Genomic DNA, 144,179 nt, shown 5'->3' on the forward strand with positions numbered 1-144,179 from the left:
GTCTGCTTTCCACAGTAGGCTTGTGAGGTGGGCTGGAGAATTAGCATTTCTAACAAGTTTCCCAGGTCATACACTGCTAATTTGGGACTACATTTGAGGATTATTTATTAAAAATAAATATTTTTTTCTGTTTGATCACACTAATCCTCTACTTTGCCTTCTGTCTCACTCTGAAGCTTTTCTGATGTGGTTTCTACAGAAAATAAACCTTTAGTTTCCTGGCTTGGAGATGGGGACTTTGAGTAAGAGCAATGGTTGCCAGACAATTCAGCGTTGGGTGAAGGGAACTTGGGGTCCCAACTTCTCTCTATAAACTTTCAGTCAATCTCCATATTTTTACCCAGTTCCATGCAGGCTGCCTTTCACCATGCTTGATACCCCCAGGTGCTGGATACAGGGAGATCTTCTTCCTCTCTAATTATTTTTGCAGGAATTTGGGTTGAGGCATTTCCTCTACTTTATCAAGGCAGTTAACTCTTCTTCATTAGTGATTTTCCAGTTCCCAAAAAGTTATTGAAGTCTTTGTCCTCTCTGTGTCCTCTTCTATTTTTTATGGTGTTAAAAAAAATCCTTTACTATCATTTTAGCATGGTTTGGGAAAGAAATTGAGGGGAAAACATGGTCCATTTTTTTTTAGATCCAGCTTAATTCTCTCTAAGTTGTGGTGCAAGGAAAAGATTTTTTAAAGAATCTTTGGGTAATGATGTTGTGTACTGCATGATTTATGAAAGAAAGAATGTAATGGGCCTTGGTTCGGTTTTTGGTGTCTTTTGTGTTCAGAAATACACATATTGACATAGATAAGAGCTATAAAGAAGAGTTTTATAAAATCACAGGTTGTTTTAAGAAAAATTTTATCCATTGTTAAAGGACTATTAAGAGTGAAATGAGGGTAAAATTGAAGCAAGTTTGTTTTAATCAAACTTATGATAGAGTGACTAAGCAGCTGTTAGAATGAATTCAAAGTAATGTGCTTAGATGCTCTGCAATTCCTTCACAAGTTATATATATATTTTTAAAGATTTATTTATTCATGAGAGACAGACACAGAGAGAGAGAGAAGTAGAGACACAGGAAGAGAGGAGAAGCAGGCTCCATGAAAGGAGCCCGATGGGGGACTCGATCCCAGATCCAGGGATTACACCCTGAGCAGAAGGCAGACACTCAACCGCTGAGCCACCCAGGTGTCCCTCACAAGTTGTATTTTAAAACAGCAATAGCAATAATGATGTTGATGTATGTTTTGTATAGTGTATCCTACTTAGGATATTTTGAGGAAGTTGCTGTGTACTTTCTAAGCTCCTTTGTAATGATCAGCATTTAGCAGAAAAGTAGTCTCAGTTTTGCTTGGCAAATTTACAGAAATGAAGACAGCTGGGATCAATAAGAGGCGTGCCCGAGGGGAGCGCCGGCTTCATTTGGCTGCCAGAAGAGGAACTTTGTCTCTGGTGAAGGCTCCAATAGAATCTGAAGCAGATGTGAATCTAAAAGACAATGCAGGTTTGGATTCTTGAAATTTTCATTGTGTTTATAACTTGAACTCCCTGAAATCCACATTTCATCCACCCTACCCCAGTTTTGATCCTGGCTGCTAACTTTGAACTGTCTTAATAATATATCATTTAATTAATAGTTAAGTTCATCGTGGTTTTCACCAATTGCTAAAATAACCTCCTCTGAAATAGTTTTTAACTTACATGTGGGAGCATTCAGAGGGAGTATACATATTGGAGAGTAAGGAGAGCTTTATTTAGGTCTTTTCCTTGGAGATCTTAATACTATTCTCTTGCTTTGGAGAAAATGTCAGTTTTTTTTTTTCATTTCCCTGTTCCCTCTCTTTCTCCTCTCTTTACACTATTTGTTGTCTCTTTCCTTATTTTTATTTTCAGCCTCCATTTTTAAATTCATCTTCTAATATTTTGCTCAAGCACGAGAAAGTCATATGTGAGGTCTTAACAGAGGGAAAATCTCAAATATTGATTTCAGGCATTCTATGTCATTTTGAAGAGATATGTGACAATGCAGTGATACAGATAGGGAAGACAGACTAGATCTTACTCTATTTTAATATCTAAGATGAAACAAATTGACATGATTTTTATTTACTCTAGTCCCATTATATTTTATGTTCTGTGGGTCTTCTGTTTTGGCACTTGGATCAACCAATCTTTTTGATGAGATTGGTTTGTTTTAAAAATTGAAACATTTTAGGGCCATGGTTTTCAATATTATTTCTTGTAAATACTTAGTATGTATATTTGAATCAATATAGGTACTCATTGCAATAGTGCAAATTACCTTAATAATGAAGATATTAATGAATGTTGGTTTGTAAGCAGCAGCTTGTTTTGTTCTTTTTTCCTTTTTTAGGTTGGACACCACTTCATAAGACATCTACTAAGAGATCTCATGATAGAATTGTAGAGTTGTTAAAAGCTGGTGCTAATGTTAATTTTGAAAAACTAGATGGGATTCTTCCCTTACATGATGCTGCTGCCAACACTCATTTAAAGGTACAATGCACATCAGATTGGGTTCCTATTACTTTTTCTTAGAGAAACAAGTGAAGAAAATGAAGATATTTTAAACTGAGCATTAAAGTGATTCCTCAGGATGCCTGGGTGGCTCAGTAGTTAAACTTCTCTGCCTTCGGGCAGGTGGGCTCAAGTCATGATCCCAGAGTCCCAGGATCAAGTCCCACATCAGGCTCCCTGCATGGAGCCTACTTCTCCCTCTGCCGGTGTCTCTGCCTCTCTCTGTGTGTCTCTCATGAATGAATGAATGAATGAATGAATAAATGAATAAATAAATAAATAAATAAAATCTTAAAAAAAGAAGAAGAAGAATATCAGAAAGGGGCACCTGAGTGGCTCTACCAGTTAAATGTCTCACACTTGATCTCAGCTCAGGTCTTGATCTCAGGGTCATGAGTTCAAGCCCTAGACTGGGCTCCATCCTGGTTATGGAGCCTACTTAAAAAAATAATAATAATAGTAATGCCAGATGAGTGGGCTATCATCCAGAGTTTTTTCATTTGTTTTCTCATTGTGTTTTTGATTTATATTTTGCTGATGGCGAATGATGCAGAACATTTTCTTTTTTTTATTATAAATTTATTTTTTTATTGGTGTTTGGAACATTTTCTCATGTGCTGTTGGCCATGTGTATGTCTTTGGTGAAATTTCTGTTCATGTCTTTTGCCCATTTCATGATTGGGTTGTTTGTTTCTTTGCTGTGAGTTTAATAAGTTTTTCATAGGTTTTGAATACTAGCCCTTTATCTGATATGTCGTTTGCAAATATCTTCTCCCATTCTGTAGGTTGTCTTTTAGTTTTGTTGACTGTTTCTTTTGCTGTGCAGAAGCTTTTTATCTTGATTAAGCCCCAATAGTTCATTTTTGCTTTTGTTTCCCTTGCCTTCATGGATGTGTCTTGCAAGACGTTGCTGTGGCCAAGGTAAAAAAGGCTGTTTCCTGTGTTCTCCTCTAGGATTTTGATGGATTCTTATATCACATTTAGATCTTTCATCCATTTGAGTTTATCTTTGTGTCTGGTGTAAGAGAATGATCTAGTTTCATTGTTCCGCACATGGCGGTCCAATATTCCCAGCACCATTTATTGAAGAGACTGTCCTTTTTCCAGTGGATAGTTTTTCCTGCTTTGTCAAATATTAGTTGGCCATAGAGTTGAGGGCCCATTTCTGGGTTCTCTATTCTGTCCCATTGATCAATGTGTCTGTTTTTATGCCAGTACCATAAAATCTTATGGTACTGTCTTGATGATCACAGCTTTGTAGTACAACCTGAAATCCAGCATTGTGATGCCCCCGGCTCTGGTTTTCTTTTTCAGTATTCCCCTGGCTATGAATAGAAGGGAAGGGAGAAGAAATGGGTAGGAAATATCAGAAAGGGAGACAGAACATAAAGACTCCTAACTCTGGGAAACGAGCTAGGGGTGGTGGAAGGGGAGGAGGACAGGGAGTGGGGGTGAATGGGTGACGGGCACTGAGGGGGGCACTTGATGGGATGAGCACTGGATGTTATTCTGTATGTTGGCAAATTGAACACCAATAAGAAATAAATTTATTATTTTTTAAAAAAGTATTCCCCTGGCTATTCTGGGTCTTTTCTGATTCCATACAAATCTTAAGATTATTTGTTCCAAGTCTCTGAAGAAAGTCATGGTATTTTGATAGGGATTGCATTAAATGTGTTAATTGCCCTTGGTAACATTGATATTTTCACAATATTAATTCTTCCAATCCATGAGCATGGAATATTTTTTTAATATTTTATTTATTTATTCATGAGAGACACAGAGAGAGAGAGGCAGAGACACAGGCAGAAGGAGAAGCAGGCTCCATGCAGGGAACCCAATGCGGGACTCGATCCTGGGTCTCCAGGATCACACCCCGGGCTGCAAGCGGCGCTAAACCGCTGCGCCACTGGGGCTGCCCGAGCATGGAATATTTTTTCATCTCTTTGTGTCTTCCTCAATTTCTTTCAGAAGTGTTCTGTAGTTTTTAGGGTATAGATCCTTTACCTCTTTGGTTAGGTTTATTCCTAGGTATCTTATTCTTTTGGGTGAAATTGTCAGTGGCATTTGCTCCTTCATTTCTCTTTCTTCAGTCTCATTGTTAGTGTATAGAAGTGCCACTGATTTCTGGGCATTGATTTTGTATCCTGCCACACTGCTGTATGAGTTCTAGCAATCTTGGAGTGGCGTCTTTTGGGTTTTCTATGTACACTATCATGTCATCTGCGAAGAGGGAGAGTTTGACTTCTTTTTTGCCAATTTGAATGCCTTCTATTTCCTTTTGTTGTCTGACTGCTAGGGCTAGGACTTCCAGTACTATGTTGAATAGCAGTGGTGAGAGTGGACATCCCTGTCATGTTCCTGATCTTAGGGGAAAGGCTCCCAGTGCTTCCCCATTGAGAATGATATTTGCTGTGGGCTTTTCGTAGATGGCTTTTAAGATGTTGAGGAATGTTCCCTCTATCCCTACACTCTGAAGAGTTTTGATCAGGCATGGATGCTGTATTTTGTCAAATACTTTCTCTGCATCTAATGAGAGGATCATATGGTTCTTGTTTTTTCTCTTGTTGATGTGATCTCTCATGTTGATTGCTTCTCATTTTGAACCAGCCTTGCATCCCGGGATAAATCCCACTTGGTCATGGTGAATAATCTTCTTAATGTACTATTGGATCCTATTGGCTAGTTTCTTGTTGAGAATTTTTGCATCTGAGTTCATCAGGGATATTGATCTATAATTCTCCTTTTTGGTGGGGTCTTTGTCTGGTTTTGAAATGGAAATATATGGATTTTTTTATAATGATGGAATGTTTCTGAGTCATGGTTATAGTAGTGATTACTCCAGTAAAGCTGATTATAAAAAAAAAAAAAGGCAAGGGGCCTACTTCTTGGTCACCTAATTTTTGTCATATTCTTTGTTCCTTAGGTCTACCCCATCATGTTACCTGGAACTCTCTCCCAACTATAGCTTTCGCCTTGCCTGCTAAGTGCCTTTTTGTGCTGTTGCTATTCTCTTACACTTTTGCCTACGCATGACCCTTACGGAAACAGCTGTTCAGGGTCCTATTCCATCTGAGCTGAGTTCTCTGTGTCTTCCAAACTAATATATTAAATGAGTCCATGTTAACACATTAAAGGTCAAAGCCTTCCTGTAGGAAGGCCTCATCTTAACACACAAAATAGTCATTATTAATATAGTGTAATTTTTAAGTCCAGAAAAGCTTCCTTTGTTAAAGAACAACAACAAAAAAACTACCTTTCTTCCTCCCAAATATATAGTAAAGATTTTATTTATTTATTCATGAGAGACCAGAGAGAGAGAGAGAGAGGCAGAGACACAGGCAGAGGGAGAAGCAGGCTCCATGCAGGGAGCCTGATGTGGGACTTAATCCCGGGTCTCCAGGATCACACCCTGGGCTGAAGGCGGCACCAAACTGCTGAGCCACCCCCTGCTGCCCACTCACTCCCTCTTTTAAAAAACAAAACAAAATACCTTTACTCAGACTTCAGTAAGTTTTTATCAAAAATCTTTGTTGGAGACTTTCTTCATATGCTATTTATTATCCACTGTCCCTCATTACTTAAGTTGGTCTTTTTACTCCTCTAGAGAAAAAGGGGGCTTAGGGGACTTTCATTAAGAATCCATTAGGGGAAAAAAAAAGAATCCATTAGGGGTGGTGGAAGGGGAGGTGGGCGGGGGGTGGGGGTCACTGGGTGGCGGGCACTGAGATGGGCACTTGACAGGATGAGCACTGGGTGTTATTCTGTATGTTGACAAATTGAACACCAATAAAAAATAAATTTATTAAAAAATAATCCATTATGAATATGGTGTTTGACAGAGGCTCACATTTAGTTCTTTTAGGTGATAAAAATGAGGTTCAAATGGTAAATAACTTGCTCAAGGACATAGCTAGTAGGTAGCAGGAATGAGTTTTGTATGCTTGATTTTAAAACAAACATATTTTCTCTTAAGCTAATTTCTCTTGTGCGAACTCTGGGCTGATGGGATAAATGAGGGGCTATCCTTATCATCTTCATTGGCCCATTTACTCCTAAATTTCTCTGCTTCTCCATACCTGGACATAAGGAGAAAAGATAAGCCACTAACACAGAGCATATCTCTATTTTAAACAAAATCCTGACCATGTTTTTCTACTCCGGTTTTTCAGTGATTTGAGTCCCTTACTTGACTCACACAGATGGAATCATTGGCTGTTTTTCACTAGTTGACTTCTACCATAGCTAATTAGTAACATCTTTAACTTTGATCATTTACAAACTCCCAATATATAACAGCTTTGAGTTATTCAGAGAAACCTTATTTATGTTAGAAACCATCCCCCACCCAATGTTACAACCTCTTTGACCTCAGTTTCCTCTTCTGTAAGATGATCAGGTTGGAGTAGATTATTTCTAAATTTCTTTTTACCTTTAAGATTCTGTGCATATAATTCACTTATTTAGGACACATAACAAATATATTCAGATACTATTAGAAGGGTCATTGGATTTTCAAGCTAGCTCATTAAACTTCTTGAACAAGTAACATACCTAAAATATAGTGATGCAGGTTGGAGGAAAGGACAAGGGCTCTGTTAAAGAGATAGAGTCAGTCTTGTATATCATTCTACCTGTGTGTGCTTCTTAACTGCAATGAAGGCAGCATCTCCGGTATTTTCATGTCATTGTTTGGTTCTTCTTGAGGACAGGTCAGGCCAAATCATTAAATTATTTTATAGCTTTCATATAAAATTTAATAAAAAATTTTCTTGGCTAGCATTTGAAACTTCTTTTGATAACTTTTAATACTTTGATAACTTTTAATAGTGGTGTATTATAATGAAAGCAGAAATTATTGATCTTAGGTGTCTGTAGGGATAACTTTGGAAAAATACCTTGTAGGCAGCTGAGATTCTACTACCACATGGAGCAAACCCAAATCAAAAGAATCAAAAACAGAAAACTGCTTTGGATGAAGCAGATAATGAAAAAATGAAAGAGCTACTGATATCTTTTGGTGCAATTGAGACTGATAATAGAAATGAAAGTAATGCTACAGTCACTGGTATGTATGTCAGTATTGCTTGCTCTCTTATACAAGTGTATACATACCTCTGCTTAGAAAAATAAATCTTCAGATTTGTAGTGTAAATTGTTTCATAACTGGGGTAAATGTTTTGTGTGCTTACTAAACTCTTGAAAAGCATTTTTTATTTTTGGAACTTGGCATTTCCAAACATGGTTTAATTTATATACCATATGATCCTATTGGATTGGAATTACATGTTGAAATGGAGCCCATATTATTCATTAAACAATTATTAATCTTTACCATTGAGTCTGTGATAGAGATTTAACTGAAACCACACAGATTGGCTTACTGTTAGTAAGGCCAGAAAAGGTTGATATTATACGAAAGTCTTTGCAATTAAGATTCCGTTACTTCAAAATTTATAGTGGTGTATGTGAAAGTTGGACCGATGCCAACTTTTCAATAATCTAACGTTTGATGCTAGAATATGAATTTGTTAATAAGCAAATATACTTATATGTGTATGTGTAAATAGAGTATAAAAATATTTCAAGGTAATTTATAGCAGGGCAAAATTTTATGAACCATTTTAAAAAAATAGTTTGCATTTAAATAATATAGTGAACTATATATAAGAAATAAGCATGTTGTGAACACTAATATAGAAAACACATTTGTTAAGCACCTGCCAAGCAAACTAGGTACTTGCCCATGAGGAACTTCGAGTCTTGTGGGAAGGTCAACCAGAAAACAGTTAAACACAATTTATTAAGTGTTGAGGAGAGTGAGTTGTTCTTCCTTTTCTGTTCTTTTCTGCATGAGCCTTGACTCATTAGAGAAACCCAGGAACATACCTGCTCCTTCTCCCTATGAGGTGGAATAATTGGGGAAAGAATCCCCATTACACAGTTTTCCCCTAGCCTACCACTATCCTTACCAGTTGTTTTTCAAGAGAAGAATTATGTTACTGATATTATTGGTCAGAGCTAAAGATAATCACTGTCTCATATATTACTAGTGAGTAAGAGCACATGTAGGTCAAAGTCAAGACTGATACAAGGTTCCTCTTTTCATTGTGTGCTACTGTATAGTAAGTTTATAGGGTCAGGGCCTTTCTTAGAGCCCCAGGCATGTCTTTCTCCCTCTCCACAGCCATATTTGGAATTATTGGGCACTCTGTTGTGAAGTGCTATATATCTATTCCCACCTGTCTGTTGTTTCTTGTGTATACATTTCCTTGGTCAGGTACCCTAAAGGGATGAGGGATGTAGGGTACAATACTTATATGAAGAAAGGGAACCCAGAATGGGAAAAGGATGAGAGACAATGAATTGTAGGCATAATGATTAAGAGCATGGATTTTGGAATCAGATCTGGTTTCAGTACTGCTATGTGACTTGAAGGAAACTTCCCAAATCCCACTAAGCTTCATTCTCCTCTTCTGTAAAATGGATAGAATAAACTACCTATCTTACAGGGGTTATATGAAGATTAAATAAGATTAAATAAGGAAAAGAGTTTGACATTCAATGTGTGATAAGTTTTTGGTAGATGTTAGCTGTAATCAGTCAGTTGATAGTAATAATAATGAGATGCTGAACATTAAGATATTATAGTAATTGTAGACTTAATTTATTCCTTCTATTCTTGTCACCATTAAAATTGGTAAGATGAAGCTACATTATTGTATTTTCTAATTTTAATTCTTAAAGTCAAAATTCCAGCTGTTCAACCAAAAAGGCATAAGTGGTGTTTTTGTGATGACTGCAACACTGTTGATCCACCTTTTCTTTCACAAAGAGAAAAAAGAAGAGAAAGCTATCCTGTGGTGAGTGAAGTTGAAATCCTTTCATTTTTTGCTTTAGATAGTATCATTCTTTGGGCCAGCTAGCCATTGGTTATTGCTGATACTCTTTCCATTTTAAGGACACACAGGTTGAAAATATTTTTTGTAACAAGAAAATAATATAGTTAATGAGCCAAGAAAATACGTCATGTAATTGATTCACTTATCTGAATTGAATATAGAATTATGAATTAGCTGCTATTCTTTAAAACTACGTTATGTTCTTTTCTTTTTTCACCTTCTCTGAGTCAGCATTTATTTTTTTAATAAATTAATTTTTTATTGGTGCTCAATTTACCAACATACAGAATAACACCAAGTGCTAATCCCGTCAAGTGCCCCCCTCAGTGCCCGTCACCCATTCACCCCCACCCCCCCGCCCTCCTCCCCTTCCACCACCCCTAGTTCGTTTCCCAGAGTTAGGAGTTTTTATGTTCTATCTCCCTTTCTGATATTTCCCACACATTTCTTCACCCTTCCCTTATTTTCCCTTTCACTATTATTTATATTCCCCAAATGAATGAGAACATACACTGTCCTTCTCCGATTGACTCCTTCCACTCAGCATAATACCCTCCAGTTCCATCCACGTTGAAGCAAGTGGTGGGTATTTGTCATTTCTAATGGCTGAGTAATATTCCATTGTATACATAAACCACATCTTCTTTATCCATTCATCTTTCGATGGACACCGAGGCTCCTTCCACAGTTTGGCTATTGTGGACATTGCTGCTAGAAACATCGGGGTGCAGGTGTCCCGGCGTTTCATTGCATCTGTATCTTTGGGTAAATCCCCAGAAGTGCAATTGCTGGGTCGTAGGGCAGGTCTATTTTTAACTCTTTGAGGAACCTCCACACAGTTTTCCAGAGTGGCTGCACCAGTTCACATTCCCACCAACAGTGTAAGAGGGTTCCCTTTTCTCCGCATCCTCTCCAACATTTGTGGTTTCCTGCCTTGTTAATTTTCCCCATTCTCACTGGTGTGAGGTGGTATCTCATTGTGGTTTTGATTTGTATTTCCCTGATGGCCAGTGATGCAGAGCATTTTCTCATGTGCATGTTGGCCATGTCTATGTCTTCCTCTGTGAGATTTCTCTTCATGTCTTTTGCCCATTTCATGATTGGATTGTTTGTTTCTTTGGTGTTGAGTTTAATAAGTTCTTTATAGATCTTGGAAACTAGCCCTTTATCTGATACGGCATTTGCAAATATCTTCTCCCATTCTGTATGTTGTCTTTTAGTTTTGTTGACTGTATCCTTTGCTGTGCAAAGGCTTCTTATCTTGATGAAGTCCCAATAGTTCATTTTTGCTTTTGTTTCTTTTGCCTTTGTGGATGTATCTTGCAAGAAGTTACTGTGGCCGAGTTCAGAAAGGGTGTTGCCTGTGTTCTCCTCTAGGATTTTGATGGAATCTTGTCTCACATTTAGATCTTTCATCCATTTTGAGTTTATCTTTGTGTATGGTGCAAGAGAGTGGTCTAGTTTCATTCGTCTGTATGTGGATGTCAAATTTTCCCAGCACCGTTTATTGAAGAGACTGTCTTTCTTCCAGTGGATAGGCTTTCCTCCTTTATCGAATATTAGTTGATCATAAAGTTGAGGGTCCACTTCTGGGTTCTCTATTCTGTTCCATTGATCTATGTGTCTGTTTTTGTGCCAGTACCACACTGTCTTGATGACCACAGCTTTGTAGTACAACCTGAAATCTGGCATTGTGATGCCCCCAGCTATGGTTTTCTTTTTTAAAATTCCCCTGGCTATTCGGGGTCTTTTCTGATTCCACACAAATCTTACAATAATTTGTTCTAACTCTCTGAAGAAAGTCCATGGTATTTTGATAGGGATTGCATTAAACGTGTAAATTGCGCTGGGTAACATTGACATTTTCACAATATTAATTCTACCAATCCATGAGCATGGAATATTTTTCCATCTCTGTGTGTCTTCCTCAATTTCTTTCAGAAGTGTTCTATAGTTTTTAGGGTATAGATCCTTTACCTCTTTGGTTAGGTTTATTCCTAGGTATCTTACGCTTTTGGGTGCAATTGTCAATGGGATTGACTCCTTAATTTCTCTTTCTTCAGTCTCATTGTTAGTGTATAGGAATGCCATTGATTTCTGGGCATTGATTTTGTATCCTGCCACGCTACCAAATTGCTGTATGAGTTCTAGCAATCTTGGGGTGGAGGCTTTTGGGTTTTCTATGTAGAGTATCATGTCATCGGCGAAGAGGGAGAGTTTGACTTCTTCTTTGCCAATTTGAATGCCTTTAATGTCTTTTTGTTGTCTGATTGCTGAGGCTAGGACTTCCAATACTATGTTGAATAGTAGTGGTGAGAGTGGACATCCCTGTCTTGTTCCTGATCTTAGGGGAAAGGCTCCCAGTGCTTCCCCATTGAGAATGATATTTGCTGTGGGCTTTTCATAGATGGCTTTTAAGATGCTGAGGAAAGTTCCCTCTATCCCTACACTCTGAAGAGTTTTGATCAGGAATGGATGCTGTATTTTGTCAAATGCTTTCTCTGCATCTAATGAGAGGATCATATGGTTCTTGGTTTTTCTCCTGCTGATATGATGAATCACATTGATTGTTTTACGAGTGTTGAACCAGCCTTGTGTCCTGGGGATAAATCCTACTTGGTCATCATGAATAATTTTCTTAATGTATTGTTGGAACCTATTGGCTAGTATCTTGTTGAGAATTTTTGCATCCATTTCATCAGGGATATTGGTCTGTAATTCTCCTTTTTCGTGGGGTCTTTGTCTGGTTTTGCAATTAAGGTGATGCTGGCCTCATAGAATGCATTTGGAAGTACTCCATCTCTTTCTATCTTTCCAAACAGCTTTAGTAGAATAGGTATGATTTCTTCTTTAAACATTTGATAGAATTCCCCTGGGAAGCCATATGGCCCTGGACTCTTGTGTTTGGGAGGTTTTTGATGACTGCTTCAATTTCCTCCCTGGTTATTGGCCTGTTCAGGTTTTCTATTTCTTCCTGTTCCAGTTTTTGTAGTTAGTGGCTTTCTAGGAATGCATCCATTTCTTCTAGATTGCCTAATTTATTGGCTTATAGCTGTTCATAATATGTTTTTAAAATCGTTTGTATTTCCTTGGTGTTGGTAGTGATGTCTCCTTTCTCATTCATGATTTTATTAATTTGAGTCTTCTCTCTCTTCTTATTAATAATGCTGGCTAATGGTTTATCTATCTTATTAATTCTTTCAGAGAACCAACTCCTGGTTTTGTTGATCTTTTCCACAGTTCTTCTGGTCTCTATTTCTTTGAGTTCTGCTCGAATCTTAATTAACTCTCTTCTTCTGCTGGGTGTAGGATCTATCTGCTGTTTTTTCTCTAGCTCCTTTATGTGTACAGTTAGCTTTTGTATTTGAGTTCTTTCCAGTTTTTGAATGGATGCTTGTATTGCGATGTATTTCCCCCTTAGGACTGCTTTTGCTGCATCCCAATGATTTTGAATGGTTGTATCTTCATTCTCATTAGTTTCCATGAATCTTTTAATTCTTCCTTAATTTTCTGGTTGACCCTTACATCTTTTAGCAGGATGGTCCTTAACCTCTACGTGTTTGAGGTCCTTCCAAACTTCTTGTTGTGATTTAGTTCTAATTTCAAGGCATTATGGTCCGAGAATATGCAGGGGATGATCCCAATCTTTTGGTATCGTTCAGACCCGATTTGTGACCCAGTATGTGGTCTATTCTGGAGAAAGTTCCATGTGCACTTGAGAAGAATGTGTATTCAGTTGCATTTGGATGTAAAGTTCTGTAGATATCTGTGAAATCCATCTGGTCCAGTGTATCATTTAAAGCTCTCGTTTCTTTGGAGATGTTGTGCTTAGAAGACATATCGAGGGTAGAAAGAGCTAGATTGAAGTCACCAAGTATAAGTGTATTATTATCTAAGCATTTCTTCACTTTGGTTATTAATTGGTTTAAATATTTGGCAGCTCCCACATTCGGGCCATATATATTGAGGATTGTTAAGTCCTCTTGTTGGATAGATCCTTTAAGTATGATATAGTGTCCCTCTTCATCTCTCACTACAGTCTTCGGGGTAAATTTTAGTTTATCTGATATGAGGATGGCTACCCCTACTTTCTTTTGAGGACCATTTGAATGGTAAATGGTTCTCCAACCTTTTATTTTCAGGTTGTAGGTGTCCTTCTGTCTAAAATGAGTCTCTTATAGACAGCAAATAGATGGGTCCTGCTTTCTTATCCAGTCTGAAACCCTGCGCCTTTTGATGGGGTCATTAAGCCCGTTCACGTTCAGAGTTACTATTGAAAGATATGAGCTTAGTGTCATCATGATATCTATTCAGTCCTTGTTTTTGTGGATTGTTCCATTGAACTTCTTCTTAAAGGGGAATTTTAAGAGTCCCCCTTAAAATTTCTTGCAGAGCTGGTTTGGAGGTCACATATTCTTTCAGTTCCTGCCTGTCTAGGAAGCTCTTTATCTCTCCTTCCATTTTGAATGAGAGCCTTGCTGGATAAAGTATTCTTGGTTGCATGTTCTTCTCATTTAGGACCCTGAATATATCCTGCCAGCCCTTACTGGCCTGCCAGGTTTCTGTGGAGAGGTCTGCTGTTACCCTAATACTCCTCCCCATCAAAGTCTGGGATTTCTTGTCTCTTGCTGCTTTAAGGATCATCTCTTTATCTTTGGAATTTGCAAGCTTCACTATTAAATGCCGAGGTGTTGAACGCTTTTTATTGATTTTAGGGGGGGATCTCTCTATTGGTTATGTTCTTTAGTTACTTCTTGTCCCATGGTGCCTGCCACTATCATATTGTATCTTCACCCACCCACTCCTCCAAAGAAGTTTTAGGATGCATAGTAGGTAGAAAAAACCCTGGAACCCAGGCAGAAAAGAGGAAAGCAACTGGGGTTAGCCAACCTGGAATCTCACATGGTTTATAGTGATAGTGGTTGCTGCATGTGAAACTCCTCATATAATAGTGAATTTTTACACAAATAACATAGTAATTGCTCAGTAAAAATGTCAGTTAAGATGTGTATGTGTAACTTGTGAAAAACATAAAGCTTACTAGAAACTAACTTCTTAAGAAAGTAGCATCCCCAATTAAATATTATTTTGAATAAGACTGTTGAGGGGCATCTGGGTGGCTCTTTGTTTGAGCATCTGCCTTGGCTCAGGTTGTTATCCTGGGGTCCTGGGATTGAGTCCTGCATCAGGCTCCTGCACAGAGCCTGCTTCTCTCTCTGCATGTGTCTTTGCCTCTGTCTGGGTCTCTCATAAATAAATAAATAAAATCTTAAAAAAAAAACACCAAAAACACTATGTTGTTTAGACTTTTCTTTTCTTTTTTTTAATTTTTATTTATTTATGATAGTCCCCCACACACACACACACACACAGAGAGAGAGAGAGAGAGAGAGAGAGAGAGGCAGAGACACAGGCAGAGGGAGAAGCAGGCTCCATGCACCGGGAGCCCGACGTGGGATTCGATCCAGGCTCTCCAGGATCGCGCCCTGGGCCAAAGGCAGGCGCCAAACCGCTGCGCCACCCAGGGATCCCAGTTTAGACTTTTCTTATATGCTTTCTGTTAGTCACTGTCAAGAAGATATGTCATTCATTGATTCTAAACTATTAATCAACAAAATATTTCATTTTAAGTGGTATTCAAACTAAATTGCATTTGCCTCAGCACTTCAAAAATGTTTTACATTGTTTCCTGGTATCTGTTGTCAAGGACAGAAAGTCAGCCATCAATCTAATTGTCATTCCCTTGTAGATACTCTGTCTTTTAATCTTAGAGCTTTAATGTACTCCAGTTTCACTAAGTTGTATCTAAATGTGGAGCATTTTTATTAATTATACTCAGACCTAGGGATCCCCGGGTGGCGCAGCAGTTTGGTGCCTGCCTTTGGCCCAGGGCGTGATCCTGGAGACCCAGGATCAAATCCCACGTCGGGCTCCCGGTGCATGGAGTCTGCTTCTCCCTCTGCCTATGTCTCTGCCTCTCTCTCTCTCTCTCTCTCTCTCTCTGTGACTATCATAAATAATAAATAAAAAAAATTAAAAAAATACTCAGACCTAGAAATGCTCCTTTAATCTGAAGGCACGTTTCTCATTTGTATTTCAGGAACTCTCTCTGTTCTTATACCTTTGACAGTTGCCCCTCCTCCATTCAGTATTTTTCTGTTTTGGAACTTCTATTCAGATGTCTGTTAGACCGGTTTCCATGTCTTTTAGTATCTTCTTCATATTTTCCATCTCTACCTCTCCACACTATGTTCTTTTTTTTTTTAAAGATTTTATTCACTTTTTCATGAGAGACACAGAGGGAAAGGCAGAGCAAAGCAGAGACATAGGTAGAGGAAGAAGCAGGCTCCCTTTGGGGAGCCTGATGTGGGACTCGATCCCAGTACCCCAGGATCACAACCTGAGCCAAAGGTGGATGCTCAGCCACTGAGCCACCCAGGCATCCCATCCACACTACATTCTGTGGAATATCCTTTGCCCTCTCTCCCAATTCATTGTTTAACTCCTCAAATATTTCTAATCTATTTAACCCATACATTGAGCCTTTAATTTAAATGACTGTGTTTTTTATTTCTAAAAATTCTGTTTGCTTTTCAAATTTTTGTTTTAAAGAAAGAATGAAATAACAATAAGATTTTTCTGCTCTTATAATATTGATAGTATTTTTAAAAATCCAAACATTTTTAAAGGGAATTTTAAAGTCTCTTCCTGATTCTTTTTCATGATAACATGATTCTTTATGTGGTTTTTAATTTTTTATTGTAATCTCATTTAAGTGAAGACTGATAACTGTGGGAATTTTGGTGTGCTTAGGCTTTGTGCTGAACATTTCCTCTGCTGGGGCCCTATTTCACACAAGTTTTTATGCTAATTTCTCAGTTTGGATTCCTGAACCACACAAATTATATAAATGTAGTTCTTACATACATTTGTGATATAGGTTTGAGTCTCTTATTTTCTACCCAAAGCCTTGGATGGAGGCAAGTAGAGTTTTTCTAACCTTTATTTGACCTAAAGGTCACTACCTTTATGCACTACCTTTATTACTCTTGTTTCTTTGTGTGCATTAAAAACCTAGCCCCAATACCATATTTGTTCCAAATTCCCATTGGGCCACCAATAGCTCCAATAGCATTTATGACATCAGGGAGTTTTTCATTCATTTTCCATTTTTGTGTGTGTATATTTAAAGTTGGAGCACCTGGGTGGTTCAGTTGATTAAGCATCTGCCTTTGGCTCAGGTCATGATCCCAGGGTCCTGGGATTGAGTTCTACATCTGGCTCCCTGCTCAGCGGGAAGTCTGCTTTTCCTTCTTCCCCTCCCCCACTCGTTCTCTCTCTCTCTCTCTCTCTCTCTCTCATACAATCTTTTTTTTTAAATTTATTGTATTTTGTCTACTATTTTCATGTGTTTGAAGTGGGCAGAGGTTGTTCTATATTAGCTCAGCCCACCATATTGACCGTAAGTATCTTTAAGGTATATTTTCAGGTAAAGATGAGAACATCTTGGAAAAACTACTGTTGTTATTGACTATATGAGTGTTTGCTTCAGTAGTAATGTATATCATTTCACATGCCAAGCTTTGGAAAAAGTGTGGAGATACAGGAGTCTATAGAAAACGGATTTTGGGTAAAGGGATGAGTAAAATGGGTGAGGGGAGTGAGAGGTATGTTTCCAGTTATGAAATGATTAAGTCACAGGAATAAAAGATAAGTGTAAGTAATACAGTCAGTGATATTATAATAGTGGTGTTTGGTGGCAAGATAGTAGCTATACTTGTGGTGAACATAATATAACATATAAACTCATCAAATTACTGTTGTACATCTGAAGTTAATGTAATATTATGTGTCAACTACAATTAAAAAAAGAAAAAAATCAACTTTAGAAAAGGAGGAAAACTCAAGAAATACAAAGTCTTTAAAGTCATTAACAGTTACTCTTTTATAAATGTAAACTTTTGAGTGTTGGAAACTTCAAATCATACTGGAGAGAAGGGTAACTTTATGGCCAGATGCAAACTATGGTAGTTTGCTGCTGCTTTGTAACACCTTCAGATCACAGCATATTGGCAGCCTCCTTCTCTATACCTGTGTACATGGAGTAATAATGCTAATAGTTGGCATTCACTGAGTACTTATTATATGATAAACTGTCCTCTAAGTCCTTATGTTAACTCATTTAGTCCTCATAATAACCCTTCTGGGAGCATTCTGTGATTTTCATTATCTTCCTTATTACAGTTGAGAAAGCTAAAGTAAAAACAGTTAAGTAACCTAATCCAAAATTACGTTTCTGTTAAGTAGCAATACCAGAATTAAAGCAATGCCAGGCAGTCTGGCTACAGAGCTTGTGCTTCTAACCACTGCTATATTGTACAAAATTGTAAGAGAGATGTCAGGGGCAAAGGATCCTGCCATAGTAAAGATAAGAAATTTGGAATAAAATTATAGTGAGTCCTTCTGTAAGCATATATAAACTGTCTAAAGCTACTTGTTCCAAAGATATATTCTAGGTTAGGTTTTTTGGTGCTGTTTTTTTAAAAAAGATAAACAAGCAAAATAAGGACTAAGAAGGGGGATCTTGGAGGGAAGTTTGTGCTGCCCCTTCATGGTAGAAGGTAAAGCTTGTGTGGAATTTAAGGTTAATGCCCATGGTACCAAGACTGAATGCATCCACAATAAGAGCAAAGCAAAATGGACAATCAGCACCAAAAAATGTTTTCTTTATTCTGACCTTTGGGTAGTGGCTTGGCCAGGGCTCAGGTTCAGACCTTTAGTTTGCTTTTATAGCCATTCAGTGTAAAAAAGAGATAAACTTTATTTTGTCTGTTTGTTTTGCATAGTCATATTTTATAGTTCTGCTCTGATGCATTTCATAAATGACAGCATTGATATAGCTTTTCCACATAGTTGGATGGTTTTATTATGTGCATTTTTCATGTCCCTTGTAGGTGCCAAAGTAAAAATTCAGGGCAATGTACTTTAGAAGGCTTTGAGGACCAACACATTTTTAAATGAACGTGTATTGAGAATGTATTAAAGAATAGATGATATGAGTCAGTCTATCAGTTTTCATTTACTGAGCACCAGCTATATATCCCATGGTGTGGAAACCATTCACAAATACAAAATTTATGCTCCTGCCTATAAGATTTTTTTATTTTGATGGAGAAATACAATGTGTAAAACATTATATATATTATATATAATATTATATATATATATAAATGCTATATTATAAACTCCTGAAATTCTTAAGTAATGCTGAGAGAGGAGAAATGAATATGAATTAGATTAGTTAGAAGTTTCATAGGAAATGGGTTTTATATGATAATAAGCAGTACTTATTGAGCTCTTACTTTGTGCTGGCACTGTCCTAAGCACTTTAGATGTGTTACTCTATTCAGGTAAGAAGAGAACAAGTAATATGCTGTAGCCACCCAGCTAGGAAGAGGTAAAGCCAGAATTCACACCCAAGCAGTCTAGTTCCAGAATCCATTCCATGATTACATCTCTCAAAACAAAGAGATGGATGGATCTGGGCAAAGTAAATTGAAGACATCCCAGGCAGGACAGTCAGTACCAACAAGGGCATAGAGAGGGACTTAAATCCCATTTGTAAATTTTTAAGAGAGTAGTGTTTTGTATTTTTAAGATTATGTGTGAGATTTTAATAGTGTGCAGTGATGGTCATAAAACCTTAAAGTGAACTTATTGCATATATATGATCTTTAAATATTATGTACTGAGTTGTTCTTTTTTCACCTACAGGTATGATTATAACAGAAGTCAGTGAGAAATTCTGGTTTTTGAAAAAGATTTTATTTATTTATGTGTGAGAGAGAGAGCACAGAGGGAGAGTGAAAGGGAAAAGCAGACTCCCTGCTGAGCAGAGGGCCTGACTCACAGCTTGATCCCAGGACCCTGGGATCAGTACCTGAGCAGGAGGTAGAAGCTTAACCAACTGAGCCACCCAGGTGCCCCAAGAAATTATGATTCTTTATATGGTTGCTACTCTTGTATTCTATTTACCAGGAGTTGATCTGCAACATAAATCAAAATATTTAAGTTTACTTGTTCCCCCAAATGCATAACATATATACAGTTAAGTTTAAACAAAACATGAATACATTTTGAACATAAAGTGAAATGAGCATTTTAGCAGCACTTTCTTTGGCACTTTTACTGTACATTTGACAATTGCATATCAGAGAGAAATATCTACTTCTTATAATAAAGTTTTTAATATTTTTATCTGATAGCATCAGGCCATCAGTGCCATTCTACAAGATATAGAAGAAAAACAAGGAAATTTACTAGAATTTGAAATACGAACCCCTGAAGATGCAGGTAAATATGGACCCATACTCAAGTTTGATTATTTCATACATCCAAGGTCATTGCTCCCTTAGCTTCTTAAGGTATATCTTATATCAAAGCTTACTTAACAGTGGCTGAAAAGTAACCTTTTTTTTATGTGATAAGAAAGTACCAGGAATGAGCATCAGAAGTCATTTATGCAAACCAGTGGTTAGTGTAATTGTTAATCAAGATATTTCGAGACTTAAGGTATAACATGCATGAGTAATATGAGAGACACTCAGAACCATGGTCAGAGATAAGCTACTACTGGTGATAAGTTTAGATGAAGATGTGGAAAAAAAGCATAAGATAGTGACTAGAGATGAGATTATGTTACTACTTAGCTCCTCAGTTTCACCCAGCTATCGAAACCCTTAAAAACAGATCAGAAAAGGAATAGACCGTTGTGACTCAAGTAAGGCAAATCCTCATGCCTTTCAGATGAGCAGATAGACCCAGTAAATGTCTTAGTGGATAGCTGTCTTCCTTTTTAAAAAAACACTAGTGGTTCAAAATGGTAAACTTGACTTTGATCCCTGACCTAATAATCTGAATTTCTCAAAATGTCAGTGAATATTTGCAAATCTTTGGTAGGTCACAGTTGTGTTTTCTTGAGTTATGATTTACAGATAGAAATTAGCTCCTGAAAGATGCAGATCTGAATGTTAAAGTAGTTAGCTAAAAAATAACTTGAAGAATGTCATCAGTCTTTCATGTAACAGGATACAACTATTAATTCATCTCTTGTCCTAGCTCATACTGTATATAGTCTTTAAAAAATTATTTCCTTTTAAATTATACCCATTCTACCTTTCATCTTGGCCTAACACATGGTACATGTTATGTTTTGAGGAAAATAATACAAAATAATTTATACTATAAAGCAAATGTGAATAATTCATATATTTTATTTAGTATTTACAATATCTTATACACCTAAGGTGAATTTCCAATTTTATAATTTTTTTATTAAAAGGGTATATATAAATGCGCTTCAAAATATAATAAAGAAGAAAAATGTGCTAAAATTACATCCTGTCTCACCACAATATTTTGTTGTATATATTTCCTTTATTTTTTTCTAAGAATTTAATTACATAGTTATACCTCAATAAAATTATTAAAAACAGAGTTTGGATCATGCTAAACTTGCCAATTTTACATTTTTCCACCATACCCATTATTCTTAGTGGTTTGCATAGTATCCTGTTCTATAAATGTTCCAGGAATTCATTTTTCCCTTTTTGTTGAACATTTACATTTTTCCAATTTTTTGCTAATCTTTAGCATATACCTTTCTGAATTTAGGATTATCTTCTTTGGAAGGATTACCAGAATTGGAACTACTGGGTCAAAAATTTATAAACACTTTAAAACCTGATAATTTGTATTGGTAAATTGTTTTATAAGGTATTAGATAATAATTTACACTTTCAGCAACACACATTAGTGTTTGTTTCCTTTATACTGCTAATAGCATCAGTATTTTCATTTAATTTTAGTAGTGTAATAAGAAAAATGCCTCATATATTCACCTGTCTTTTTGATTATTAGTGGTATTTTTTCTCTAGTTTTATTTCCTGCTTTTGTGAAGTTGTTCCTGTTTGTCTATTAATAAATTGGAGCCATTTTATATGATCAAGCTATTGACCCCTTTCCTGCCATAATCGCTGCAAATATGTTTTTCAGCTTAACTGTCTTTTTATGTGTAATGTGTTAATTTATGCTTAAGTATATATATTTTCAAATTCTGTATAGTAAAATATCAGCCTTTTTCCTTTTAATGCTTTTAAGATGATAAATTTTTCTCCCCTCCCCATCCCTATGCTTTGTAATTTAATTTTATAACCAATACAATGACTAGCAGGATCCCTTTATTTTCGTCTCACTGCCTCTTTAAGGGAGGATAGAAAGGTAAGGCAATGGGACTCTTGAGTTCTTGTTTAGTAACTAAATACTGACTGTTTTTTTTAAGATTTTATTTATTTATTCATGAGAGACACAAAAAGGGAGAAGCAGAGACACAGGCAGAGGGAGAAGCAGGCTCCCCACATGGAGCCTGATGTGGGACTCCATCCTGAACTGGGATCATGCCCTGAGCCAAAGGCAGACGCCCAACCACTGAACCACCCAGGTGTCCCAATACTGACTGTTACTGACTTCATCAGTCTTTGGCAAATGTCTAAAACTTAGTCTCGGGGGGTCCCTGGGTGGCGCAGCGGTTTGGCGCCTGCCTTTGGCCCAGGGCGCGATCCTGGAGACCCGGGATCGAATCCCACGTCGGGCTCCTGGTGCATGGGGCCTGCTTCTCTCTCTGCCTGTGTCTCTGCCTCTCTCTCTCTCTCTCACTGTGTGCCTATCATAAATTAAGAAATAAAAAAATGAAATGTCATTTAAAAAAATAAATAAATAAAACTTAGTCTCTTCAGAGCAGTTTTCTGAGGCTGTTCTGAGACTTCTACCTGGCTCCTATAGTATAGCAGGGCAGCGTACATTTTCCTTTCCCTGGCTCCTCTCAGTCTCTCTCGCTCTTTTTTTTTATTTTTTAATTTTATTTTTTAATTTTTTTTTAGGTAATCCACCCTACACAGGCTCTTTCTTTCAGGGAAAAGCCATCATAGTCAGGATCACAGAGCGGCCTCCACACCAAGTCCTCAGAATCCTGGCACTTTGGACCTGTGATTAGAAGGGAGGATAGTTAATTTTGAGTACAGGAGCAACTTTCCCTTTCCCCAACTGTCCGAATGTCTTGCTGGCTCTGCAGGGTCTCAATCTCTACATGTTCAAGAAGGAAGTGGATGTGAGTCCATTGTCACCAAAAAAAGTTATTACTCTCTTCAGAGGCTGCTCCCATTGGGCTTGAGATAAAGGAAAGAAATCTCCTCGCCTTTCACCTTGGCTCCTCAGAATGAGATTCCCATCCACTTGAGCAATAGCTCTCCGAAGTATTTTTACAAATTCACCACCCTGTATTCTGATCTGGCTGAGGGATCTAAGAATAATGAATCCCACTGTGTACATTTCTCTTTGAGTTTTTGTTATAGATGTCTTGCATTCACTTTGATATCAGATATCTTTAGTGCCTCAAATAAACTGACCATAAGAATGTTTAGTCTGAACATTTCATACATTATTTTTTCCTAAGCATTTTAACTCTGTTATTCATTTGAAATCTCTTTTCCACATGTGGTACAAAACAAGGATAGAATAGAGTCTCCCACCCCCCATATTACTACTCTGCCTCTTATTTGTTGAATAATTTCTGTCATCCTCGTTGCTTTTCTAATGCCTTATAATCATATATTAAAATCTTACACATATTAGGGCAATTTCTAGGTTCCAAGATACCACTGATTAATGTATCTGATATGTATATAGTATCAATTTACATGTAAAATTCTTTATGTTCTTTTTTATAGAAAAATATAGAATCTTCTTCATTACTATGCTAATGTTATTTCTACCTCTGATTTAAAATTCAGTTAGAAAAACCCAATGTGACAGGGTACATTGATACTATAAACATCTTTTATTAAATGTCAAATATGCCAAACAGATTTATATCTAAATTCTTAATGATCAAGTTTCCCCCCTTTGTTGTCACATGCATCATACAGAATTAATCCTTAGTCATAGTACTAATAAGACAGAAACTACTCTGGGAACACTGACTCTATACTGACCAAATCATTTATATCATTTGTCTAATTTGCAAAGCGGGGTTCTGGAACAAATTCCTACTCTGAACTTCAGTCATTTCCCACCACTGATTTTCTAGTTAAATTATCTAGAAATTATCTAGTAAATTATCTAGAAAAATATGCATTGGTCTAAAATCTAGTTAAATTATCTAGAAAAATATGCATTGGCCTAAAATTATTAGGAAAAAACTTAAGAAACAAAGCCAAAAGTGAAATAACAAATAGCTTAACAGAAATTAAATGTATTAAATGTATTCATTTAAGCATTTCCATTTACTACCTGAGAATTGGATTCTGATGTAATTGACATTTATGTGTAAATCTTGTGGATTTGTGATCGGTGAAGGAAGTCATTATGCCTTTACTTAGGAAGAAGAGGAAGAAAGTAGGAAAATTTTAAGTAATTATTGTAAAAGTAATTTTATATAGATCTTTAAGTAACCTGAGATATCATACAGCTCTATATAAGTGTTAAGTGTAAAGGACAAGAACTGATAACATGCTTTTTATTTCTAACTACATATATAGTTACATATGGTAAACACATCTAGAATAATACACTTAGGGAAGCCCGGGTGGCTCAGTGGTATAGCGCTGCCTTCTGTCTAGGGTGTCATCCTGGAGACCCGGGATCGAGTCCTGCATCTGGCTCCCTGCATGTAGCCTGCTTCTTCTCCCTCTGCCTGTGTCTCTGCCTCTTTCTCTCTGTGTCTCTCATGAATAAATAAATTTAAAAAAAGAATAATACACTTAACAAATACATCTAATATAGTTTAATGAATAATTAACTATTAATTTTATTTTAATTATTTTTTATTAAAATTAAATTATTAAATTTATGAATTAATAAAAATTTAATAATGAATATAGCATACATACACATATAGTTACATATACTATAAATATGCATTGAATAATCCATTAGATAAATATACTAAAAACTTTTACACACACCAACAAATACACTGCTACCAAAGTATAAACAGTAGTCTCTTGTGAAATGAAAAAGAGGAGTAACAGAAGGTGAGAGTAGGATACTTTCTTTTTACTTTTCTTCTATGTAAACATTCATATTGTTTGAAATGTTTATACAGTGTGTGCCCTTTATATTTTAAAAAGTAAATAATTTTAACAAAATATTTATTTTCCTATTTATCTTCCTTTCCTAACCTCATTTCACAGATGAGGAAGGTGACTATAAAGGTCATGTGACTTGTCCAGGTTCACAGAGCTAAGTGGAGTAGCAGGATTAGAACTCAGGCTAACCTGCTCTATTCAGAGTACTTCCATAGGGTGGCATAATTCAGTGAGTTTTGATTTATATATCTGGACCACTAATAGTAGGGAACAGGGTAAGGAAATAATGGCATTTTATTTTATTTTTAAATTATTTTTTTAGGGATCCCTGGGTGGCACAGCGGTTTAGCGCCTGCCTTTGGCCCAGGGCGCGATCCTGGAGACCCAGGATCGAATCCCACATTGGGCTCCCAGTGCATGGAGCCTGCTTCTCCCTCTGCCTGTGTCTCTGCCTCTCTCTCTCTCTCTCTCTCTCTGTGTGTGTGTGTGTGTGTGTGACTATCATAAATAAATAAAAATTTAAAAAAATAAATTATTTTTTTAATAATGGCTTTTTAAAATTAATAGGCTGAGTTTTGTGTGATCAAACTTAACATTTGATGTCTTTCTTCTATCATTAACTGACTTTTTATTACCATGTTTCCAGAACAATGCATTGAAAAGATGTTAGAGATAAAAGAGATTATGGATTATGTGCTTGCCAAACAGAAGGCAGAAAGGGATGATCTGGCTAAAAAATACAGGTGAGTGAAAAAATAGAAATGCTTTAGAGTTTTCATAATATTTCCCTTCTTAGTTATAATAGTGAGAATCTAGAATTTCTTAAGAGTGTGAATGTTGCATAGGACCAAAGAATGACTTTATGAGGTCATCTAATCTATTACCTCCATGGGGAATTGTACTTTTCAGAAAGATATTTTTATATTTTATTACTTGAAATATTCAGAAAAAGACGTATCTTAAAAAGTTGTCTACAGCAAAGAATTTTGTGAAAGTGTCTCTGGTCATGAATCTCCAAAATAAATTTCTTTCCATGGTGAACTTAAATGTTTTACAGTACAAAGTTTTCCTTTTGCTATCACAAATGTTGTCTTTCTAAGCATTATAACCATGTATATTATTTAGTTTTGTGTATTTCTAAACCCTCAATGTTTTTAAGAGATTTCATCCTGATTATATATTGGTTATATACCTCTTTTTGTCCTTTTCTTGAGAAAAATGTTATATTTTTTTTCTTATGTGGGCATTATTTTTATTAGTTTTTCATAGATTTAACTATATATGCCGTTTTTTCTCATAATGAGAACTTTAAGATTTACTCTCTTAGCAACTTTCAAATATACAATAAAGTATCATTAACTATAGTCACCATGCTGTACATTATATCCTCATGACTTCTCTATTTTATTACTGAATACTTGTACCTTTTGACTCCCTTTATCCATTTCATCCACCCTCCACCTTCCACCTCTGGCAACTACCAATCTGCTCTCTATATCTATGAGTTCAGTTTTTTGAAGTTTTTTAGATTTCACATATAAGTGAGACCATACAGTATTTGTTTTTCTCTGTCTGACTTATTTTCACCTAATATAATACTCTCAAGGTCTGTGCATGCTGTCAAAACTGGCAGGATTTCTTTCTTTTTCATGGCTGAATAATATTCTTCTGTGTGTGTGCACTTGTGCACATAAACCACATTTTCTTTTTTTAATTTATTTTTTATTGGTGTTCAATTTGTCAACATATAGAATAACACCCAGTGCTCATCCCGTCAAGTGCCCACATCAGTGCCCATCACCCAGTCACCCCCACCCCCTGCCCACCTCCCCTTCCACCACCCCTAGTTCATTTCCCAGAGTTAGGAGTCTTTCATGTTCTGTCTCCCTTTCTGATATTTCCCACTCATTTTTCCTCCTTTCCCCTTTATTCCCTTTCACTATTTTTTATATTCCCCAAATGAATGAGACCATATAATGTTTGTCCTTCTTCGATTGACTTATTTCACTCACCATAATACCCTCCAGTTCCATCCACATTGAAGCAAATGATGGGTTTTTGTCGTTTCTAATGGCTGAGTAATATTCCATTGTATACATAAACCACATCTTCTTTATCCATTCATCTTTCGATGGACTCCGAGGCTCCTTCCACAGTTAGGCTATTTAAACCACATTTTCTATATTCATCCTTTGATGGACATTTAGGTTGTTTTTATGTCTCAGCTATTGTTAATAATGCTGCAGTGAGTATGGGGTTGCAGATATCTTTTTGACCTTATTCTTTATTCACATGTGATCTTTCTAGTTTCTTTTATATTCTTATGAGCACTTGACATCTATTGTACATTCAGTTTTTTTCCTGAATTTATTTAAAAATCAGTTTTCTATTTTCATTTATAAGTCTTCTGTGTTCATTTTGCTTTTTCTCTCCATTGAATAAGTATTACAAATTCATTTCTATTTCCTGTTTTCCTGTCAGTATAATGCAAGTGAGCTTGTAGGACCTACAGGTGGGTAACTGACTGCAGGATATATTCTAGGAGACTTTGGAGAAGGCTAGCTTCAATTTTCCTTTATGTCCTATGATTAACAATATACCGTGGATTTTGGAAAGTTACTGATCAGTTGGGTTTGCAGGTGTGTAAATCTATTCATATTGCTATAAGATTTAAAATCATGTAATCTAAAATGAACTTTTATTTTTCTGTCTGAACTCTGTTTTAAATGCAATATTACTATTTTTTCTCCTTTTATGCTACTAGTTGTTTGTTAATCTAATTTCTTCTTGCTGTTTCTTCCATTTTCATCTGCTACTCACTTTAACATCTGTTTTGCTTGGAGTTCAGTACCAACAACTCTAAACTATGATAGAGAGACAGATATCTATACTATTGCTGTCCCATAAAGCAGCTGCTTGAGGATGACCCTTGAGGGTCCCTGAGATGATTTCAAGGGGTGTGTGAAGTCAAAACTATTTTTATAAGAAAACTAAGATATTATTTGCCTTTTTGCCTCACATTCTAATGAGTGTGTAATGGAATTTTCCAGAGGCCACATGAAGTGTGATATCATTATTCTAATAGGTAATGGAAAGCATGCTTGAATGTTCTTGTTTTAAAAATTTCTGTTTTATTTTCTAAAACAGTAAATATTGATAGATATATCCATATGAACAAAAGCCCTTTGGGTTCCTCAGTAATTTTTAAAGGTATTAAAAAAGTCCTAAAACCAAAAAGTTTGAGAACTACTAGAAACAAAGAGTTTAGTGTCCTGAAGGTCACTGTAGAATAACCGAAAGAAAAAGGTATGTAGATTAGCCATTTTCTCTCAAATGCAAGCCCCTTATAGTCACACAGGTTAATGCCTATCTGGGTAGTCCCTCTGGACCTGAAAGTGATTCAGTACAGATTCAAAGCATAATTACAGTAATTACTTGATGGACTGACATTGCTCAGGTCTAGCTCAGGTATAATTATTCACAAAATAGTCTCACTCCTTCAGCTCTATGGGAACTTAAATGGAACTTATTCCCAAATGTTACTTCCTGACACACCTTTCCACTATGAACAGGTAAGCAACCTCCAAATCTAAAGAATAGTATTCCTCCTTGATCATCAGTTGCTACTTATCCCAAATTTTGTTTCTTTTTCAGAGTTGACTCACAACTGGTAAATAATATAAATGTGGAAAACCACACCATCACCTCCATAAAAAGGCAGTCTTACTCGTAACCTTAAGAGTCATTTTCCTCTCAGAAGAAATTCATTGCAAAAATAGACCCTTGTGTACTTTGGGCTGATTAAATTAAGACAAGTATCTTTAAAATCTAAATGACTACTAAAAATTTTTTCTCCGGTTTTCATATTGTTTTCTCTGTTTCTTTCTGTAGGGTGTCCATAGAATCATTTAAGCAAGGAGTCCTGAGAGAACAGCTGGCTAACTTGGCCACAAGACAGAAGAGCCTTTTAGTTGTGGCAAAAAAACAGAAAAAAATTACCCAGAAAATCCAAAACTATAAAAACATTACATCTTTGTCTGGTCCTAGTTTGAGGAAGCCACCGTCCAGCTCAGCAATCTCTAGTGAAAAGGACAGCCAAGATCTTATCAGTCTGGAAAATTCATTGCAGCCCCAGTCAGGTTCACTTTCTCTTGTCAGCCTTACTTGTGGAAGCATGCAGGAAACACCATTGTCTCCAGAAACTTGGAATAGCAGCCCAAATACCAACACTTGTGTAAATTCAGAAACAGTGAGAAGGGAATTTTCTGGAAATGAGCTGAATTCTAAGCAAAATGTCAATGATGGTACCTTCGATGGGTCACCAAAATCCAGACGTGCAGATGGCACTAAGATTAAATTACCCTCCCAACCTGTTGCTCTTACTGCTCAGAGGGAGTATTCACAGAGAGGAAATGATCTCACAGAGCCTCCAGCCCCAGAGTGCGAGCCCTGTAATCATCCTTCTGCAGTAACTAACACATTAAACATTGCAGCGACTACAAGCATACTTGCCAGAAATGATGCCCATCCATCAGCTGTTGTTTGTGATCAGGCTCCTACCAGTTGTGATCCAAAAAGAGGAAAGAGGAAAATAGCTTCCCAGCAGCCAAGTAGGGGGACATTGGAATCTCTGACACATCAAGGGACTGATGTCTTAGGCAGTATTACTGGGCATCAGACAAAATCTTATCCTAAAAAACCAGCTTTTACTGTTCGACGTGCTAATGACAGCCACAGCTCCTCCCACTCTGAACGTGGCCGTCAACATATTATTAAAAAGCCTGTAAACTCCAGCACAGCTCCTAGAAAGAAATGTATGCAGATAAAGGATCTGATATTACTCGGAAGAATTAATCCAGGAAAAAACATTCTAGAATTCAAAACACAGGTATCCTATTTTTTTCTCTAAAATCATGTAATTGGGGATCCCTGGGTGGCTTAGTGGTTTGGTGCCTGCCTTTGGCCCAGGGTGCAGTCCTGGAGTCCTGGGATCGAGACCTGCATTGGGCTCCCGGCATGAAGCCTGCTTCTCCCTCTACCTGTCTCTCTCTCTCTCTTTCTATCATAAAATAAATAAATAAATCTTAAAAAAATCTTTACAAAAAAATAAATAAAATCATGTAATTTTATAATTAAGTTAATAAATGTTACTGTCACGAAGTGTAGGCATTTAGCTCAGATTCAGGAAATAAGGTTTGACTGGGCTTCTTGAATGAGGAGACATACCATAGTGTTCTCAGTGAGTGAAATGCTTTTAGGATGGTTCTATATGTTTTGGTCCCAAGCACCTGTGGGATCCAACTCTGGATCAGCTATAATAAAATTTTAACATAACTTTTCATATTTCTGCTATTTCTTAACAGCTTTATTGAGGTATTATTAACACACACTACACGTATTTATATTATGCAATTTGACAGATTTTGACCTATAAGTTTACATCTGTGAAACCATGACCACAGACAAGGTCATGAACATATCCATCACCTCCAAAAGTCTCTTTTTGCCCTTTTGTATACCTGCTTCCTATCCCCTTCTTCCCATGTTGAGCCTATAGACAATTACTGTTCTGCCCTCTGTCCCTATACTTTAGTTTGCACTTCAGAGAATTCTATAAAAGTAGAATTACACCATATGTGTTCATTTTTGTCTGGCTTCTTTCTCTGAACATAATTGAGAGTCATTGTCATTAGAGCATGTATCAGTAGTTAATTCCTTTTTTTATTGTTCTGTAGTATGTAGAACAAACTACAGTTTTTCATTTCATCTGTGACAGACATTTACGTTGATTCCAGTTGTTGACTATCACATATAAAGCTCCTGTGAATATTGGTATACAAATTTTGGCTCACACAGGCTTTTGCTTTTCTTGGGTGAATACCTAGGAGTGGAGTGGCTGGATTATATATGATAAGTATATATTTGACTTTTTAAGAAACTGCCAAGTTGTTTGTAACATTTTCCATTCCACCAGCTGTGTATGAGTATTCTAGTTCCTCCACATTCTTACTTAATGTAACACCTAGTATGATCAATCTGTTAATTTTAGCTATATACTAACATGTAATGTAGATGTATGGATGTCATACGTATATATGTATAGTAGTTTATCATTGTGGTTTTAATTTGCATTTCAAAATGATTAGCATCTTTTCATGTGCTATTTTCCAGCCATACTTATTCTTTGGTGAAACTTATTTTCAAATATTTGCCCAAGTTTTTAATTGGTTGCTTGTTTCCTTGTTCTGGTATTTGTTTTGATATATTTTGGATATAAGCCCTCTATCAAACATATACTTAGCAAATATTTTCTCTTAGTCTATGGCTTGTCTTTTCATTCTCTCAAAATTGTCTTATAAAAGAACAGAAGTTTGGAGCTCCTGGGTGGTTCAGTTGGTTAGTCATCTGCCTTCAGTTCAGGTCATGATCTCAGGGTCCTGGGATTGAGTACTGCATTGGGCTCTCTGCTCAGTGGGGAGTTTGCTTCTCCCTCTCACTCTCCCTCTGTGCTCACGAGCTCTCTCTCAAATAAATAAATAAAATCTTAAAAAATAAAAAAAACACAAGTTTAATATTTTGATATAGTCCAACTTAGCAACTTGCTCTTTCACTGATTATGTTCTTAGAACCATATCTAAGAATTCTTTGTCTAACCCAAGGACACAAAGATTTTCTCTTAGAATTTAGGCCTATGATCCATTAATTTTTGTATGTGGTACAAAGTAGCATATTTTTGAATTTGGATATTCAGTTCTTCCGACAACATATGTTGAAAAAATTACCCTTTATTGAATTGTCTTTGCATCTTTGTAGAAAATCCTTTGTTTTATATATGTGCCTATTTCTGGACTTCTATATAATATATCTATATACCTGTCTTACCATGAATACCATCTTGATTGTGGAGCTCTATAATAAGTGTTACAATCAGGTAGTGTTGGGGCATCAGGGTGGCTCAGTAGGTTAAGCAGCTGACGCTTGGTTTCAGATCAGGTCATGATCTCAGAGTTGTGAAATCAAGCCCCATGTCAGGCTCCATGCTCAGCACACAGTCAGCTTGTCCCCCTGCCTCCCCCTCTGGCCCTCTCCCCACTCATGCAGGTGCACTTTTCTCAAATATATAAAAATATTTATATAATTTTATATATTTTTTAAAAATCAGGTATTATTGGTCCTCCAATTTTGTTCTCCATTTTCTAGAGTGTTTCAGATATTCTAGGTCATTTGCAATTTCATATGAATTTTAGAGTGAGTTTTTTCACTTTCTTTTTTTTAAGGGGTACTATTATTTTTATTGGTATTGAGTTGAATTTATAGATTAATTTTGGGGCAAAGGACGTCTTAGCAATATTGAGTTGTCTAAACCTGAACATGATATAGCTCTCAGTTAATTGAGGTCTTCTTTTTTTTCCTAGAAGTTATAGGAGTCAGTATACAGGTCTTCGACATCTTTTATAAGATTTATTGCTAAGTATTTCATGTTTTTGATAGTATTATATATGATATTTTTTAAATGTCAGTTTTTGGTTGTTTTTTGCTAATAGGAATACACTTTTTTTTTGTATATTGAGATGTTATCATGCAACCTTGCTAAACTCACTTCCTACTTCCTATAAATTTTTGGAGATTTCATTGGACTTTCTATATAGATGATCATGTTGTCTATAAAAAAGACAGTTTTACTTCTTTCTTTCCATTGTGAATGTTTTTTATTTCTTTTTTTTTTTCTGGCCACACTGGCTAAAACCTCCAGCACAGTGTTGAAATAAAATGGTATTATCAAACTTCTGGTTTTTTTCCCCTCAGATAAGATTATGTTTTGAGGAGGAAAAAATTTAGTCTTTCACTTTTAAATCTAATGTTGGCTGTAGTTTTTTTCATAGATACCCTTTATCAGGCTGAGCAAGTTCTTTCTTTTCCTACTTTCTTAAATGTTTTTATCATGGAAGGGCATTACATTTTGTCGAATGTTCTTTCCACATCTATTGAGATGATATGTGGGTTTTGGTTTGCATTCTATTGTTATGATATATAACATTAATTGATCTTTGGATATTAAACCAACCTTGCACTCCTGAGAAAGCAGACAGATTACATTTGGTCATGGTATATAATTCTTTTTATAAGTTGCTGGATTTGGTTTTCTAGTATGTTGTTGAGGATTATTGCATCCATATTTACTGAAGATATTGGTCTGTAGATTTCTTGTATTTGTCTGGATTGGTATTAAGTTAATACTAGTCTCACAAAAGTGTTTCTCCTTTTCTATTTTTTGGAATATTGGTAATGCAAAATATTAGTATTCAGTCTTTAAATGTTTGATAGTAGTCACCAACGAACCATCTGTACCTGAGATTGTTTTTTTTTTTAGATAGTTTTTTGAGTATTAATTCAATCTCTTTACTTAAAGGTATTTTCAAACTGTTTCTTCTTGAATTTTTTTTTTTGGTAATTTTTATCTTTCTAGGAATTTATTTATTGGTATAGCATTCTTGACAGTTTTTCTTATAATCCTTTTTATTTCATTAGGTTCAGTAACAGGGTACCCATTTCATTGCTGATCTTAGTAATTTGAGTCTCCTTAGTTGTTTTTCTTAGTCAGTCTAGGTAAAGCTTCGTCACTTTTGTTGCTATTTTCAAAGAACCACTTTTGATTTTATTGATTTTATCTATTGTTTTTTCTATTGCCTGTTTTATTTATTTCCACTCTAATATTTATTTCCCTCCTTTTGCTTGCTTTGAGTTTAGTTTGCTGTTTTTTTCCAGTTTCATCAGTGTAAGTTTAGGTTAATTACTTGAGGTATTTCTTCCTTTTCAATACAGGCATTCATGGCTGTAAATTTCCATTTAACCCACTGCTTTCATTGCATCTCATAATTTTTGGTATGTTGTATCTTAATTTTCATTCATCTCAACGTATTTTTTAATTTGCGTTTTGTTTACATCTTTAACCCATTAGTTATTTGGAGTATTTGATTTGGAGTCATTTGATTTCTGTATAACTGTGAGTGTTCCAAATTTTTGTTACTAATTTCTAATTTCATTCTGTTGTATTTAGAGAACATAGTATTATTTCAATCATTCTAAATTTTCTGAGATTTATTTTGTGGCTTAACTAGTATATGGCCCATCCTAAAAATATATACCATGAACACTTGAGAAAAATTATTATGTTGTTTGGAGTTTTTTTTAACAGATTTTATGTATTTGTTAGAGAGAGAGAGAGAGAAAGCATAAGCCAGGAAAAAGGCAGAGGGAGAGGGAGAAGCAGACTCCTTGCTGAGCAGGGAGCCTGATGTAAGGCTTGATCCCAGATCCCTGGGATCATGACTTAACCCAAAGGCAGATGCTTAACTGACTCAGCCAATCAGACTCCCCTAGAAGAAGTTTTTTATAGATGCTTGTTGGGTTTAGTTGGTTTGTAGTGTTGCTCAATTTTTCCTTTCCTCATTGATCTTCTGCTGTTTGTTCTATACATAATTGTTTTTTTAATAAATTAATTTTTATTGGTGTTCAATTTACCAACATACAGAATAACACCCAGTGCTCATCCTCAGTGCCCGACACCCATTCACCCCCACCCCCCGCCCTCCTCCCTTCCACCACCCCTAGTTCGTTTCCTAGAGTTAGGAGTCTTTATGTTCTGTCTCCCTTTCTGATATTTCCCACACATGTCTTCTCCCTTCCCTTATATTCCCTTTCACTGTTATTCATATTCCCCAAATGAATGAGAACATACACTGTTTGTGTTTCTCCGATTGACTTACTTCACTCAGCATAATACCCTCCAGTTCCATCCACGTTGAAGCAAATGGTGGGTATTTGTCATTTCTAATGGCTGAGTAATATTCCATTGTATACATAGACCACATCTTCTTTATCCATTCAAGTTTCGATGGACACCGAGGCTCCTTCCACAGTTTGGCTATTGTGGACATGGCTGCTAGAAACATCGGGGTGCAGGTGTCCCAGCGTTTCATTGCATCTGAATCTTTGGGGTAAATCCCTAACAATGCAATTGCTGGGTGATAGGGTAGGTCTATTTTTAACTCTTTGAGGACCCTCCACACAGTTTTCCAGAGTGGCTGCACCAGTTCACATTCCCACCAACAGTGTAAGGGGGTTCCCTTTTCTCCGCATCCTCTCCAACATTTGTTGTTTCCTGCCTTGTTAATTTTCCCCATTCTCACTGGTGTGAGGTGGTATCTCATTGTGGTTTTGATTTGTATTTCCCTGATGGCCAGTGATGCAGAGCATTTTCTCATGTGCATGTTGGCCATGTCTGTGTCTTCCTCTGTGAGATTTCTCTTCATGTCTTTTGCCCATTTCATGATTGGATTGTTTTCTTTGGTGTTGAGTTTAATAAGTTCTTTATAGATCTTGGAAACTAGCCCTTTATCTGATAGGTCATTTGCAAATATCTTCTCCCATTCTGTAGGTTGTCTTTGAGTTTTGTTGACTGTATCCTTTGCTGTGCAAAAGCTTCTTATCTTGATGAAGTCCCAATAGTTCATTTTTGCTTTTGTTTCTTTTGCTTTCGTGGATGTATCTTGCAAGAAGTTACTGTGGCCGAGTTCAAAAAGGGTGTTGCCTGTGTTCTCCTCTAGGATTTTGATGGAATCTTGTCTCACATTTAGATCTTTCATCCATTTTGAGTTTATCTTTGTGTATGGTGCAAGAGAGTGGTCTAGTTTCATTCTTCTGTATGTGGATGTCCAATTTTCCCAACACCATTTATTGAAGAGACTGTCTTTCTTCCAGTGGATAGTCTTTCCTCCTTTATCGAATATTAGTTGACCATAAAGTTGAGGGTCCACTTCTGGGTTCTCTCTTCTGTTCCATTGATCTATGTGTCTGTTTTTGTGCCAGTACCACACTGTCTTGATGACCACAGCTTTGTAGTACAACCTGAAATCTGGCATTGTGATGCCCCCAGATATGGTTTTCTTCTTTAAAATTCCCCTGGCTATTCGGGGTCTTTTCTGATTCCACACAAATCTTAAAATAATTTGTTCTAATCTCTGAAGAAAGTCCATGGTATTTTGATAGGGATTGCATTAAACGTGTAAATTGCCCTGGGTAACATTGACATTTTCACAATATTAATTCTGCCAATCCATGAGCATGGGATATTTTTCCATCTCTTTGTGTCTTCCTCAATTTCTTTCAGAAGTGTTCTATAGTTTTTAGGGTATAGATCCTTTACCTCTTTGGTTAGGTTTATTCCTAGGTATTTTATGCTTTTGGGTGCAACTGTCAATGGGATTGACTCCTTAATTTCTCTTTCTTCAGTCTCATTGTTAGTGTATAGGAATGCCATTGATTTCTGGGCATTGATTTTGTATCCTGCCACGCTGCCAAACTGCTGTATGAGTTCTAGCAATCTTGGGGTGGAGGCTTTTGGGTTTTCTATGTAGAGTATCATGTCATCGGCGAAGAGGGAGAGTTTGACTTCTTCTTTGCCAAGTTGAATGCCTTAAATGTCTTTTTGTTGTCTGATTGCTGAGGCTAGGACTTCCAATACTATGTTGAATAGCAGTGGTGAGAGTGGACATCCCTGTCTTGTTCCTGATCTTAGGGGAAAGGCTCCCAGTGCTTCTCCATTGAGAATGATATTTGCTGTGGGCTTTTCGTAATGGCTTTTAAGATGTCGAGGAAAGTTCCCTCTATCTGAAGAGTTTTGATCAGGAATGGATGCTGTATTTTGTCAAATGCTTTCTCTGCATCTAATGAGAGGATCATATGGTTCTTGGGTTTTCTCTTGCTGATATGATGAATCACATTGATTGTTTTATGAGTGTTGAACCAGCCTTGTGTCCCGGGGATAAATCCTACTTGGTCATGGTGAAAAATTTTCTTAATGTGTTGTTGGATCCTATTGGCTAGTATCTTGTTGAGAATTTTTGCATCCATGTTCATCAGGGATATTGGTCTGTAATTCTCCTTTTTGGTGGGGTCTTTGTCTGGTTTTGGAATTAAGGTGATGCTGGCCTCATAGAATGCGTTTGGAAGTACTCCATCTCTTTCTATCTTTCCAAAAAGCTTTAGTAGAATAGGTATGATTTCTTCTTTAAACATTTGATAGAATTCCCCTGGGAAGCCATCTGGCCCTGGACTCTTGTGTCTTGGGAGGTTTTTGATGACTGCTTCAATTTCCTCCCTGGTTATTGGCCTGTTCAGGTTTTCTATTTCTTCCTGTTCCAGTTTTGGAAGTTTGTGGCTTTCCAGGAATGCGCCCATTTCTTCTAGATTGCCTAATTTATTGGTGTAGAGCTGTTCATCATATGTTTTTAAAATCGTTTGTATTTCCTTGGTGTTGGTAGTGATGTCTCCTTTCTCATTCATGATTTTATTAATTTGAGTCTTCTCTCTCTTCTTTTTAATAAGGTTGGCTAATGGTTTATCTATCTTATTAACTCTTTCAAAGAACCAACTCCTGGTTCTGTTGATCTGTTCCACAGTTCTTCTGGTCTCAATTTCGTTGAGTTCTGCTCGAATTTTAATGTTCTATACATTATTGAAAGTGGAGTTGTGTTGTTAATAGAAAACAGAAAGTGGAATTTCATTAGTGTTGAATAATCTATTTCAACCTTCATTTCTGTTAATTTTTGCTTCATGTGTGTCAGAAGTCTTTCATTATGTGCATGTGTCTATAATTGTTCTATATTCCGGATCCATTAACCCTCTTCTCATTACAAAATATTCCTCATTATCTCTAGTGGCATTTTTTGTTCTAAAGTCTATTTTGTACAATATTGTTATAGCTGCTCCAGTTTTCTTGAAGTTGCCGTTTGCATGATATATATTTCTCCATCCTTTCATGTTCAATTTATTTGTCTCTTTCAGTTTAGTCTGTTCTATGTATACAGAAATTGCCAAATTGGATCTTTTTTTTTAACTTAGTCTGACAACTTCTGCCTTTTGAATAAATTTTTAAATCCACTCTCATTCAGTTAATGTTATTAATATTATTGGATTTATGTCTGCTGTTTTACTTTTGTTTTCAGTATGTCTCATACCTTTTTTGTTCCTCTGTACTTCTTTTATTGCTTTCTTTTGCATTAAGTGGATATTTTTCATTGTAGCATTTTAGTTTCTTTAGTGATTTTTTTCACCATTTTTTTTGAGGTCCATAGTGCTTACCCTAGGATATCTTCACTTACCAGAATCAGCTTCAGATTTATGCTAACTTAATTCCAGTGAGCTATAGTCCTATATAGCTCTATGCTTCTTTCCCCCTTTTTGTGATGTTATCATTATACATATCATATATATAAATGTTATAAATGCAACAATTCAATTTGTTATAATTATGAGTTTATCAAATTTAGTACTTGTAAAGAAATAAAGCAAGCAAGCATATATTATAGCTTTTTTTGTAGCTTTTGTTAAATTAACCTTCCTATTTATCCTTTCTGGTTTTCTTCATCTGTTTCTGTGAATTTGAGTTACCAAATACACATTCCCTGATATCATTCCCTTAGTACAAGAAAACTTTCCTCCCACTCACCTCCTTTTTGCTATCTTGAAATATATACATTATCTATTATTTAATACTATAATTTTATAAATCAGTTAAGAGAAGAAATATTTGTTCATATTGTCTTTTATAATGCGTAATTACTTACATTTACCAGTGTTCTCTGTTTTCTCACGTGGATTCATATTACTGTTTGGAGTCACTTGCAGTCTGAAGAACTTCCTCTGATATTTCTTATCATGTTTGCTAGCAACAAATTCTCTCCGTTTTTGTTTATCCAGCAATGTTTTTGTTTAAATTCATTTCTTAAAGATAGCTTTGCTGGATATAGGATTCTTGGTTGATGATTTTTTCTTTGTACACTTTGACTATGTTATTCCACTGCTTCTGGCTTCCATTATTTTAATAAGAAGCCAACTGTTGGAGTGCTCTTGTAAGTGACGAGTCATTTTTCTCTTCTTTCAGTTTTTTATTATTGTCTTTGACTTTTAGCAATTCTGTTTACGAGTTTTTTCACGTTTATCCTACTTGGAAGTCACTGAGCCTCCTTCAGAAAGTATAGATTAATGTTTTTCAGTAAATTTGAGAAGTTTTCATCTATTATTTTTTCAAGTATGTTTTCTGGTCTTTTTTCTCTCTTGTCCTTCTGGTACTCTCATGCACTTTTGTGTGCTTAATGGTGTCTCACATTTCTGTAAGGCTTTTTCATTTTTCTTTATCATTTTTTCTTTGTTCTTCAGCTTTCATAACCTCTATTGATCTTTTTTTCAAGTTTATTCTTTTTCTGATATCATAAATCTTTTGAGCCCCTCTAGTAAATTTTTCATTTGTTATTGTACTTTTTCAACTCCATAACTTCTATTTGTTTTTTTAAATAAATTGTATCTTTATTGATATTCTCTATTTGATATGACATTGTCATCATACCTTCCTTTACTTCCTTAATTATGGTTTCCTTTAGTTCCTTTAACATTTTTATAATGACTGTTTTGAAGTCTTTGTTAAATCCAACATTTAGTCATTCTTACAGATGTGTTCTTGCTCTATTTGTTTAGGTGTGTCATACCATTCCTCTTTTTCCACATGTCAATTTTTTGTTGTAAATGGACATTTTAGATACTTTGAAATATGTAGCAATTCCATGTACTGGCCCCCACCTTCTCGCTTGTTATTGTTATGTGCCTGCTTATTTAGTTACTGGCTAGATTGTTTTAGTGGAGGTTATTTTTCCCAATATAGTGTTAAACTTTTCATATTGTGCTGCATGGACTGAGGCCTTGGCAGGTCTTTCTTAACTGTCTCTTTCTCAGTGCATACCTGGCCATCAAGCTCCACTTATTGCTGGTTAATTATTATATTGTTTTCAACAATGACCTGGAGCATAAATTGCTCAACGCAACTAATACAGTCAAGTGTGTGCTCCTTTGAAAGTATAGTTTATGAAGTCAGTGTTTGAGTTTTATTCTGATTCTATTAGGCTCTTCTCTACTATTTACTTCCCCATTTCTCTCATAAAAACTAGCCAGCCTGTATCCACAGTGAATCTATCAATTTACTTTAAAATATTTTTTACCACAACCTGTACTGCCTTTAAAGTGACCTTGAGCTTGAGCTTCTCCATGTTCTGTTGCAAATGAAGTCATTTCCTTTGGAGATGATTAGGGAGGAACCATCTGTTTTAAGGCTTGCTTCTTTTCCCAAATCTCTGTGCCATAGCTCTGGAGCTGGGATGGGAACATAGCAACTTTTCTCTGAATGACACCCTGACTTTAGGAGCTGAGTATTTAGCCAAGATGGGCACAGTAGGCTTGTGCCTTTACAGCTTGTCCCTCTTGACATGAAACCACCACCTTATAAGCCAGGCAAGGGTGATCAGGGTCCTAGTAGTCTCACTGGCACCATGCCAAAGATGGAGCCTCTGCCTCACCAGTGCAGACTAGGCAGGAGGGATCCCTCACCTTTGGCTGCACTTACTCACTCACAACTTAGCCTTATCAACAGATGCTGAGGGCAGGATGAGAAATGCTGATATCCTGCACCTGATAAGAAGGTAGCCCTCTGATTAGGTGCTACAGGGAGAGGGAGCCCTGTGTTCTTGGCTGTACAGTCTGGAGTGGAATCTGCACGTTATTGAGGCGGGAAGGGGGAGGAAGGAAGCAATCTTGGGTCACATACCACAGACTCACTTTTTTTCCCACCTAATTGTCATAGATTTTGCTGAATAGATGGCTCTTTATTTGCTACATGTGTTTAACCATTTCCAGAGATTTTTTCTAAGTCTCTGAAGAAAGTCCATGGTATTTTGATAGGGATTGCATTGAACGTGTAAATTGCCCTGGGTAACATTGACATTTTCACAATATTAATTCTGCCAATCCATGAGCATGGAATATTTTTCCATCTCTTTGTGTCTTCCTCAATTTCTTTCAGAAGTGTTCTGTAGTTTTTAGGGTATATTTTGAGAACCATTTGAATGGTAAATGGTTCTCCAACCTTTTATTTTCAGGTTGTAGGTGTCCTTCTGTCTAAAATGAGTCTCTTGTAGACAGCAAATAGATGGGTCCTGTTTTTTTATCCAGTCTGAAACTCTGCGCCTTTTGATGGGGTCATTAAGCCCATTCACGTTCAGAGTTACTTGAACTTCTTCTTAAAGGGGAGTTTTAAGAGTCCCCCTTAAAATTTCTTGCAGAGCTGGTTTGGAGGTCACATATTCTTTCAGTTCCTGCCTGTCTTGGAAGCTCTTTATCTCTCCTTCCATTTTGAATGAGAGCCTTGCTGGATAAAGTATTCTTGGTTGCATGTTCTTCTCATTTAGGACCCTGAATATATCCTGCCAGCCCTTACTGGCCTGCCAGGTCTCTGTGGAGAGGTCTGCTGTTACCCTAATATTCCTCCCCATGAAAGTCAGGGACTTCTTGTCTCTTGCTGCTTTAAGGATCTTCTCTTTATCTTTGGAATTTGCAAGCTTCACTATTAGATGTCGAGGTGTTGAACGGTTTTTATTGATTTTAGGGGGGGATCTCTCTATTTCCTGGATCTGAATGCCTGTTTCCCTTCCCAGATTGGGAAAGTTTTCAGCTAGGATTTGTTCAAATACATATTCTGGCCCTCTGTCCCTTTCGGCGCCCTCGGGAACCCCAATTAAACGTAGGTTTTTCTTCCTTAGAGTGTCATTTATTTGCCTTAATCTGTCTTCATGGTTCTTTAATTGTTTATCTCTTTTTTCCTCAGTTTCCCTCTTTGCCATTAACTTGTCTTCTATGTCACTCACTCGTTCTTCCACCTCGTTAACCCTCGTCGTTAGGACTTCTAGTTTGGATTGCATCTCATTCAATTGATTTTTAATTTCTGCCTGATTGGATCTAAATTCTGCAGTCATGAAGTCTCGTGAGGCCTTAATGCTTTTTTCTAGAGCCACCAGTAGCTGTATAATGGTGCTTCTGAATTGGCTTTCTGACATTGAAGTGTAATCCAGATTTTGTAACTCTGTGGGAGAGAGGGCTGTTTCTGATTCTTTCTTTTGAGTGAGGTTTTCCTTCTAGTCATTTTGCTCAGTGCAGAGTGGCCAAAACAAGTTGTATTGGAACACGGGGGAGTATCACTGGTCCGTCCAGCTGGTCTTCTGGGGAGGGGCCTGCTGTGCTGATTTTCAGGTGTTAGCACTTGGTGGGGAGCTGCTCTGCCCCTGCCTGCTGCAGGGCTCAGCGGGGGTTGTTTACCCCGTGGGGCCCCAGGAGGAACAGCCGCAGTTGCTATGGCAACTCTGGAAGCCTGGATTCAGCCTCCGCAGGAACTACGGGGCTCGGGGCTCTCGGCTCTCGCTCTCCGTCCGCAGGGCCTGGAGGCTCCGGGGCGGGGCCGCTGATCTGCTCAGCTCCGGGCAGGAGCGTCCTCGCTGTCCTGGGCCCTCCCGGCCTCTGCCTGTCCCGGGGGAGGCCGGATCCTGGGCTGTGTCCCGGCGCCCTGTGCTCCGGGGCCTGCGCTGTTGGATTCGCGCTCCCGCCCTGCAGCTCCCTCCCTGGAGCCGCTCCCGAGCCCCTCCGAGCTGCTCCGGTCCCCCGTGCGCGCTGCAGCCCTTAGGGAGCTCGGCGCACTCTCCTGCGCTCGCAGGTGTCTGTTAGTGTCCCCGGGAGCCCGAGGGCATCCCCGCCCTCCTGGGTCCTGCTCCAACTCCCTGCGAGCCCCTTTCCGCCCGCCCGGGAAGGTTGGTGCAGCTCCTGCTCCTCCGGGACGGGGCTCTCCTGTCCTGGGGACACTCGCCCCGGCCTCAGCCCGGCTCCTCGCGGGGCCCCTCCCCCTCGGAGGCCTTTTGTGTCTTTATTTCTTTTTCCCCGTCTTCCTACCTTGATAGAAGCGCGGACTCTTCTCACTGTAGCATTCCAGCTGGTCTCTCTTTACATCTCAGGCCGAATTCGTAAATTTTCAGGATGGTTTGAAGGTTATCTAGGTAATTTGGTGGGGACAGGTGATTTGGGGACCCTGCTCTTCCGCCATCTTGCCCCTCCCTCATTTCCAGAGATTTTTTAAAAGATTTTATTCATTCATGAGAGACACACAGAGAGAGAGAGAGAGAGAGAGAGAGACAGAGACACAGTCAGAGGGAGAAGCAGGCTCCATGCAGGAAGCCCAATGTGGGATTCAACCCCAGGACCCTGGGATCACACCCTGGGCCAAAGGCAGGCACTAACCCACTGAGCCACCCAGGTGCCCCCCTTTCCAGAGATTTAAACAATTTTTTAAAATACTTTTCATGTGAGACTGGATCCCCACATTGTTATGCCAGAAGTCGATTCTAGAATATTCACATTCAGGGATGCCTGGGTAGCTCATCTGGTTAAGCATCTGACTTCAGCTTAGGTTATGATCTCAAGATAATGGGAACAAGCCCCACACTGCATTAGGCTCTGCACTCAGCAGAGTCTGCCTGGCCATTTCCCTCTCCATCTGTCTTTCCACCTGTTTGTGTTTTTTTCTCCCTCTCTTAAATAAATAAATAAATAAATAAATAAATAAATAAATAAATAAATAAATAAATAAAATCTATTTTTTTAAAAAAAGAATATTTACATTCAGTGGGACTTTCAATAAATTTAGGTTTAAATATATCACATGGCATTTGTTTTCTATTTCTCTTGTCTCTTTGTTCCCTTTTTCATTTTTTTATGCTTCGTTTCCTTTGTTGGTTTGTTAGCTATAATTCGTTTTACTTCAGTTGTGGTATTAGAGTTTATGGAACATATTTTTAACTTCTCCCAGTACCTGTGATATTTTATCACTTCATGTATACTCTAAGAACCACAAGCTAGTATGCTTCCCTTTCTCTACTCCTGACCTTTGTGTTATCATATATTTTGCTTTGATCTAATGTTATAAATTCCATACATTATTATTTTTGTTTAAAAAATTATCTTTGAAGTAGACTTAAATGTTAAGAAAAATATTTTTTCTCATGTAGTTACTATTTCTGTTTTTGTTTCCTTTGTGTAGATCCTGATTGACATTTGCTGTCATCTTTCTTCTGCCTGGAGGACTATCTTTAACATTTTTTGCATTGAAGGTCTTCTGCCAATAGTGAATCCTTTTAACTTTTGCCATGTCTGAAAAAGTTTATTTCACCTACATTTTTGAAATAATTTTTGCTAGACATATAGACTCCTGTGTTGAAAGGGTTTTTTTTTTCTTTGAGTACTTTAAAGATTTACTCCATTGTTTAGACACACTGTTCTTAACCTTGTTCCTCCATAAATAATGGGTCTTTTTTTCTCCTTCTGGCTGCTTGTAAGAGTTTCTCTTTATCTGGTTCTAAGCAATTTTGATTATGAGGAGTATTAGCATAATATTTTTGTTTCTTATGCTTGGGGGTTATTGAATTTCTTGAATCTCTGTGTTCCAAATTTTAATCTCAGATGTGGAAACATTTCAGCCATTATTTCTCCAAACATTATTTCCTCCCTCCCCTCCATTTTTGAACCTCTTATTACATACATAATGGATTGCTTGAAATCCTTCTATAATTCACTGATAATCTTTTCATTTAAAAAAATTCTCTTTTCTCGGTGTTTCATTTTTATGCAATTCTTATTCCTTTGTCTTTGAATTTACTAATCTTTTTGTTTGAAATATCTAATAAAAAAAGAAATATCTAATCATCAATGTATTCTCCATCTCTAGAATTTTGATTTTGGTCTTTTAAAAAATATTTTCCATGTCTCTACATAACTTTTGAACATGTGGAATATGATTGTAATAACTACTTAATGTTTTTGTCTGCTAATGCAAACATTCTTATCAGTTCTCATTTTCAGTTGTTTGCTTTATCTCTTCTGTATGAGTTGTATTTTCCTACTTCTTTCTAGGCCTGTGAATTTTTCATTGAATCCTACACATTGTGAAATCTACCTTGCTGGATGCTGAATATTTTTTATTCTTATAAATATATTGTAGATTTATTCTAGGATGCAGTTAAGTTCCTTGGAAATAGTTTGACCCTTTGGTGTCTTGCTTTTAAGATTTGGTCAGCAGGACTGGAGCAATGTGTTCAATCTAGGGCTAGTTATTTCCTACTACTGAGTGGGAAATAACTGACTCTTCTGTGTACCCTACCAAAGCCCCACCAGTTATGAGGTTTTCTAGTTGTGCTGTTGGGAACAGGCACTATTTCTGACCTTTGAGAATGCCAGATGTCCTTACCTCTAATCCTTTCAGGTGGTTCTTTTCCCAGCCCTGGGTAACTTGCTCCCAAACACGGCCAATCACTACTCAGCTGAATGCTAAAGAGGACCCCCTGAAGATCTGCAGAGTCCTCCCTCTTTGTATTGCTCTCTTCTTCAGTATTCTGTCCTGCAAACTCTAGGTACCTTGCCTCCATGATCTCTGCTCTGTCTCCTCAACTCAGGGCGTCAACAGGCTTTGCCTAGAATCCCCTCTTCCTGCACCCTGACCTGGTAACATTCAAGGCAGGGAGCTAGGACACTTGGAAGGCTTACCTCATTCATTTCTCACTTCTCAGGGTACTGTACTTTGTTGCCTGCTGTTTAGTACCTTGCAAACCACTGCTTAATATATTTTGTCTGTTTTTTGTTTGTGTTAGGGTAAATCTGGTTCCTCTTACTCCATCATGGCCAAAAGTAGAAGTTTACATATTTCAGGTATTTTTCTTTCTTAATTTTTTTTTTCATTTTTCACTTTAGGAGACTACCCACAAAGCCAGTGTCTTACTGAGCGGTAAAATTAAGGTAGAAAATGGTCAGATTTATCAAAATCCAGTCACCTGGCTCAAGGATCTTCTAGGAGGCAACAGTTATGTGACTTGGAATTATGCTTGGAGTAAGGTGAGTCATTCTTAAGTATATCTGTAACTTCATATTCAAATGGAAAGGTACTTATTTTTTTATGATAAAACTATTTTTTTAAGAAATCAGAAATTCTCCAAACTATATATTCTTTGTACGATATGCTACATACTTTCTCCCACAACTCTTATTTGCCAGAAATCCCCAGGGGCAGAATTGGACAGCTGACAGCCTTTCCTTCCTTGTTCCTCATCTGGTCTCAGAAATTCAAATGCCCTCAACCTTCCCCTATTATCCCTCCAGGTGAATTCAGTACTTTGTGACTCCACATAGAGAATTTGAGACCTCTGGTATATTGATGATTTAGTTATATGTTAGTATTCTGATGTAATGAAGGAAAAACTTCCCGTAAAGACAAAGGAACAAGTAAGCAGCCTAAGACCCACAGAAGTTATGGTGTGCTTTTGTGTGAACACAGTTTTATCCATCAGTTGCCAACCTCCCAAAAAGAAATATATCTTTTCATTCCAACTTCTCAGACTTAGTAGTCTTCCCCATAGTTCTATATTATGAGTTATAAGCCCCGTTTAACCACCAATTTAAAGACTATTAATGACAGACACCTTTGAGGTTCACCTCCAGATATCCATGGCCACACTTAAGGGAACAATCTTTCAGTGATTGACCCAGGAAAGTGTGAATCTTCAGACATCCACCAATACTGTCAAACAGAACTGCAGATGCCTTCCCCTCCACTAGCCATTTTATAAGCCTCAGTACCTAAGAAATAAAAAGCAGTTTCTTTTCCCCTTTTTTGTCCCACTTAGCTCTGCTAACCCTTCCTCCTAGCTCCTCCCCTCCTTCCTAGTCCGTAACCTATTTTCTGATATCCTAGACTTTTGTGCTTCCAAAACTATGGTGTAGTTCCTTTACTTATATCAGCACATCTTAGATTTTTCTCTACTGTAGAATCTGTTTTTTTTTTCTTAAAGGATTTTTCTTGTTTATTTACCACTCCTGGAATCACAGGCCATCTAGTTTTCACATGTCCAGCCATTTCCATGAAAGCATGAATCATATTTTCATGTTAGTAATTAACATTTTACCCTTGGAAATCCCTTTTTATTAAAGTTTTCTAAACTTGTGATAGTTTATATCATTTTGCTGAAATACTCTGTGCTCACAACATGAATATGGTACTGATTTCTGTAGTTGAGTTTTTTTGAGCTTCAATATGCCTCTGCTACTGTGTGCCCAGTGATGACTCAGTTCTCCCACTCTTTTTCTTTATTGGAACTACTGCATTTTCTGCTTTTGAATAGCTGGCTGTGACATCATTTGGCTCTCACTCTGTACTTAGGCCTCATTTATTTACCACATTGCCTCTGGTCTTTCCTTACCAGCCATGTCAGTTCATCATATAGTTTAACACCTATGTTGGCAATGAAGCCAAAGGCAAGTAAGCACTACAATTAGAATTCTTGGTTGTAAGATATTCATAAGATTATCTAAATAGACCTGTAAATTTTTTAATTATCCTAAAAATTTTAAAAATACCATAGGTCACTCATGTACTTCTAATAAATACCCCAGGCTGAGAAACACTACCATGGTGGAGTTTTTTTTTACAATATTTAAAATCCTTTTTTAGGGGATCCCTGGGTGGCTCAGCGGTTTGGCACCTACCTTTGGCCCGGGGCGCGATCCAGGAGTCCCGGAATCGAGTCCCACGTCGGGCTCCTGGCATAGAGCCTGCTTCTCCTTCCTCCTGTGTCTCTGCCTCTCTCTATCTCTATCATAAACAAACAAACAAACAAATAAATAAATCTTAAAAAATAAAATAAAATGAAATCCTTTTTTAAAACTTAACCACATGGGGCAGCCCTGGTGGCTCAGCCGTTTAGCGCCGCCTTCAGCCTAGGCAAGATCCTGGAGACCCGGGATCGAGTCCCACATCGGGCTCCCTGCATGGAGCCTGCTTCTCCCTCTGCCTGTGTCTCTGCCCCCCCCCCCCGCCCTTTCTCTCAAATAAATAAATAAAATAAAATAAAATAAAATAAAATAAAATAAAATAAAATAAACCTTAACCACATGGGGCAGCCCCAGTGGCCCAGCGGTTTAGTGCTGCCTTCCACCCCGGGCCATGATCCTGGAGACCCGGGATTGAGTCCCACATCAGGCTCCCCGTGTGGAGCCTGCTTCTCCCTCTGCCTGTGTCTCTGCCTCTCTCTCTCTCTCTGTCTCATGAATAAATAAACAAAATCTTAAAAAAAATAAAATAAAACTTACCACAGAAACCTCTACCTCTTCTTGTCATGAGGTAACTCATGAATTCTTAGTCACTTCTCAAGGACAGGAGCTCTTTGCTACATTGGTAAAAGTGAACATTTCTGCTAACTCATTTTGAGAATGCTGGTATGGCAATGGGGCCAGGAATGGGTTGGTCATCAGGCAAGAAATTCTGAAAAACTAGGTCTTGTCCTACCTCAGACAGAATGGCAGAGCCTCTAGACACAAATGACTCATACTTCCTACCCAAGCAGCTGGGTTGCTATACAGGGAATCCTGATGCTTACTCCCTCCCACTGGTCATTACTGATTGCTTTACTGCTATGGTCTCCTAGATATTAGCTATCATCCTGATGGGTAAGAATGATCTCTGGGTGGGAGATGGGAGGCCAAACTAGTTCCTGGTTCCACTCTTGAGAAGTTACATGATCTGGGAATGTTTTTCAATTCTGCCTACACATTAGAGTCACTTGGGGAGGTCTTAAAGACTACTAATGCCTGTTGGACCACAGTCAGATACCTTCTGATCCTAATAGTCTTGACTGAAGACCAGGTGGCAATATTTTAAACAGCTCTCCAGGTAATTATAATAGACAAACTGGAGTAAGAATCACTGATCTAGATCAAGTCACTTAACTTTCTGAACTTCATTTTTCTTATATATAAGTAGTAGTGCTAATTGTCTCTAAAGACCCTTCCAGTTTGGAGATTCCAGGACTTGCATAGCCATACGTGATTTATAAAGCCTTTTACATATATTCTTTCACAACCTCATGAGGTAAGAAAATCAGCTATTTTTCTCTATCTCTGGATATAAAACCACAGGTATAGGAGATTAAGTGACTTGATTAGCCTCAAGGCCAGTAAGTGCCAGAACCAGGACTAGAACCTGATCTTATGGTTCCCTGTACATTACTTTCTACATTTACAGTGACACAACGGAAACTACATTCCTTTCTTTGGAAACAGGATGCCCTGAACTCAAAAGAGCACACAGTATTTACTTAGCTGCCTTTATGAATTTATGCAAAGTCTCATTCTTGTGCAGGAAAAATTGTCCACTTCCACAGGAAAAAAAAAAACACCTTTCTGTGACAAAGTTGTGGTATGATAATCATAAGAATGGCTATGATAGTTTATTTTTGTGAATGCTCAGGACTGGATTTTGCAGATGAAAAATAGACTGCCATTTTGGGCAGTGACTGAAGGAGCATTGACAGTTCTCTTGTGAAAATATACTTCCCATCCAAATGACTCACTCTCTGAATTTCTACCCTTATAAATTCACTACTTTGGATTTAGTATCAACTTTTCTCTATGGTTACTCCTCACCCTACATACTTTCAAAAACAATTCCTCCTACCACCATGATTAGGAATATTAAGATATGGAAAGGTTGAGGTAGTAGTATAGAAAGTGATGAAAATTATTGGTGTACCTGGGTGGCTCATTCAGTTAAGTCTCTGACTCTTGAGTTGGGCTCAGATAGCAATCTCAGGATCCTGGGATCAAGCCTTGTGTCAGGCTCCCTGCTCAGTGGGGCGTCTTTTGTGTCTCCCTCTCCCTCTGCACCTCCTACTACTCACACACTCTCGCTCATAAATAAATAAATCTTTTTAAAAACGTGATTAAAATTGTTGATCTAGATGGCCAGACAGCCTCACTGAGTCAATTAATCATTCCCAAATTATCTTAACTTAAACCTCCTAAGAGCCCAGCTCAGATGGTTGGAGATGTAGGCCCTTTTACAATACAAATATCCGAGAGGTGTGAATCCTAAACCATAAATAATGTGAAAGGCCTACTGCCCTTTTCTTGCCTGGAGCTGTGTGCAGTGCCTGGGGGAAATGGAGAAGGAGAGGCTTTAGGATGAGGATTGGGAGGAGGTAGGTGATATGAAGATGAACGTGACTTTCATCATTACTTTTCCAGGATGAGTTCTTTTGTGGTAGTTATTACACTTTGATATATCCTTCTCAAATATTTGAGAATTATTTTACTTTTCCAAAATGTGTTTTATGTTACAGTGACCCTAAAAGAAAACCTTTCCTTCTTTGCCTTCCTCCCACCAAACTCCTGATATCAAAAACAATTATCCTTTCCTCTCTTCCTTTTGAGGTAGTGCAATTTTGTTAAGATTTGCATCATAAAACTTGAAATGGAATTAAAACAATCATTTGATCATCCATGAAGAGATTCACATTAGTCAGTACCAACAAATGGTTTTCCTGAAGACATATGAAAAATGGACTGATACTTTCAAATAAAATGGAGCCCCAGCAGGGAAATAAATTCTTGGACACCTCTTTAATATTTAAAGGCAGGTTATATGGATCTCTGGGTGGCTCAGCAGTTTAGGGCCTGCCTCCAGCCCAAGACTTGATCCTGGAAACCCAGGATCGAGTCCCACGTTGGGCTTCCTGCATGGAGCCTGGTTCTCCCTCTGACTATGTCTCTGCCTCTCTCTCTCTCTCTCTCTCTCTCTCTCTCTCTCTGTGTGTGTGTCTTGTGAATAAATGAATAAAATCTTTAAAAAAATAAAGGCAGGGTATGTTTGTATTTTTTCTTGATGCATATTAGAATTATAGAGTAAAGAGAAACATTTGTTATTGCAATTAATGACAATTGAAATTGTACTTTATTTCTTCAGAGATCTTACCAAAATAAAGTTAATTAATAATTTCAGTTGGCTAATTAGCTGTATTTCCAGAACAGTGGTTAACTGAATCATCCATCCACTCCACCAACACGCACACACACACATGCGCATGTGCCTTTTTCCCCCCTAAGTATCATATTAGGGAGTCAGTATAAACTGATTACTGAGAATAATGGACCTTCTGCCTAAGAGCTTTAGGGAAAGCATCAGTGGCCTTAGGATGAAGCACTTCCTGCAGTTCCACCTTTTAGAAAGAACCAACAACCTATAGGTATGCTCACAGAATGCACCTTACCCTAACTCCAACTTTATTACAGTTTTCATCTGGGGGAGGTGGCATCCCATCACCTGCCCTTCATCAGAATGAGTTTTGATTGGTGAAGTTGTCAAGATTGCTGGCAGCTGTGTAGTCTAAGACCCTAAGGACCTCACCTACAGCTCTTCCTACATGTTTCTTTCAGAACAGGCATATGACTAGGTTTGGATTCAAGATTGAGTTGAGGATTCAAAGTTTGAGTTATATGCAAATGTGATGAGTTTGCTCTTATGCTTTAGCCAATTAGAGCACAGACAATATTATGAAATGGAGAGTTTCTTTTTTTCTTTTCTTTTTTGTATATTTTTTAATTGGAGTTTTATTTGCCAACATATAATAGAACACCCAGTGCTCATCCCATCAAGTGCCCCCCTCAGTGCCCATCACCCAGTCACCCCATCCCCCACCCACCTCCCCTTCCACAACCCTTTGTTCATTTCCCAGAGTTAGGAGTCTCTCATGGTTTGTCTCCCTCTCTGATTTTTCCCACTCAGTTTGCCTCCTTTCCCCTATAATCCCTTTCACTATTTTCTATATTCCCCATATGAGTGAAACCATATGATGATTGTCCTTCTCCGATTGACTTACTTCACTCAGCCTAATACCTTCCAGTTGAAATGGACAGTTTCCAAGGGTGACCTAGTGCCTGAATATTTTAAGGCCTGTACCTTATTATCCTTGTTCAATAAATCACTCCCACCTTATGGAAATTAGATCTTTAACTCAGTGGATTTTTTTAAAGCTGTGTCCTTTCAATGTCTGAATTACCCCGGTGGTGTGTTTAAGACCTATGTGAACTCATCGCCTCTAAGGCTACTAAAGTACAGTTTTACCACTTTATATTACCTAGTACTAACAGATAAAAATATACTTTAAATCTGAAATACGGGTGAAAACATACTGAGCCTGTACTTGATGGGTATGTAAGGTGTTTTGGATATTGTCAGAGCACAACATGAACAAAATCCATTGTTTCTAATTGTTAGTTGTTTGAAGAACTGACAGATGGCATTCAGAGGCTTCATCTCTCCTTCCATGGCAAGTGGGGATGCATTAGCACACTGGGTAGACAGAGCTGTTCCATTTCCACTACCAAGCTTATTTGGTTATGGGATTGAGCCAAGAGGGTGCCTAAACCTTCCAGATCCCTTATGTATGCCCCATTCTGTTAAATAACAGACATTTGTTGAGCACTCAGGATGTGCTAGACAGTATGCCAAATGCTTTTCATGTATTATTCTTTTTTTAAAAGATTTTATTTATTTATTCATGAGACACACACACACACACACACAGAGAGAGAGAGAGGCAGAGACACAGGCAGAGAGAGAAGCAGGCTCCATGCAGGGAGCTTGATGTGGAACTCAATCCCGGGTCTCCAGGATCACACCCTGAGTTGAAGGTGGCACTAAACCGCTGAGCCACGCGGGCTGCCCTCATGTATTATTCTAATCCTCACAACAAGACCTAATAAGCTGGAGTTACTTGTTTTACAAATGTACAAACAGAGGCTCAGAGAATTTAAGAATCTTGAAGAGCAGGAGCATCAGAGGGCTTTTTCCCCTAGAACTGTGAGGCACTATGTGAAGTGCTAAGAGTATAAAAATGAATATGACACAGACCTTGTCCTCAAGGAGCTCATGATAATGGAAACAGACATATTAACACATAATTTAATAAGTGCCTTGACAAATATAAGCACAGAATTTATGGGGGCCTAGAGGAAAGTTATTGCTTGAGCTTAGAAGTTCTAAGAAAGTATCTTGGAGTAAGGGATGTGCACATGGAGACTAGATGGTTTAGCCACAGAGAACCTAGCTTCAGGGGTATATTATCAGGCTGCCCTAGAACTAAGAGTGGAGAACCCAAAGACCCTCTGGCAAGTGTTTGCCATTCTGCCTCGGCCCAACCTACTTGTGTGTAGGTATTCCAAGATCTGACCTTTGGGGTTGTAAATAGTAGCTAAGTTCACTAACCAGAAAAAGCCAAAAAATTTGGATACATAGACCTGAAATATTAATAATCTAATTAGTTAAATGTCTAGTTTCTTGAAAGCACTGTTTTATGGCTTAATTTTATTAGTACAACATTAATTTTTTAATTTTATAAAGTAGTGGATGCTGGACTAATGGTTGTTTAACAAGTGAATGGATGAGAGAATTAGTGATAAACAACAGGGTCAACAAATGTTTTCTCTAAAGGGCCAAATAAACATTTCAGGCTTTCTGGCCATATTGCCTTTGTCGTGAATATTCAGTCATGTTACAGCACAAAAGCATCCATTGATATTAAGTAAATGAATGGGTATCTTTGTGTTTTAATAAAACTTTTTTTTAAAGATTTTATTTATTTATTAGAGACACACACAGAGAGAGACAGGCAGAGGGAGAAGCAGACTCCATGCAGGGCGCCTGACGTGGGACTTGATCCTGGGTCTCCAGGATCATGCCCTGGGCTGAAGGCGGTGCTAAACCGCTAAGCCACTGGGGCTACCCAATAAAACTTTACTTACAGAAAAAGGTGGCAGGCCAGATTTGACCATGGACTATAGTTTGCCAATCTATGATAGACAATAGTCAATACTAAAGTTAAAACTTGCAAGAGACGAGTTTATTTGCTTCTTTTGAAATACAGAATTTTTAATTCTGTGCTTAACTATGTACAGGTGACATATCTGGGGAAGGAGCTTTTAAAGTATGTTTCTGAGGAAGTACCCGTATCTGCAGAGCCAAATGTGGTGCTTCAGCAACATCAGCCTTGTCTTCCAGGTATGTACAGACCAACACCCATTTCTTAGTTGTGAGGATAACACCCAAAGCTACTAAGAAAACACTCCTTTTTGTTGTTGTTGTTGTTTTCATTCACATAACATTAAAATAACCATGTTTTAAAAGATTTTATTTATTTATTTGACAGAAAGAGAGTACAAGCAGGGGGAGTGTCAGGCAGAGGGAAAGGGAGCCTGATACGGGACTTGATCCCAGGAGCCTGGGATCATCACCTGAGCCAAAGGCAGATGCTTAACCTTCTGAGCCAGCCAGGTGCCCAAATAACTGTTTTAAAGTGAATAATAATTCAGTGGAATTTTTTCTTTGCTTTTATTTAAATTCTAGGTAGTTGACATGCAGCTCAATATTGATTTCAAGAGTAGAGTTCAGTGAGTCATCACTTAACATATATAATGCCCAGTGCTCGCAAAACACATCCCCTCCTTAATACCCATCACCCATCTATCCCATCCCCCAACCACCTCCCTCCATCTGTCCTCAGTTTGTTGTTTATAGTTAAGAGTCTTTCATTATTGTTTCCCTCTCTCTCTGTTCCCTCACTCCCAAATGTTCATCCATTTTGTTTCTTAAATTCCACATACGAAAAAAAAATTCCACATATGAATGAGGTCATATGATACTTGTTTTTCTCTGATTGACTTATTTTGCTTGGCATATTATTTAGTACATTTACAATATTGTGCAACTACCACCTTTGTGTAGTTCTAAAACAACGTCCATTACCCAAAAAGAAACTCCACATCCATTCAACAATTGTTCCCTGTTCTCTACTCTATGCAGTCTACTTTCTATGAATTTGCTGATTCTGAATGTATCATATAAATGGAATCATATAATGTATAACTACTTGTGTCTGGCATCTTTCACTTAACATAACGCTTTCAAGGATCCTGGCTGGGTGGATGTTCATTTCAGAACACTTTTGGCTTTTGGGTATAGTGCTGCTGTGAGCACATGGATACATATATTTGTACCCATTTTTAGTTCTTTTGGATAGATACCTAGGAGTGGAGTTGCTATATCATATAGTAATTATATGTTGAACTTTTTTGAGAAGCAGCCAAAGTGTTTTCCACACCAACTGAATCATTTTACATCATACCAGCAATATTCAAGGGCTCCAGTTTCCCCACATCTTCACCAACACTTGTCATTGTCTGTTTGTTTGTTTATAATACTCAATTTTTAACCACAGTTGATTCTAGGAGAACTTTTTAAATGACACCTTCCCTCATAGTTCCTTTCTCTGAACCTATGCTATACTTACTTTGGGTAGATTTTTTAAAGGGTCATATAAAAAAGCAAAATGGTATTTTTTCCTTCCTGCAGGCATGATTTGGTTAGTTTTCTAAAAGCAAACACTAAAATAAATCTTTACTTGTTAGTGTAAATGAATGTGCTTTATCTGATGGAATACTGAGAAAACTTAAGAGAATGTAATCTTCATCAATTAACAGCAGATTTTGAAACAATTTGGGAAGAGGCAACACACATTTCTGTAAAATCAGACATAACTAGGGTTGTATTACCCTTCTCTGCTGCAGCACCCATTCTTTTCCCCCCAGTTTCTGCCTAGGACCAGTTGGGAACAGTAAAGGCAGAAAGGAGATACAATACAGAAGATGATAACTCTGTGATAACCAGAGTCAAGAACCAAACAGGGACTGGTGTTGCTAAGCTCCTAACCAGGGGCTTCCTGGGGCCATTCCTTCCTACAGCAAACCTTAATAATTCAAAGTACTTTCCTCTCCTAACTTTATACATAATCCACTGTAACCTCTTAGGGTCCTTCTTTGTCTCAAAAACTGGCTTCAGAATAGGATGGTTTTTCCCCAGTTTTCTGCTTTTCATCACTTTGGGAAAACAGATCAGGTGAAACAGAAATAGTGAAGAAATTAAATTGGAAAGAGTTTTTGTACTAATTCATGGTCTTTGGTTCCTAACCCTCATGGCAGATCTATGTAATCAAATATTGGAGTGGGGCCAGGAACCTGAATTTTTAAAAAATTATTCACATGCAGCCTGACTGTAGATTTGATTTGAATGACTAGTAAGTAGTATCTGATTTCTTATGCAGATAATAATTTGAAAACTTTTATATTCAGCCTTCCACCTCCATTCCACAGCACACTCACTCTAATGCTTGCTCATGTTGCCTGCCTCCCTCCCTCCTTCTCTCTTCTCTCTCTCTCTCTCTCTCTCTCTCTCTCACACACACACACACACACACACACACACACACACACACACGAAAGCCAAGCGAAACCTTTATTCTCCTAGTTTCTAACCTCTGGAGTCAGAACAGAAATACAAGATCTTCCTTGTATCACAAAGGTTATCTGCTGCTCAGATTTTGTAGTTCTGAGCAGGCATTTCCAACCCAAGCCATGCTTCTCCTTCCTTGGAGGGCTCACAGTTCCCCTGCTAAGTGAGCATGAAATGAAAAATGGGTTCTGAACTGCTGCTTCTTTTGCCTGCAATATAAACACGTTTCTTATTACTAATTTCTTTCCAGAACTACTGAATTTTCTTTCCTTGAGATATTTCAGAAAATGTTAATGGTAATTTGAGAACTATGGAGGGCCAGTAGGCCAGCCAGCTTCTTACTGCCTTAATCTGGCTCTGGGAATCTTCAGATCCCTACTGGCATTCCTTTTTCTTTTCTTTTTCTTTTTTTAAAGATTTGATTTATTTTCTTTGAGAGAGAGAGAGAGAGAGAATAAGAACACCAAGAGTAGGACGTTTAACCTACTGAGCCATTCAGGTGCCCCCCACCTGCTGGAATTCTGTAGGCTGTTATTGGAGTTTTATTTGAACCTATTTGATTTAGGATTCTTTTGCATGTGGTTTTGTACTACCTGACAGAAATCCAAAGACTTGGCAAATTAGAAAAATGTAAACTCTATATATAACAAGCAAACTATTCTAGAGAAAATATTTTTCCCTCTTTGCATACTAAAATGTGGTCATAGATATCATGGATCTGACACTACAGAACACAAAGTTTAAAGGAAAAACAAGTCTGTATGGATTTTATCAGCCCACCTCAGATCATGAACATCATCTCTTTACCCATTTTCTCAACCAGATATTTAAAAAACAGCTATATCCCTCTACCTCCCCTATTTCCTCCTCCCCCTCTTTGTGAGAAATCATAAATCCGTTTAGCTTTGGTAACCGACATTTCCTAAGCTTCTTTAATTCAAATGGTAACACTTCATGGGACAAATACCAAACTCAGTATCCAATTTATTTGTACATAACATTTTGGAATCATGGTATCAAGAAAATCCTGAGTCATGAAGGTAAGTGATAAAAGTTTTTAACCTTGCCATTTTAAGACTTTCTTCAATGAATCAGAGATTATGGAAGAACTTTATTCCTAGTCTTGCACAACGACTAGTTAAATTGGTAACTCAGATTAATGTATTGGTGGACTTAATGTATTGTATTAATGTAATGTATTGGTGTTAGGATGTAGCATATTAATACATTTGAAGGCATATGTTATTTCTAATTAAAGGTTTTAAACATAGAAACCCCAGCCTTTAAAAATGAAATTCTGTTGATGAATTCCTGAAGTATCTATCCCTAAGGTCTTTAGAAGCTATAAAATGGAGTGAATCTATGGTATATTTTCCCTTGAAAATTCATAACTTTCTCCCAAGCCTTCCTCCTCTGCCTCCTTGGCTATAGTTTCTCTTCTGTGTTATTGAGGGAATCTTCATTGATATTTCAGAGTAAATTGGAAGGAAAAAAATGAACATTCCCAAAATTCTACATAATTTGTAATCACTGCATACAGATATATCAACCTTTTCTGCAGTTCTTTAAAAAGAATCTGTTAAGGTAGATGACATTTCATTATTTACCCAAAAAGCCAATTTTATATATATCTATGTTACCTATCACTATAGTATTAGATAGCACACTGAAAACACATTATGCCAAATGTATTCATCTAAGAAAAAAAAAGTATCTCCTGAAGTTCTTTCTTTTCCCAAGTCATCATTTAATGCATATTAAATATGTCATTTTATTTCAAGGGAACCTAACATTATTTCTTCATTTGAAAATCGAACATGCTTCTTCAGAAAAAAATAGACTCTTGTTTTTAATAAAACCTGTCCTGGACCTACTGATAATACATTGCAAATAAATGACTTTAAAGAAAGTTTTCTTCATTTTGGTGCTGATACTGTGCTTCATTGCTCTGTAAAAGCATGTGTAATAGAGCACAAACATTTGCAGGTGCTTCTGTTTTATGTGGTTAAGAACTTCAAACTTAAACACCTAAGGAAGATGGGTGCCTGATAACAGACCAGAAGGTGTTTATTTCGGCTCCTGTTTACATTTCTTGATTGTTTTTCATGACTTCAATCATAATTTTTTCATCCTGGTATCATGATTAACTTTGACCTAATTCATAAACTGGACAATGCTGATAGGGGAGGAAAGAGAAGAAAACTAATTTTCTGTTGTGCACCTGCCATGTGCCAGATCTCCTGCCAGATTATTTTACATACATTAGGCCACTGAGGAGCTTCTTAACTAGTAAAACTCCAGAGTTCAAGTCTGTACAAAAAAAGCAGAAAAAAACATGAACAGTTTACACTTAAAATTAATAAGCATCTCCAGCCTAATTCAGCTTAAGAAACTACCTATTAAATTTATTTTCCCACAAAGAAAGAGGGCTTAAATAGTTTTAAACTTATAATGTTCAGGGGTGTTTCTTCACTTCAGTACAGTTTTCACAGATAGCTTTGATCTTATCAAAGTAATTCTGTCTCAAACTATTAATTTACTTTTAAATATCAAATCATCTAATACTCTACTATCATATTATCCTTTAGAATCCTTTTATTTTAAAACAGCTTCAAACTTTGTCTTTAATAGCCATAATTGAATTTTTCCTCAGTATAACTACAGCAGATGAGTTTTTACAATCTATTAAAATAATTCCTCATCATTTTCCCTTTGATTGGATTTATACTTCTTGTTCGGACTAAGAATATGTGCATAAATATGTTCATTTCCATTTATTACTAGAGTAAGCAGTTTCATTCCATAATCTTAATGAAATGAAGAATGCTTAGTTTGTGAGAATAACTTCTGGAAGTCTGAGTTCAAACATTTAAAGAGTTAGAAGTGAAACATATATCGTCTAGTCTTGGACCTATTTTACAGATACAGAGCCGGAGAGGTAAAATGGGTTGAATGAAAAGAGTTCATAGGTTAGTGATATTTCTTAAGTGAACTCTCAGTTAAAATAATGAATCTGATTATTTTTGCTTTTTGGTCTATAAAGAGAAATTTTAAAAAGAATTAGAGGAAAAAGAAAAGTGAAAGTTAAAATTATTTTTAACCAATCTAGTTAGCTTGTCATTTTGAAGTGCTAATTTAGGCAAGTAGATAACATGAATAGTTGCATGAACCTTTTTTTTTTTTTTTTTGCCTAGTGATGAATCTTGCAGTTCAGTTTAAGGAATATCTAATATTTGGTGATATTACTTGAGAAAGATGTATTTCTCTCTACTTCTCGCATGAGCATAATGGTTTGTTAGCTGTTGCAGTGCTTGTTGGGGACAAGGAGCACAAGAAGAGCCAAAAGTTCACATATATGGCTGTTTTTCTAGTTGTAGTGGGTGGAAGAAGCCATGTTACTTGCTTGAGATCACACAAGTTTGTGTGGCCTAGAAAAATTGATTATCCATCTTCCAGGCTAATACTATTTTCATTTCATTTCAATACTATTTTCACTATTTCATACTATTTTCATACTATTTTCATTTCATTAAGAAATAATGATAATAATAGTAGCTTCTATTTATTTAGTGTTTGCTGTATGTTAGCCAGTAGCCAGTCATTTCACAGCAACTTCCCACTTAATCTTCACAACTGCTTTATTCTCAGTTTACTGAAAATTGAGACAGAGGAGTTTGTACAACTACCCTCAGAAACTTCAGTCATCTTTTTTTGGCATTGGTTGGTTTAGACGGCAAGCAAACTTCTTTTTCCCAAGATAAGCCAATGCTGGCTTACAGCTTTATCTTGGATATAGAAAATGGAGTGAATTATGACTTGCTCCAAAATCCCATTGTGTGTTCATAGACTTTTTTTGTTTTTGTTTTGTTTTGTTGCATATCATGCTCTGGCTCTTTTATTTTTTTGTATTTTTTTATTAGAGTTCAATTTGTCAACATATAGTATAACACCCAGTGCTCATCCTGTCAAGTGCCCCCCTCAGTGCCCGTCACCCAGTCACCCCATCCTCCCGCCCACCTCCCCTTCCACTACCCCTTATTTGTTTCCCAGAGTTAGGAGTCTCTCATGGTTTGTCTCCCTCTCTGATATTTCCCACTCACTTCCCCTCCTTTCCCCTATAATCCCTTTCACTATTTCTTATATTCCCCGTATGAGTGAAACCATATGATGATTGTCCTCCAATTGACTTACTTCACTCAGCATAATACCCTCCAGTTCCATCCACGTCAAAGCAAATGGTGGGTGTTCGTCCTTTCTGATGGCTGAGGAATAATCTATTGTATACATAGACCACATCTTCTTTATCCATTCATCTGTCGATGGACACCGAGGCTCCTTCCATAGTTTGGCTATTGTGGACATTGCTGCTATAAACATCGGGGTGCAGGTGTCCTGGCGTTTCACTTCATCTGTATCTTTGGGGTAAATCCCCAGCAGTGCAATTGCTGGGTCATAGGGCAGATATATTTCTAATTCTTTGAGGAACCTCCACGCAGTTTTCCAGAGTGGCTGCACCAGTTCATATTCCCACCAACAGTGCAAGAGGGTTCCCCTTCCTCCACATCCTCTCCAACAGTTGTGGTTTCCTGTCTTGTTAATTTTCACCCTTCTCACTGGTGTGAGGTGGGATCTCATTGTGGTTTGGATTTGTATTTCCCTGATGGCAAGGGATGCGGAGCATTTTCTCATGTGCTTGTTGGCCATGTGTAGGTCTTCTTTGGTGAAATTTCTGTTCATGTCTTTTGTGTGCTCATAGGCTTGATGAGGGTCTAGGATTTGTAATAAGTAAATTTAAATATTATTTTTAAGACTGTATTTTAATTTATTGACACTCCTTTAAACAGGAACATCCAGAGAGTCAATGCAAAGCATCCCACCTTATCTACAAATAAATGAAGTACTGTTAATCAGTGATCAAGAATTTCTCCCATGCCATATAATGGATCAACACTGGAAGTTCTATGTGGAATGTGAAGAGCTAACATTCTAAACCTTTGTTTTTGTAGTAATTTATTAGACATTTGTTCATATTATTAACCCACATTCATATTTTATCTTACATAGGCTGGAGGGCCTATTTTAATATACATTTTATGAGTTGCTACTTAAGATATGTTTACTGTTGTAAGAAAAAAACATAATTCAAACTAGTATAGTAAGATTTAATACTTTTTTGCCATTGAAATAAAGGCATTTTTGAATTACACTATATTGACTCCCTGGCTTTCTTTTTACTAACAGAAATGTAAAACTAATCTTTCAGTTAATTGAATTGAAAAATTCACCTCTAACTTTGTATCAAAGTTGTTCTTTAAGGGAAGCAAGGGTAAAAAAAAGAGTGATAATTGGGCCTTAAAAGGCCCAGATAAAGTGAATATACTTAAAATAAGAACTTAATGTCCCAGTACCTTCAGCCATTTACTTTGGAATTTATCTTGTAACCAAAATGTAAAATCATCAAAGAAGTTTGTTTTAAATTTCATAAAATTTAGCGTAGATAAAACTGTAACTGTGATAAGTCTTAGAACAAAAAAAAATTTGAATCAAATATTGATTTGGGGGCTGGTTATTTGAAATAGGATAATCTTTGACTTTTGCTACATTGTCATGGAAATTTTCTTTCTTTTTTTAAGAAAGTTTTTTTATGAAAGGAACTTGGTTAAGTTTTCTCAAGGGTCTGTCTTTCTCTTTTGATTTTTGGTTGTCATCTTATTGATTACCTATCTTGTCATCATCCCAGGCTCCCAAAGAAGCTTTTTGACTTTGTGGCTTATGTCTATCCTTTCTTTCTCATTTGGGTAGAGAAGTCAAACTGTGGTAAAAATTACTCTCAAGTGCTAGATATTGGGAGATACGATATTGCTTTTTTGATATTTTCTTATTTTAAATGTACAGAATCTTAAATATCTTTAGAATATAGGAATCTGGTTAACAGTTGCCTGTTGGGAGAAAACTCATGTGGCTAGAGAGCTGGAAGGAAAGGGGATTTTTTTAACTACATGTGCTTTTTGGCAACTTTTGAAGGTGGTACTGTGTGTGAATAAAAGTTTTCAATATCTGAAAAGAAAGCAACTGGAAAAGTTTCATATTAATACAAGTATTAAGACAGCTTGGATCATTTTTTCTTCTTGTGAGAGTCCATTGAAAATGTTCAGGTTAGAATGCCCCTACATGTTGTAATGTTTGAGAACTGACAGATTTATTATGCCATTATCGTTTTCTTAGAGTACCCTATTTTTCTAATTCTTGAATAATGTACATGAAGTAGTCTATTTGGCTTTTATTATTTAAAGAGGTATTTAAAACATGACTTATTTGCGAATATATATGTACTAACATGGGAATTTGTATATATAAATGAAAAAATGCACAATGTTAGTGATTAATACAAGTCCTAATTGTGGGGCAGCCCGGGTGGCTCAGCGGTTTAGCGCCGCCTTCAGCCCAGGGTGTGGTCCTGGAGACCCAGGATCGAGTCCCAAGTCAGGCTCCCTGCATGGAGCCTGCTTCTCCCTCTGCCTGTGTCTCTGCCTCTCTCTCTGTGTGTGTCTCTATGAATAAATAAATAAATAAATAATCTTAAAAAAATTCCTGATTGTATTAAATAAAAAAAACATGCCTTTGAGTGTGTATATAATATTTATAGCCATATAAATATGCATGCATTTATATTATGTATGCTATATATACTTGATGAGTCATAAAATGTGTATTTGTATATATGAGTGTGTGGGCGGGTGGGGGTAGAGATATGTTGAGTAAAAGGTCTGGAATGCCACCAAAGAAACCATTCGCAGTGTCTGCCCCTAAGGGAATTGGACTGGAAAGGGTAGAAGGATACTTTTTCAGTGTACTTTCAACTTAAGAAAAACAACACATATTTCTTTTGAAACTTAAAAAGTATTTTTAAAAGAATAACTTAGCAGATATTTTGCTTAGTTATTATAATTCACAAAAATCATATAATCTGAACTTAAAAATCGGAGTTTTCATGTTAATGATCAAATTCTTAACCTTAATTTTCTAAGCCCATTATAAAATGTACATACCAACTTGTAACTAACATAACACCCAATGCTCTTGAAGCATGCTGAGTGTTGCCCAAACTAAACAACAAAGAGTCTAGTCCAGAGATCTATGTTACCCCTGAGCGAAGACAACATTTGGGGTAATTGCTACATGTTTTGTTTATTCTGGGTTGAAACCATCAAGGTTCTGACCCTAAGCCATAAGGACTTCTAATAGCTAATAATCCAATCTCCTACCTGATATTTATATCCTTTCTGTAACCTTAACTTCTAGAACACCTCCAGGATACTCCATACCCAACAAGGAAGCCTATTCCCTTTCAGACGGGTATTCCTAAGTGTTAGAAAGCTGGAGCCACAATGTCCCAGGTGTCATGGTCCTATTAGGATAAAAATAATGCTTTGGTTTATGAGTTGAATTATTATGGCACATATTTCCACTGGCCCAATTGCTGAGAATGTCCAAGCTCCATATTGTCCTTTTCTCCTCGGTTTCTGTCTCGTTTGGATCCTTTCAACTTCCCTCCCTGGAGTTCAGTCATTTATCAATGCATACCTGGACTATGTGCCACAGCAATCCTGCCCCACTTCTCTCACCTAATTCTTTACTTATAAAACCTATGGCACACTGTGCCAAATTATTCTTAAAGATCCCTTTTCCTTCCCTGCTGCTGCGAGAGTAAAATCTAGGCTCAACATTTAAGGTCCACTATCCTCAGGTCCTGACATAACCTTCCAGCTTCATGTCCCAATCATCTCTAACTTTTGACTCACTCTTAAAAGCAAGTTATTCTTTCTTCATCCCTGTTACAGGCTGACTGGTATCCCCTCAAAATTCATATGTTGAAGTCCTAACCCCTGAGACCTTAGAATGTGACTGTGTTTGTAAATAGGTACTTTAAAGAGATGGTTTACTTAAAATAAGGCCAGTAAGCTAAGTCTTAGTACAATCTCTTGTCCTTGTGTGAAGAAATTTGGACATATAGAGGAATGCCAGGGTACACATGCACAAATAAAAGACCATGTGAGGACACAGTAAGAGGGCAGCCATTTGCATACCAAGGACAGAGAGCTCAGAATTAAATCCATACTGCCAACTCCTTGATCTTGGATCTCTACACTCTAGGACTATGAGAAATAACTTTCTGTTGTTAAAGCCACCCAGTTTGGAGTATTCCTTAATGGTACTCTAAGCAAGTTTATACAACCCCTAACTCTCCCATACGTTAGCTGACACTACCTAGAATGTTCCCTCTCCTGCCTATCAATGTGTTCTTTATTCTTTGAGCCATCTCTTCATACAGGACCTCATGTATAGCTGTCTCAGACCATCTTGATCCAAGCACTTAATATTTACAGCTTGATATTATTAGTTTTCATAGCTTTTCTCCCCCAAGTAGCTGGAAAACTTATTGAGATCAGGTTTAGAGTTTAATACTTTATTTCCTATAATATATCTCAAACATACTAGATGCTCAAGAAATATCAACCAGTTAGGATGTTTCAGGTACAATAACAGAAAATCCTAGTCAAAATGGCTTACGCGGGGATCCCTGGGTGGCGCAGCAGTTTGGCGCCTGCCTTTGGCCCAGGGTGCAATCCTGGAGACCCGGGATCGAATCCCACGTCGGGCTCCCAGTGCATGGAGCCTGCTTCTCTCTCTGTCTCTCTGTCTCTCTGTCTCTCTCTCTCTCTCTGGCTATCATAAAAAAACAAAAACAAACAAACAAACAAACAAAAACAAAATGGCTTACGCAATAAGGAAAATTTATTATTTCCTATAACAAATCCAGATGTAGAAACTTCAGGGTTGATTAGTTCTTCAACTCAACATTGTCACTGTTGCTTTCATCTTTCTTCCAGCTCTTTTCACATTGCCAAGATGGCTTCACTGTTCCAGGCAGGGGGACATGCAAAAACAGCATCATTAGAGAAGAAAAGAAATACTTTCTTCCAATGCACATCTTTTCTGAACATCACCACCCCCGCAGGACCTTGTGTCTCATTGGCTAGAATTGTATCATCTGCCTGTTTGTAAATCAGTCACTGGCCAGGGAAGTTGGGTTAACTTGATTGGCTAAGAGGAGTAAGTATTTGTCCATGCGCAGGACAGTATTCAGCTAGCTGTACAGATTCCACACTCAGCCAGTAAAAAAAAAAAAAAGTAAAAATGAAACAAAAAATAAAAAACACATGAGGGGAGGGATTGGGCTAAGAACAGTATTTATTGAGCACTTCATATATGCCATTGTTATAAGCACTTTCAATGTATTGACTCATTTAATCCTCACACCCTATGAGATAGGAGATATTTGCATTTTATGGATGAGGAAACAGAGGTACAGGATGAAGTAACTTGGCCCAAAGTCACTCAGCTACCAAGTGGTAAAGCTGGGATTCAAACCTGGTAATCTGGCTTCAGAATTCATGCTATCAGGCATCATATATTTCCTATCTCTCAACTGTAAGTTTCTTCCTGAATATATATATTAAAATGATTAAGAGTGTTGACATCATTCTGAGTGATGATGACCCTATTGACTCCTTCCACCTACACACTCTGAGGGAGTCAGTGTTTGCTTACTTGGGTGAATGACAGGTAGTGTCAGGGCAGATAGATACAGGTGGAAAGTTGTGATATGAACACATGGGTATATGCTCTTGGGCTCTCTCTTTTTAAATCTAGGGAATTCCAGGTATAAAGAATGAGTAAAGCTTATTCATCTGAGAGACTGCCCCAACTCAGTTTTCGTGAGGAACCATCCTGTTGTTTTTAAATGAATGTGTGTGCCCGTAGGACCTGGACTTTAAGTCCCTTTGAATTCTCAGTACTATAGGGGTAAACTTTATGTGTTCCTTTGGACTCCCTCTCCTATTTCTCCTCAGCTCATTTATGCTGAAGCTTATTTTACAGAAGGAAACCAGAGACATATTCTTAAACAGGTGAAAGCCAAGAAATATAGTAAGTTTCTGCTTGAACTTGATTATAAGGTTCTCATGGCTCTAAATCTTTTACCACCTAAATAAGAGGAACAGAATTTGAGGCCATGTCAGATCAGCGTGACTCAGTCTTCATTTAAGCCTTGAGCACAGGCTGCATGGTCAACCCTAAATTCCTTGGACATTTTTGTGACTGCATATTCTTTCACTTATGCTACTTTGCCAGGAACTTTAAAGTAGGAACAGCAGATGCAAACATTTGAAGCTGTAATGTAAATAGTGGTATTTCTAAAAGTAAAAGCAGTTAACATTTCTGTTTTTAGATTTTCATAAGACACCTTAAAATTCCATGACGTCTGGCAGTTTGGCTAAGATATGAAGTTGGGTTATGTCCTTCAAAGCCAGAGGCGAGGAAGTGGTGAGGCAAGTCACCCAGCTAGTTGGTGAGCCTCACCAATCACCCAACATCTTCGCCTCAGCACAGCATTTTTGTTCTCTGTTCATTTTGCCTACACTTTAACTGTCATGAAATGATTAAACAGAGCAAAACAAAATTTATGTTTCTGTATGTACAAATGGCCCAAAAATTCTTTTCTTTCATTTCTATGCTGCTGGTGGATATGGAAAGGTTTAAGAAAGTTTTGATTCTTAGCCAAAATATGTATATATGTAAATATGTATATCTCTAGCTCCAGGATAAATAAAAGTGTAGACGGTCAGATTTGGAAGAACCCAGCTTTGTGCTACAAATTATTTTATGTGTAGTAATGCAAGCCCAGAGGGCCCCTAACTCTAATTGTGGACGTCCCCCCCTTTTATTTAAGATTTTATTTATTCATGAGAGACACAGAGAGGCAGAGACAGAGACAGAGGGAGAAGCAGGCTCCATGCAGGGAGCCCAATGTGGGACTCGATCCCAGGACCCCAGGATCACGCCCTGGGCCACCTAGGTGCCCTCCCCTTTTTTCCTCTAAACCTCTGATAACAACTTTGCTGCATCACATATAGCACACACACTACATGTCTACACTTATTACAGCAGAGTCTTTGAGAAGCAGTCTGGAATCAGTAATTTCTTAAGCTCCCTATGTGACTTCCATACGCAGCTGGACTGAGAACCACTGCTACAGACTCTCCACATCCTCCTCTTCTCCCTCTTTCCTGGGCCACCTGCCATCTCTCTCTAGGCACTCAAGACAAACTCAGGATTCCCCTATGTGTTCTCCCATTTTATTATAAGCATAGTGCTTTTTGCTCTCCATGGCTCATCCTAACCACCTAAGCTATACCCAGGAAACCTTGACTTTCTCACCTTCAAAATATTGAGATGTTTTCTGCTCTGGCCGTGAAGTAAAGGAGATTGTATTCAGTTGTTGGTTTAAATAACATTTTTTACAAAAGCAAAAAAGTTACTATAGTCCTCCCCAGATTGGGTTATTGTGTAAGTTTCTGCACATGTTTCTTCCAGACTAGGAGGTCAAGGAATCTAGCTGGGGGACATAAGAAGCTGGAAGCAACAAGTGCACAACCTAGTGATACATTTGGAGTACTGACAAAATATTTCTGCCCATCGTAGGGGCTTTTCAGGCTTGGCTCTGCATTAGAATCACCTGATGAATGTTAAAATCTGGCCCAAATCCAGGTCCCACCCCAGAAATTCTAATTTCATTGATCTGGAGTAGTGTCTGTGCTGTCAGGATTTTTTTAAAATATTTTATTTAAATTCAGTTTGCCAACATAGAGTATAAACCCAGTGCTCATCCCATCATGTGCCCTCCTTAGTGTCAGGATTTTTAAAAATATCTCCCAGATGAGACCAATGAGCAGTCACTGATCTCTGAAAACCAGTCTTGTCACTTCACTGTTTTCTCCAAACCACCATCAATCTTTGCATTTTCCTGTGTTTCCCAAATGGCTCCATTAAAATAATCAGTTGGGAAGCTTCTTAAAAATACAGATTCTTGGGCCCCACTCTAGGCTTACTGAATCAGAATGTCCAAATAAGTCTTATCGGGCAAATATGAGAAATACTACATTAATTTAAATTATATTGGCCCATTTTCATTTGATTAATGTATACTTTATCTATTTGTTTAAAACATATTTAATGAATACCTAATATAAGCCCAACATTGTTTTAGCTGCTAGGAATACAGCAAAAAAAAACAGGACAATTCCATGTCCTTGTGGATTTTATGTCTAGGAGCAGAGTAAACAAGCAAACAACTGAATTTTAGACAGTGATAAATGCCATAAAGGGCTAGAAGGTGACAGGAAGTTATGGCAGGGCGTTATTTTAAAAAGGGTGGCAAGTGAAGGCCTGGTTTGGAGAAGCTGCATCTGAACAGACAACTGAGTGATAAGAAATTGCTTAAGAATTCCATTCCACTTACACCATTTTTATTTGTTTTATTTATTTATTTATTTATTTATTTATTTATTTATTTATTTTCACTTACACCATTTTTAATCGTCTGAATTAGATGAGATTTTCTTCAAGGTCAGGGACTATCTTATATTTTTGTATTCTCCTATAGCAACCAAAGTAGGACTTTGCACAAGCAAAGAACTCAGTGAATCACTCTAGACTCAAAAGCATTTCATCCTTAAATATACCTTAAAAGACAACCAGCAGAGGATGTCATAAGTTACCCGCTTACTAAGTAAAGGAAAATCCAGGAAAATGCATTCAATTATTACTCAGCCCAAGGCAAGACTCTCTGCTTGCTTCCAGCTGCTAGTCACAGTTACAGATTCTTATTAGGAAGTCTTCAAAACCTGCCAAGATCTGGTCCTCTGTGCGTGACTCCACACTGATGAGATCAGACTAAGTTGTGATTATCAGTTTTTGCCAGCTTATCATTTTGTGAGGTAATGTATTTGTACTCAAACTTCTCACCGATGTCTGTGTGCCTTTAAGTCTACTCAACCCCTATTCTCATAAGATAATCAGCTGAGTTTTCCAGCAGGCCCCTGTATCCTCTTATGTCTCTGTAGGCTAAAAGAGATTCCTTAATACACACTTAATACACAGAAGTTTTAGTGAAACCAATTCAGATGTCTGGGGGAGGTTATTCACAATTCCAATTTGAAATTCACATGGCCTTTAGGAAGGCTTCTCATTTCTTACAAGATTATTGTGTTCTTCACATGCTTTTCTTGGGTCAAGAACAACACAACCAGGACTGGAAGGCTCCCCCAGGGGGAAACATCATTGAGTAAGGAAATTTCTGAACAAGGACTTATTGAGGCCAGTGTGTTTCATACCAATTCTACAACCAATTCCCTGTTTGACTTGGACAAATTATTTGCCCCTGTTGAGCCCCAGAATCTTTAGTTGGAAGATGTGATGTCTTTTTCTTTGATGACACTCATGATTGTCATGAAGACCAAATGGAATTAATGAAAGGAAAGAGCGCTTAAAAGCATGCTGACTGCTATGGCCTTACAACATACTGTCATCATAGCCAAAGTAATTCACTCTGTTCTTGTACTCCCTACCGTACGTGTTTACAACCTATCAGTCCCTCATTTCTGCAAAGAAATTTCAAAGGTAAGATTCTGTTGAGCACTCCTGCCCCTTAGGGCTGTGCTTCTGATAAGCCCTCCTGATTTATCTTTGCTTTTCTCCAAGGATGTGCTTAGATTACCCTCTGCCTGGAGTGACGTCCTTTCAGTGGTGTCCTCAGTGACTATGTCCCCTTGGCTGAATTCCTGAGCCCGGCTCTCATTAGGCTCATAGATTGTCATTTAGCCCCAGTCAGTTGGCTCTTAGCACCTCCAGTCTTGCTGATTGTTAATGTTCTGGATATAGACACTGTGTCTGAAAGTACAGTGTCTTACTTTGACAGGGGGGTGTGTGGGGGGGTGCCTGAGATTTATATACTTCTTGGCATCCTTAGCTCAGGCAAACATTTTCATTAACAGTGACCTTTAGGACTGGTACTGGGTTGAATAGCGTCCCCCGAAATTCACGTCCACCCAGAAGCTGTGGACATGTTCTTATTTGGAAATAGAGTCTTTGCAGAGGTAACTGAGTTAAGATGAGGTCATACTGGATTAGGGTGGCCTGAAATCCAGTGTCTGGTATCCCAAAAAAACGACAGAAATTTGGACACAGAAGAGACACAAAAACAGAAGGCTAATGCAGTAATGGAAGCAGAGGCTGGAGTGATGCTTCTATAAGCCAAGGAATGCCAGGGAGTTCCAGCAGCCACCAGAAGCTAGAAAGAGGCGAAGAAGGATCTTCCCTAGAGCTTTCAGAGGGAGCACGGCCCTGCCAACACCTTAATTTCAGGCTTCTAGCTCCAGAATTGTGAGAGAAGACATTTGTGCTGTTTTAAGTCACCCAGTTTGTGCTAATTTGTTACAGCCTCCCGGAAAGACAAATCTAGGAACGCTGACCATGCTGTAGAGTGTGGGAGTGGCCTTCTGGGGCCACCATTCAGCCTGGGACAGTCGGCTTTTGGGAGACATGGAGCACTGTTTTATTTATTTATTTATTTATTTATTTATTTATTTATTTATTTGGAGCACTGTTTTAAAGGAAGGGAGTCAATGAAGGCAGTAAATGGAGAAGGCAGGGAAAAAATTGGTATGGCCTGAATACACAACAATCCAAGACAATGTTTACAAACTGGATGTTAAAGGCCTTTTCAAGGTCCCCTCACAGAAATGGTTTGCTACACACCAAAAAGGTTGATCTGGGAGCTGGAGACAGGGGAGCAAGTGAATGAAGAGATAACCACCTATGATATTCAACGTAGTAAAATCAACCTATTTGGCAGAAACTATGTGATTGTGGATTTCATAGCACCTGTCGCTTGAGATCATTGGAAGCTCCCATGGGGGTGACCTGGGGCTGTTGTGGGCCGGTGGACCCCTTGAATTCCAGTGTGGTGGCCTCAGTTTCCTCCATTGTTCACAGGATGGATACTTGGGACAGACCACCTGGGTCTGAGTTCTGGCCATTTCATTTACTGGCAAGTTTGCACTTCACTTGCTTCCTCTCCTCACTTACAGCGTCAGAACAGAAATGGCACCTCCCTTGGAACTGTCAGGATTGAAAGAGTCTGCATAAATCGCTTAGAATGGCACCCAAGATGGACAACAGAAGCTTCACTTGCTTTTTTCATCATCATCTTGTGCAGATGAGGGAGACCAGAAGGGTGAATTACCTCACTCTTGCAGGAAGAGGAGGTCCCGCTGGGGAAAAGAAGGTAAGTGCAAAGCTGGACGTTTACTTGAAAATGGCAGCTTGAAAATACTTCCTCCCCTGGCACAATTTTTTCAAAGGCAGAGTTGTCTCACCGTTTCCACTACTATGGACACACTCTAGCTATCCGGAATAAAGAGTATGAGGTCCTATGCAGCGCTCCCTATTTGGGATTCCCGGGATATCAGGGCCTGGCCCTATCTTACTCCCCGCCAACCAGCCAGGCATACAGCTGGTCAACGGGCGTGGACTGACAGGAAGGAAGGGACAAGCTAGCTCTGGTTGACTTGCCTCATGTCCCTCCTTTGCTAGAAAGGCAGGGCCTCGGATCCTCTGGCCCTGAAAGGAACAGGAGCACTCAGGACACCTCTGGAAGGATGGCAATTGCCAGCACAGGTAAAGCACCTGAAGCAGGGAAACCGAAGGGACCGGCTGTAGAATGGAGCCCACCCCTGCTGGCTCTCGGCCAGGCCCCATTTACTCACGTTCTGGATCTTGCATCTGAAACACCGAAGAAGCTGTGTTCCCCGTCCAGGGCCGAAACAACAAAATTCATCATTCTCTGAGTTTTGCACCAGGTCCTCAAACGCCTGATAACATCTAGCCAGATCCCAGACCTTTAGCTTTCAACAAACCTGAGCTGACGCTGGCATCGACACCCCCCGTCTTGGGTGACTTATAACACCTAAGAATCACCTGTCACTCACCTCTGATTGGACCCCACCGTGGATCCCTGAAGGAGCACCTACCCGGAGCCCCCAGCCCGAATCTCCCAGACAGCCCTCTGCTGTTCGCGCTCACTCAAGCTACTCACTAGACTGTGTTTTCACTTCCTCCTGGCAAAGCTTTGATTGTCATCCTGCCTAAAGCCGGGAGCCCTCTTGGCTGAGCCTGTGGGACCCCCCACTCTGGGTCCTCAAACGGGTCGCCTTCGTCGCCTCCACTTTACCAAGTGCGGACACTTAACGTCGCAGATGTTGCCCAGTGGCCGAGTGGGTCCGCGCCGGCTTTCCTTCCACCACCCGGTGCGGGGCCAGCCCGGTGCTGCCCTGTCCCCCAGGCTCCGGGTGCGGGGCCAGCCCGTCCCCCGCCCCCGGCTCCCGGTGCGGGGCCACCCCGTCCTGCCCCCCAGGCTCCGGGTGCTGGGCCAGCCCGTCCCGCCCCCCAGGCTCCGCCCGCACCCCGCCTAGGGTCCCGGGCTGACACGTAGGGAGGCTGAGGAACAACTCTGCACCTGTTCATGGGCCAAGGCGCCAGGTCCGCACGCCCTTGCGGAGCTTCCTCGGCCGCGGGGCCCTGTCCCGTGTGGCGCTTCCCGCAGGGCCGCGGCCTCCCGAGCCCAGCCAGGAGCCGCAGACGCACGTTTGCTTGGTCACCGCGACTCCCGGCAGGTCGGGCAGGTCGGCGGGCTCCCCAGACCTCTGGTCCGCCGGCCGCCGCGGGGGGCGAGGCCTGGTGACCTTAGGGCGGGGGGGGGGGGGGCGGCTCAGGGCTAGGCCCCGCCGGCGGTAGGGTGGGGCGCGCGCCTCGGAACTTTGTCAGGAGCGGCGAGCGGGGCGGGGGCGGGGACGGGGAGCGGGGGACCCGGTGTGGGGATCGGGGGACGGGGAGCGGAGTGGGGGAGCTGGAGGCGGGGTGTGGGGAGCGGGGGACGGGGTGCGGGGGACGGGGACGGGGTGTTGGGTGTGGAGAGCGGGGAACGGGGAACGGGGTGCGGGGTGGGGGAGCTGGAGGCGGGGTGTGGGGAGCGGGGGACGGGGTGCGGGGGACGGGGACGGGGTGTTGGGTGTGGGGAGCGGGGAACGGGGTGCGGGGTGGGGGAGCTGGAGGCGGGGTGTGGGGAGCGGGGTGCGGGGAGCGGGGTGCGGGGAGCCGGGGGCGGGGCGGGAAGCCGGGGGCGGGGCGGGGTGCGGAGTGCAGGGCGGGGAGCGGGGCGGGGCGGAGCGGGGCGGGGCGGGGAGCTCCGCGGCGGGGCGCGGCGACGGCGCTTCTCCTCTGCGCGTCACTGGGCCCCCGGCGCCCCCCGCCCCCGGGCCGAGCGAGAGCCAGTCGAGCGGCGGCCGGAGTCGGCGAGCGGGGAGGAGGAGGCGGGAGCGCCGCCGCCGCGGGCCGGGACCCGAGCGCAGGGACCGGAGCGCAGCCCCCGCCGCGCTGCCCCCTCGGCCGCGGGGCCCCGCGTGAGTAAGCGGCCCCGGCCACGCAGGCCACCCAGGAGGCCGGGCGGGTGCGCAGCTGCGGGCGGCGGGGGGCGGCGGGCCCCGGGCGCCCTGACCGGCTTTTCCGCGCCCACTTTCCGCCGGGAAAACTTGGGCGCCACGGCCCCCGGCCGGCCCGCACCTGGCTGCGGCCCGTGGGTGCGGGAGGGAGGCCCCGCGGGGGCGGCGGGGACCCGGCCCGCGCCCTCCCGGCTCCGCCCGAGTCCTGGCCGCGCCCGCCCCGGCCGCACGCAGCCCTCGGGCCCTAGTTCTTGCCTCTTCTCCCCCGTGAAATGGAAGAGCGGCGCACCGGGGCGTTGGGGGCACCGGGAACAGCGCCAGGTGTCGCGGAGCCCCCGCCCTGGTCTCAGGTGCGCAAAGCGTCCCTTGTTGTTCAGCTGCTTAGCAGCCCAACTGTCCCCTCTGACGGCTTTTTTTTTTTCATGAGAGACGAGAGAGAGAGAGAGAGAGAGAGAGAGAGAGAGAGAGAGGGAGAAGCAGGCCCCATGCAGGGAGCCCGACGCGGGACTCGGTTCCGGTGTGGGACTGGATCCCGGGACCCCAGGATCAGGCCCTGGGCCGAAGGCAGAAGCTAACCCGCTGCGCCACCGGGGATCCCCCCCCCTTTGACAGCTTTTGTTGAGTGTCTGTCTTGAGAAATTAAAATCTCTGGAAACAAATGAATTGCCGCAGGGAACGTTTCCTGGGCCGCCCTCTGAGGATCCAGTGCGGTGGGAGAAGTGACTGCGGCTGTGGAACTCGCGTCGTTATTAGCGCCGAAGCGGCAGCAAAGACTCGGGTCGTGCGGGGCTGAACCTGGAGAACCGCCGGGGCGGCCGCGGGGAGCCCTTCCCAGAGCTCGGGGGTCGGCCTAGCGGGGATGGCCAGAGGCCCTGGCCCCGGCCCCTGAGCCGGTGCCCTCAGGCCGGGCGGGGAGGTGGGTGTCGGCCAGCGGAGGGGGGGTGCGGCTGGCGGCGGGGCAGGTGTGCAAGCAGCGCACGCCCGACGTGCCCAGCTCCTGCTCCGTCCCCGGAGACTCCCTGCACTGGAGCCGCCGGTTCGGGCGCGGGAGGTGGTGACCCGGGCTCGGCCAGCGCCCCGCACCAGCATTGCCGCGTCCGCCTCAGGGGTGCCTCCTGGCGGGGAGGCCGGGGACAGCGAGTAGCGAGGGGATGGGGTTCCATGTGGAAGGTCAGTGCAGGGGCGCTTGCCCAGGCCGGCGCGGTGCTGAGTCTCGGGCAGAGGCAGGAGGCGGCCGGGGAGACTTGGGGGGGCCTGAGGAGGAGTCGCGGCGGCTTACAGGAAGTGCGGGAGGAGGGGGAGCGTCGCCCCCTCAGGGAACGGTGCCCCCCACGGCGGAAGGGCGGGAAGCACAGGGCCCCTGGGGCGAAGGGCCGGAGCCCGGTGGGGTGAGCAGCTGCCAGCGCGCCGCGGCGCCGTGCGGGGAGGCGTCCTCCGGACAGTGTCACACCCGCGTGTCCTCGGGAGGTTTCCGTTCCAAGCAACAGCTGGGTCGCTGTGTGAGAATGGATGTGAGGCGCCGGGAAGGGAGGCAGGGCTGTCCCCAGGGTCCGAGAGGCCCGGTGGCGAGGCTGAGGCCGCGGCCTAGGGTCACACAAGCGCTTAGATTCAGGCGGGCGGGCTCGGGAGTGGCTTGCGGACGGCGGTCGCATGGGCGACTCCGCGCAGCTCCGGGCGGGGGTTCCCTCCAGCCTCGGGCAGGTGCTGTCGCCTCTACAGAAAGAAGTAACAGCAGACGAGGGGCAGATTGTAGAGGAAAGAAAGGTTTGGCTGGTTGAGCCTGAGCTGCTTTCTGGTGCTCCAGAGAAGGCGGCCTCAGCCTGCGGTGGGCCTGGCTGCGGCCTGCGGAGCGCGGGCCCGAGCCCCTGCCTGTGGGGGCGGCCGGCAGCCGGCGGCCCACCTCACCCCGTGTGGGAGCGAGCGCCGCGTGGTGCGGCTGTGCTGTGGGCCGCTGGCACAGGGCCCTGGCCCTCAGGCGCGGCTCCTGGAAGCGCCCCGGCGAGAGAGAGGCAGGAGAGCGGGAAGGCTCCTCGACCATGAGGGAGTCTGACATAAGTTATATGTGTGAACGGGATGGGGCGAGAGGGCAGGAGAGGACACCTGGAGTCCTCTGAGGTAAAACGGTCTGATGGTGCTGGCATGGCGGTATCGAGCGCTCTAACCGACTGTCACCGTCTTACAGAAACATCTTTTGAAGCGCATAGGACTGTGCGATTTGAATTCTCACTTGGTAGGTCAGGCAAACTTCATATTTAACTTCATATTTAGAAACACGCAGGTAGGAATCCTGCAACAAAGCTGCAGCATGGCTGAGTGGCCCCTGGAGGGAGACTGCTGAGGCCTCATGTCTTTTTTTTTTTTTTTAAGACTTTATTTCCTTATTCATGAGAGACACACACAGAGAGAGAGAGAGAGAGAGGCAGAGACACAGGCAGAGGGAGAAGCAGGCTTCATGCAGGGAGCCCGACATGGGACTCGATCCTGGGTCTCCAGAATCAGGCCCTGGGCCGAAGGCGGTGCTAAACCGCTGAGCCACCCGGGCGGCCCATGAGGCCTCATTTCTGACCTTGTCACTCCCTCACTTATGGCCTTGCAAGAGTTTCCTGGCCTTTGAAGTGGCACCACACCCACAGGGGGTGTGCTTTATGCTACCCTCTCATGGGCTGCCGTGAGGAGGGCATGTGTGTGTCACGCACAGACAATGTGTACACGATGTGTGCCCAGCCATGGGTGTGCGCATGTGTGTGTTGTGCCAGCCTGTGGTGAGCACTCCGTAAGCTCCAGGGCTGCTGGTTTTATTAGGATGATGTCACTTCCACCATTTCCAGATGTAGGATCTGAGAACCGGAGAATTTTGAGAACTTGTACAAGACTGTAGAACCAGTGGCGAAGTTAAGTCTTGGATCCCATTTGCCCGATTTGCAGGCAGAGGTGCCTCTTCCACTTGGCGTACTAACACGTGTCAGGGGCTGGGTGCCATATGAAATACATTGTAATAGAAGAATCTGGTCACTGCTCATCAGACTGGAGAAAAACAAACCTTACAGACTTTACCCAAGCAATTTAGAGGTGTATGTTTTGTATTAATTTGCATTGCTTTGCATGTCATTTTATATGCATTCCATAGGCTGGTAATTTTCCTACTGGGATCGAAAAGCTAAAGCTTCAAGTATATGAGATCAAATAAAATTAATCAGTAATTGAATGCAGCTGGTTTGAAACCTAATGGACCCCTGGGCATGGTGGGCTCGGTGTGGGCTTTTGGGGGAAAGGACTGGATCAATATCTGCTATTTTAGAAGATGTGGGGAGCCAGATATCATTTGATAAAAAATGGGTCACATTTTAATATGTAATGAAGCTTGACCTGCCGAATATAACACATAGTATGGGAAGCATGGAAGCAGACCAGAGGGGGATTGCCTGCCATATAAAAGGTCAGAAAATGAAGCAGAAACAGAATTTTGCTCTACGAAGCTGAACTAATAAGAATTGCTAAGGCCCAAAAATAAAGGTGGAACTTATGTTTAGCAACATAAAATGTTAAAAAGAGCGTAATCTTAATCAATGTGTGTGGTTTTAAAACCAGTACATTTCCTAATTTAGATTTACTGGGGAATGGCCATTGTATCTTAGTAAAATCTCAGAAAATACAATTTGTTTTTTCTGAATTACAATTTTGTTTCTTAGAGCTCTAGAGAGTGTTCCTGGGCCAGTTGTGTCAGCATCCCCTGGGAGCTTCGAAATGCAAATTCCAAGACCACCCAGGTCTGCTGGATTGGAACCTCTGGGGACAGGGCCCAGCACCCTTGTTTTAATATTTAGAGCCAGCTTTCCTCCCTCTTGAATGTTTACTTCTTCAGCCTTGACCTACCATTGCCCTCCTGTGGTCACTAGCTTCTCTCTGTTCTACTTGACCTCTGGCCCTCCGCGCCCTCGTGGAGGGTTGTACCTGAATAGGGACCCATCCCTTTCTAAGAGTGTGCTCGGCTGTCATGTTCCACAACTTTGTGGTTCTCATGCTGTCCAGGACCGCCCTGATTTGGGTTTTGGTTTGCCTTTGCTGCCTTTAAAAAAAAAAAATCTTTTGGCAGCCTCACACCCAACAAACTGTGACTCCTCCCAAGCAGACAATCTGCCAGACCTGAACTGTTCCCTACAAATGCTCCTGTTAAACCCCTTTTCTCCATCTGGTACGAGTGCAGTTAATTTCTTGGACCTAAATGTCAGTGTTTGTATTTATCGGCATTAAATTGCATTGTACTAGATTCCAGCCTGTCCAAATCTGTTTGGATCCTCTTTCTGTCCTCTTTCATATAAACCTTCGTGTCCTCCGCTGATTTGCTGATGTCCTGACCAGAGGAATTAATAACAATGTGCGTATCTTTGTTAGAGGCCTTCCTCGCAGTTAATGAGGCTGAAAAGTTTGGCATCTTTGGCAGTCCTTGTGGCTGACATCTGAAGGATTGTCATCAACTCCATCATTGTTTGCATTTAAATTACAGCTGCTCTGAAGTATCCTTCACGTGGTTGCTCCACGAGGACTTTATTCCCTAACTCTATCCTTAGTGTCCCCCCAGCTCCCCAACCCCGCCCAGGACCCCTACAGACCCCAGCAGCACGGGGTCAGGAATCCAAGACTGGGATGATTGCTGCCCTCTCTCTGTCCTGCTTACACCATCAGTTAAGCTGTGTTACCGACACAGCCTGTTTATAGGTACCATAGAGAGTAAGTTTCACCTTATTTATAGTCAGATTAAGATGAATCCAGAAACTTTACGGGGCGCGTGGGTGGCTCAGTGTTTGAGCGTCTACCTTTGGCCCCGGGGTGTGACCCTGGGGTCCTGGGAGGGGGCCTGCTTCTCCCCCTGCCTGTGTCTCTGCTTCTGTCTCTGTGTGTCTCTCATGAATACATAAATAAAATCTTTAAAAAAATTTTAAGATAATCAGAAACAAGAAATGTGCCTTGTCATTTCCCTCTGCTTTACCCCACCCCTCACTACCAACCACCAAGCTCTAAACCTCAAGAGCTTTGTGCTAAAGCTCACCTTTAGCCAAGAGAGTTAGGTTATATAAAACTTCTCTAGTGTGGAATTTTATTCATATAGGATTTTTGAAAAAGTACAGTTAGGTAATATGAGCACACAAAAAAAGTTTAAAAATGCAGGAAGCTAAACAACTTTATGGCAGGAATGCTTTTAGCCATGGTTGCTAGAGCATGAAAAAGTGCCTGGAATCCTACACTGTTAGGTCATTCAGGATCCTTATGCAGCCCTACTCGAGCCCTCTCTGCCTCCCTCCTCCTGCATCAAAAGACTGGTCTTAAAGCAAACTGCAAAGGTCTCAAAGAAATCGAAACCCGCTTTTCTCCTTCAAGATGCTCCCAAACGCCTTTGATGTGATGTGCCCCCTTGCCATGGCAAGCAAAAAAAAAAAAAAAAAAAAAAAGGTTCCTGGTGCTAAGGGAGCTCTTTATAACCTCAAGTAAATCCCCACGAGTATCTGTACTTGTAGCTCTTTGCTTTTCTTTCACCTCCTCTCCTTCTGTTTTCTCCAGCCTAGCTAAGGGGGCCGGAGATGTGGTGGTCCCTTTGGAGGAGAGCTTCCTGTCCATGTTCAGACTTAGACAGTCGGCCTATCTGCTCTTGGATGGGTTGAACCTATTTCTGAAAGCTCTGCACCCCTGGAACTCCTCCCAGTCACTTTCCAGACCCAGGAGGCCCGTGGTGGGGTCGCTCGTTCAAGCTGCGGCAGAGGGGGTCGTTGGGGCCGCGACCCAGAAGAACAAGGCCTACCAGCTGCTCTGCTTGCCAGGCCTCCGCCGTCTCCCTTCTGCTTCTCTGCGTCAGGTGGCGCATTTGGAATATTTGCAGTGGGTGCCTTCTCCCCGCCCGCGCCTGCCACCTGAGCCGCCAGGGAGGGTGCCCTGGTCCTTAGCTCCCCAGCGAGCGCCCTGCCCAGCTTGCAGGCAGGCAGGCAGGTAGGTGTGCTGGCAGGTGCATCAGGGGACAGGAGAGGAGTGACACACAAAGTAGACACCAATGAGGCTGCAAAGACTAAATGGTGAAAAGAGACGATTATGGAGATTATGGAGCTGAAGGAAGGGATGTGGAACCAGACAAGAGAACCTAAAAAGAAGGAACATAGAATCAATATTATGCCAAGAAAATCCCTGATTAAAGAACCATCTCTTCACGCTAGCTGGTGACCCACCTTTTCTGAGAGATTATCTTTGTCCAAAAATATTCAAATGTACCAAAATAGCTGCGATTTCTTGGGTTGTATTGTCAGGTCACCTAGGACCACACTGTCTCTCCCTGGACTCCTCCAGGCAGGACACTTTCTGGTTGTCTGTCCCTGGATTCTAACCCAGGGCCTCCCTGGGGGTGGTAGGCACACAGTAAACGTTTGATGGATGGATGGGAATCAGTTGAAGGGGGATAAAAGTAGGGTATAAAGATGATGGTATATGTAAAATATATGCCCAGGGGCACCCGGGGAGCCCAGCAGGTGAGCGTCTGCCTTCAGCCCAGGGTGTGACCCTGGGGTCCCGGGATCAAGTCCCACATCGGGCTCCCTGCGAGGAGCCTGCTTCTCCCCCTGCCTGGGTCTCTGCCTCTCTCTCTCTCTCTGGGTCTCTCAGGAATAAATAAAATTTTTATTTTATTTTTATTTTTTTATTTTTTAAAAATTTTAAATAAATACAATTTTTAAACAAATCTTTAAAAGTGAGGTGCCTGAATCCCAATGTGAGGCAGAGACTTTTGAGGGCTTTTAGTCCCGCACACTCCTGTTGACCCCTGTGATTCTTACTTTTAACAGGAAAAAACGGCTACCCTTTTTGAAAGAGTCAAGCCTACGGAGAAGTTGTAAGACTACTGCAGTGGGCGCAGGAGGCCCGTGGTCCGGGGAAGGGGAGCCCTGGGCCCGGCGCCCTCCGCCTGCGGGGCTGCTTGCTGCTGGACCGTGAGGCTTGCTGCTCCTCCGCTGGCCGTGGCCCCTTTACACACTTCCGCCCCTTGCCCATCCGCTGTTGCCGCCAGAGTGCCCCAGGCGGGCGCCCAGCCATGCCAGCATCCATGGGGGTGGGGGCGCCTCCGCCTGGTGGCCAGGCAAGGAGGCAGAGGGCTGACTAGACTGGTGGCAGCTTCTTAGTGAAGTTGGGACTTAAATTCAAAATTATCGGCTGTAAGTTCCAAACCAGTTATGTTGTACAGAGAAGTGTAAAGCGGAGGGTGAGATGCAGAGGGTCAGAGAGGAATGGGGTCAGGCGGGAACGGCAGGGGAGGGGGGTTGCTCAGAACTCAACAGCTTCACCCTACATGGGTGAAGATAGATAGATAACAAATTATCTACAAATAAGCTCGCAAGAAGGCAGCCTGCCTGCAGGTGCTTTCAGAGATCACGTGGCCTACCCCCTGCTTGTGACTAGAACCATGCACGGTGGAGGTTTGCCAAGAGCTGGGGAGTGCTCCCCCGAAGTGGGGTGCGCGTGCTGCACACTTTGTGCCAGTATCAGAGTTAATTTGGTAAATCTTCGTGTCTACTCTCCTTCAGATGTTTACCTAAGGCCTCCATCTGCCTCTAAACACAGATGAGAAGTTCACATCGCCCGAGACGTAGAAGCTCACACTTGACCATGTGCAGGATCATACTGTTGTACAAATAGTTGTAACCTAGTTTACATTTATGCTCAATCTTGCTTGTGTGTTCATGTATGTGTGTGTGAAGCATCACCATTTTCACATGGTCATCTTTCAAAGTGCATCTTTGTGAAGTTGCTTAGACTTAACAGCGTATTTTACTCATATAACAAGTATGCACAGTGGTTTCCTGCTGCTGGTTCAGTGGTTTAAGGATTTCATAGCTGAGAGCTCTGATTGTCCCTTGGCCTTTTCTTCATGGTCCCACTATGGCTACTGTAAGTTCAGCCATCACACCAGAGTTCCATGCAGAAAAGTGGGCAAAGGGGAAAAAGGAACAAAATGGCATGCCTGCCCTTGAATCAGGCTTCTGTAAAGAACTTGCCCAGGTACCCCACAGTATCCTGTGCTGACCGTTCCTCTACAATGGAGACTGCCGTGAAAGGCTTTGCAGGGAGCACATTTCTGCCAGCAATGATGTAGGGGTTCTCTTGGTAAAGAAGGGAGGGAGGATGGATAATGGAGAGCAACTGGCTATCTCTACCAGAGCCATAGGGAAAATTCTCACCTACTTGAGTCTTTTTCTGAATTTCATCTCACTGAACTGGTCTGACACCAGTGCCATACTGATTTAATGATTGTAATGCTATAGTCCGTGTGCAAATCTGAAGAGCCTGGTTTTATACTTGCATTATGTACAGTTGGCGTTAATGTTTGCCTAGATCATTTTTAACTAACCAATCTTTTACTTTTTTATTGTATTAATCTAAAATATAAGCCTATATATATGTAAGCCTGTATGTTGAGATGCGTTATCTTAATTAAAACCATTGCTAGAATGCATCCTTGTAGTAGATGCCAACTGGAGAGCTTCCTGGAGTAATTTCTAGATTTGACTTCTGGAGACATTTTACATGAAATCCCAGCCTTTGAAATTCCTATTTGTCAGAATTTTTTCAAAGCACTGCAGATTTTATTTGTTCCACCCCTTTATCTTAATTTTAAAATCCTGGGTCTTTTTTGTGTCTATACACATGCACACAAGCTCTCAGGACAATATGTACATTTTAAACCAAGAAACATAGATCTTTATGAAATGACAAAGTCATGCCAGGGTAGCCGGTCTTGGATTTTTCCGTGCAAGTGCAGAAGGAGATTAAAGTCTCCCCCTCAGCTTCCCACCACAGCAACAAAACACAGAAAACAAAGGTGCTTTCCTGATGATTCAAAACAGAGTGTGTCTAATCCGTTCATGGAGAGTGTGGCCTGGCCTTAAGCCATCTCTGCCATCCATAGTCTGCATTCACATCTGTTTATCCCTGTGCTGCCTCTGGGATGTACTTACGGACATTCAAGATTCTACTTTAAGTGCACACATACAAATCAGAATTACTGTACCTCTTTAGCTGCTACCTAACCTTTGAGGAATTAATTTTGGCCAGTATAAAATATGGAGTTAGCCATATGATGCCAAATAAGTGCTTCTAGAAACTTCAGTGGGAGGGAGGGGGTGCCAACCTAGGGTGGGGTAAGTTTTTTTCTCTTTCTAGCACACTAAACATATATTTTCAAGAAAGACACAAATGTCTCTCTGTTCAGTTTTTCTTCTTTATAGAAAAAGAAGCCAAGATAGTCTCAACCCACATTTTACATTTAGAACATAACAAATTTATTTTGGTTCTATATTGTGTCCAGCTAAATGTGGAAGGCAGAGAAGAGAAGAACCTAAGAAAGGAATGTAATGTTGCTGTTCATCAAGCTTGAGAGGCAGAGGTCAAATACACTAATCAACCTTTTTTTTGGTAACCTTTTATATCTAAAAAGGAGGAACACATTTTATTTTTGAAATCCCATCCTTTTTTTTTCTTCATGAAAAAAGCCCTTAATGTTGTGCAACATATAATGACAGTCACAAACTTACAAAATAGAAACTTCATTCCATAGGATCATTTATGGACCTTTAGACTTCCTGCTAAAGACTTAGCCTTGTAGTTTTGCACAGCGAGGTACACAATCAGCTTTTGATGTTTGGCCTCTGGACCAGATGCAACAAAGCCAGAACCACGTTGGTTTCTTCTCTTTTTTTTGTGACTATAAAAAAATTGGCTGTTTCTGCACTTTTCTTTTTTTCTTTTTCTTTTCTTTCTTTCTTTTTTTTTTTTTTTTTTTTTTTTTTTTTGCTGCAGCCCAGATCTCTGATGACCTTGAGGGACCGCCATCTGGTAAATACATCCTGATGTGGGTTGCTCATTTCTCATATGACTTTAAATGACCCCATAAAGTGTCTCCATAAGTGTCTCAAAAACTAAGACACTTCAGTGAAGTTACTAGTTGATAGAATTACAAGCAGGCGTTTGACAAACTCATGTTCCTGCCCAGCATTTTCATTCAGGCCTTTATTGTCAAAGGCGGTGAGTATAGCATTTGCACTTGTGTATGTCTTCAGGAACAGTATATGCACTGGACGTTAACAAAAAAAGAATGTTGTCAGGGAGTGAAAAAAAATAATTACAGCGTCAGAATGTGGGAAATAATGCATGGGCCATTTCAGAAAAAGAAAACTAAACCATAACGTATGGACTCTTTCCCAGTTTTCCCAAGAACCATTCCTCTTGTAGAGGTCCTGGGACCTGACATTGCATACCAAAGATGTTTTCTGTATCCCTTTCATATGCCTGTGTTATAGGACCTTCATGATAGCATTGCGGGATAGAGAGACTTATTATCTCATTTAACACATGGGAAGTGAGCACGTGCCCAAGATTAAATGACTTGCCAGGGTGATTTGAGTTAGGTTGGGTTTTGTTTAAGGATTTTATTTATTTATTTGAGGAGAATGAGCACTCCCAAGAGCATGAGTTGGGGCAGGGGGAGGAACAGGCATGCTCCACACTGAGTGCAGAGCCCCACAAGGGGCTTGAGCCCACATCCCCCAAGATCATGACCTGAACCAAAACCAAGAGTCAGAGGCTCAACCAATTGAGCCACCCAAGAGCCCCAACTTGAAGAGTTTTTGATGGCACAGCCCAGACTAGAACTTAGGTCTTCAGACTTTGTCGCACTGAACAACTAACTACCCTGTGCCAGTTAGGTATGTACCTGGAGCTGGAGGTGGAGCAGGAGCAAGGTCTGTCAGAGACACAGAAAAAACAAGCAAAGTTACTGCTGCTGTGATGAGTGGATGGAAGAAAACAAGGAGTTCAACAGTCAGGAAAAAGACTAGAGAAGGGTAATCAGAGAAACCCTGAGGAAAGGACATTTCTCCTATAGCTTGAAGGACAGAGAGGAGCCAATAACTCCAGGATCCAGAGAAAAATGGTCTGAACATGAGCAGAGCACGTGCAAGGGTCCTGAGGGAGGAAAGAGACCACTGTTATAGAAACTTCTAGAAGAAGAGCAGAATAAGATGAAGTTGGAGAGGAAGGTATGGACAGGAACTGGCTGGGCCTTGTGGCATGGAAAGGATTTCTGATTTTATTCTAAGTGCAATGAAACACCGATGAAGGTTTTTAAGTGTAGGGAGTGGGACTAGGGAGGAGAGCAGTCTGATTTATGTGTTTAAACGATCTTTTTGGCTACAGTACAGAGAATGGATTACAGGGACACAAGGGAGGCTAGTGAGGAAGTTATTATTTTTTTTTTTTAGAGGCAAGAGCTGATGATGGCTTGGCCTATGGTGGTTCCTGTGGAGTGGGAAAGTGTGGGTGAATTCAAAACACATTTTAGGTGTAGAACCAACAGGATTCTACTCTCGCCATGAGGTTGGAAAGGCATCCTGGCACTGTGGTTAATACTGGAGGCTCTGAAATTGGCCAGAGTTGAAAATGCTGTCTTTCACATACTAGCTATTTATCCTCAGTAACTCATTTTCCTAATCTGAAAAATGGGGACAGTGATGGGGAGGGGGGCTAAAGAAAGAGATAAAGAGATAATTAACTTCGTAGTTTTATTGAATGGAATAAATAATACAACTGGTTTTAGTGCTCGGTATAGACCATTAGGAAATGACAGGAATGTGTCCACTGCATCTGGTCATGATGAGTTTCATTGACTTGGACCTGAGCAGTCTCAGTGGAGGTGGCAGTGGAGCCAGGCTGGACTGAATGCCACCACGAGGGGTCTAGCTATTGGGGAATAGAAGTCCCCCCTCTGTCTAGTCTCTTGTTGGGGAGCTGTTGGATGTACAGACATGTTTACAATGGACTACACATATTCCTGGCATCCCAAGAGTGAAACACCATTAGATGATGGCTAGGACTGTGTTTTCCTCTAGAGAAGGAGGAATTTGGATTCCATTACTATTAAAGTCCTTGTCAGTTCTAGGATTTTGCTTCTAGATTTCCTCAGGAATTACAGAATAATTAAGCTTTGGTGAAGAAGGCCCAGAAAAGTAAATTCTATTATTAAAATGTTTTTTTTTTCCTATAGAAAACCATGTTGACCTCAGAAGTTGTTTAATTCCTAACAATTTACAGACACAGTTTAGAATAGGACTTATTCACAGTAGGTTGTGAAGTGAAAGAAACAGGTAAGACAGGGCCTCTATGGTAAGACTTCTTGTTAAAAAGCAAGCCCACAATGGTGTGTCTTTATTGAAAACACTCTGGAAGGACATAAGGGCCACAAAACACTTTTGCCAGGCGGTGGATTACTGGTGAGCTTTATTTTCCTCTTGACACATTTCTGACTTTCTCTTTTTTTTTTTTAATGAAAGTGTTTTCCTTTATTCACAGAGAATGGAAAAGCATTTCCTTTTCCTTCTTGAGCCCATAACAACTTATTATTGGAGGGCTTGTCTTCCCTTCGTTATGTATTTCTGACTGACCCAGTCATGCCATTCCTGTGTTTTACATGGTTGCTGTTTACCTACTTACTGTCTGATCATTACTTGCCTTGTCAGCTTCCCTCTAGAACAATGAGAATGTAAGGTCATCTGGGCAAGGAACTTGCCTTTCTGCTCCTTTACAGGCTCTTCAGGTGCTGTGGGGGTGTTAAGGAAAGGCATCTCTGCTGAGTCATCCTCCCACTAATGGGCCTACTCTACAACTTTCGCTTGGTTTGGTGATGAGCGAGTCATCAAGGGGAGAATTGATGACCTTATTGAAATCAAGGAGCTACAGTAGAAGGACCTTAGCTTATTTAACTAGATGGGGCGGGGGGGGGGGGGTTGTTTGTTGTATTTTTAGTGAGCTCATCTTTATATTAATGTTCTTGAGTGATCATTCTTCTTTGTAAAATCTTAGGAAGACACCAAATCTTGATGTTTCTAAATCAATAAACTCTTCAAATCCTATTTTTCACACTAACATGTAGTGATGCCAAGTTTAAGAATTTAAAGGTTGCCCAGAGGGAATATTCTTCACGTGGAGAGAGATTTCACCCAGAAAGTTGTTTAAACCCAAACCGTGTGACTGGCCACTACCAAAACAAGTAAATCAGTAAGTAAACTGTCAGTGATGGGATATGAGACAAGAATTCATAGGATGAGCCACCTTGGTTTTCCTGCAGTGGATTCCATGGCTGAAGGACTGACTAGAGGCTCTCCTGAGCAGCCCCTGGATTGCCCAGCCCCTGACTGCAGGGCCAGAAAGTTCCTCCCCCAGCCTCGCTCCAGGCAGTTCTCAGTGTACTCAGTCCCGGTGACCGGGTGGAAGATCTCCGGGCTAGGGGGTCGGCCCTGCTTCAGCTTTAGGACAGCAGTCAGAAATCCGTGTCAAGGACTAAAACTACTGTGGAAAGCTTTATGCTCCGAGGAGCAGGGTTACCTAGAGGGCTAAGGGGGCATCTCTGGAGCCAGATTCTCCCAGTTCAGATTTCAACTAAGGCGGGGGGTGTCCTAGCTCTGTGTGACCTAGGGTGATTTCTCAATCACGGCATGTTTCGGTTTCCTGTCTCCTAAAAGAAAGAGAAAGGTAGTGCTTGCCTCCTTGATCTGCTGGGGGGATCGCACACATGCAGCGGCCTTAGAACGTCGCCCCACGCAAGGACACTGTGGTCAGTGGTCCCACATTCATCATGATGATGATACTACATTAATAAAGAGCATTGGGGAAAAAAATAAAGAGCATTGGGGATCCCCTGGTGGCTCAGCGGTTCAGCGCCTGCCTTCGGCCCAGGGCGTGATCCTGGGGTCCCCAGATGGAGCCTGCTTCTCCCTCTGCCTGGGTCTCTGCCTGCCTCTCTCTCTGTCTCTCTATCATGAATAAATAAATAAAATCCTTTATAAAAAAAAATAAAGAGCACTGCATGCAGGCACTCGGGCACGAATTCTAAAACATTGAATCTATGTCAAAACTTGGGGGGTGGGTGGGAAGAGAGGATAGATGATACGGGAGAGTCAGGTCTGGACGGGATCTTGAAGCAAGTTGGGGAGGAGGGGGAGGGGGAAGGGGAGGAGGGGGAGGGGGGAGGGGATGAGAAGGAGGAGGAGGGGGAGGAGGGGTTGGGGGCTCAGAGGGGCGAGGGGGGGGGCCGGGGGGCTGGGGGGCCGGGGGCTTGGGGGCTCGGAGGGAGCCGGGGGCTCAGAGGGCTCGGTTTGGAGGGGGCCAGGGGTTTGGGGGGCCGGGGCCACAGCACCTGCAAATGCGCACGGCAGCCCCCTCTTGGGGCTAAGCTAGGCCACACTGGGTCCTTCCCCGTCAGCCGCCCTCCTCCCTGGGCTGATTCTCCGTCCTCCCGCTTCCCGGCACGGCTCCGAGCAGGTGCCTCAGGACGGTGGGGCCTCGGCTGGAAGAGCCCGCGGCCCTGCGGCCACCCAGGCGACCCCCCCCAACCCCCCATTGCTTGGCAGCCTGTGCCTTTTGCAAGCCTGCTGTTTCTTTTAAGGCTGTGAACAGTGCCCAGAAGGGCCGAGTAAACAAGAGAATTTGCGGAAAAGGCTTCATTCAACCACTTTGTTGGGTTTTCATTGAATTGCCCAAACAGGCCTTCTTCCAGCGGAGCCCTAGATCCGCAGCTCCCCCGGGCTGGGCCAGCTCCACCCTCCACTCTGCACTGGCTTCCTCTTTGCGCAGGTCGATGGGAGGCACCCCTTGCCCTGGGGGGGGCACCTGTTTGTAAAGCACTTATTAGACCACTTCCTGGCCGCAGAACACCTGCCTGCATCCTGCTCACGGGCCTTTTAAAGGGAAGAAGCTGGGTTGGGTGTTCGTAGAAAGTGACGTCGCTGCCCCAGCCCCCACCCCTACCCCCCAGGAGCAGTGTGGCCAGGGACGCAGCCTCACCGGCACTGATCAGACCTCAGGAGCACCCCCATCCTCCCCACCCGCGGCCTGCAGAGGGGGGCAGGGAGCCAGTGCCAGAGCGGCGCCCTGCCCCCAACCCTCTGCGGCTCCCCGTGGGTATCACACACAGGTTCTGTCCCCAGGAGAGCAGAGCCACCATTAGGAACTGTGGGCTCGGACTTCCTGGGGCTACGCGCCCTGGTATGCTCTCACCAAGCCCCACAGTCCCTTTCAGGATTTGACAAAAACTCGTTAACCAAAAGGCTTGCGCCTCCTCTTTTTCCTTCTAACGTGTGGAAGGAATGCTTTGGGTCAAAGGAATATCTGGCAGTGGTAAGCAAGGGAAGGGGTTTTGACTTGGGACAGGGTGGCACTGGAGGGCTGCCTGGTTCCCCTGATGACCCGGGTTGACCCCTAGACAGATGAGCGCTCCTCCTTAAAGATGCCCAGAGTACGAAAGGAGATGAGGAATCCAAGAGCCAGATGCCAGGCTGGCCCAATTCCCTCCCTTGTCCCTTTAGAATTCCAGCTTGTCCCTGCCTGGTGAAGCCCAGATGTGGGAACATGGGACCCAGGGTCGGTTTCCCCAGGACTTCTCAGAGCTCTGAGCTGCTGGCTTCCGTCCCTGGGCAGGCAGCCGAGCCCCGGGCTCCAGCCCGACTCTCCAGGCACCAGACTGGAAGCAGGAAGTGTGGGGTCCAGGTTTTCTGAGGAAGGACAGGGGAAGTGGGGCTGCAAGGAGCCCTTGAAATGGGTGACAGGACAGGGAGTCAGCCTTTGCCTTTTTACGTATGTGTGAAGATGAGATAGTAAAATGGTGCATCATAAACACCATGACAACTCTGGAAGACTTTGTGGACCTTTTCAGAAATGTAAGGGGATCTTTTCATTTTACTACTGTGGTATCAGAGGGAACTATTAACTGGTGCTAAGTAGAGATGCCATGGACCAGTGAAGGGAGAAAAGACAAAGCAAAAATTTACTTTGGGTAGATTAATTCTGGCCATTTATGTAAGTCTCTCTCTCTTTTTTTTTTAAGATTTTATTTATTTACTCATGAGAGACACACACAGAGAGGCAGAGACACAGGCAGAGGGAGAAGCAGGCTCCCTACAGGAGTCAAATTTTATCATAACACCTGCATCTAAATGCGTGCTCCAGCTTCTGGGTTGTGGTTTGTGTGGCCTTGTGCATTGGGAGTCAGTTTTCCCACGCTCTGTAATGACTGGCAGGACCCTTGGCCTTGAGCCTGACTGGGTGGATGGAAAGACCTGACAAACGGACCCAGGGCCATGAGCCTGACTGGGATTCCCTGGATGCTGATTCGGTTTATGGGGTTGGAGAAGAAGGGGTGGATTTGGGCAACTGGAGGAGATGACCTGATCATTGTGGGTGTGAGGGAAATGGAAGAGTCAGATGCCTCTCAGATTTCAAGCTTGGGTCAGTGAGTGGGTGGTCTCACCATACACGGACACAGAAAACACAGGAGAGGTGAAGATGTCAAGTTCCGTTTTGGACTTATTTGAGGTTGGGGGCCTGAAGAACATTTGGTGGAGATGGGGAAGTGTCCATCAAGCAGCCGAATGTTCATGTCAGAAGTTTGGGCAGCCAGCGAGGCCTGGAGACAAAGATGTTGGCAATATATGTGCGGAAGACAAAATCCAGACGGCTAGGGCAGTGGGTGTGTGAAGAGCAGAGAGAAACAGGACCCCGGGGAAACCCACAGAGGGGAGACTGAGATGTTACTAGCTGGGGGGGCGAGGGGGGCAGTTTCTGTGGATAGGTGGTGTTCTTTAATGGAAGTGATTCCAGTGATGGTGAATGAGGGTCTGTCCTTCCCAGGAGATCTATTTCAATTGACCTGTGAAGAAGAAATCTATCAAAATAAATCACGTTCAAATTGCTTATTAACTCTCTCTTAAAAAACTAGGAACAATGATTATGTCCTCATTAGATTTATTGAGATGCATTAAGAAATTGCACACAGGCTCCTCAGTCCTCCCCAGGTCTCAGGATTTGAGCCTCTTTGAAGTAGCCCTATGAACTCAGCTGGTTCTCCTGCCCTCAGACCTTGGGAGAGTGCTTCCTGGTTCTCCCTTCCTGCTGCTCCCAAAATAAACTCGTCTGTGCCCTCTGTTTGATTAGCCTGTTTTTATCTGGGGAAAAAAAGAAAGTGATATAATCATTTTTTCAAAATTCAAATAGTACAGAAGGCTATTCAGTGATACGTAAATCCATCCTATGCAGGTCCGTAATCCTCCTTCCTCTCTTACCCTGCCCTGCAAAGCAGCTCCTATTCCCCTTGTCCTGTATATACAGTATCCTTCTGGAAATAGCTAGCTACCTGCCTTTTTATAGATAAGGTTTCATGGGAACACAACCAGGCCCTCTGGCTTACATATTATCTGTGGCTGCTTTCCCACTACCATGGCGGAGTTGAGTAGTTGTGACTGAGGAAGGAGTTTGCCAACCTGGACTCTTTGTGTGTAGATACTGTTTATATCATCTGTTTTTGACACACGTGAGCACACTATACCTAGTCAAGAATTTTGTTTGCTTCTCTTTCACAGTGTATCATGGAGGTTGTCCCACAGGGGCACACGGAGATTTGTTTCAGACTTTATAGTTGGATGTAATTGACCTATACCTCATTGGTGGAACAGATAAGGGAACTCTCTGGGGTCTCTTCTTATAAAGGTACTAATCCCATCAAAGAGGGCCCCAGCCTCATGATTTAATCATTTCCCAGAGCCCCTACCTCCTAATGCCATCATGCTGGGGCTTAGGGTTCACATATGAATTGGGACATAAACGTTCAGTCTATAGCAGTGGGGTTCACTGGACTTTCCCCATCTGGCTTCAGATCTATATCTAATAAGGATCTGAAGATAGACTCAAGACGAGTGTTCCTTTTAAACTCAGATAGGCCATATGCATCTCCACTGACCCCTTCCTGACATCTAATTCTGTAGATTAGATGCCCATTTCTGCCCAAGCCACAGTAATCTCTCCCCATATATGCTAAGCAGAAATGCAGACAGTAAAAGTTACATAGTACCTATAGTTTAGCAGTTTACATAATTGGCCATTCTATCTGGTAACCAACAGCTCTCAAAATTCAGGTATACTTAACACAGAACACCACAAAATAGCACCATTCTATATATTCTCATTCCCTTATTTCTGGATTCTCATAAGGGTGAGAACCTTGTTTTATCTACCTGGAGGCCCAGCATTCTGGTTGGCATGTAAAAGGTACCCAGTGAATTTTGATTGAACTGAACTAATTTTATCAGTTCTCTTTCTCTTATTTCAACTGAATTATTCCTCTTTCCTCCTACAGAATGAAGACATTCAAATGTTGTTTTAAATACCCAGCACAGCAGAAAGTTTTTATCTTATTTGTAACTCTGTGGCTGTTCTCCTTGCTGAAGCTTCTAAATGTGAGAAGCCTCCTCTTCCCTCAGAGAGGCATTTACTTGGTTGAAGCCTTCCTGAGTACCTCGCCTTTTGTAAGGAACAGATACACCAATGTGAAGAATGAAGTCCAGTATGAAGTTAACTGTTCAGGTATCTATGAACAGGCACCTTTGGAAATTGGCAAGAGCCTGGAAATAAGAAGGAAAGACATCATTGACTTGGATGATGAGGATGTTGTGGCAATAACGAGTGATTGTGACGTTTATCAATCCCTAAGAGGGTACCATCAAAAGCCTGTTTCAAGGGAAGAGAAGAGCTTCCCAATAGCCTATTCTTTGGTTGTTCATAAAGACGCCATTATGGTTGAAAGGCTACTCCATGCTATATACAACCAGCACAATATCTACTGCATCCATTATGACCACAAGTCACCTGATACCTTCAAATTTGCCATGAACAATTTAGCTAAGTGCTTCTCCAATGTTTTCATTGCCTCCAAATTAGAGACAGTGCAATATGCACACATTTCCAGACTCCAAGCTGATTTGAATTGCTTATCTGACCTCCTCAAGTCCTCAGTTCAGTGGAAATATGTTATCAATCTGTGTGGGCAAGATTTTCCTTTGAAGTCAAGCTTTGAATTAGTGTCAGAGTTGAAGAAACTCAATGGAGCAAATATGTTAGAAACAGTGAAACCCCCTAACAGTAAAATGGAAAGATTCACTTATCACCATGAACTCAGACAAGTGCCTTATGAATATGTGAAGCTACCGATAAGGACAAACATCTCCAAGGAAGCCCCCCCTCATAACATTGAGATATTCGTTGGCAGTGCTTATTTTGTTTTAAGTCGAGCATTTGTTAAATATATTTTCAACAACTCCCTGGTTAAAGACTTTTTTGTCTGGTCTAAAGATACATACTCGCCTGATGAACATTTTTGGGCTACCTTAATTCGAGTACCAGGAATACCTGGGGAGATTTCTAGGTCAGCCCAGGATGTGTCTGACTTACAGAGTAAGACCCGCCTTGTCAAGTGGAATTATCATGAAGGCCTTTTGTACCCCCGTTGTACTGGCTCCCACCTTCGAAGTGTGTGTATCTTTGGAGCAGCAGAATTAAGGTGGCTTATAAATGAAGGACATTGGTTTGCTAATAAATTTGACTCTAAAGTGGACCCCATCTTGATTAAATGCTTGGCAGAAAAGCTTGAGGAGCAACAGAGACAATGGATTACCTGGTCTTCAAAAAAGTTATTTATGGCCAAAAATCCCATGATCGCATCATGATAAAATCATGATAGAAATAAGGTATCTGATAAACAGAGCTAATATGGACTTATGTGCTATACCAGGCCCAGTACCATTCGAACTTAATCTTCTCGTAGTTTGAGGGCCATCCAAAATTACATGCACAAAGGCGACAAGTAACCTGCATTTGGTTGGGTGTTTTTATGTTTGTTTTTCCTTGTAATCGTATGGAGCTAAATCAGAAATCTAAAAGTCAGTCATCAGATAGTTACTGAGCTCCAACTGTATGCCAGGTACTTTTACAGAATGTTAGGAATTAAATCCAAGTTGTAATGAGTTAGACAGGCCTTCAAGGCTTGCCATAGTCACATGGCAACCTTAATATCTTAAGTTTTCCACATAGCGATCAAGATTCTACTAAAAAGCTGTTGGAGTGTGGGATAATCACATAACCACTAAAACCACCAACTTCAGGATAGTGTTTAAGTATGATGACCAACACTTCACTGTCTCTTAATTCAACTCCCTAGACTTTTAACCGTTACTAGAAGGAGAAACTCCACTACCTCAGGAGAATCGTCCAATTTCCTGCTTACCAAAGCATAATTTACCTTTTAGTGCCTCACTCTTTCAACTCAGAGTCAGAAGACTCTGTTGGCGGGGCATTTATAGTGTAGGATGTTAGAGAAGCTGGGTAGGGGGCAAGGGGATTGGGACAGGTGGTGCCTGAAGACCAAGAGGGATTTATAGGACTTTTGCATCATGTTACACGATGGTTTCATGAATGGTCTCCTTTTTAATTCAATGAATTCTTTAAAACACATTTACTGATTCAAAATAAGAACTTGATTAATAGCTCAAAGTATCACACTCCTAAACTTTAAACCTAAATCTTCTAGCTTATAGATTATCATTTTATGTAAGTTGTTTACAATGGAATTAGTATAATTTTGTTTTATGGAACCAGTAGGCTAAGAGTCACTGAATTTTCTCAAAATGGTTGTGTAAAATATGACAGCTTTTTAAGTTAGCTATTATGGTAACTTTAAAATTTCTGCTTACATCTCCAGTAACTATCCAAGTAGAATCCAAACTTAAATTTATGAAAGCTCTAAGCACGCTGAAGTCATTTCACCTTAGATACAAGAGAGAAAAAGTTAACTTTCTTAAGGACTTAGCAAGAATATTCATTAGTGTTATTTTGTAAAACCACTTTAGAAAACTACCAAATGAAACAAATAGACATCTATTTTAATGTCACTGTATTGTGCTGGAGGGACAGGAGCAGGGTCCCGAGAGCAGGTTGTAACATTTTTTTATGTGTCTTAAGAGATCGTGGAGCTCATGTAAAAGTTTCTTGCTGATCTTACATTTCAGTGTCTGCCCCAGTATCTGCATAACAGTGTAGTAATGAAGGCCAAAAGGAGAAACTATTTGGAGGACTAAAGTATTTAAGTATTTTTTTAATTGTCTGTGTTCTACATGTGAAATGCACCTTGCTTGTTTTGAAGTGTAGGATACTGTCAAGTAGCACCACTTCTCTCCCTTTTTTCTCTGGAACCCGTTTTCTTCCTCTTTCCCCCCCACCCTCTTCAAATTACTTCATTCTCCAGAAAACGGCTATGACCAAGCCTCTGTTCTTAAAAAGAAGTAACTTGGGGATGCCTGGGTAGCTCCATTGGTGAAGTGGCTGAGTCTTGGTTTTGGCTCAGGTCATGATCTCAGGGTTGTGACATGGAGTCTCACATGCGGCTCCATCTCAGTGAGGAGTCTGCTTAACATTCTCTCCCACTGCCTCTCCCCCCCAAATAAAGAAGTCTTTTTAAAAAATGATAAATAACTGTTGGATAGAGTTAAGTTCTATAGAAGATATTTACCAGTTTGTTAGCGTGTGTGACTGTGACAAGCTAAATCATTTTGGTCTCTATGAACCTCAGTTTTCCTGGTCTTTAAAATACTTGGATATTGGAATGCCTGGGTGGCTCAGCGGTTGAGTGTCTGCCTTTGGCCCAGGGCATGATCCCGGGGTCCTGGGATCAAATCCCCAACGGGCCTGCTTCTCCGTCTGCCTATGTCTCTGCCTCTCTCTGTGTGTCTCTCATGAATAAATAAATAATCTTGGGATCCCTGGGTGGCGCAGCAGTTTGGCGCCTGCCTTTGGCCCAGGGCGCGATCCTGGAGATCCGGGATTGAGTCCCACGTCGGGCTCCCGGTGCATGGAGCCTGCTTCTCCCTCTGCCTGTGTCTCTGCCTCTCTCTCTCTCTCTATCATAAATAAATAAAAATTTAAAAAAAATTATAAAAAAATAAAATAAATAAAAATAAATAAATAATCCTTTAAAAAATAAAATACAATACTTGGATATCTACTCTGGCTTCGTCACACATTTGTGTGCGTGTGTGTGTGTGTGTGTGTCTAAGAATCAGTTGAAATAGTGTGTAAACTGGTTTGAAAATGGAGACAAACTATTGACAATAAATATCAGAGAGTAGTTTTTTTTTTAATTTTTTTTATGATAGTCACAGAGAGAGAGAGAGGCAGAGACATAGGCAGAGGGAGAAGCAGGCTCCATGCACCGAGAGCCCGACGTGGGATTCGATCCCCGGTCTCCAGGATTGCGCCCTGGGCCAAAGGCAGGTGCTAAACTGCTGCGCCACCCAGGGATCCCAAGGGTAGTCTTCTTATAAGGCTCCACTCCACCCCACTCCATTGTGAGGCTTAACCATTTACCTCTTCTGGAAAATCTTTGAAATACAAAAGAAGCCACAATGGCAGGAGTGACTTCTGTAAATGAATCCAGGTACAAAGAAACGCCTGTTACTTCATCGGGGGTTCTTTTTAAGCCAATAGGATTAGCAATTTGATCCAGTGGCATTGATCAATCTTTCCTACCTTCTAGGCCTAAATACATAAGGTCCCGCTGAAATCTTGTTTTTTATGCCTGTGGCTATCAGAATAAGTATCGATCTCCTGGTCCAGTATCTTAGCTCTTCATGAGAAACGATTCTATCCCTTGTTAATTGGGAAATTTTCCAGTTATTAATCACTTTCATGCCATATTCAAATGAAACATAGCTCCACAAAGAGGTGGCAGTGCCTTCTTGTCCCCATTGGCACATTTCTGGGATTCAATTCAACATTTCGGGGAGCTTGTCGGGTCATCTCTTTTGTCTTGGGGATCCTAGGGTTTCCTTACATGTCTTTGAACCTCTTTCAGACCTGATTTTTCTGCTAAAACCTCTTGGTATGATTTTTTTTCTGGTCTAGAAAATGTCCTACAGTCTGTGTTTTAAAATCATTCTTTGCATAGTATTTAGTGAATCTAGAGTCTAAGTTATTTGACAATGAAACCAGGACCTTGAAATTTGTAAATTATATTAGATATTAATAATGAAAGCTACTAAAGTATATCTACATTATGTGAATAATCTATAACATTATAATATTTAAAGATCAATGTTGCTGCTATTGTTAATGTTTTGGTTATTCTAAGTGAAAAAAATATATATATAAAGTTTAAATTTACAGACTTAAATTTGAAGATTTCTCTTGCCTTCTAGAATATGAATATTATACATACATATATATATTTTGACATTTCATGAAAAAAATGACAATCTTTTTTGGGAATGGAAAGTGAATGTACTATGTGTATGTGACAGCTGTTTTTATTGTTGTTTTTTACCATTTTTGAAAGACACATTTCCCACTATATGAGTTTTAAATAGAGTGGTGTTGCATTTTGGTATTTTGCTGCTAGGAGATGCTAATTCTCTAGTATCGTAAATTAAAATGTGCTCTGAAAACTAAACCCCTGGATTTTGTGATGTTTCCTTTCTCTGGCTGTACTGGTTTCCCACAAAGCCTCTTTTAATTTATGACACTTGCCCAATACTGGAAAAGCACGGTTAATTTCACTTCGGGGTAAAAGAATTCATTGTGTATATTATACACAAAATATGGGTACCTGAACTTGAGTTGTTTAATTTGAAGGAATCTTTCAGGATCTCCATCTTCAGTCTCCTTCAGATTGACTTTTCTTCTAAGATGAGTTAGTGAGACAAGTATTTTTGTTTGCTCTATTGCTTTATGGAAGTTATATATAGGATAGGTTGAGCTTTTCATCTTGGGTCCCTCAGTCCCTGGAGAATCAAGATTCTTCTTCTGTCCACACCAGGACTCCTGCCTTGGTGTGAGTCCCCTTGACTGTCGTTCCACCAGGGCCCTCAGGTTTGGTTGGTGGCCGATTCCTCATGAACTTATCTTGTGTTCTGAATAACACCACCTTTCCTACCTCTACTAAGCTAAGGACTATTTGACATCACTGAAACCTATGCCTCCCACTCTCTCTAAAAAATCATTCTGGCCAGTTTTCCTCTGTCACCCTTTCTAAAGCTGGAAGAGTCACCAACCTCCCTAACTGGCAAAGAGTATGCATGTCATGCTCACAAATCACAATCCATGCCAAGGAGTAAGGCCATTTTGGGAATCTTAAACATATTAAAATGTAACATTTACTCTTCACCTATGGTTAATTCTTGCTCTTGCCAAACTGGACAACCATGCAAATCCACAGCAGTCTTATGGAAGGATTTGGACAGTTTTTGGTAGTGGTTGGGGGTAAGGGGTATTAGGCATCATACTTTAGACCTGTGGGCTTGATTGCTAGATAATCAGTTCTATCTATATATTTTTTATTTCCTTTGGGATCTACAAATCTACACATGAATTAGGACAACTGCTTTCTCATTTCATGAAAATGATTATGCAGAAACCCTGGCAGGAGAGAGCAGATGATTACAAATTTATTCCCACTCCTAGAAAAAATATTCCTGAGTGGATGCATAACAGCTCGAGCTTTGCTTCGAAGACTAATGAACAATGTATCAACACAAATGGGTATGTTCACTATTCGCCTGGCTTCAGATGTGGCTTTCAAATAGAGCAGCAGAGTCCTTTCTGGGAGTACCTGGGATTGAATCATGGAGAAGACAAACAGCCCGAAGAGAATTTGAGAAAAACTTATGGTCAGTGATTTGGGTGAATTTATTTTACTTTTTTTTTGGTCATTGTTGCCATTGTTTCTTATAGCATAAAAGAAATGTGTAGAATAATCATGTATATTCATAATTCTAACATCCTGATAAAACCATTATAGTTCTCTGAATATTCTTCTTTTAACATTTAAATTCAATTAATTAACATATAGTAAATTATTAGTTTCACAGGTAGAGTTCAGTGATTCATCAGTTGCATAGAATGAACACACAGTGCTCATCACATCAGGTGTCGTTAATACCCATCACCCGGGTACCCCATCCTCCACCCCTTCCCCTTCAGCAACTCTCTGTTTCCTATGATTAAAAGTCTCTTACAGTTTGTCTCCCTCTCTGATTATATCTTGTTTTATTTTTCTCTCCCTTCCCTTCCCTATGCTCCTCTGTTTTGTTTCTTAAATTCCACATATGAGTGAAATTATATAATTGTTTCTGATTGACTTACTTAGCTTAGCATAATACTCTCTAGCTCCAACCATGTCATTGCAAATGGCAGGATTTCATTTTTTTCTTTTTTTTCCGATTTTATTTTTTTTATAATAAATTAATTTTTTATTGGTGTTCAATTTACCAACATACAGAATAACACCCAGTGCTCATCCCGTCAAGTGCCCCCCTCAGTGCCCGTCACCCATTCACCCCCACCCCCCGCCCTCCTCCCCTTCCTCACCCCTAGTTCGTTTCCCAGAGTTAGGAGTCTTTATGTTCTGTCTCCCTTTCTGATATTTCCCACACATTTCTTCTCCCTTCCCTGATATTCCCTTTCACTATTATTTATATTCCCCAAATGAATGAGAACATACAATGTTTGTCCTTCTCCGATGATTTCATTTTTTCGATGGCAAATAATATTCCGATAGATAGATGATAGATAGATAGATGATAGATAGATAGATAGATAGATAGATAGATGATAGATAGATACCACCTCTTCTTTATCCATTCATCTATCAATGGATATCTGGGTTCTTCCCATAGTTGGGCTATTGTGGACATTGTTTCTATAAACACTGGGATGCAGGTGCCCCTTCGGATCACTATATTTGTATCTTTGAGGTAAATCCCCAGTAGTGCAATTGCTAGGTTATGGGCAGCTCTATTTTCAACTTTTTGAGGAAACTCCACACTGTTTTCCAGAGTGGCTGCACCAGTTTGCATTCCCACCAACAGTGCACGAGGGCTCCCCTTTCTCTGCTGTGAATGCTTTTCTAATCTTATCTACACACATATTCACTTTTTGTCTCTCTGCTCACTATCAATATATTTGCAATCACTTTCACATGTTCCTGCATGACCTTTATGGCTATCTAATGGTCATACCATAGTTCACTCAGCCTTTTCTTTATTATAGGACATTTGAATTGTAAATTACCTAACTTTTTTCCTTTGCTGTCATATACAACAGTGCTGTGAACAGCTTTATACATACATATATACATATATACAGCTTCTCCTTTCCTTGAATTACTTTCTGAAAAGGGAATTATAATTCTAAAGAGAATGGATTTCTTTTTTTTTTCTGATTGCTTCTCATATGTTACATATTCTTTGACATAGCCCCCTGTCAAAGAACTGCATAGGACATTTGGTTGGAATATATAAAACACAGCCTCAACCTATGTGAAATAAACTGTATATATTTATTCTGATAAATGTTCTGATTCTCAAAGTGAGCAAAGACCTTTGTCTAAAGCAAGGATACAGCCATTCCTCTAACAGATCAAAGAAGATGTTTTAATGTATGATTAGTGAGGGGCTCGTTCAGAATAATATTCCCAAAGCTTTACCTTTGATGTTTAACTCTACTCCAGGAAGACTCTAAAGGCTGCTGGATCCTTCTAGTACCCAGTCTCCATGGCTTCTGCATATTTTTAGTCTGAGCAATAATATGACTAACGGTTATTTCCCAGCCTTCCTTTCAACTAGGGATAGCAAATAAGAAAAAGCAGAAGCCACTGGATGGGGCATCTGAGAATATACTCAAACATGGCTTACCTGGTTCACCTTCCCTCCACCTCTCTTCCTTTTTCCTACTGTCTAGAATGTATTTGTAGTAGCTCGAATTTCAGCTGCCATTTTAAAACTCTGGGGAAGCATGTTCTAGGGCAAGCAGAGAGTGAAAATAGGACATTTGAACCATCCAAGACCACCTACTTTGTCTTCTTTTATGGGTGAAAAAAGCTTGATATATGCTTTAAACTACTGTTACCTTGGGTCTTGGTTACTAACAGTGGAACATGATTCCTAAGTTAGGTATTTTCCTAAGACAATGGTTTTCAAACTTCAGTCTGCAGCAGAATCACTTAGAGGGCTTGTTAAAACACATTGCTCCCCCTCTCCCCTGTTCAATTCTTCCTTAAGTGGAGTAGTGGAGGGAGAGGAGAATTCACTGATGCTCTTTTAGTCCACACTTTAAGAACCACTATTAGCGTATCTCTCCTGAAATTGTTTCTTTAGATTGGAAACATTTGGCCAAGTTAGCATTTAGAAAGCACCAAATATTACAATAAACACACACATCTCCAGATTCTAAATAACTGTGATCAGAAGTTCAGAAATAAGTTAAATGCTCTGTCTTGTGTGCACTCTCTACATTATTAAGGGGTTGATTATATGTTTTTAATAACAATTAAAGTTGATATATTTCCCTAACTGTCCTCCTAAAATTTTAGGTCCTCCTAAAATTGTTTTCAACCACGTTGCTGCCTCATTTGGAATCATTGTATGAAATGTAATAAAAAACAAATGAATTTTGGGGGTATGATTAACCTGAAATTGCTGTACTGAAGTCTCAAATTCAGACCTGGGTGTGAATTCTCTTCAAGATGTATGCTGGTGAGACAAAGTATCTGGATGGAATTTTTCAGAGCATTTCAATGTGACAGTCCAAAAAAAAATTAAATATTGAAACAGAGAGCTGTATCATTCTAACTTCGCCGTTTCAAGCTGCTACAGGAAAGCCAATGCCAAATAGATACAAAGTTATATGTCATCTTATAGATGTTTCTAAGTTTCTACTTCAACCATGGGTGGATGCTCAAAAAATAAATAAATAAAATAAATAAAATTTTAAAAAGACCTAGAAAACTCAGCAAAATGTATCTGCAAAGGACACTAGCTCTTACTTTTTCTATTGTTTTAAGCAGCCACATGGAACAGGAAAGTTTCATTGCAATAATTCTGGTCCATGATTTAATTTACCCTCAATGGCTACTAATTCTTTATCGATCCAGTTTTACAGGTAGTTTCACCAGGTGCTGTTGGGAAGGCTACGTCCTCAGGAGGTCAGGAGTCCGACATGGAAGGAAAGTGGAGTGGTGTTCCGTTCACACTGGAGTAGGTCAGAGCTTCAGATATTTCTTCAGGATGATGAAGATAGAGAATGTCTCATAAATCTGAATGTATTTGCTTAGAGACAGATTAGACCATTGGAGAATTAGAGACTGACTGTAGGAAAAAATAAGGAGCCCACAGGAGAACAAAAAGTCGTGCGGCTGTGGCTCAGTTAGAGATACTGTTTACATGGTCATGATCATATAATGTTAATCACGTAATATTTAACATGTGACTTTTGAATCCTGATCTAGTCAACATGATACTGATTCAGTTTATTGTGAATTTGGGGGGATAGAAAGGATGAATATGTGAGCTGGGGAGTGTAGGTATGTGTGTGAAAGATACTGTCTCTCATGGTAGGAATCAACAGATTATGCCTAAAACTGAAAAATCAAGTATAGCAATATAAAAATGTGATTTGGGTCGGTGGAAATAAAACTGAAAGAACCAGTTCAGAGAGTTGAAACTAGTTGCCACTGAAGAAGGGAAATGGGGGACGAAATGGAAATTGCTGATTTTTTTTTTTGCAACAAACTTTGCAACCAGCTCTATAAACTTAAACATAAGCTGGAAAAAAGCCAATTAAGCAACCAGGAGGGAAAAAGATATAATCTGCAAGCAAAGATGGTTTATAACAACCAGAGGCCTCGTAAAGGTGGCTATCACTTGGGTCTGCTGAGACTTTCTCCTTCCCGAGTCTTCAGAAAACAGTCCTCCTGGCTACAGAACAGATAGGCATGGGCTTGACTGCCATAGTGATCGGTCTATGGTGTGGACACATGACCTAAATTAGGCTAATCAGGGTTCCTGGGACCTTGCAAATTCCTGCCAGGAGATAACCTCTTGCTCCTGAAAAGAAAGCAAAGAGACTGACCCATTTTTAAAAAAGAAAAGAGAGAGAAAGAGAGAGAGAACCTCTTGTTTCTCTCTGATCACAAAAACCCCAGGATATGGGCCCACTAGCCACGGGCAGCCCTGTACCGCACCACACCTGGACAAGGTTGTATCAATGAAGTCTGTGCCAAAAGGAACAGATTAGGAATAGAAGACAGAAAGGATCCTCAAGGTGTTTAAGGAAATGAATCTAGTCTTTCTTGAGACCAGTTCCTCTACCCTCTGGTCAGTTAGCCCAACTAAAGCCCTCCTTTTGTTTATTTAAGGAAGACTGGGTTGAGTTTCTTTTGGTTGTGGTCATAAATACTAATAATATATCATCGAATACCATCAAACAAAACTTTAAACATTTTATTATGAAACATTTCAAATAAACATAAAAATAGAGAGATGGCATGATAAATCCTCATTACTCAGCCTCACATTTACTAGTATTTTGACAATCTTGTTTTCCCCAGAAATATTTTAAAAGAAAATCCCAGAGAGGGGTGGTGGGATGAGGGTAACTGAGTGATGAACATTAAGGAGGGTGCCTGATGTAATGAGCACTGGGTGTTATATAAGACTGAGGAATCAGTGACCTCTACCTCTGAAACCAATAATACATTATATGTTAATTAATTGAATTTAAATAAAAAAAATTTTAAGTAAAAAAAAAATCCCAGACATATTACCTCACTTAGCTCCTGTAGTCCACTTGCGCTTTATGCTCTGGTCCTGGTGAGTGGAAAAGTGCCAGACACATGCCTGGTTTGTCCATTTTTGAACCATATTATGCAATTGCTGTTTTTATAGATCATCAGCAATATTATATGGTCTTACCTAATACTTCAATATAAATCTAAGTGTTAAAGATCTTTTTTTAAACCTGACCATCATGTCATTACCACACCTAACAAAATTAACAATTCCTTAATATGTAACACTGAGTTCATTTTCAAAATTTCCCAGTTGCATCAAATATATCTTTGTAGCCACCATTTGTTTAAATGAGGATCCAAATAAGTTCTGAGCAGTAATTTGTTCAGATTCACTTTTTAAGGGGCACCTAAGTGGCTCACTTGGTTAAGTAGACAACCCTTGATTTCAGGTCAGGTCATGATCTTGGAGTCCTGGGATCAAGACCCACGTGGGCTTCACACTCAGTGTGAAGTCAGCTTGAGGATGCTTTTTCACTCTCCCTCTGCTCCTCCCCCTACTCACTCACACTCTCTCTCTAAAATAAATTAATAAATCTTTTAAAAATAATAATAAAATAAAATAACATTTCATGTATTATTATTCTCATTTAGCACTTTTGAAGAAATATGGAATGGTGAACAGTCTTCTGACAAAAAAAGCCAAAAGAATAAGATCTCAGTTCCTTCTCAGATATTATTAGATACAATACTATTTAATATGTTATATGTTAAATATATTAAATACATATAAATATATATTAAAAATATACCATACGTACATGTGTGTATGTGTACATCACTCTGCCAAGCATGGTACTCTTTCTTTCAAATCCTACATTTACTGTTATGAGTGGTTGCCTATGTCATCTTTATTTTGTAGATGATGAAGAACCCTAAGGAAACCAACAGGCTTGTCCAAGGTCACCAGCTAATAAGCAGCAGGGCTGAGTTTGAAATTGAGGCTTTGTGGCTCCAAAGGCCAAGCTCTCAGTCACTTCACACCACCTTTGCTTTATGCATTGGTCCAGGGTTGAGGAATTCATCCGTGGGCCTTGGGGGCAGTGGGCATTTGGGGCCATTGTTGCTTTTCCTCTGCTAGTCACTCTGTGGGAGGCCACCAGCTCTCTCCATAGTGCTCCCCCTGCCCCCTGAGCTGCCTTGATCTGCACTCTTCCCCCCTCATTGCCTTACTCTCCACGGCATTCTCTCGGCCTCATGCTCGAATCTGCTTTTCCACAGAAGCCACTTCCAACCCTGTCAAGCCTAGCCTTCAAGTTAACCTCAATTCTTCAACTATAACCTTCAATTAATTCAGTTAGTGCTGTTTTTACTCCTCTATAGCCAATGAAGCCTATAGCTGTGTTTCAGACTAAAGGGGCCCAAGCCCCTTTCCCTATTGGAAGATCTAATTCTCTGTATTTCAGACACATTCCCTTGGGCAATGACAGCAGGCAGGCCGTCTATGCGGGCCGCGTGGGACTTGTCCACCGATACCACGTGTTCAGCAGGGTGCCGGGCTCGCATCACACTTCTCAGGGAGCCATCTGCTTCAGGATTATAGGAGAGTCATCTCATCAGAGCTTCTCAAATTTTAATGTGCATAGAAATCACCTGTAGATCTTGTTAAAATGAAAATTCTGCTTTGGTCGGGCTGAGTAGGGCCTGAGGCACTGCCTCTCTGACCAGCTCCCAACTGATACCCCTGCTGCCTGGCCATGGACCATCCTCTGAAGAGCAAGAACCTAGGTCACTGGTTCTCCGCACCAATTACACATCAGAAGCCACTAGAGTGTGTCTGATTAGGGAAATCCTAGGTGCAGGAGGCTAAGAAAGCTCCCAAGGGGATTCCAATGACCAACCAGAGTAGAAAACTGACCATGTGGAGGCAGAAGTGGCAGCAGGAGCTGCATGGCCAGGTGAGTGCACACCTGGCCAGGTGGAAGAGGTGAGGTGGGGCAGGAAGGCGGAACTCCTGGCTCCTGATTGTCTCCATTTCCAGGGCTTCCCACCTCTCCTCACTGACCCTCACCTTCTCCCTCTCTCTTGTTGTCCCCCTACCAATCCATCCTCTTCCAAACAATCTCAGTGAGAAGAAAACTGAACTGAAAACCAACAACCTTTTTTGGATCCCTGAGAGGACGGATGTCACAGGCGCACTGTCCCCTTGAAACTCGGAGAGACAGCCAAATACAGAGGGGTCACCAACTTAGCCGGAGCAGCAATCCACAGCTGGAGCCTGTGCCACTTCGATAAGTGGCACATTGCTGGGGGCTCGGTTGGGGACAGGCTTGAGAGGTCAAAGTTCCGGGAGGAACTCCAGGGGGATGCTACACTTGTGTTGATCTCCAGGAGCCCCATCAGCTTCTCGGGGTGAAGGTGGGAGGAAATTCTCCTTGTGCTTTAGCATGCGGGGCCCTGAGGGGTGCATGTGCTTCTGGGCAATAAGTATTTCTGAGAAAGAGATTGGAATTTAAGAACCTTGACATCGAGATGCTTGCAATTCAGCAGTTAGTGATAAGTTACTGCGCGTTAAGCACCGTGCTTTGTGCTAGGGACTGGGGATGAGGTGGACTAGGTCCTTCCCAGGGGCTCGCCGTCTAGGGGACGTGGCCATGTGTGCACGGCTCTGCCAGAGAGTTTGGTACCTGCTGCCCCACAGGTTTTGTCTCGGCTTCTTTTTTTTTTTTTAAGATTTTATTTATTAAAAAAATTTTTATTTATTCATGAGAGACACACAGAGAGAAAGAGAGGCAGAGACACAGGCTCCATGCCGGGAGCCCGATGCGGGACTCGATCCCAGGTCTCCAGGATCACACCCTGGGCCAAAGGCAGGCGCTAAACCACTGAGCCATCCGGTCTGCCCTTAGCTTCTGCTATAGTAATAGAACTCTCCTTCCTCCCTAAGGACGTATTTCCCAAAAGAAAGATCATATTTCCTAGCCTCCCTGGCAAGGTAGGTGTAATCATGTGATAAAGAAGTGGCCAAAGGGATATAGTGGAATTTTTACGTGCACGTTCTGAGGAGTGTCCTTAAATTGAGCCAGTGTCCAAGACCTCCACCCATCACTGAATATGACCTTATTTGGAGGGAGGGTGTTTGCAGATATAATTAAGTTAGGAATCTAGAGGTAAGAGGCGCCTGGGTGGCTCAGTAGATTGTCTGACTGGCTCAGGTCATGATCTCAGGGTCCTGGGATCAAACCGAGTGTTGGGCTCAGCAGTGAATCTCCTTTTCTCTCTCCTTCTGCTCCTCCCCTCACTCATTCTCTCTCTCTGTCTCTCAAGTAAATGAATGAAATCTTAAAAAAAAAAAAAAGAGGACCTAGAGGAGGTGAGACTATCCTGGATATGAAGGCCAGCAGCTCTCTCCCTCTCCCCTTTTTTCTTTCTCTGTCTAGAAAGCAGATAAAAAAGCTGGACCAAAGTAGGCATCTTGGATAACAAGGTAGAAGCCTCCACCAAGAGTCTGGGTTCCTGATGATTGTAGAGTTGCTATAGCAGCCTACATTTAATAAATAGAGATAAATAGATTTCTAATTTGGTTAAACCTTTTTATTTCTGGATTTGTCTTTTGCCTTTTTTTTTTTTTTACTAACAAACCAACTAGCCACAATAAATTTTTTTCTTTTTAGGGCTCTCATAAATATTAAAAATATGAAACAACATATTATGTGCATTCCACTTGACTTAAAATAAAATATAAACTCCTTACGAAACAAAGGCCCTGTGTGATCTGACCCCAGGCCGCTCCTCCAATCTCATCTGAAGCCATTTTGCCCAAGCAGGGCACATGGTATACTTAAGCTTTCCCTACGTATACATTCTGTCATCATTCCACAGAAAAACTGGACGACCTGTTATGCACCAGATACTATGCTCAGAACAGCAAAAAACGGTCAAAGAACCTGTCCTTAGATAGAGCCTTTTTTTGTTTCTGTTCTACTTATAAATCCTTTTATATTCCGACTTGGAGCCTTGGCCCACACTGGAGTGTCAGTCTGGGGCAGCAGCGTCCAACAGAAGTCCTCGCAGCGCTGCCCAGCGGGGGCCCAGCCCCGCGCGGCCCAAGTGCACAGGAGAGCTCTTGCTCACTCTACTCCCTGCAGCAAATAGCCAGCTACATGAGGTGGTTTTAGGAGTCGGCCACTCATTTTCCAACCGAGAGATGGAGCCTGTATTCCATCTCCTTGACTCTGGGTGAGCTTGTGACAGACGGTGGAGGTGATTTTTAGTGATTTTACCTAGGCCAGGTAGGAAAAGCCTCTGGCTGCTCTCTTGAAGGCTGTGCTCTTGGGACCCTTGCCACCAGGAAGCTCTGTCTCCAAACCTCAGTAATAGTGCGAGAAGGTGAAACCTCGTAAAGAGGCCACCTGGCGCTGCGAGTTCCCTGAGGTGGCTCAGCATAGTTAACTCTAGTAGTTCCCTGTGGCTGCCATCAAACATGACCACAAATTTGGTGGCTTGAGGCAACAGGAATTCATTCTCTGGCAGTTCTGAGATCCGACAGAAACCTGAAATCAGGGTGTCAGTGGGTGCTGCTCTCTTCTGGGATCTCCGAGAGAAAATCTGACCCATTCCTGCCTCGAAGTTTCTGGTGGTAGTCACCCATTCTTGGCACTCCTGGGCTTGTAGACCCGTCCCTCCAGTCTCTGGCTCCTTCCTCACTTTCCCTTCTTCCCTGTGTTTCTCCTCCTAACTTACCCCCTGCTTTCTTTTAGGAGGACACTGGCTATTGCCTTTAGGGCCCACCCGAAATCCACAATGTTCTCAACTCAAGTTCCCAGACTTGATCCCATCTGCAAAGATCCATTCTCCAGATCAGGTCCTAGTCACAAGTAGTGACGGTAGCACTTGAGCATATGTCTTTGGAGCCAATGCTCAGCCCACTACAGTACCAGCCATGTGGATGAGGAAGCCCAGAGAGGATTCCAGCCCCAGGCTGTTTGAATTATTCCCAGACATTCTCATTTTCTGAGCAGAGACTCTAAATGTGAAGCAGAAATAAGCTGTTGTCACCATGCTCTTTGAAATCCTGAGCTGGAGAATTTTTGAGCATGCAGTGGTTTTCTATGCCACTAGGTATGCGATGGTTTGTCATGCAGTTATAAATAATTGGAAATTCCTAATCCTAACTTAGAAGTCCCAGATCAAATAACATCTCTCCAGAGAGGCCACAGGCTAAATGATATTCTCTTGACTTCTCCTGTATGGCACTTACTACAATCTGTAATTCCATACGTAGTGGTTTTCTTTTTTAAACCCGTGTCTCCCCAACTAGACTGAAATTCCATGAGGACAGGGATGTAGTGCGTCATCCAGCGCCCTGTTGTGAGTTTGCAGCAGCCACACAGTAAACATCCAGCGAGTGGGTGTTGAACACTGACATTCTGAGCTTTCTGTGACTGAAGCTACAATTGCTGGTTTGTCCTCTGAACTGACGCAGCTCTTGGAAAACATTGTGTATTTTACCTTTTTGCTTCTGCAGATTAGATAGCATAGACTGCAAGCAAGTGGAAAGCAAAGTGTTCAGTTTCAAAGAGCCAAACATTAATTCTTGCTGTTTCAGATCTTTGCATTTGAGTAACTGCTGTGGTTTTTAACTGCGGTGAAAACAAACGAACGTGAAAGGCAGAGCTGGTCAGATAGCCAGCCTACAAGGAAACCTCTGCAGCTCTTTTTTCTTTTTTCTTTTAAATGAGAGAGAGAGGCAGACACTCAGGCAGACGGAGAAGCAGGCTCCATGTAGGGAGCCCGACGTGGGACTCACTCCTGGGCTCCAGGGCCACCACGCCCTGGGCCCAAGGCGGCGCTAATCCGCTGAGCCACCCAGGGACCCCCCCCCCCCTGCAGCTCTTTAATGAGCACCGGTGTGTCCACAGAATGACCTGAAGGTGTCCTGGCATGTCAGTGAGAATCTCATGAAACCGCCTTTCATGAAATGAAATCCTAATGACAAACCAAAATTGAATAGACTCTCCCTGACATCTTAGCCATTATCCAACTTGTTCTAGAAAGTCCATTGGTGCAAATTTTGTTATTTTCCTTGGAATAAAAGCAAAAATAGGACTTGAATGAAAAAGCGAAACATGCTAATGCCACGCCAGATAAAACTTCTGACCAGTGTAACAGCCGAGTTGATCAGCTGCGACAGAGACGCCTGCAAATTGGAAACGTTGAGTATCTAGACCTTGATTGAGAAAGTCTGCTGATCTCTGATAGCTCTGAAAGGACTAGGTTACCCATCAGGCTATTTTGATTGTGGTCTGATTGAAATATTTCTGAGGACTAGACAACTCCCTTCACTTTGATTTCCTCTATCAAGCAACCTGAATGTAATTAGATTCCTTGAATCTGTTTCTCTATTAAGTATAGACTTGGTAACATGAATTTCCAATAGCCTTCACGCTTAGAGTTTTCACTAAATGGGCCCTCTGGTATGGCCCCTTACAAAGTCACCCCTGGGAACTCCAGTTTTCCAGGGCTCTAGCTTCCCTGGACATTATGGCTGCACCTGCCCTGTACTTTTTATCTCTAGGCCTCTTGCCCTTTATTATTATTTTTTTACTTATTGAACTAATAAATGAAGAATTTTAAAAATCAAACAGAAATACAGGGTTAAAACAAAAAATAACAGTCACTCCCCAAGGCCCTCCTGATCTCCACTCCCACCACCCAGAGCAACCACTTTCAAATCTTTTCAGTTTTTCTACTTGCCTTCATAATTCTAAAGAATTGCTGCATAGGGACGCCTGGGTGGCTCAGTGGTTGAGCATCTGCCTTTGGCTCAGGTCGTGATCCCGGGGTTCTGGGGCCAAGTCCTGCATCATGCTCCCCCACAGGGAGCCTGCTTCTCTGCCTCTCTCTCTCCATGTCTCTGCCTCTCTCTTTGTCTCATGAATAGATAAATAAAATCTTCAAAAAAAAAACATGCTAAATAAAAACTCATTGCAGTATAGTCACTCACATCAAGTAAGTAATCAAGTCCCCTTGCCGCCTCCTCTGCACGTTCCCTTGCCACGCCCCACTCCTGTTCTATGCTGATCATCCTCTGGGCTGGCTGCAGAGCTGTGACCCTGGAGTTCCCCACCTCCAGCATTTTCCAGGGGGTTCCCACAATCTCTTGTCCGAGATGCCTCATCTTCTGGTCCCTGTATTTTCCCCTGGGTTGTCACTGTGATTGATGGGGCACATCCTTCTGCTGCTTCATGAGACTGAATGGAGGGTCAAATTTTTGTTGCTGTGTGGGTTAGGAAATATTTTTATTATACCTTTAAATTCACCTGATAGTTCATCAGGGTATGAATCTCCAGGTGACGACCATGTCTTAGAAGCTGTGGGCACTAGCGCTGTCTGTGGCCCTGCCTCTCCTGTGCTATTGGGAGCATCTCCTCTCATTTGCAGAGGGATCCGGAGATTTAGTCATGACTTACCTGGTGAGGATCTTTCCTTAATTTATTGAGCTGTGTCATCAGTGGGCCTTTTAAATCCAGAGGCTCATGCTCCTATTTGGGAAATCTTCTTTTCTTTTTCCATAATTTCCTGTCCTCCATTTTTTTCCTCTGTTCTTTTTTTTCTAAAGACTCTGAATTGAAAATTTGGGCTCTCTTGATTGATCCTGTGGAGATTTTGTCTCTTCTTTGGTATTTTCTCTCTCCTTGTCTTTTTGTCTGAAAAATTTCCTCAACTCTACCTTTCATGCTTTATACTGAATTTTTTTCTTTCTTCTAGCATATTTTTAATTTCCAAAACTTTCTTATTCCCTGCGTTAAAAAAAAATCATGGCCTTCTGTGATTTCGGGGATGCAGTATCTTCTTGGTGGTTTTTAGGCTTTTCATTAAAGTTTTTTTTTTTTTTAACTTTGTTCTCTGTGTTAGCTGGGTGGTTTGTTTGGGTTTTTTTTGTTTGTTTCTTTTTGTTTTTGTTTGTTTGTTTGTTTGTTTTTTGGTTCCTCTTCCCCTTTTATTTCAGTGTCTATGTTTTGTCCTGGGGGCTCCCTCAATCTGGTAATCCAATGCTCCACTTAAGAGTGGAGCACTTGGGGTGCCTGGGTGGCTCAGTGGTTGAGCATCTGCCTTTGGCTCAGGGCGTGATCCCGGGGTCCTGGAATCGAGTCCTGCATTGGGGTCCCCGCAGGGAGCCTGCTTCTCCCTCTGCCTCTCTCTGTGTCTCTCATGAATAAATAAAATATTTTAAAAAGTCCCTTCTGGTTATTGTGGCACAGCACCATCAGCAGCAGTCCCTCAAGACGCCCTGTATGAGGCAGTGCAGGAAGTCCTGCATGGGAGCCAGCACGAGCACCCATGTTTTGGGGGATGGTGGAACTGTACATCAGCTTGAGGAATTAAGACCTTAGAAGGACAAACTCTTCTCAGGCACCATCAGGCTTAACTCCATTCCTTGCCTTCAAATTCTCCACATGTGCCTGGGGGGACCAGCAGTGCTATGGTGAGGCCGAGCCTGTGGGCATTCCCCCATGGACACTGAGGCACTGAAGGAACTCAACAAGAATAAAAAATTAGTCAAGAAGCTGGCCAAGACATATAATGCCTTGCCTTGCCTTGCCTTGCCTTGCTTTTCTTTTCTTTTCTTTTCTTTTTTTTTTTTTTTTTGGCTTCAGAATCTCTATCAAGCAGATCCCATGAATCTTGGGCCCAGGCCTGAATCAGGCTGGCCAGTTCCCCTTCTTGCTGACCCACAAGGAGAACATGGTGGCCAAAGTGGATGAAGTAAAGTCCAGAATCAAACTCCAGATGAAAAAGGTTCTGTGTCTGGCTTTGGCCATGGCCACGTGGAGGTGACACATAATGAGGTTGTGTACCATATCCACTTCACTCTCAATTTCCTGGTGTCATTACTCTGGAAGAACTGCCAGTGCCTCTGGGCTTTGAACCCGGAGAGCACCATGGGCGAGGCCCAGCATCTGCGCTAAGGCACAGCTTAATAAACCCTAGTGCTGCAGAAAGAGAAAGAGTGGGGCGCTTACTGTGCTCTCATGGATAAGATGATTCAGAAGTACCTGCCCCGACAAACAATTCGAAAATTGGCAACAACATATACATATAAAACAACAACAGTTTTCAGGCTTGGACAATAGGCAACACAAAACTGAGAAAGGGAAAAAATGAGGTGAGCCTTACCACCACCTAGGCTTTCTGCCTGCAAGAAATGACCAGACTGTGGTGCAAAAGGAGAAGCCTAGATAGAGACTGGAGTATAGAGAGATCAAGGTAGCTAAACTTTCCAGACCAGAGTACTTAAAAGGCAGGAGTTACACAGACCTCCAGATATCCACATAGGGTCTCTCTTGAGATTTAGGCTCGATACTGATCTTATTTATGCCTATGGTGCAGTCCCACTAGTCTGGACAACAACTTCCAAGAAAGGAATACTTGACAGGGAGCCACAACATAAATAAATTTCAGATCTCATAGAGGCCTGAAGACCATTTAATTTCCCACAAGTCAGGGTAGAGAGATCTCACTGAATACCTGGGACATTCAGTAGAGACCCCAGAAGGGCCAGGCCTTAAAAGTGGGGTTCACAAGAAACAAACAATCCAATCATGAAATGAGCAAAAGACATGAACAGAAATTTCACCAAAGAAGACCTACACATGGCCACCAAGCATATGAGAAAATGCTCCGCATCACTTGCCATCAGGGAAATACAAACCAAAACCATAATGAGATCCCACCTCACACCAGTGAGAAGGGTGAAAATTAACAAGACAGGAAACCACAACTGTTGGAGAGGATGTGGAGGAAGGGGAACCCTCTTGCACTGTTGGGAAAGTGAACTGGTGCAGTCACTGGAAAACTGTGTGGAGGTTCCTCCAAGAGTTAAAAATAGATCTGCCCTACAACCCAGCAATTGCACTGCTGGGGATTTACCCCAAAGATACAGATGCAGTGAAATGCCGGGACATCTCCACCCCGATGTTTATAGCAGCAATGTCCACAATAGCCAAACTGTGGAAGGAGCCTCGGTGTCCATTGACAGATGATAGATAAAGAAGCTGTGGTCTGTGTATACAGTGGAATATTCCTCAGCCATCAGAAAGGACGAACACCCACCGTTTGCTTCGATGTGGATGCAACTGGAGGGTATTATGTGAGTGAAGTAAGTCAGTCGGAGAAGGACAATCATTATATGGTTTGACTCATACTGAGAATCTAAGAAATAGTGAAAGGGATTAAAGGGGAAAGGAGAGGAACTGAGTGGGAAAAGTTAGCGACGGACACAAAACATGAGAGACTCCTAACTCTGGGGAATGAACAAAGGGTAGTGGAAGGGGAGGTGGGCGGTGATGGGGTGACTGGGTGATGGGCACTGAAGGGGGCACTTGACAGGATGAGCACTGGGTGTTATACTATGTGTTGGCAAATCAAACTTCAACAATAGAAAAAAAAGTAGGGTTAAGTTGGGTTTAGGCTAATGAGTTCTCTACAGCTCCCTTAAAGGAGCTGAAAAATCAGAATTCTAATGGATCACAGTAACCCAGAAGTAACTTAAATGGCCTGCCAAGTGTTATATTCTTTAAAGGAATATAAATCCAGCATTTGATGATAACAAATACACTATGTTTGGCATCCAGTCAAAAATCACTAGGCAAATGAAGAAGCAGGAGAATGGGACCCATCACAAGAAAGATCAGTCATTAAAAACAAACTAGGAAACGATAGAGAAGATGAAGTTAGTGGCAAGGCCATGAAGACAGCTATTATAAATGAGCTTCAAGTGCCCAAAGATGTGAGAAAAAACAGGGATGTGATGAGAAGAGAAATGAAAGATGAAAAAAATCAAACGGAGTTTTTTAGAGGGGAAAAATAACTGGAATGAAATATGTACTGGGTGGGATTAACTGACTAGTGCAGAGGAAAAGATGGATGAACTTGAGGATGTAGCAGTAGAAGCTTCCCAAGCTGAAGGGCAGCCAGAAATCCTTGCCCAGAGGCTCAGTACAGTGTGGAGCCACACCAAGCTGTTCAGCGCACAAGCACCGGGGGCAGAGGTTACCGGAGACACCAAAGTGGGATTAAAACTATAAGCACACTGATCTAAGACTCACAATGAAATCCGAGTAGAAGAACCATACGGAAAAACCACAATCTAATTGCCAAAAATCAATAATGAGGAAATAATGTTCAAAGCAGCCAGAGGAGAAAAAACAAATTACACACAGAATAAAATTAAAAATTAAAGCAGGGCAGCCTGGGTGGCTTGGCGGTTTGGCGCTGCTTTCAGCCCAGGGCCTGATCCTGGAGACCCGGGATCGAGTCCCACGTCGGGCTCCCTGCTTGGGGCCTGCCTCTTCCTCTGCCTGTGTCTATGCCTCTCTCACTGTGTCTTTCATAAATAAAATCTCTAAAAAAATAAAATAACGTGTTCTAACAAAAACATACACAAATGTTCATAGCAACACTATTCACCATCACCCAAAAGTAGAAGCAAACCAGGTATCTCTGAACTGAGAAGTGGAAGACAAAACGCGATGTGCGCATGCGCGGTTACCAGGCGGCCGCGGAGGGGCACGGGCTCAGCCCGAAGCGTCCGGAGGAGGCCGAGCCGCGCTGCGCTGGGCCTTCGCGCCTGGAACACGCGGAAAGCGCCGGCGAGGTTGGCAGGAAGCGGGCAGGACGCTGGGTCCCGGCGGCGAGCACGTTCTCCAACAAGGTAGTGCTGGTGTCTGCGCAATATTGCCAACACGGTAAATGCCCCCGAGTTCATACACTAAAATGGTAAATTTTAAATTGAACACCAATAAAAATTAATTTATAAAAAAAAAATAAAATGGTAAATTTTGTTATGTCTATTTTACCGCAATAAGAAAAATAGTGAGTGTGAGGAGCCCGCTGGGCGACGTTGGGTTGGCCGGATGTTGGGGACCCAGAGTGAAGGGGGGGCCAGGGTCACTGCCAGGTTCTTGGTGTACAGCAGGGTGCGGCTAAAGCCCTTCGCCGGCTCGGCGGCTCCGAAGGCAGATACTGAGCCCCCCATCCGGGCTCGTCGTGCCAGTCGCCTGAGAAGCATCCCCAAGGCAGGGCCTCTGCCCCGGCTCCTTGCGGCTGCCTAGGTCCCGGGCCTCCTGCCCTCGCGGCAGGGGAGGGGAGAGGCAGGAAAGGGGTGCAGGGACAGGCGGGGAGGAAGGGGGGCAGGGATGGGGTGGAAGGGGTGCAAAGGAGAGGTGGGAAGGAAGGGCTGCAGGGAGAGGTGAAGAGGAAGGGGTGCAGGGATGAGGGGGGAGGAAGGGATGCAGGGGAGAGGCGGGGAGGAAGGGGTGTAGGGGAGAGGTGGGGGAAGAAGAGGTGCAAGGAGAGGTGGGGAGGAAGGGGTGCAGAGGAGAGGTGGGGGAGGAAGAGGTGCAGGGAGAGGCGGGGAGGAAGGGGTGCAGGGAGAGGCCGGAAGGGCTTCAGGGAGAGGCCGGGAGGAAGGGGTGCAGTGAGGGAGGAAGCAGTGCAGGGGAGGGGCCCGGCGCCAGTGGCTCGGGTGGCACAGGTGGGCCGAAGGCGGGGGCGGCCAAGCGGTTCCGGGGGCACACTGGCCTCCGGAGCCAGGCCCGGATCCTGCTGGGCGTGAAACCGGGTCGCCCACGCGGTGGGTCAACCTGCGCGGCCGCCCCGCGCAATTAAAGTCTGAAAAATTCCGGCAGAATTTGGGCAGAAAGGCAGAGGACGACCCGGGGGGGAGACCCTCTGCCCTCTCCGCCCCTCTGGGGGCTGGGTGACTTCAATTCCTTTCATCCTCCTGAATGGGTCACTTATATTTTTCAAATTTCGATTGTTTCAATAAGTTTTCCCCAAGTCTCTGGCTTTCCGGCATCCTCCGTGAGCCTGAGCCGGGATCTGGAGTTACTCTTCTTGGAAAGGAGGCCTCGTAGCGGGAAGGTCTCAGCGGACATGCCCTGGGCTGGGCCGGGCCACGAAGCTAGGCCCCCAGGCACCCCCAGGCCACTCCTGTTCGGCGCAGGGTGCTGGCAGCTTGCGGAGCCGGGAGGTTTCCAGTTTCCTGTGACTTGCTGCCCTCTCCATATTCTTACTCATCTCAGCCCAGCTTTGGGGGTCAGGACAGCTTTGACGTGGATGGAACTGGAGGGTATTATGCTGAGTGAAATAAGTCGATTGGAGAAGGACAAACATTATATGGTCTCATTCATTTGGGGAATATAAAAAATAGTGAAAAGGAATAAAGGGTAAAGGAGAAAGAATGAGTGGGTAATAACAGAACATGAGAGACTCCTAACTCTGGGAAAAGAACTAGGGGTGGTGGAAGGGGAAGTGGGGGGGATGTGGGGGGGACTGGGTGGCGGGCACTGAGGTGGGCACTTGATGGAATGAGCACTGGGTGTTATTCTGTATGTTGACAAATTGAACACCAATAAAAATAAATTTATTAAAATAAATATAAGTAAAATAATAAAAATAAAAAATAAAATAAATTAAAAAAAAGAACCAAACTCCACTCTAATTGAAGACGGTGTTTGGAAATCGCTGTATTGAACTCGGATACACATGACTATGGGCCTGCCACCTCCACATACTTTTCAACCAAACTCTGCGAGCACCGAACCTAAGAATGTTAGGAGCTAACTCCACAGGCAGCCAGGATGCGGGAGGGTCCTGCCCTGAGCTCAGCTCTCACAAGCAAGCGTGCCTAGAAGCCAGATTTCAACTAGCTGCGTTCTTGTCAGAGTGAGAACGTAGCAGCATGCTATGTGAGGAGGTTCCTTGAATACCGCTCTACTGCACCTGGAGACACAACCTTCCAAGCCTGCAGTTTGCCACTTGCGTTCCACAAGCTTCTGACAAACCTCTCTAGTGTGGATATTCGAAACTGCATCTGCAGGCAGTGTGGAACTGGGAGGGCCCGGGTGTGAGCTCAACTCACAGAAGGAAGTTCCCCTGGGAGAGAGCTTCCAACTAGCTTCTCAGATATGGAAGTTCGTATGTAGCTCCTATCTAAGGGAGGAATTCCCCAGAAATCGCTGGATTGAGCTAAGACACAGTTACCTCTCACAAAACTTCTGTCCTGCGTCAAATGAAATCCTGTGAAAGCTAAGCATACAGGCAGTCAGCATGTGGCAGGTACCGGCCATAAGCTCAACTCTCAGGAGTGTGTATGCCTTGGAGGCAGCTGTCCCCTAGGCGCTCATTTATGGGAGTTAAAATCTATCTCCACTCTAATTGAAGACGATGTTTGGAAAATGCTGTATTGAACCTGGATACACAAGACCTCAGGCCTGGCAATTCCACATGCTTTTCACACAACCTCTGCCAGAATCCAACCTAAGGATATTAGGACCTAAGTCCACAGGCTCTCAGGATGCGGGAGGGTCCTGCCCTGAACTCAGCTCTCACAAGGAAGCATGCCTAGAAGCCGGCTTTCAACTAGCTGCGTTCTCATTGGAGTGAGAAGGCAGCAACATTCCAAGTGAGGAGGTTTCATGAAACTGCTCTCCTGGACTCAGAGTCACAAGCGTTCCAAGCCCGCAGCTTGCCTCTTGCCTCCCACCATCTTCTGACCAACATCTCTACTGAGGATGTTCGAAACTCCATCTGCAGGCAGTGTGCAACTGGGAGGGACCACATGTGAGCTCAACTCGTAGAAGGAAGTTCCCCAGTGAGACAGCTTTCAACTAGCTTCTCAGGTATGGAAGTTAATATGTAGCTCCAAACTAAGGGAGGAATTCCTCAGAAGTCGACGGATTGAGCTATGAGACACTTGCCACTCACAAAACTTCTGGTCCGCATTGAACGAAATCCTGTGGAAGCGAAGCTTGCATGCAGTCAGCATGTGGGAGGTACAGGCCATAATCTCAACTCTCAGGAGTGTGTATGCCTTGGAGGCAGCTGTCCGCTAGGCGGTGGATTGACCTTGGAGACACTTGCTTCTCACTCCACTACTGACCCACCTTGAACGAAAACCTGTGGAATCGACGGGTACAGGCCCTCAGCATGTGGGAGGTACAGGCGATAATCTCAAGTCTCAGGAGTGTGTATGCCTTGGAGGCAGCTGTCCACTAGGCGATGGATTGAGCTTGGAGACACTTGCTGTGCACACCACTTCTGTCCTGCATTGAACGAAATCCTGTGGAAGCGAAGCGTACAGGCCTTCAGCATATGGGTGGTAAAGGCAATAAGCTCAACTCTCAGGAGTGTGTATGCCTTGGATGAGGCTGTCCTCTAGGCACTCAGTTGAGCTTGGAGACACTTGCTGCTCACACCACTTCTTTCCCGCATCAAAAGATATCCTGTGGCAGCAAAATGTACAGGCAGTCAGCATGTGGGAGGTACAGGCATAAGCTCAACTATCAGGAGTGTGTATGCCTTGGAGGCAGCTATCCGCTAGGCGCTGGATGGAGCTTGGAGATAATTGCTGCTCACACCACTAATGTCCCGCATTGAACAAAATCCCGAGGAAGCAAAGCGTACATCAAGTCAGCATGTGGGAGATAAAGGCCGTAATCTCAACTCTCAGGAGTCTGTCTGCCTTGGAGGCAGCTGTCTGCTAGGCGCTGGATTGAGCTTGGAGACACCAGTCTTCTGGCCTGCACATTCGACTTCCCTCTCACACCACTTCTCTCATGCATCAAACCTAGGCCTATTAGAAGCGAAGTGTACATGCAGGGTACAGGCCATAAGCTCAACTCTCAGGAGTGTGTATGCCGTGGAGGCAACTGTACGCTAGGCACTGGATTGAGCTTGGAGACACTTGCTGCTCACACCACTTCTGTCCCACATCAAACGAAATCCTGTGGAAGGGAAGCATACAGCAGTCAGCATGTGGAAGGTAGAGGCTGAAAGCTCAACTTTCAGGAGGGTGTATGCCTTGGAGGCAGCTGTCTGCTAGGCGGTGGATTGACCTTGGAGACACTTGCTGCTCACACCACTTCTGTCCCGAATTAAACGAAATCCTGCGGAAGCGAAGCATACAGACTGTCAGAATGTGGGAGGTACAGGCCATAAGCTCATCTCTCAGGACTGTGTATGCCTTAGAGGCAGATGTTGGCTAGCCACGCATTTATGGGAGTTAGAACCTAGCTACACTCTCATTGAACAAGTAGTTGGCAATCGCTGTATGGAATGCAGATACAGAGAGTACAGGCCTGACACTTCCACATGCTTTTCACACAACCTCTTCCAGCATGTAACATAAGGATGTTAGGAGCTATGTCTACAGGCAGTCAGGATGCGTGAGGGTCTTGCTCTTAGCTCATATCTCATGAGGAAGCATGCCTAGAAGCCAGCTTTCAACTAGCTGCGTTCTTATTCCAGTGAGAACGTAGCAGCGTTCTAAGTCAGGAGGTTCCATGAATACAGCTCTACTGGAGACACAACCTTCAAAGCCTGCAGTTTTCCACTCTCTCCCATGAGATTCTGACAAACATCTCTAGTGACGATGCTCGATGCTCGAAACTCCATCTGCAGGCAGTGTGGAACTGGGAGGAACGCGTGTGAGCTCAACTCGCAGAAGGAAGTTCCCTAGGGAGACAGCTTTCAGCTAGGTTCTCAGGTATGGAAGTTAGTATGTAGCTCCAATCTAAGGGAGGAATTCCTCAGAAGTGTCTGGACTGAACTAAGAGTTGCCTCTCACAAAACTTGTGTCCCGCATCGAAGCAAATCCTGAGGAAGTGGAGGAGGGGCAAGATGGCGGAAGAGTAGGGTCCTCAAGTCACCTGTCCCCACCAAATTACCTAGATAACCTTCAAATCATCCTGAAAATCTACGAATTCGGCCTGAGATTTAAAGAGAGAACAGCTGGAATGCTACAGTGGGAAGAGTTCACGCTTCTATCAAGGTAGGAAGATGGGGGAAAAAAGAAAAAAATAAACAAAAGGCATCCAAGGGGGAAGGGCCCCGCGCGGAGCTGGGCTAAGGCCCGGGCAAGAGCCCCCAGGACAGGAAAGCACCATCCAGGAGAAGCAAGAGCTTCACCAATCTTCCAGGGCAGAAAGGCACTCACAGGGAGTTAGAGCAGGACCCCAGGAGGGGTAGGGATGCCCCCAGGCTCCCTGGGACACTAACAGACACCTGCGACCCTGAGAGAGTGCCCGGAGCTCCCTAAAGGGCTGCAGCGCGTGCATGGCTTGACCCCGGAGCAGCTCGGAGCGGCTTGGCTGGAGGCTCCGCGAAGAGGGGGCTGCCCGGCCAGGAGCAGGAATCCAACAGCGCAGACCCCAGAGCACGGGGCGCCAGGGACACAGCCCAGGATCCGGCCTACCCTCGGGATAGGCAGAGGCCAGGAGCAGACAGGACAGCAAGGACGCTCCTGCCCGGAGCTGAGCAGATCAGCGGCCCCACCCCGGAGCCTCCAGGCCCTGCAGACCGAGAGCTCTGTAGTTACTGCGGGAGCTGAATCCAGGGCTCCAGAGCTGGTCGCCGCCACTGTGGTTGTTCCTCCTGGGGTCTTACAGGGTAAAAAACCCCCACTGAGCCTCAGAGTGGCCTCACCAGATAAACAGCTTAAACATCTTTCACTGAGCCCTGCACCAGGCAGGGGGCTGAGCAGCTCTCCCAAATGCTAACAGCTGAAAATCAGCACAGCAGGCCCCTCCCCCAGAAGACCAGCTAGACGGACAGGGGAAAAACAAATTATTGACCCAGGAGCACTGGAAAGTTCCAGGGGAAGTCAAAGGACTTACAGTATACAGAATCAGAGGATACTCCCCCTAGTGGTTTTTTTTGTTTGTTTGTTTCTTTGGTGTTTTTTGCTTTTTGATTTGCCTTGCTTCCCCGTCCGTTTTTTTTTTCTTTTTCTTCTTTTTCTTCTCTTCTTTTTTCTTTTTCTTTTTTCTTCTTTTTTCTTTTTCTTTCCTTCTTTCTCTCCTCTCTTTTTCTCCTTTTCCTAATACAACTTGTTTTTGGCCACTCTACACTGAGCAAAATGACAAGAAGGAAAACCTCACCTCAAAAGAAAGCATCAGGAACAGTCCTCGCTCCCACAGAGTTGCAAAATCTGGATTACAATTCAATGTCAGAAAGCCAATTCAGAAGCACTATTATAAAGCTGCTGGTGGCTCTAGAAAAAAGCACAAAAGACTCAAGAGACTTCATGACTCAGAATTTAAAATCGCTTGTATTTCCTTGGTGTTGGTAGTGATCTCTCCCTTCTCATTCATGATTTTATTACTTTGAGTCTTCTCTCTCTTCTTTTTAAAAGGATGGATAATGGTTTATCTATCTTATTAATTCTTTCAAAGAAAAAAACCCTGGTTTTGTTGATCTGTTCCACAGTTCTTCTGGTCTCGATTTCGTTGAGTTCTGCTCGAATCTTTATTAACTCTCTTCTTCTGCTGGGTGTAGGATCTATTTGCTGTTTATTCTCTAGCTCCTTTACGTGTAAGATTAGCTATTGTATTTAAGTTCTTTCCAGTTTTTGAATGGATGCTTGTATTGCGATGTATTTCCCCTCAGGACTGCTTTTGCTGCATCCCAAAGATTTTGAACGGTTGTATCTTCATTCTCATTAGTTTCCATGAATCTTTTTAATTCTTCCTTAATTTTCTGGTTGACCCTTTTATCTTTTAGCAGGATGGTCCTTAACCTCCCGTGTTTGAAGTCCTTCCAAACCTCTTCTTGTGATTGAGTTCTAATTTCAAGGCATTATGGTCTGAGAATACGCAGGTACGATCCCAATCTTTTGGTATTAGTTCAGACCCAATTTGTGACCCAGTATGTGGTCTATTCTGGAGAAAGTTCCATGTGCACTTGAGAAGAATGTATTCAGTTGCGTTTGGGTGTAAAGTTCTGTAGATATCTGTGAAATCCATCTGGTCCAGTGAATCATTTGAAGCTTTCGTTTCTTTGGAGATGTTGTGTTTAGAAGACATATCAAGTGGAGAAAGCGCTAGATGGAAGTCACCAAGTGTATTATTATCTAAGTATGTCTTAACTTTGTTTTTTTAATAATAAATTTATTTTTTTATTGGTGTTCAATTTGCCAACATACAGAATAACACTAGGTGCTCAAACCGTCAAGTACCCCCCTCAGTGCCCGTCACCCGTTCACCCCCACCCCCCACCCTCCTCTCTTTCAACCACCCCTAGTTCGATTCCCAGAGTTAGGAATCTTTATGTTCTGTCTCCCTTTCTGATATTTCCTACCCATTTCTTCTCCCTTCCCTTCTATTCCCTTTCACTATTATTTATATTCCTCAAATAAATGAGAACATATAATGTTTGTCCTCCGATTGACTTATTTCACTCAGCATAGTACCCTCCAGTTCCATCCATATTGAAACAAATGGGGGGTATTTGTCATTTCTAATGGCTGAGTAATAATCCATTGTATACAGAAACCACATCTTCTTTATCCATTCATCTTTCGATGGACAGCAAGACTCCTTCCACAGTTTGGCTATTGTGGACATTGCTGCTAGAAACATTGGGGTGCAGGTGTCCCGGCATTTCACTGCATCTGTATCTTTGGGGTAAATCACCAGCAGTGCAATTACTGGGTCGTATGGCAGGTCTATTTTTAACTCTTTGAGGAACCTCCACACAGTTTTCCAGAGTGGCTGCAACAGTTCACATTCCCACCAACAAGTGCAGGAGGGTTCCCTTTTCTCCGCATCCTCTCCAGCATTTGTGGTTTCCTGCCTTGTTAATGTTCCCCATTCTCACTGGTGTGAGGTGGTATCTCATTGTGGTTTTGATTTGTATTCCCTGATGGCAAGTGATGCAGAGCATTTTCTCGTGTGCGTGTTGGCCATGTCTATGTCTTCCTCTGTGAGTTATCTGTTCATGTCTTTTGCCCATTTCATGATTTGATTGTTTGTGTCTTTGCTGTTGAGTTTGATAAGTTCTTTACATATCTTGGAAACTAGCCCTTTATCTGATACGTCATTTGCAAATATCTTCTCCCTTTCTGTAGGTTGTCTTTTAGTTGTGTTGACTGTATCCTTTGCTGTGCAAAAGCTTCTTATCTTGATGAAGTCCCAATAGTTAATTTTTGCCTTTGTTTCTTTTGCCTTCGTGGATGTATCTTGCAAGAAGATACTGTGGCCGAGTTCAAAAAGGGTGTTGCCTGTGTTCTCCTCTAGGATGTTGATGGAATCTTGTCTCACATTTAGATCTTTCATCCATTTTGAGTTTATCTTTGTGTATGGTGCAAGAGAGTGGTCTAGTTTCATTCTTCTGCATGTGGATGTCCAATTTTCCCAGCACCATTGACTGAAGAGACTGTCTTTCTTCCAGTGGATAGTCTTTCGTTCTTTATCGAATATTAGTTGACCATAAAGTTGAGGGTCCACTTGTGGATTCTCTCTTCTGTTCCATTGATCTATGTGTCTGTTTTTGTGCCAGTACCACACTGTCTTGATGACCACAGCTTTGTAGTACAACCTGAAATCTGGCCTTGTGATGCCCCCAGCTATGGTATTCTTTTTTAAAATTCCCCTGGCTATTCAGGGTCTTTTCTGATTCCACACAAATCTTAAAATAATTTGTTTTAACTCTCTGAAGAAAGTCCATGGTATTTTGATAGGGATTGCATTAAACGTGTCAATTGCCCTGGGTAACATTGACATTTTCACAATATTAATTCTGCCAATCCATGAGCATGGAATATATTTCCATCTCTTTGTGTCTTTCTCAATTTCTCTCAGAAGTGTTCTATAGTTTTCAGGGTATAGATCCTTTACCTCTTTGGTTAGGTTTATTCCCAGGTACATTATGCTTTTTGTTGCAATTGTCAATGGGATTGACTCCTTAATTTCTCTTTCTTCAGTCTCATTGTTAGTGTATAGAAATGCCACTGACTTCTGGGCATTGATTTTGTATCCTGCCACGCTCCCCAACTGCCATATCAGTTCTAGCAATCTTGGGGTGGAAGCTTTTGGGTTTTCTTTTTTTTTAATATTTATTTATTTATTTATTTATTTCTTTATGATAGTCACAGAGAGAGAGAGAGAGAGAGAGAGGCAGAGAGAGAGAGAGGCAGAGACACAGGCAGAGGGAGAAGCAGGCTCCATGCACCGGGAGCCCGACGTGGGATTCGATCCAGGGTCTCCAGGATCGCGCCCTGGGCCAAATGCAGGCGCCAAACCACTGCGCCACCCAGGGATCCCCTTTTGGGTTTTCTATGTAGAGTATCATGTCATCGGCAAAGAGGGAGAGTTTTTTTTTATTTTAATAAATTAATTTTTATTGGTGTTCAATTTACCAACATACAGAATAACACCCAGTGCTCATCCCGTCAAGTGTCCCCCTCAGTGCCCGTCACCCATTCACCCCCACCCCCCGCCCTCCTCCCCTTCCACCACCCCTAGTTCATTTCCCAGAGTTAGAAGTCTTTATGTTCTGTCTCCCTTTCTGATATTTCCCACACATTTCTTCTCCCTTCCCTTATATTCCCTTTCACTATTATTCATATTCCCCAAATGAATGAGAACATACACTGTTTGTCCTTCTCCGATTGACTTACTTCACTCAGCATAATACCCTCCAGTTCCATCCACGTTGAAGCAAATGGTGGGTATTTGTCGTTTCTAATGGCTGAGTAATATTCCATTGTATACATAAACCACATCTTCTTTATCCATTCATCTTTCGATGGGCACCGAGGCTCCTTCCACAGTTTGGCTATTGTGGACATGGCTGCTAGAAACATCGGGGTGCAGGTGCCCCGGCGTTTCATTGCATCTGAATCTTTGGGGTAAATCCCTAACAGTGCAATTGCTGGGTCGTAGGGCAGGTCTATTTTTAACTCTTTGAGGAACCTCCACACAGTTTTCCAGAGTGGCTGCACCAGTTCACATTCCCACCAACAGTGTAAGAGGGTTCCCTTTTCTCCGCATCCTCTCCAACATTTGTGGTTTCCTGCCTTGTTAATTTTCCCCATTCTCACTGGTGTGAGGTGGTATCTCATTGTGGTTTTGATTTGTATTTCCCTGATGGCAAGTGATGCAGAGCATTTTCTCATGTGCATGTTGGCCATGTCTATGTCTTCCTCTGTGAGATTTCTCTTCATGTCTTTTGCCCATTTCATGATTGGATTGTTTGTTTCTTTGGTGTTGAGTTTAATAAGTTCTTTATAGATTTTGGAAACTAGCCCTTTATCTGATATGTTATTTGCAAATATCTTCTCCCATTCTGTAGGTTGTCTTTGAGTTTTGTTGACTGTATCCTTTGCTGTGCAAAAGCTTCTTATCTTGATGAAGTCCCAATAGTTCATTTTTGCTTTTGTTTCTTTTGCTTTCGTGGATGTATCTTGCAAGAAGTTACTGTGGCCAAGTTCAAAAAGGGTGTTGCCTGTGTTCTCCTCTAGGATTTTGATGGAATCTTGTCTCACATTTAGATCTTTCATCCATTTTGAGTTTATCTTTGTGTATGGTGCAAGAGAGTGGTCTAGTTTCATTCTTCTGCATGTGGATGTCCAATTTTCCCAGCACCATTTATTGAAGAGACTGTCTTTCTTCCAGTGGATCGTCTTTCCTCCTTTATCGAATATTAGTTGACCATAAAGTTCAGGGTCCACTTCTGGGTTCTCTATTCTGTTCCATTGATCTATGTGTCTGTTTTTGTGCCAGTACCACACTGTCTTGATGACCACAGCTTTGTAGTACAACCTGAAATCTGGCATTGTGATGCCCCCAGATATGGTTTTCTTTTTTAAAATTCCCCTGGCTATTCGGGGTCTTTTCTGATTCCACACAAATCTTAAAATAATTTGTTCTAACTCTCTGAAGAAAGTCCATGGTATTTTGATAGGGATTGCATTAAACGTGTAAATTGCCCTGGGTAACATTGACATTTTCACAATATTAATTCTGCCAATCCATGAGCATGGAATATTTTTCCATCTCTTTGTGTCTTCCTCAATTTCTTTCAGAAGTGTTCTATAGTTTTTAGGGTATAGATCCTTTACCTCTTTGGTTAGGTTTATTCCTAGGTATCTTATGCTTTTGGGTGCAACTGTCAATGGGATTGACTCCTTAATTTCTCTTTCTTCAGTCTCATTGTTAGTGTATAGGAATGCCATTGATTTCTGGGCATTGATTTTGTATCCTGCCACGCTACCAAATTGCTGTATGAGTTCTAGCAATCTTGGGGTGGAGGCTTTTGGGTTTTCTATGTAGAGTATCATGTCATCGGCGAAGAGGGAGAGTTTGACTTCTTCTTTGCCAATTTGAATGCCTTTAATGTCTTTTTGTTGTCTGATTGCTGAGGCTAGGACTTCCAATACTATGTTGAATAGCAGTGGTGAGAGTGGACATCCCTGTCTTGTTCCTGATCTTAGGGGAAAGGCTCCCAGTGCTTCCCCATTGAGAATGATATTTGCTGTGGGCTTTTCGTAGATGGCTTTTAAGATGTCGAGGAAAGTTCCCTCTATCCCTACACTCTGAAGAGTTTTGATCAGGAATGGATGCTGTATTTTGTCAAATGCTTTCTCTGCATCTAATGAGATGATCATATGGTTCTTGGTTTTTCTCTTGCTCATATGATGAATCACATTGTTTGTTTACGAGTGTTGAACCAGCCTTGTGTCCCGTGAATAAATCCTACTTGGTCATGGTGAATAATTTTCTTAATGTATTGTTGGATCCTATTGGCTAGTATCTTGTTGAGAATTTTTGCATCCCTGTGCATCAGGGATATTGGTCTATAATTCTCCTTTTTGGTGGGGTCTTTGTCTGGTTTTGGAATTAAGGTGATGCTGGCCTCATAGAATGAATTTGGAAGTACTCCATCTCTTTCTATGTTTCCAAACAGCTTTAGTAGAATAGGTAGGGTTTCTTCTTTAAACATTTGATAGAATTCCCCTGGGAAGCCATCTGGCCCTGGACTTTTGTGTCTTGGGTGGTTTTTGATGACTGCTTCAATTTCCTCCCTGGTTATTGGCCTGTTCAGGTTTTCTATTTCTTCCTGTTCCAGTTTTGGTAGTTTGTGGCTTTCCAGGAATGCGTCCATTTCTTCTAGATTGCCTAATTTGTTGGCTTATAGCTGTTCATAATATGTTTTTAAAATCGTTTGTATTTCCTTAGTGTTGGTAGTGATCTCTCCCTTCTCATTCATGATTTTACTAATTTGAGTCTTCTCTCTCTTCTTTTTAATAAGGCTGGCTAATGATTTATCTATCTTATTACTTCTTTCAAAGAACCAACTCCTGGTTGTGTTGATCTGTTCCACAGTTCTTCTGGTCTCGATTGTGTTGAGTTCTGCTCGAATGTTTATTAACTCTCTTCTTCTGCTGGGTGTAGGATCTACCTGCTGTTTTTTTTTCTAGCTGCTTTAGGTGTAAGGTTAGCTTTTGTATTTGAGTTCTTTCCAGTTTTTGAATGGATGCTTGTATTGCTATGTATTTCCCCCTGAGGACTGCTTTTGCTGCATCCCAAAGATTTTGAACGGTTGTATCTTCATTCTCATTAGTTTCCATGAATCTTTTAAATTCTTCCTTAATTTCCTGGTTGACCCTTTCATCTTTTAGCAGGATGGTCCTTAACCTCCACGTGTTTGAAGTCCTACCAAACTTCTTGTTGTGATTTATTTATAATTTCAAGGCATTTTGGTCTCAGAATATGCAGGGGACGATCCCAATCTTTTGGTACCAGTTCAGACCAGATTTGTGACCCAGTATGTGGTCTATTCTGGAGAAAGTTCCATGTGCACTTGAGAAGAATGTGTATTCAGTTGAGTTTGGATGTAAAGTTCTGTAGATATCTGGGAAATTCATCTGGTCCAGCGTATCATTTGAAGCTCTCGTTTCTTTGGAGATGTCGTGTTTAGAAGACCTATGGAGTGTAGAAAGCACTAGATTGAAGTCACCAAGTATAAGTGTATTATTATCTAAGTATGTCTTAACTTTGTTTTTTTAATAATAAATTTATTTTTTATTGGTGTTCAGTTTGCCAACATACAGAATAACACCCAGTGCTCATCCCGTCAAGTACCACCCTCAGTGCCCGTCACCCATTCACCCCCACTCCCTGCCCTCCTCCCCTTCCACCACTCCTAGTTCATTCTGAGAGTTAGGAGTCTTTATGTTCTGTCTCCCTTTCTGATATTTCCCACACATTTCTTCTCCCTTCCCTTCTATTCCTTTTCACTATTATTTATATACCTCAAATAAATGAGAACATATAATGTTTGTCCTCCTATTGACTTATTTCACTCAGCGTAATACCCTCCAGTTCCATCCACGTTGAAGCAAATGGTGGGTGTTTGTCTTTTCTAATGGCTGAGTAATAATCCATTGTATACAGGAACCACATCTTCTTTATCCATTCATCTTTCGATGGACAGCAAGACTCCTTCCACAGTTTGGCTATTGTGGACATTGCTGCTAGAAACATCGGGGTGCAGGTGTCCTGGCGTTTCATTGCATCTGTATCTTTGAGGTAAATCCCCAACAGTGCAATTGCTGGGTTGTAGGGCAGATCAATTTTTAACTCTTTGAGGAACCTCCACACAGTTTTCCAGAGTGGCTGCACCAGTTCACATTCCCACCAACAGTGTAAGAGGATTCCCTTTTCTCTGCATCCTCTCCAGCATTTGTGGGTTCCTGCCTTGTTCATTTTTCCCATTCTCACTGGTGTGAGGTGGTATCTCATTGTGGTTTTGATTTGTATTTCCCTGATGGCAAGTGATGCAGAGCATTTTCTCATGTGCTTGTTGGCAATGACTATGTATTCCTCTGTGAGTTATCTGTTCATGTCTTTTGCCCATTTCATGATTGGATTGTTTGTTTCTTTGGTGTTGAGTTTCATAAGTTCTTTATAGATCTTGGAAACTACCCCTTTATCTGATACATCATTTGCCAATCTTCTCCCATTCTGAGTGTTGTCTTTTAGTTTTGTTGACTGTATCCTTTGCTGTGCAAAAGCTTCTTATCTTGATAAAGTCCCAATAGTTCATTTTTGCTTTTGTTTCTTTTGCCGTCGTGGATGTATCTTGCAAGATGTTACTGTGGCCGGGTTCAAAAAAAGGGTGTTGCCTGTGTTCTCCTCTAGGATTTTGATGGAATCTCATCTCACATGTAGATCTTTCATCCATTTTGAGTTTATCTTTCTGTATGGTGCAAGAGAGTGTTCTAGTTTCATTTTTCTGCATGTGGATGTCCAATTTTCCCAGCACCATTTATTGAAGGGACTGTCTTTCTTCCAGTGGATAGTCCTTCCTCCTTTATCAAATATTAGTTGACCATAAAATTCAGGGTCCACTTCTGGGTTCTCTATTCTGTTCCATTGTTCTATGTGTCTGTGTTTGTGCCAGTACCACATTGTCTTGATGACCAGGTGTTGAGTTTAATGAGTTCTTTACAGATCTTGTAAACTAGCCCTTTATCTGATACATCATTTGCAAATATCTTCTCCCATTCTGTAGGTTGTCTTTTAGTTTTGTTGACTGTATCCTTTGCTGTGCAAAAGCTTCTTATCTTGATGACGTCCCAATAGTTCATTTTTGCTTTTGTTTCTTTTGCCGTCATGGATGTATCTTGCAAGATGTTACTGTGGCCGGGTTCAAAAAAAGGGTGTTGCCTGTGTTCTCCTCTAGGATGTTGATGGGATCTTATCTCACTTTTAGATCTTTCATCCATTTTGAGTTTATCTTTGTGTATGGTGCAAGAGAGTGGTCTAGTTTCATTCTTCTGCATGTGGATGTCCAATTTTCCCATCACCATTTATGAAGAAACTGTCTTTCTTCCAGTGGTTAGTCTTTCATTCTGTATCGAATATTAGTTGACCATAAAGTTGAGGGTCCACTTCTGGATTCTCTTCTGTTCCGTTGATCTATGTGTCTGTTTTTGTGCCAGTACCACACTGTCTTGATGACCACAGATTTGTAATCCAACCTGAAATCTGGCATTGTGATGCCCCTAGCTATTATTTTCTTTTGCCATAGTCAGGATGTGGGAGGTACACACCATCAGCTCAACTCTCAGAAGTGTATGCCTTGGAGGCAGATGTCTTCTAGCCACTCATTTATGGGAGTTAGAACCTAGCTACACTCTAATTGAACAGGTCCGTTGGCAATCGCTGTAATGAACTCAGATACACGTGAGTACAGGCCTGACACTTCACTTGCTTTCCACACAATCTCTTCTAGCATGTAACATAAGGGTGTTAGGAGCTATGTCTACAGGCAGTCAGGATGGGGGACTGTCCTGCCCTGAGCTCAGCTCTCACAAGGAAGCGTGCGTAGAAGCCAGCTTTCAACCAGCTGTGTTCTTATTGCAGTGAGAACGTAGCAGCATTCTAAGTCAGGAGGTTCCATGAATACCGCTCTAGTGCACCTGGAGACACATCTTCAAAGCCTGCAGTTTCCACTTGCGTCGCAAGAGCTTCTGACAAACATCTCTAGTGAGAATGTTCGAAACTCAAACTGCAGGCAGTGTGGAACTGTGAGGGACTGTGCGTGAGCTCAACTCTCAGAAGCAAGTTCCCCTTGGACACTGCTTTCAACTAGCTTCTCAGGAATGGAAGTTAGTATGTAGCTCCAATCTAAGGGAGGAATGCCTCGGAAGTCGCTGGATTGATCTAGGAGACACTAGCCTCTCACACAACTTCTGTCCCGCATCAAACATAATCCTGTGGAAGCGAAGTGTACAGGCAGTCATCATGTGAGCGGCACTGGACATAAACTCAACTCTCAGCACTGTGTATGCCTTGGAGGCAGCTGTCCATTCGGCACTGGATTGAGCTTGGAGACACTTGGTGCTCACACCACTTCTTTCCCGCATGGAACAAAATCCTGTGGAAGTGGTCCCTGGAAATTGCTGTATTGAACTCGGATATGCATGACTACGGGCTTGCCACTTCCACATGCTTTTCAACCAAACTCTGCGAGCACTGAACCTAAGGATATTAGGAGTTAAGTCCCCAGGCAGTGGGATTCGGGCGGGTCCTGCCCTGAGCTCAGCTCTCACAAGCAAGCATGCTTAGAAACCAGCTTTCAACTAGCTTCCTTCTCCTTTGAGTGAGAACACAGCAGCATTGTAAGTGAGGAGGTTCCGTGAATACCGCTCTCCTGGACCCAGAGACACAAGCCTTCCAAGGCTGCAGCCTGCCTTTTGCCTGCCCTCCCCCCCAATAGCTTCTGACCAACATCCCTAGTGAGGATGTTCGAAAGTCCATCTGCAGGCAGTGTGGAACTGGGAGGGACCGCGTGAGAGCTCAACTCGCAGAAGGAAGTTCCCCTGGGAGACAGCTTTCAACTAGCTTCTCAGGTATGGAAGTTAGTATGTAGCTCCAATCTAAGGGAGGAATTCCTTGGAAGTCGCTGGATTGAGCTTGGCGGCACAAGTCTTCTGGGTCTGTACCTTCCACTTGCCTCTCACACTATCACCTCGAACTCCAGAATCTGGTCTCAACCTGGGCCTTACTCCTACTTGATGACCGTGGTACCCACCGGGCCTCATCAGGAAATGGTTACTCTGTTCCTCACCTGGGCCTCACCGGGACCTGGTGACTCTGATTCCCACGTGGACCTCATCTGGAGCTGGTGACTGTGGTATCCATCTAGCCTCACCTGTACCTGGTGACTCTGGTCCCCACCTGGGCCGCACCTGGACCTGTTGACTCTGGTCCTCAGCCTGGCCTCATGTGGACCTGGTGACTGTGGTCCCCACAGGGGCCTCACCTGGACCTTGTAACTGTGGTCCCCACCTGGGTCCCACCCACACCTTGTGACTCTGGTCCCCACCTTGTCCTCCCCTGGACCCGGTGGATCTTGTCCCCACCTGGGCATCATCTCTACCTGGTGACTGTGGTTCCCACATGGAACTCACCTGGACCTGATGACTGTGGTGTCCTTCTAATCTAACCTATACTTGGTCACTCCAGTCCCCAACTGGGCCTCAGCTGGACCTGGTGCCTCTAGTACTTAGCTTGGCCTCACCTGGACTGGGTGACTGTGTTCCCACCTGGGCCTCAACTGGTCTTATGACTTTTGTCCCCACCTGGGCCTCACCCAGACCAGGTGACTCTGTTCCACCTGGGCCTCACTTGGACCTGGTGAATCTTGTCCCCTCCTGGGAATCACCTGGACCTGGTGACTCTGGTCCTCACATGCGCCTCACCTGGACCTGGTGACTCTTGTACCCACCTGGGCATCATCGGGATATGGTTACTCTGTTTTCTAACTGAGACTCTGGAACATTTAACTTTGGTCCTCACCTGGACCTGGTGACTCTGGTTCCTACATGAACCTCACCTGGACCTGGTGTCTCTGCTGTTCTTCTAGCCTCACCTGTACCTGGTGACTCCAGTCCCCCTCCCCCCCGCCCCCGGGTCTGACCTGGATTTGGTGACTCTGGTCCTCAGCTTGGTTTCACCCGGACCTGGTGACTGTGGTCCCCACCTTGGCCTCACCCGGACCTGCTGACTCTGGTTCCCACCTGGGCCTCACCTGTACCTGGTGATCTGGTTCTCACATGGACCACACCTAGACCTGGTGACCATGCTGTCCTTCTAGACTCACTTTTAACTGGTAACTCTGGTCTCCACATGGGCCTCACCTGGCCTCACCCGGACCTGGTGTCTCTGGTCCTCAGCCTGGCCTCACCTGGATCTTGGGGACCGTAGTCAGCACCTGGACTTCAACTGGACCTGGTGACTCTGGTCCCCACCTTGGCCTCACCTGGACCTGGTGAATCTGGTCCCCACTTGGTCCTCAAGTGGACCTGGTGACTCTGGTCCCAAGGTGGGCATCATTGGGACATGGTTATTCTGTTCCCCACCTGGGACTCACCTCAACCTGGTAACTCTGGTCCTTACCTGGGCCTCACCTGGACCTGGTGATTCTGGTCTGCACCTGAGACTCACCTGGATCTGGTGACTGTAGTCCCCACCTAGGCCTCACTTGGACCTGGTGACTCTGATCCCCATCTGGGCCTCACCTGGCCCTGTTGACTCTGGTCCTCAACTGGGCATAATTGGGACCCGGTTACTGTGTTCCACAACTGTGCATCACCTGGACCAGGTGATTCTGGTCCCCCCTGGGTCTCACCCTGGTGACCGTGAACCCCACTTTGGCCTGATATGGACCTGCTGACTCTAGTTCCCACCTGCGCCTCACCTTGAACTGTTGACTCTGGTTCTTTCAAGGGCCTCACCTGTACCTGGTGATTCTGGTCCCCACCTGGGCCTCACCTGGACGTGGTGACTATTGTCCCCACCTGGGACTCACCTGGACCTGGTTACTGTGCTCCACACCTGGGCCTCACGTAGACCTGGTGACCATGGTCCCCACCCGGCCTCACACAAACCTGTTGCCTCTGGTCCCCACCTGGGCCTCATGTGTACCTGGTAACTCTGGTCCTCACCTGGGCCTCATCTGTACCTGGTGACTCTGGTCCCCACCTGGGCCTCACCTGGATCTGGTGACTCTCTTTCCAACATGGACCTCACCTGGATCTGGTGACTCTGGTCCTTAGTTTGGCCTCACCTGGACCTGGTGACTCTCATCCCCACTTTGACCTAACTCAGACCTGGTGAATCTCGTCCCCACCTAGGCCTCACCCAGACCTGGTGACTCTTGTCCCCAGCTATACCTCGACTCAACCTGATGAATCTTGTCCTCACGTGGGCCTCACATGGACCTGGGACTCACCTGGATATAGTGGCTCTGGTTCCCATATGGGGCTCACCTGATACTGGTGACTGTGGTCTCCTTCTATGCCTCACCAGGACCTGGTGATTCTGATCCCCATCTGGGCCTCACATGGCCCTAGTGACTCTGGTCCTCACCTAGGCATCATTGGGACCTGGATACTCTATTCCACACCTGGGCCTCACTTTGACCGGGGACCTCTGGTCCCACTCTGGGCCTAACCCTTAACTGGTTACTCTGGTCCCCCCCTGGGCATCACCTGGACCGGGACTCTGGTCCCCCTCTGGGCCTCACCCTTACCTGGTGACTCTGGTCCCCACCTGGGCTTCACTTGGACCTGGTGAATCTGGTCCTTACCTGGTCCTCACCCGGACCTGGTGACTCTGGTCACCACCTGGGTCTCACCTGGACTTGGTGAATCTTGTCGCCACCTGGGCCTCACCTGGACCTCATGACTGTGGTCCCCACCTGGGCCTTACCTGAATCTGGTGGCTCTGGTTCCCATATAGGGTCTCCTGGACCTGGTGAATCTGGTCCTCACATGGGCATCATGGGACCTGGTTACTCAGTTCCACATCAGGGCCTCACCTCGGACCTAGTGACTCTGCTCCCCCTCTGGGCCTCACTCTGACATGGTGACTCTGGTCCCCACCTGGATGTCACCTGGACTGGGTGACTCTGGTCCCCCTCTGGGCCTCAGCCAGAGCTGGGGACTCTGGTCCTCAACTGGGCCTCAACTGGACCTGATGAATCTACTCCCCACTTGGGCCTCATCTGGACCTTGTGACTCTGGTCCCACCTGGGCATCATTGGGACATGGTTACTCTGTTCCCCACCTGGGACTCACCTGGACCTGATAACTCTGATCCACACTTTGGCCTCACCTGGCCCTGATGACTCTGGGCCCCACCTGGGCCTCAATCTGGACCTGGGGACTGTGGTCCTCACCTGGGTCTCACCTGGACTTGGTGATTCTCGTTCCCACATGAACCACACCTGGATCTGGTGACTGTGGTGTCCTTCTAGCCTCACATTTACCTGGTGACTCCAGTCCCCACCAGGGCCTCACCTGGATCTGGTGACTCTGGTCTCCAGGTTGGCCTCACCTGGACCTGGTGAGTGTGGTTGCCACCTGGACCTCACCCGTACCTGGTGACTCAGGTCCCCACGTGGGCCTCACTTGGACCTGGTGAATCTGGTCCTTACCTGGTTCTCACCCGGACCTGGTGACTCTGGTCACCACCTGTGCCTCACCTGACCTGGTGACTCTGGTCCCCACCTGGACCTGGTGACTGTGGTCCCCACCTGGGCCTCACCTGGACCTGATGACTCTGATCCCCACCTGGGCCTCACCTGAGTCTTACCGGGACCTGGTGACTCTGGTCTTCAGCTTGGCCTCACCTGGATTTGGTAACTGGTCTGCACCTGGGCCTCACCTGGACCTGGTGTCTCTGGTACCTACCTAGGCATCATCAGGACAAGATTTCTCTGTTCCCCACCTGGGACACACCTGGATCTGTTAACTTTGGTCCTCACCTGGCCTCACCTGTACCTGGTGACTCTGGTTCCCACATGGACCTCACCTGGACCTTGTGTCTCTCATTTCCTTCTAGCCTCATCTGTACCTGGTGACTCTGGTCCCCATGTGGACCTCACCTGGAACTGGTGACTCTGGTCCTCTGCTTGGCCTCACCTGGACCTGGTGACTGTGTTCCCCACCTGGGCCTCACCCGGACCTGGTGAATCTGTTTCCCACCTGGGCTCACCTGGACCTGGTGACTCTGGTCCCATCCTGGGCCTCATCTGGATCTGGTTTCTGTGGTCCCCACATGGACCTCACCTGTATCTGGTGGCTCTAGTTCCCACATCGGGTTCACCTGGACATGGTGACTATGGTCCCCTTCTTGGCCTCACCTGAACCTGGTGACTCTGATCACCATCTGGGCCACACCTTGACTTGGTAGCTCAGGTCCTCACCTGGGTGTCATTGGGACCTGGTTAATCTGTTCCACACCTGGGCCTCACCTGGACCAGGGGATGCTGGTCCCCTTCTGGGCCTCTCCTTGACCTGGTGACTCTGGTCCCCTCCTGGGCCTCACCTGGACCGGGTGACTCCGGTTCACACATGGACCTCACCTGGAGCTGATACCTGTGGTGTCCTTCTGGCCTCACCTGGACCTGGTGACTCTGGTCCCCATCTGGGCCTCACCTGACCCTGGTGACACTGGTCCTCAGCTTGGCCTCACCTGGACCTGCTGAGTGTGGTTGCCACCTGGGCCTCACCTGGACCTGGCGACTCTGGTCCCCACCGGGGCCTCACCCGGACCTGGTGAATCTGATCTTTACCTGTTCCTTACCCAGACCTGGTGACTCTGGTCACCACCTGGGCCTCACCTGGTCTTGGTGAATCTGGTCCCCACCTGGGCTTCACCTGGACCTGGTGACTGTGGTCCCCACCTGGGCCTCAAATGGACCTGGTGGCTCTGGTTCCCACATGGGGCTCACCTGGACCTGGGTCCTGTGGTCTCCTTCTAGGCCTCACCTGGACCTGGTGACTCTGATCCTCATCTGGGCCTCACCTGTACCTGGTGACTCTGGTCCCCTCTTGTACCTCAGCTGGACCTGTTGACTCTGGTCCTCAGTTTTGCCTCACCTGGACCTGGAGACTGTGTCCCCACCTGGGCCTCACCCAGACCTTGTGACTTTGGTCCCCACCTGGGCCTTACCTGGAGTTGGTGAATCCGGTCCCCACCTGGGATACACCTGGACCTGGTGAATCTGGTTGCCACCTGGGCCTCAACCTGGACCTGGTCTTTTTGGTCCCCACCTGAACCTCATCTGGTCCTGGTGGCTCTGGGTCCCACATGGGGCTCACCTGTACCTGGTGACTGTGGTCCTCACGTGGTCCTCACCCAGACCTGGTGACTGGTATGTGAGGAGTCTTCTCCAGATTCTTCCCTCCCTTCACCCCTCCCCACTGCACCGTCTCTCAAGTAAATCTTCTGAAAATTAACATCAAGACATGTGAGCATCTTTATCCCCTCTTCAGAGGTGCCTTCATATGTGTAATGACCATTTTAATGCCTTTCATGGACCCACTGTGAGTCCCATCAGAAACCCCTTTTCTTTGATATTTGTTGAAGTACAGTCAACACACAATGTTACAGTAGTTTCAGGGCTACGACTTAGTGATTTGACAATTCTGTTCATACTCAGATCTCCCCAAGAGAAGTGTCATCACCATCTGTCCCCGTACAAAGTTGTCACAATAGTACTGACTCTATTGCCTAGGCTGTACTTTCAAAAAATATCTGTGATTATTTATTTGAGAACCAGATGCTTATAGCTCTTAATATTCTTCATCTATTTTGCCCATCTCCCACCTGCGTCCCCTCTGGCTGTCAGTCACCATGATCCATCACATTAACAAGGGAAAGGACATGGGGCAGCCCAGGTGGCTCAGAGGTTTAGCACCTGCCTTTGGCCCAGGGTGTGATCCTGGATTCCTAGGATTGGGTCCCACGTCGGGTTCCCTACATGGAGCCTGCTTCTCCCTCTATGTCTCTGACTGTGTCTCTGCCTCTCTCTCTCTCTCTCTCTCTCTCTCTCTCTTGCTCTCTCGCTCTCTGTCTCTCATGGGTAAATAAATAAAATCTTAAAAACAAAAACAAGAGAAAGGACAAAGGCATACGATCCTCTCAAGAGTTGCAGAAAAAGCATTTGACAAAATACAACATCAAAAGCATAGTGGGGGAAACGAACTAGGGGTGGTGGAAGGGGAGGAGGGCGGGGGGTGAGGGTGAATGGGTGACGGGCACTGAGGGGGGCACTTGACGGGATGAGCACTGGGTGTTATTCTGTATGTTGGTAAATTGAACACCAATAAAAAATTAATTTATTAAAGAAAAAAATAAAATCTAGTTTGATATAAAAAAAAGCATAGTGGGTTTTTTAATTTTTTTTTTTTTGGCATAGTGGGTTTTGAGGAAATGTGTATCAACAGAATAAAGGCCGTGTAGGAAGGCCCGCAGCTGACATCATCCTCAAGGCTGAAAACTTGAAATCGTCTCCCCTAAGAGCAGGAACAAGCCAAGGAAGTCCCCTCTCAGCACTGGAAGTCCTACCGTAGTCAACAGACAGGAAACAGAAAAGGTTCCACACCTGTAAGGGGGATGTCAAACTGTCCCTATTTGCTGAAGACGTGGTATTAGAAACAGGAAACCCGAGAGACTCCACCAAAAACTGTTAGAACTAATGAGTGAATTCAGTAAGGTTGTGGGACACCAAATGAACAGAGATCAGTAGCCTTGCTGTGTCCCGACAATGAGCACTCAGAAAGGAAATTAAGGACATGACTACCTTATCAGGAGCATCAAAAAGAACAAAATAATTAGACTGAACCAAGGGAGTGCAAGACTTGTACACTGAAAATTACAAGACTTTGGGAGGACATCCTGGGCTCGTGGGTAGGGAGCCTTCATCTTGTTAAAATGTCCACAGTTCCAGAAGCCACCCGCAGTTCCAATGTCATTCCTATCAAAATCATGGTGGCCGATTTTAGAAATAGAAAAAGCACTCCTAACATTCGTCTGCCCCCACAAATGACCCTGGACAGAAAATCAGTATTGGAGAAGCAGGACAGAGCGGGACGCAGCACTTTCCTATTTCAAACGATGTCACAGAGACACAGGATAAAGCAGTGTGGTTCTCGGGCGCCCGGCTGGCTCCGATGGTTAAGCATCCGACTCCTGACCTCACCCCTGGTCTTGATCTCGGGGTCATGAGTTCTAGGCCTGTGCTGGGCTGTGGACGAGGCATGGAGCCTACTTAAACAAACCAAACCCACAGGGGTGTGGTTCTGGCATAAGCTGAAGGAGCAGAATAGAGAGCCTGGAAGAAAATGCACTCTGATACAGTCAACTGATTTTTTAAACTTAATTTAATTTAAACCCAATTAATTAACAGTATAGTGTATTATACTTTCAGAGGTAGAATTCAGGGATTCACCAGTTGGAGATAACACCAGGGCTCATGACATCACGTGCCCTCCTTCATGACCGTCTACCAGTTACCCTGTCCCTCCACTCCCCTCCCCTCCCCTCCAGCGACCCTCAGTTTGTTTCCTGTGATTGAGTCTCTTTTTCCTCCATCTCTGTTTTCATCTTAATTGTTTTTCCTTCCCTTCACAGATGTTCATCTGCTTTGCTTCTTTAATTTCACCTATGAATGACACCATACGGTCATTTTCTTTCCTGACTGACTTATTTCACTTAACGTGATCCCTCTAGTTCTATCCACGTCATTGTAAATGTCAAGATTTCCTTCTCTTTGATAGCTGAGTAACATTCCTATCATCTATCTATGATCTATCTATCATCTATTACCATCATCTATCTCCCATCCTCTTTATCTATCATCTGCCCGAGGGCACCGAGGCTCCTCCCACAGTGTGGCTACTGTGGACCCGGCTGCTGTGGACATTGGGGTGCAGGTGTCCCGGCGTCTCACTGCATCTGTATCTTCGTTGTGAGCTCCAGGCCGTGCACCTGCCGGTCGCAGGGCAGCTCTATTTGTAACTTCCTGAGGAGCCTCTGCACTGTTTCCAGGGCGGCTGCACCAGCCCGCAGTCCCGCCCACAGTGGAAGAGGGTTGAGTGAGTTTTGCAGGACGTGGTAAAAGTTTGGTCCACATTTCATTTCGCGTCCTGTGGGCTCCAATTCATTGTCCCTAAGTATTTCTGGGGAAGCCGGGTGTTGGGCTCCGTTTCAGTGAGACGTTTCTGAAGCTCACAGGCCTCAGCTGGAGCCTGGAAGGAGGCAGGTGCGGCCCTGGGCGCGGGGACACCGCCTTCTGCACAGCCTCCTGCAGTGCCTGAGCATCCCGCAGGGGGCGCCCGAGCCTAGGCCCGGCCCAGGGCGCCTGGGTCCGCAGGAGGCCTCGTCCGCCTGCACTAACAGGAGCCCGCCTGTGATGGGGAGGCCTGAGGAGGAGGTGGGGACGCGTCCTCGCTGATGAGCCCCAGCCTCCTCAGGACCCGCGGTGAGGGTTCAGGAAGATGTGGGCCCGCATCCACGCTGACAGGAGCCCCTGGGCCGCCCCAGGACCACGGGGAGGCTTCAGGAAGATGTGGTGCCGCGTCCACTCTGGCAGGAGATCCCGGGCTCCTCAGGACCCAAGTTGAGGCTTCTGGAGGATGTGGGGCCGCATCTATGGTGACAGGAGCCCCGGCCTCCTCAGAACCCGCGGTGAGGCTTCAGGAGGGCATGGGGCCACGTCCACACTGACAGGACGCTGACCTCCTCAGGACCCCCGGTGTAGACTTCGGGAAATATGGCGATGCGTCCATGCGGAGAGAAGACCCCAGCCTTGTCAGGGCCCGTGGTGAGGCCTAAGAAAGATGTGGGGACGGCATCCACACTGACAGGAGTCTCTGGCCTCCTCAGGACCCACTGTGAAGGTTTGGGAAGATTTGGGGCCACGTCCATGCTGACAGGAGCCCCCAGCCTCCTCAGGACCTGCACTTTGGCTTCGGGACATATGGGGCTGCTTCCATGCTGACAGGAGCCCACAGCCTCCTCAGGACCCGCAGTGAGTTTTTTGGGGGGACGTGGGGCCATGTCCAGGGTGACAGGAGCCCCCGGCCTCCTGAGGACCTGCTGTGAGGCTTCCAGAGGATGTGAGGCATAGTCCACAGTGACAGGAGTCCCCGTCGTCCTCAGGACCTGCTGGCTATGACTCAGGAACACATGGGGCTGTGTCTGCACTCACAGGAGCCCGGCTTCCTCAGGACCTCCTGGAGGACTCTGGAGGCACCTGTGGGGGCCACATCCACATCAGAAGGGACTACTCAGAACCACAGGGTAAGTGAATGGGTATAATTAATGGTAGGGTCAGGGGAGGGGAGGCAGTTGGTGGTTAGGGTTAGGTTAGATGTTAGGGGTTAGTGATTATGCTTATGGTTACGGATTAGAGGTTAGGGTGAGGGATAAGGGTAAGGGTCAGTGGTTAGGAGTTAAGATGGGGTTAGGGATTAGGGAAAGGGGTTAGGGTTAGGGATAGGATTTAGAGTTAGGGTTAGGGTTAAGGCTTTAGAGATTAGGGCTGGAGGTTAGGAGTTGGGGTTAGGGTAATGGTTAGAGTTAGGGTTGGGCTTAGGTTTGCTGTTAGGGTTAGGGTTTAGGATGTGAGTTAGGGTTAGGGTTAGGGGTTATGGTTAAAGTTAGGGCTAGGTTTAGGGCTAGGGCGAGGGTTAGGGTTAGGATCGCAGTAAGGGCTAGGGTTAGGGTTAGTGTTAGGTGAGGGGTTAGGGTTAGGGTCAGGTCAGGGTCAGGGTACGGTTTAGGGTTAGGTTACAGTAGGGTACGGTTTTGGAAAAGGGTAAGAGATAGGGTTAGGGAGTGGGTTAGGGGTTAGTTTTAGGGTATAGGTTAGGGTACTGTTTGGGGTATGAGATAGGGTTGGTATTAGAGGCTTAGGGTTAGGGTACAGGTTAGGGTTAGGAATAGGATTTGAGTACATTAAGTTAAGGTTAGGGTTAGAGGTTAGGGTTAGGGTTAGATTTAAGGTAGGGGTCAGGGTTAAGGATTTAGAATAGGTTTAGGTGATATGGTGAGGGTTGGCAGGAAGGTTCTGTGAATGTGTTTCGGTCTTGGGGTTTGTGTTTGGTTTCCAATTAGTGATAGGTCTTGTTTAAAGGTTAGGTTAACGTTAGGATTAAGTGAAAGAGGAGGGGCAAGATGGCGGAAGAGTAGGGTCCCCAAATCACCTGTCCCCACCAAATTACCTAGATAACCTTCAAATCATCCTGAAAATCTACGAATTCAGCTTGAGATTTAAAGAGAGAAAAGCTGGAATGCTACAGTGTGAAGAGTTCGTGCTTCTATCAAGGAAGGAAGAAGGGGAAAAAGAAATAAAGAAACAAAAGGCATCCACGGGGGAGGGGCCCCATAAGGAGCCGGGTTGAGGCCGGGGCGAGTGTCCCCAGGACAGGAAAGCTCTGGCCTGGAGAAGCAGGAGCTGCACTAATCTTCCCGGGTGGAAAGGCACCTGCAGAGAGTTAGAGCAGGACCCCAGGAGGGCGGGGATGCCCTCAGGCTCCCTGGGACACTAACAGACACCTGCGCGCCCAAGAGAGTACGCCACACCCCGCGGCCGAGCTCCCTAAAAGACTGCAGCCCGCACGGCTGGACCCGGAGCAGCTCGGAGGGGCTCGGGCGGCGGCTCCACGGAGGGGGCTGCCCGGCCGAGAAGGCGAATCCAACAGCGCAGGCCCCGGAGCACAGGGCGCCGGGACACAGCCCAGGATCTGGCCTCCCCCCGGGGACAGGCAGAGCCAGGAGGGCGGAGGACAGCAAGGACGCTCCTGCCCTGAGCTGAGCAGATCAGTGGTCTCGCCCCGGAGCCGCCAGGCCCTGTAGACGGAGAGCTCTGTAGTTGCTGCAGGAGCTGAATCCAGGGCTCCAGAGCTGGCCACCGCCACTGGGGTTGACCTCCAGGGGCCTCATGGGGTAAACAACCCCCACTGAGCCCTGCACCAGGCAGGGGGCAGAGCAGCTCTGCCATGTGCTAACACTTGAAAATCAGCACAACAGACCCCTCCCCCAGAAGACCAGCTAGACGGACAAGTTCCAGGGGAAGTCAAGGTACTTAAAGTATACAGAATCAGAAGATACTCCCCCGTGTTTCTTTTTTTTTTTTTCTTTTTGATTTCTGTTTGCTTCCCCCACCCTTTTTTTCCTTTCTTTCTTTTTCTTTCTCTTTTTCTTCTCTATTTTCTTCCTTTTTTCTTTTTTTTCTCTTTCTTTCCTTCTTTCTCTTTTTCTCCTTTTCCCAATACAACTTGTTTTTGGCCACTCTGCACTGAGAAAAATGACTAGAAGGAAAACCTCACCTCAAAAGAAAGAATCAGAAACAGTCCTCTCTCCCACAGAGTTACAAAATCCGGATTACAATTCAATGTCAGAAAGCCAATTCAGAAGCACTATTATACAGTTACTGGTGGCTCTAGAAAAAAAGCATAAAGGACTCAAGAGACTTCATGACTGCAGAATTTAGATCCAATCAGGCAGAAATTAAAAATCAATTGAATGAGATGCAATCCAAACTAGAAGTCCTAACGACGAGGGTTAACGAGGTGGAAGAACGAGAGAGTGACATAAAAGACAAGTTGATGGCAAAGAGGGAAACTGAGGGAAAAAGAGACAAACAATTACAAGATCATGAGGATAGATTAAGGGAAATAAGTGACAGACTGAGGAAGAAACATCTATGTTTAATTGGGGTTCCCGAGGGCACCGAAGGGGACAGAGGGCCAGAACACGTATTTGAACAAATCATAGCTGAAAACTGTCCTAATCTTGGAAGGAAAACAGGCATTCAGATCCAGGAAATAGAGATATCCCCCCCCTAAAATAAAAAAAAAACATTCAATAACTCGACATTTAATAGTTAAGCTTGAAAATTCCAAAGATAAAGAGAAGATCCTTAAAGCAGCAAGAGACATGAAATCATTGACTTTTATGGGGAGGAGTATTAGGGTAACATCAGACGTCTCCACAGAGACCTGGCAGGCCAGTAAGGGCTGGCAGGATATACTCAGGGTCCTAAATGAGAAGAACATGCAACCAAGAATACTTTGTCCAGCAAGGCTCTCATCCAAAATGGAAGAAGAGATAAAGAGCTTCCAAGACTGGCAGGAACTGAAAGAACTCCAACTAGTTCTGCAAGAAATTTTAAAGGGGACTCTCAAAATTCCCCTTTAAGAAGAAGTCCAAAGGAACAATCCACAAAAACAGGGACTGAATAGATATCATGATGACACTAAACTCATATCTTTTAATAGTAACTCTGAAAGTGAACAGGCTTAATAACCCCATAGAAGGCACAGGGTGTCAGACTGGATAAAAAAGCAGGACCCATCTATTTGCTGTCTACAAGAGACTATTTTAGACAGAAGGACACCTCCAGCCTAAAAATTAAAGGTTGGAAAACCATTTACCATTCAAATGGTCCTCAAAAAAAAGCAGGGGTAGCCATCCTTATATCAGATAAACTAAAATTTACCCCGAAGACTGTAGTGAGAGATGAAGAGGGACACTATATCATACTTAAAGGATCTATCCAACAGGAGGACTTAACAATCCTCAATATTTATGCCCTGAATGTGGGAGCTGCCAAACATATCAATCAATTAATAAACAAAATTAAGACATACTTAGATAATAATACACTTATACTTGGTGACTTCCATCTACCACTTTCCACACTCGATAGGTCTTCTAAGCACAACATTTCCAAAGAAACGAAAGCTTCACATGATACACTGGACCAGATGGATCTCACAGATATCTACAGAACTTTACATCCAAACTCATCTGAATACACATTCTTCTCAAGTGCACATGGAACTTTCTCCAGAAGAGACCACATACTGGGTCACAAATCCGGTCTGAACTTATACCAAAAGATTGGGATCGTCCCCTGCATATTCTGAGACCAAAATGCCTTGAAATTATAAATAAATCACAACAAGAAGTTTGGAAGGACTTCAAACATGTGGAGGTTAAGGACCATCCTGCTAAAAGATGAAAGGGTCAACCAGGAAATTAAGGAAGAATTTAAAAGATTCATGGAAACTAATGAGAATGAAGATACAACCGTTCAAAATCTTTGGGATGCAGCAAAAGCAGTCCTCAGGGGGAAATACATAGCAATACAAGCATCCATTCAAAAACTGGAAAGAACTCAAATACAAAAGCTAACCTTACACCTAAAGCAGCTAGAAAAAAAACAGCAGGTAGATCCTACACCCAGCAGAAGAAGAGAGTTAATTAAACATTCGAGCAGAACTCAACACAATCGAGACCAGAAGAACTGTGGAACAGATCAACACAACCAGGAGTTGGTTCTTTGAAAGAAGTAATAAGATAGATAAATCATTAGCCAGCCTTATTAAAAAGAAGAGAGAGAAGACTCAAATTAATAAAATCATGAATGAGAAGGGAGAGATCACTACCAACACCAAGGAAATACAAACGATTTTAAAAACATATTATGAACAGCT

The 144,179-nt window shown here is 42.6% G+C and overlaps 3 protein-coding genes across 5 annotated transcripts in view; 2 read left to right on the forward strand and 1 right to left on the reverse strand.

Moving 5' to 3' along the window:
* The first annotated feature begins 1,364 nt into the window (after positions 1–1,364).
* Positions 1,365–60,830, forward strand: LOC129515320 (ankyrin repeat domain-containing protein 31-like). The gene is made up of 10 exons (XM_055334210.1): positions 1,365–1,500; positions 2,371–2,513; positions 7,440–7,602; positions 9,282–9,397; positions 19,702–19,789; positions 25,226–25,322; positions 28,471–29,467; positions 45,250–45,390; positions 53,281–53,383; positions 60,514–60,830. The coding sequence occupies exons 1-10, from the start codon at positions 1,365–1,367 to the stop codon at positions 60,657–60,659; spliced, it is 2,130 nt and encodes a 709-aa protein (XP_055190185.1). The 3' UTR covers positions 60,660–60,830.
* A 9,903-nt stretch (positions 60,831–70,733) lies between these two features.
* Positions 70,734–94,689, forward strand: GCNT4 (glucosaminyl (N-acetyl) transferase 4). 3 transcript variants are annotated; one of them, XM_055334591.1, is made up of 3 exons: positions 72,838–73,029; positions 79,890–79,936; positions 91,277–94,689. In XM_055334591.1, the coding sequence occupies exon 3, from the start codon at positions 91,278–91,280 to the stop codon at positions 92,640–92,642; it is 1,365 nt and encodes a 454-aa protein (XP_055190566.1). In that variant the 5' UTR covers positions 72,838–73,029; positions 79,890–79,936; position 91,277; the 3' UTR covers positions 92,643–94,689. The 3 variants fall into 3 exon arrangements, with proteins under 3 accessions (XP_055190643.1, XP_055190566.1, XP_055190491.1); XM_055334668.1 differs by lacking the exons at positions 72,838–73,029; positions 79,890–79,936 and adding an exon at positions 70,734–70,856; XM_055334516.1 differs by lacking the exons at positions 72,838–73,029; positions 79,890–79,936 and adding an exon at positions 73,145–73,418.
* A 44,661-nt stretch (positions 94,690–139,350) lies between these two features.
* The window catches only part of LOC129515390 (olfactory receptor 6C4-like), a 12,343-nt gene continuing 7,514 nt past the window's right edge, over positions 139,351–144,179 (reverse strand). Inside the window, exon 3 of the mRNA XM_055334326.1 lies at positions 139,351–139,566. Within this exon, the coding sequence (XP_055190301.1) occupies positions 139,351–139,566 (216 nt within the window). The remainder of the gene's footprint in view (positions 139,567–144,179) is intronic.

The sequence above is a fragment of the Nyctereutes procyonoides genome, unplaced genomic scaffold, assembly GCF_905146905.1.
Source record: "Nyctereutes procyonoides isolate TBG_1078 unplaced genomic scaffold, NYPRO_anot_genome, whole genome shotgun sequence".
NCBI classification, from domain to species: Eukaryota; Metazoa; Chordata; class Mammalia; order Carnivora; family Canidae; genus Nyctereutes; species Nyctereutes procyonoides.

Bases quoted from the DNA above. Each gene is read 5' to 3' on its own strand.
- GCNT4 (XM_055334668.1), top strand. From the start codon at position 91,278: ATGAAGACATTCAAATGTTGTTTTAAATACCCAGCACAGCAGAAAGTT.
- LOC129515320 (XM_055334210.1), top strand. From the start codon at position 1,365: ATGAAGACAGCTGGGATCAATAAGAGGCGTGCCCGAGGGGAGCGCCGG. The intron at 7,603-9,281 runs GTATGTATGTCA...TAATTCTTAAAG, and splicing joins AAGTAATGCTACAGTCACTG to TCAAAATTCCAGCTGTTCAA. The intron at 45,391-53,280 runs GTGAGTCATTCT...AACTATGTACAG, and splicing joins GGAATTATGCTTGGAGTAAG to GTGACATATCTGGGGAAGGA.